The sequence below is a fragment of the Lytechinus pictus genome, chromosome 10 (assembly GCF_037042905.1).
Source record: "Lytechinus pictus isolate F3 Inbred chromosome 10, Lp3.0, whole genome shotgun sequence".
Taxonomy (NCBI): domain Eukaryota; kingdom Metazoa; phylum Echinodermata; class Echinoidea; order Temnopleuroida; family Toxopneustidae; genus Lytechinus; species Lytechinus pictus.
Window position 1 is genome coordinate 3,719,740 of NC_087254.1, and position 102,776 is coordinate 3,822,515.

General features: G+C 36.1%; 4 protein-coding genes and 1 long non-coding RNA gene across 6 annotated transcripts; 3 read left to right on the top strand and 2 right to left on the bottom strand.

The window, feature by feature from the left end:
• Positions 1 to 6,598: 6,598 nt before the first annotated feature.
• On the top strand, positions 6,599 to 23,472 carry LOC129269755 (cytochrome P450 3A6-like). Its single transcript, XM_064106104.1, has 13 exons — positions 6,599 to 6,873; positions 7,978 to 8,071; positions 9,435 to 9,487; positions 10,384 to 10,480; positions 11,376 to 11,492; positions 12,143 to 12,237; positions 13,480 to 13,640; positions 15,012 to 15,142; positions 16,705 to 16,881; positions 17,342 to 17,562; positions 18,324 to 18,461; positions 19,976 to 20,138; positions 21,219 to 23,472. Exons 1-13 carry the CDS (start codon positions 6,794 to 6,796, stop codon positions 21,297 to 21,299), a joined length of 1,608 nt encoding a protein of 535 aa, XP_063962174.1. The 5' UTR covers positions 6,599 to 6,793; the 3' UTR covers positions 21,300 to 23,472.
• A 766-nt stretch (positions 23,473 to 24,238) lies between these two features.
• On the top strand, positions 24,239 to 31,121 carry LOC135155605 (alpha-2,8-sialyltransferase 8F-like). Of its 2 annotated transcripts, none has more exons than XM_064105136.1 (4): positions 24,239 to 24,395; positions 25,553 to 25,712; positions 26,573 to 27,172; positions 27,577 to 31,121. In XM_064105136.1, the coding sequence occupies exons 2-4, from the start codon at positions 25,570 to 25,572 to the stop codon at positions 28,223 to 28,225; spliced, it is 1,392 nt and encodes a 463-aa protein (XP_063961206.1). In that variant the 5' UTR covers positions 24,239 to 24,395; positions 25,553 to 25,569; the 3' UTR covers positions 28,226 to 31,121. The 2 variants fall into 2 exon arrangements, with proteins under 2 accessions (XP_063961206.1, XP_063961207.1); XM_064105137.1 differs by lacking the exon at positions 24,239 to 24,395 and adding an exon at positions 25,006 to 25,075 and having other exon boundaries at positions 27,577 to 31,115.
• A 736-nt stretch (positions 31,122 to 31,857) lies between these two features.
• On the bottom strand, positions 31,858 to 56,523 carry LOC129268967 (3-phosphoinositide-dependent protein kinase 1-like). Its single transcript, XM_064105826.1, has 10 exons — positions 56,498 to 56,523; positions 53,672 to 53,778; positions 51,953 to 52,028; positions 51,404 to 51,472; positions 45,706 to 45,802; positions 44,167 to 44,337; positions 42,164 to 42,391; positions 41,189 to 41,286; positions 39,992 to 40,046; positions 31,858 to 39,321 (listed from the first exon to the last, which is right to left on the bottom strand). Exons 1-10 carry the CDS (start codon positions 56,521 to 56,523, stop codon positions 39,220 to 39,222), a joined length of 1,029 nt encoding a protein of 342 aa, XP_063961896.1. The 3' UTR covers positions 31,858 to 39,219.
• A 7,155-nt stretch (positions 56,524 to 63,678) lies between these two features.
• On the bottom strand, positions 63,679 to 76,296 carry LOC135155830 (3-phosphoinositide-dependent protein kinase 1-like). Its single transcript, XM_064106105.1, has 5 exons — positions 76,103 to 76,296; positions 71,847 to 72,104; positions 70,419 to 70,461; positions 67,166 to 67,303; positions 63,679 to 64,443 (listed from the first exon to the last, which is right to left on the bottom strand). Exons 1-5 carry the CDS (start codon positions 76,127 to 76,129, stop codon positions 64,295 to 64,297), a joined length of 615 nt encoding a protein of 204 aa, XP_063962175.1. The 5' UTR covers positions 76,130 to 76,296; the 3' UTR covers positions 63,679 to 64,294.
• Positions 76,297 to 95,188: 18,892 nt separating this feature from the next.
• LOC135155606 (uncharacterized) lies at positions 95,189 to 99,807 on the top strand. Its single transcript, XR_010294740.1, has 3 exons — positions 95,189 to 95,353; positions 97,072 to 97,255; positions 98,336 to 99,807. It is a non-coding gene; the product is annotated as an uncharacterized LOC135155606 (long non-coding RNA).
• Positions 99,808 to 102,776: the final 2,969 nt, after the last annotated feature.

The window sequence follows — 102,776 nt, forward strand, 5'->3', positions numbered from 1 at the left end:
CGTTACAATATGCATGATAGCAAGACCCAGGGGATGAGCTCCGCATCAATGCTGTATCCTCGCTAATTTGTCATTATCATTTTTGACACTTAAACAAGCGATTTTTGTCATTAATGTCCTTGTTTTTATGAAATTAATTTCCAATTTTTTCGTTCATCACATGGCAACCTTTATGAATACATCGGTCCCGTTGTTGCTTCGTTAAGACGTCATTCCAGTTGGTTTTGAAATCTGAACATACTTATTAAAGTCAACATGGTCAAGCCAAGGAGTTTTAATGGATGGAGAACCATCAAACACATTTTCCTTTAAAGTCGCTTTGACACCACGGGCATGACAGGCGCAAATATGCCCGGCATATGTTTCATTGGATTTTCGTTGCTGATTTTTAACAAAATAAAAGTGGAGTTATATTCCCAATTATCTATTTTCAACCCTAATTACTTTTCAGTTTTCCTATGAAACTGGCGGCATCACAGATAGTCACCAAAGGCCGCAGTGCACCTGTGTATTCTTTTGTACTTCTTTAGAAATTGAAAGCTACGTGAATTAATTTTCATTTCCGTTGTCACCCTAATGACCTATCCCTTTTACCCTTATGGTCAAGCCAAACATCGAAGTTCCTTCATGTCTTTCGCGAGGAACTTGATATTACTCAATTAATCATCAAGAATACTTGCTGAATTTCACAGTGAAATTACCTCCCTCCGCTTTCCTCTAATTTTTTAGCAAACACCAGGAAAATGGCGAGGCATTCACTAAATTTCGCAAATCTTGAACTTCTTAAAGGAGAATGAAACCTTTGGAACAAGATAGCTTGTGTGAAAACAGAAAAATCAAAGAAACAGATCAACGAAAGTTTGAGAAAAGTTGAATGAATAATGAGAAAGTTATGAGAATTTGAATATTGCGATCACTAATGCTATGGAGATCCTCACATGGGCAATGCGACAAAGATGTGTGATGTCACTTGTGAACAACTCTCCCCATTACTTTAGTATATATATTTCACTTACACTGCCTCTTTTATCACTTCTATCAGTAGATTATGTGTTCTTTCTATAGGAGGGCATGTAATACAGATTAAAAAAAGATACATCATGGATAAAGAGTTTGTATCACCTTAAGAAAAAGCAAAAAGAGACATTTTGGGGGTATTTTAGAGTCCATCAAAGGGAAAGTAGTTCACATGTGACATCACACATCCTTGTCGCATTGCCAATAGGAGGATCTCCGTAGCATTAGTGATTGCAATATTCAAATGCTCATAACTTTCTCATTATTTATTCGATTTTTCTCAAACTTTCTTTGTTCTTATTCTTTGATTTTTCTGTTTTGACACAAGCCTATTTGTTTCAAAGGTTTCATTCTCCTTTAAGTTATCACATGCCTAAAATATTTCCCATAGACTCATGTGTTAAAGTGGCACTTTAAACTAAAATCGTGAAAAATAAGGAGGAAATTCGAGGGTTGAATGTTTACTACCAGTGGATAGGATATATGTCTGACATTCCATATCTGACCAGAAAAGGGTACCTCGACCGGCTCATTTTAAAAATAAATCGGTATGTATGGAGACTACACCTGACAGGATCAAATTCATCACTTGGGAGAGTAAAATGGCCCTAATTCTTCCGCCAGTAAAACAATAGTTCCAAAGTAGTGAAAAATCTTTCCAATTTGGAAAAAAGGTCGTTCAGTAGGTACCCTCTCTAGAATCAGTATTATATTGTTAATCATATTCATTCAATTTTGTCAATCAGCAATATCAAATGTAAAAAATGAGAATGGGTTGGCTCGAAAGAATATCTCTTGCCTGCCAGTTGTAATTATGCCCGTGTAACCTTAAAATGCCACGTCCTAAATCCTTATAGACGGGCCAACTTACGACCAAAAATACCCTTACCCGGAACAAATTGCAACAAATGATTTTTCAACGGTTTTTTGTAAAATTTGACCTCGGGAATAACATACTAAAAATCTACCAAAATCTGCATCCGGGAAAGTGGTTATTTTCAAGATGGCGTCCAAGATGGCCGCCGTTCACTGAAAATTGATACAAGTGTCTTATTAAGGGCTTATTATCCACCCTAGAATCCTATTTCGGTTCATAATCTATGGTCTAGAGGTAAAAAAAAATGTTAATAAAGGCTAAAGTGAATTATAACCCCTCCAGTGTACCTGGCAAATCCAAGATGGCGCCCAAAATTGCTGCCGTAGACTGAAAATCCATAATTCATCTAAGTGGCTTTAATTTGGTTTTTATTCAATGGTTTTTAGGGTGAAGTAGTACATTGGAACAAGTTACAAGGACAGCCAGTGGTCTAGTGTATCCAAAAATTCAAGATGGCTTCCAAAAATGGAGTTTAAAATTGCTGTTGATAATTAAAATGGACATAGTTCATTTCATATCCGCCTGGGACATAATGATTTTGGTGTCTATACCATGTTTTCAATGGTCAAATAAGACATTGGGACAAGTTACAAGGACGGTCAGTGGTCCGTTATGTTCAAAAATCCAAAATGGCTTCTAAAAATGGAGTCTAACATTGCTGTTGCTACTTTAAAAAACCCGACATAGTTTGTTCAATATCCAGAAATATGATTTTGTGTCAATGCCACGGGTAAATGGGTCTAATAATACATTGGGAAAAGCTACAAGGAAATTCAGTGGTCTGGTATGTGCAAAATCCGCGATGGGTTCCAAAAATTGATTTTGAAATGGCTGCTAATACTTAAAGCGGACATAACTCATTTCATTTTGGCCTGAGAGATTTGACTTCAATGTCTAAACCACTGGGTACAAGGGTCAAATAATACATTAGGATAAGTTACAAGGACAGTCAGTGATCTGATATGTCCAAAAATTGGAGATGGCTTCCAAAAATTGATCTTAAAAATAGGCTGCTTATTCTTAGAGCGGACATAGCTCATTTCATCACGGCCTGGGAGATGTGATTTTGGTGTCTAAACCACTGGTTTCAAGGGTCAAAATAATTCATTAGGACAAGTTCTACGGAAAGTCAGTGGTCTGGTATGGCCAAAAATCCAATATGGCTTCCAAAAATTGATTCTAAAATGGCTGCTGATACTTAAAAGTGGCATAGCTCATCTTATATCCGCATGTGATTTGATTTCGGTGTCTAAACTATAGTTTTAAGGGTCAAATCATATATTAGGACAAGTTACAATGACAGTCAGTGATCTAGTATGTCCAGAATTCCAAGATGGCTTCCAAAAATGGAGTAAAAAAACTGTCTGATGTTGATTATAAAAGGACATAGTTTGTTCAATATCTGTCTGGGGAATATTAGTTCGATGTCTAAACCATGGTTTAAGGGGTCAAGTAATACACAAGGGTAAGTTACAAGACCAGTCAGTTGTTTGTATGTTTAAAAAAATCCAAGATGACTTCAAAAATGGGGTGGAACTTGACTGTTGTTACTTAAAATTATACATAGTTTATTAGAAATACACCTAGGAGTATGATTTTACTGTCTACACTAGAGTTTAAAGGGTCAAGTAATACATTGGGTTAAATTGAAAGGACAGTCAGATGTCAGGTACGTCCGAAAATTAAAGATGGCTTTAAAAAATGGGGCCTTAAATGACTGTTGTAACTTAAAATTGGATATAGAACATTACAAATACACATTGGGGATTTTATTTTGGTATCTACAGTAGGGTTTCAAGGGTAAAAAATACTTTGTGACTGGTTACCATGATATGCAGTTATCCATTTTGCCTTAAAATCTAAGTTGGCTGTAAAAATGGGTTTTAAAGTGACTGCTGTTACTTAAAAATTAACATAGTTCATACAATATCCACCTGTGAGAAATAATCTTGGTGCCTACAGTTAAATACATGGGGATAAATTATCGTATTGTTTCATGAGTTGGTAACAGTATCCATTTTTATGAAATTTTAGAATCCGCCATGGAATTTTTAGACAAAATGGAATACTAACCATCCTTGTTACTAGTCTGAATGTACCATTTGACCCATAATACCCAAATTTAACCACCAACATTATTTCTTACAGATAGATATGGCAGAACTCTAATCATTATGATGTGATATGTGACATGAGTCGTTTTAGATGCTTTTTTTGAAAACCCTCTTGGACAACTGCATATCCATGTAACCAGTCCAAACGTATTATTTCAACCATGAAACCATAGTGTGGACACCGAAATCATATCTCTTTGGTGGATTTTAAATGAACTATGTCAATTTTTAAAGTAACAGCAGTCATTTTGGACTCCGATTCTTTGGAAGCCATCTTGGAATTTCGACATACTGGACAACTGACCGAGTGTCCTTGTAACAATTTTTTTGACTTTTAAAACCATGGTAAAGACATCAAAATCATATACCCTTGATGGATATTAAATACCATGGCTAATTCATACTATTTTTTAAGCCACTAGCTGTGGACTTTTGGACACACGTGACCACCCATCGTCCTTATCCTTATCCCAATGTATTATTATGCAAAAAAAAATCATATTCCCGGATATTGAACAAACAATGTTGTTGTTTTTTTCTTAAGTAGAAACAGCATTTTTTAAATCCATTTTTGGAAGCCATCTTGGATTTTTTAACTAACTGGACCACTTACTGTCCCTGTAACTTGTCCCAATGTATTATATGACAATTGAAAGCATAGTCTAGACACCGAAACCATATCTCCCAGGTGGATATTATATGAGCTATGTCAATTTTAAGTATTAACAGCCATTTTAAAATCAATTTTTGGAAGCCATCTTGGATTTTTGGACACACAAGACCACTGGCTGTCCTTGTAACTTGTACCGATGTACTACTTCACCATCAAAACCCTTGAATAAAAACAAAATTAAAGCCACTTAAGTAAGTAATAGATGATTTTTTTTTTTTTTTTAGCCTCCGGTAGCCATTTTTGGCGCCATCTTGGAATTTCCTGGTACCCAGGAGTGCTAATATTCACTCTAACTTGTATCAATAAATTCGTTTACCCACTGGACCATGGAGTATGAACCCAATAGGAGTCTAGGGTGGATAATGAGTGAGTTATCCATTTTCAGGTAATGGCGGCCATCTTGGACGCCCCGGCATCTTGAAGATAACTACTTTCCCATATGCGGATTTTGGTAGATTTTTAGTATGTTATTCCTGAGGTCAAATAGTACAAAAAACCGTTGAAAAATCATTCGTTGCAATTTGTTCCGGGTCAAACCATATATTGACCCGTCTATTAGTTCAATTGGTGTTCGTGAATTACAGAAGAGTGCTTACCCTTACCCCATTAATGTTATAATAATAATAATAATATAGGGTATTTATATTGCGCACATATCCACCTTGTTAGGTGCTCAAGGCGCTCCTATATTAACCGGCTAAGCTAGGCGTTCATAGCGCACACAGCTTTTTAAGGAATTACTTCCTACCGGTACCCATTTACCTCACCTGGGTTGAGTGCAGCACATTGTGGATCATTTTTTTGCCGAAGGAAATTACGCCATGGCTGGGATTCGAACCCATGACCCTCTGTTTCAAAGTCCGAAGACTAATCCACTGGGCCGCAACGCTCCACAGACCATAAGAATAAGACGCACTACAAAAGCGTTTACGAAAAAATAACTCAATAGACCAGTTCATAGTTCCCTCATGGGCAGGTATGTTCAAATGACCTTTGCTTACTTTCAATGTGATAAGCAAATTTCAAGCATGCCTTACATAGCAGGATGTATAAATTGAATAAACCAGGTGACAAGAATAACACTTCAATGAACACTTTATGAAGGTGTTTGTTGCATTTCTACTTTGAATGCCTTTATAACGTTTGTCTGTTTGTAGCATGTTGCTATTACAATAAACTTGGCCAACCCTACCAGTCGCTAGTACAGTTGACGCATTTAATATTGCTTTATTGTGGATTTAATGAAGAGCTCAATTTAAAAGATATATGAATAATCAAGACATCACAGTTGGTGCTTATCTAATTGAATGTCAAGCCACTATGCCTCTTGAGTAGAAATGACCTTCTTCTGATCGTGCGCAGAATGGAACTATGAACTGGCTTATTGAGTAAATTTGATGCAATAAAACTAATGGGCTGTCAAGAAAACAGGTGAATTTTCTTTGAATATTTGAAAGGAAAGTATTACATGTACTAAGAAAATATGAAGGCAATTTCATAACTTAATAATATATTTTTTTACGTTGTATGTAGTAATCTTCAGGACCGTGATCATGGTTGTGGTGAAGCTTGCATTAACTTTTTTTGGGAAACTTTGGGTATGTTCTATGCCATTTAACAACCTAAAAACTAGTAAAGAAAATAAATGGGTTAATTTAAGTGTTTGAGTGGAGCTAATTCCATTTTATGATGCCTACTCACCGCAGTAACAAACAGCATTTGTTGTCCTTTTTTTACCGGGTTTATGCGAACACGGTATGATGAACTATGCCCCGGCAGGTTCATCGTTTGTAAACTTATTGAAATATGAATATTAATATAGACAGACATTAAACACCAGCCGCCGTATTTACGCTGGGCACTCGGGCGTGTCGAATAAATACACACTCTATACAAACAAGTGACGTCGTATATGCCACACCAACACAGCTTTTGTGTTATGAAATTTACAATAAGTTATCTCTGCACGTAATTTTGTCCGATATCATTCTTTCGCTCTGATCACGGACTACCTGCGGTGCCAACCGGTTTCTCTCTAAACCGTTCGTGCTGATAAGTCCTTGTTATAAGGCAAACTCTAGCTGCAATTTAAGTCTTCGAGGAGTTTACAGGATGGTTACCTTAGCCAATGAATCATCTGGACCATGCCTGACATGGTGGTTGGTTTTAGCTGTAGTGACGTTGCTGATATTGTAAGTGTTAATAAAATTACAATAAAAAAAACAGGGTGGGTGCAGATCAACAACCTTCAACATTATATCATTTTCCAAATTCAGAAAACATCAATAACGTGAACGTGGATTGAATGCGAAATAGTGAATAATTCATCAATAATTAGAGAGACAAAAACTAAATCCTTGGGGATGGGGGGGGGGGGGTCACTATTGGACAATGGACAGTATCCGCGAAAGAAAAAAAACGCGGAAAAAAGTGTTTTTGTAGGTAATGGCCACGTGCCGAACGCGAATTGAATAGAGTGTAAAAAACGCAAAAATGAGAAAGGCCCCCTCACGATGGCTTAACACGATAATAGAGTACTGTTAAAATCATTTTAAAAACGCGGTCTACCATGTGAATCGCACAGTAGTTGTTTAAACAGGTTAAAAAATTGTTTAAAATCTTAAAAAACTATGCTTAAATTATTGATAATTAAATATATCAATTTAAACTTTGTTGTTTAAGATTTTGTTTAAAACTACTGTGCGATTCACATTGGAAACAGAGTTGTTGAAATTATTTTAACAGTGTAACTTTATTACTAGCATGACCATTGCACAAGTAACCAGCATTTGCAATGGTCGTATAGACATTTTACTTTTGCTATGGAACCCCCTTATATCCCGTATGTTCCATTCCATCAAGTTAAACGCCATCCTGACTTTTTAAACACACTTTACAAAATTGGAGTTCATTCGCCTTAAAAACATAATTCAGTTAATTTTTTTTTCTTTCTTCAGGGAGGTTCACCGTGTATGAGATTCAAAAGAATCAACGTACTGTACGATTATAAAGTATTTCCATTGAATCAATGGAAATGTATATATATTGGCAATACCACAAGCCATTCTCTCACTGTACATGATCTATTATAATTGTGCATTCCATTGATTTTGGGTTTTTTTCAGAGAGGAGAAACTTAAGTATTTTTTTTCTCGACTTGTGCCTAAATTCCAATTATAGGTATTGTGCTAACACATGACTTCCTTTGATTTTAGGAAAAATCTTAAACCACGAAGAGTTCAGAATACGGGCCTTTGTGTTTACTTATCATGTTGTTTTTGTTTTCTCCTCATTAGATATCTGACATGGACTTACACGTACTTTCTCCGCAGAGGTATAAGGGGCCCTCTGCCCCTCCCAGTCTTCGGCAATGTCCTTGGATGGAGAGAGGTGTGGTGTGCTCTGATATTTCTTTAAAAAATATATATATATAGAAAATAGGGGTGACAAGAAACGCCCCGCTATAAAGGGCAATTATGTATACCCATAAATGAATACGAAAATATGTCTGTACTTTGTTCGCTCACATTCTCTCCCTGATAACCCAACATAATAACGTGATCACAATGGTACATTATGATTTTACATTCGTTTAAAGTAAAGATCATAGTTTATTCGAAGTGTTTACTTCTTATTCAAACGCTGATGACCTGACTCTAGCCCCTGTCGTTTGTCCCTAACCCACGATTCACGGTATGTTCCTACTACTGGCTAAATATGACTGATAATTTTTTTTTTTGGGGGGGGGGCGTGAATAAAGCTGTTAAATCCAAGAGATATATTTTTCTTCTTTATTTAAAGGGGAATCCAGCCTTGGCCATAGAATGTTGTGTTGGGAAGGAGAAAAATAAATTAAACAGAATGGTGAAAGCTTGAAAGAAATCGGACAAGCAATAAGAAAGTTATAGCTGCGTTAAAATTAAGATCACTAATAGTACGTAGATTTCAAATTGGCAACTGGGTAAGTAAATTATGACAAGGGGCAAGGACAACTTTCCCATAGGCCATGTACATTTATCAGGGATTTGTGGTTTTCTCCTAAGTACCCATTCCCCTGGGGCAGTAATCTAAATATAACCCAGGTAGTATATTGTTTAATGTCCTCATGAATGAAAAATATAATTTGAAATAAAACTTTTGGGAAAAATGACATTTTAGCCATAATATGTATTAGAGTACATGGAAGAGTAGTCCTTGCCTTACATCACTATGACATCCCGTATGCGGCCAATTTGAAGTCTCCATGAGCATAGTGATTACCAATATTTACAACTTTTAAAAATTCATAACTTTCTTGTTGTTTGTCCAATATTGTTCAAACTTCCACCTATCAATTTGTCTGATTTTTCTTTTTCTTATAAAAACAAGTTTTTATTTGGGTTGGATTCCCCTTTAATGTATTAAAAAATAATAATTTGAAACTATCAGCAGACTAGATGAGTAAAAGTACACATAAAACATGAGTGACACAAGGCGTCAGTCTAATGATCACCTTAAAGAATGTAATGGCTCTTCGCATTATCGTTTAGAGGCAATTTAAACATATAACGTGAATTATGTATTCTTAGTGGGAAGTGTAGAAGCGTACATGAGTATGCACTTTTGGTTCAGTGTCTGATGCCAAATGCGAATTATGCCACAAACAGAAAGCAGGCAACCATGGCCTCTCCCTTTTGTGTACTGCATTCTGACATTGCATATTTTCATGATTTGCCATTTTTCACCTGTTAGAGCCTCGTTTACTTTATTACAGGGCATACAGTACGCGATGGACGACTATATCAAGAAATATGGAAACTGCTGTGGGTAAGAAATTATGCAAAATAAATAAATACACTGCAGATAAAAGGTAGCCAATAGATTTAAAAGTTGTGATTTGATGTTGATTAAAGCCAATATTCGTGTTTACTTAAGAAGCATTGTCAAACATAAAATAATTGAGTGATCGTTTTTGTTTGCCTAAGCTCTTAACGATCATTATCAATAGAACGTGTTATATACAGAGTCTTATTCCAGATTTTTATTCCTGCTTCTATTATTTTCCTTCAACATATTTCTTAAAATAACATTGTAAGTTTCGCGACGAGCTCGACCACTTCACCCCCTTGCTTACGTACGGTTTCGAACAACTGCATGTATTCCCGCTCACCACCCCCTCCCCCTCTCCCCCTGGAAAAATGTCTCTGTATGGAGATGGTTACTATAATGAGTAAAAAAAAAAAATCCCGATAGTTAAATGATAATAATGATATGATAAATAATATAGGATTTGTTAGGAGCTCAAGGTACTCTTATTACCCCGGCTAAGCTAGTCTACCTATTTTGGTGCTCGTTGAGTCTTTTGAGGAATTACTTCCTGGCGTTACCCATTTACCTCACCTGGGTTGAGCCTACATATTAAACGATGTGGATAGATTTTTTTTCTACTCGTCACTCACTGGTCACCAAATTGCCAATTTCATATCTGCATCGGCTTATCGATCTGATTTTTTAAACGACCGTATATACATGTATATATATTTCAAATTCCTTGTCCATTATTTTATGTCTCAAAACTTCACTACTATTCTTTTATTTTTTTTATTTTAGACAAAATATTTTTATTACCACGATTAGATTTATCTTTAAGAATGAATTTTCATTATCTAAATATTAAGATCGTGGGTATTCTTGTTTCTTTCTTTCTATGTTTTGTAATCTAGATTTTACCAGTTCTTATCACCGGCTATTCTTGTGTCTGATCCCGATATGATCAAACAAATAATGGTGAAGCACTTTGATCGGTTTCACAACAGAATGGTAAATATATGATTTCGGAGTGGTTTTCACGAATCACACATCGAAATCTGTCAGAGATAATTTTAAGAAGAAACATTGTTTATCCATGATGAACACTATATACCTTTTCAAATGTGGATCAAGCGCCGACAAGAAAATTATTAGATACCCATGCAGTGTAATGAAAGAAAAAGGGAGATAATAAGTATCAGCCATGGAAGGGAACGTATGCCTATGTAAATCATTTTGTGAGCTCACAAAGTGAGACCAAATTGATTGTTAGTACACATACTTCATTTTGCGCAATTATAGTTAGTAATTGGTGCGAGAGTATAGTCACACCTGGGGCCCGTATCTGCGGCAAAGTTTTATGAAACGGAAACTTGACGCTGTTTTAAGATTTGCCACAGAAACACAGATTTGCCGCAGAAAATGGGAGATGCCGCTGCGGCAAATGTTTTATGAAACGGGCCCCTGATGACATGATTTACGTTTTAAAGGTCAGACAGTATTGTGTGTAAAATATCACAAAGCATGATCCACATGATTATAATATATGCATAATATATGTATTATAATATATATATATTCAGTCAAACATAATTTGTGCTTTATCATTGATGTTATGTTATGTTATGTTTATATACCGAGGTTTTTTACCTGACTGCTAAGAAAGCACGAATGCCTGTGAGCAAGCAACCAGGGGACCGACGGCTTAAAGTCCTCTCCGAGGGACCTGGTAATGAGGATAAATTGATGATAGTGACATTGCCTGTAATACAAAAACATAAAATGATGAAGAAATTCCTGTTTCTCGTAATGAGTACATTTTGTGTACAAGCATATTCACTGACTCATAGAAAGTTTCATCATAGTTCATAGCATTATAATGAAAATTGTGTTGTGTCTATTGCAGTTTATTCCTATTGATAGTCCATTATTGAGTAAGGCCTTGTTCATCAGCCGTGATGAGCAGTGGAAGAAGCTACGGCATACCCTCACTCCGGCATTCAGCGGTAAAAAGATGAAACTGGTTAGTGATTCTTGTTTTGTTTCATGGTGTTAATTCGAAATTGTTAATTTCTTCGATTTCAATGAGGTACCAATGCAATATTTGAGTGAAATCTCAATCTAATGATAGATTAATGGATTTTGCTGAAAACATCATGTCTTGCAGTACTCCTGTACACTGCAAAAACTCCGGTGTTGATTTAACACCAGCCCGAAATCTATATATGGCCACACCAGAGAAGTATTGAAACAACACCAGTTTGGAATCATGCTGTTTTAATACTATTTGGTGTTGTATAAACACCTATCTGGTGTTAGACCAAAACGATACTGGTGTTGTTTAACACTTCTCTGGTGTGGACATAATAGATTCCGGGCTGGTGTTAAATCAACACCAGAGATTTAGCAGTGAACAAAATCCGAAAATCGAGGAGGAGGGCACCCCAACCCCTCTCCCCTCATCGAGATCGCCGCAAATGCATTGATCACATATACTTTTTTTAAATGTACTGGTGCTTCTTCGGGTAATGGGGTACTGGGGCTGATCAAGTCATATAAATCAATAGGAAATTACATTCCGATAAAAATAGTTACCAGTCATAATACATTGGTAGAAAGACAATGGATGGTTGGTTACTAATAAATCGTTAAACTATCAATCACTGTACTCAGATGTCAGAGATGGTCAAAGAACCGGCAAGCAGACTCGTTAAAAATTTGATGGAAGTGTGCGGTGAAGAAAAGCAAGGCACGATCGATTTGAAGGAGTAAGTACATTGTCCACAATCATCGGATCCACAAATAAATAAATAAGTAAATAAATAATAAATGAATGAACAGATAAATAAATATATAAATGCAATAAATGAATAAATATATAAATAAATAAATAGATGAATAAAAATATATATGAATGAATAAAACTCGCAATTTCCAAAATCAGTATAAAAATAATAATATGCAGTTTTAAAGCGCAAAAACTATTTCTATATAGATTAGATTTTAGATTTAGATTGATAAGAGTACAGTCAAATAAATGTTCAAAATAATACATACAGTTCAATTATATTTCATATATTCTATTGCGCTGCAAGAGCTTCCCAGATGCTGTACATACTACTGGAATAGATAGGTTTTTAATTTGAAATTATGTAAATTTGTTGAATTCCTAATGTCGAGGGGAAGACATCAGAAATTACCTATCTCCTAGTGTTGCTTTAATCTTGTGTGAGGGTACTTGCAGTGTGAGTGTATCTTGTGAGCTACGAAGATGATGGTCATGAGATCGGGATTTAAATTTCAAGAGATCTGAGATATAACTATACAAATAAAGACAAAATAAAATTAAAATTAAAGTGGAAGAATAAAAAAAAGATGAATGAATATATAAAAAAAGTACACTGAAAACAAATACACGACTGAAAATAAAGGTAAAGTGAAATAAAAATTTTAATGAATAAACAAAGTCGTTTTTATGACTCTGGATAACCTCTGGCAATCACAATTTCGGACACGACCGCACACCAGAGGGCATTGGATCTCTACTGTGAAAGCCATCTAGTCAAGCTAGTCCTGTTAGGTTGTCCTAGGATTTAGATGATTCCATCATATTCCGTGACATGAAATATTGGAAGTGTGGACAATTCTTCCAGGTACAACGAATCGCCCCTTTTTATAAGCAAGGCACTGCCGTACAAATGGGGGTACATGGATCACACACACAAAAAAAAGGTTCACGACCAAAAAAAAAAGGAAATGAAAGAAACAACAATGAAGTGATGAAATATGATACTATTTTCTGACTAATATGTCGAAATCTCCATATTTGTCCTATAAAGGCGAAGAACTCAGTTTATCGCCTTTATGGGACAAAAAAAGAACAGAAATAGCGTGCCATATTCATACGTCATGTCCGGCCTCCTTAATGTTGTTGGCTCATTTCACAACTGAAACCACTTATATTAGGGAAAGGGGACAAACCTTCTTTATCATCATTCTTCTAATTTCAGATCGTTCGGCGCATATATCATGGATACGATAGCATTGTGTGCGTTTGGATTGAACGTGGATTCACAGAAAACCAAAGACGACCCCTTTGTCCGCAATGCCAAAAGGGTTTTCTCTAGTCTTGACTTTACATCACCGGCTCTGATTATATACATGCTTGTAGGTAAGCCACTTCGGCACAATGTACAGAATATCATTCAAATTTAATCTACAGGGTTGTCGCCACAAGTTACTCAACGCCCTTTCACACGGTTAAAAAAAAGATCGTAATTTGAATGATAATTCCATTGAAAAATTAGGCTAATGACGAATATTTAGCTCGTGTGAAACCAAAGTGGGACGTGATTGGAATCACGAATGCTAATTACAGTCAGGACTACAATAGCAATCAACATTACGATGATGATTTAAGATTCACGTGTGAAAAAGGCCCTAAATTACCGTTTATGAATTCCCAGATTCTTGCCCGGTTTTTAGAAGGAGTTTGAATAGATTGGAGCCCTATATCCATTCGTAAATAAGCGAAAGACAAGGGTGAACGTACATTGTATTGCTGTTGAGGAGATCCAAATTCCTCCGGTCAACTCAGGACTTTAATTCACAATCGTTCATTTTCTGTAGAGTTTATGTTCCTATTTCAGTAACACCAAGCTGGACAACATGACCACTTGCAAAGGAAACAATTTACGTCCTTGTTAATCTATCACAGTGGTTTACCTTACAGATGACAAAAAATACTATCGGGCCTTCTTTTTTTTAATTAAAGCGGAGATGATGGCCGAGTGGGGATTCGAACTCACAACCTCACGATCATGAGATCAGTACTCCAACCACTTTATCATACAAACCCTTTTATTCATTTTCCATATCCGTTTATTTCTTGTTATATTAGGAGTGTGTCTTAAAACAATATATTTGATATTTGCCACCCCATAACCAGCAAGTAATCATCAGCATGATCAGGGAAATTATCTGTAAATATAGTTGAAATTGTCATTTCAGAGCCGTGCACTGCCATAAATATGGAGTCTTTTACCCAAAAGCCATGCAAATCTTGTACCATGGACAGGACTTGTGTCGTGACCTGAGGAGAAGATGAAGAACGTAAAAAGACAATAAGAAATTTACCTAATCTGACTTGTCCGAAAAAGTAATTCTTATTCTTCCTTCTGCCAAACTTTGATGTTCTGTAGTTAAATAAAATACAAGATACAAGAGCTTATTTGATATAATTTTTTCGGACTGCTTAAAAGTTTCTCCAAGATTGTACAATGTGCACACCCCATGCTCTAATTATTCTCGAACTTTGTTTTTTTCATATTTTTTTCGGCTTTAACTGGGTACTTCATAACTTCTGTATGTTGTGTGGAATATTGTTGATCGATTTTGACAAGTTATATATCATTTTGAAGCTTATAGAATCTGCTTTTTAAGCTAAAAAATCAATCCTCAAAATTTATTTTGGGCGACGTATTGTTGGTTTTGTGATGGCAGGTCCGAAATTGAAAATCGACATTATTTTTGTTTCCACCAGGTAGGATCCCAGGAGTATCGGGACTGCTAAGGCTTTTGGGACTGAATGTGTTCCCTGTTGACACCTTAGAATTCTTCAAATCGGTAATAGATAGAGCCATTGAACACAGGAGGACAGACAAATCTACAAAGGTTATTTATTTATTTTCGATATTTATACAGAATATTATTTTTACGTGGAGGTGGTTGTGTCAGAATTATGTTGATATCTCGACATCTTTAACAGGGGCGGTTCCGAAATGCCACCCCCCAAAAAAAAAAGGGGGAGAAGATCGAGGGTAAAAGTATAAAACTGATATGCCCTCTCCCTCAAAGAGTTATTGAACACATTAGGGCAAACTAATCTACAAATATTTGGCAGATTTAAGTGAAGAATGTGTCACAATTAACTTGAAATCTTTATATCGTTAAAAGGTGCTGAACCAAATTGCAAAAGAAAGAGAAAGTGGGAATAAAAAAAAAATATGACAAGTTCTCCCCCAAACGTTATGAAGACCTGGGGCCCGTAACACAAAGCTTAGCAATGATCGTACAACAATTTTCTACGATTGATTGCATTGACTATAATGTACAATCAATATTAAAAATCAAACGTACGATTGATCGCTAACCTTTGTGTTACGGGACCTTGATCTTCTTTACACCCCTGTCACTCCCTCGCCCACCCCCCCCCCCGCCCCGCCCTGGATCAGCATAGAGTAAAGAGGTTTCCTGATCCATTGGACCCACAAAATTGTTTTACTCACTCTTGAATATGCGTTTATAACGCATGGATTTATTGTTTAGCAGAATGTAACATGGAATGATCAGAGGATCATTATTCACACTGCCGTGCAAATGGGGGGGGGGCGCTGGCACCCGAAAGTTTCACAACCAAGAAAGAGGGAGAAAGAAAGAAAGAAAGAAAGAAAGAGAGAGAGAAGGAAAGAAAAGGGAAGGGTGTGGAATATGACATTTTTTAATAGTATATGTTCAATTTTTTAAAGAAATTATCTTTTTGTATTAAAGGTCACATTTTTGTTCGCTTGCTTCTCTCACTAATATGTCACACATGCCTCCCCCCTCAATTTTTGTTTACTCGTTACGCTACCGAATATTTATGTTTTGTTTGTCCATTAATCAATTAGCTATTTGATTTCATGACCATCAAATGATGATGCATTGAATACAGGGGCGGATCCAGGGTTTTCCAAGGGGGGGGGGGGGGCACATTTTCCCGAGGAAAAAACTGACAAGCAAAAAACAAAAACAAAAAAACAAAAAAAGGTCTTCACTTTCAAAAGGGGAGCACACTTCGGTTTTAACGGCATTATTACATTACACATTTTAACTGTGCATCTCCGCCAGTGATCAAATCAGAGATTCAAAATGATGGTATGAAAGATCGTACGAATACACATTCACCACACTGCAAAAACTCCGATGTTGATTTAACACCAGTCTGGAATCTGTATATGTCCACACCAGAGAAGTGTTAAACAACACCGGTTTGGTTTTGGTCTAACACCAGATAGGTGTTTATACAACAGCAATTCGTATTAAAACAGCATCGGTTTGATTCCAAACTGGTGTTGTTTCAATACTTCTCTGGTGTGGACATATATAGATTCCGGTCTGGTGTTAAATCAACACCGGAGTTTTTGCAGAGTACTGATCTCAATCTTTAACACTCCATTTTTACCGTCTCTTGACAGAACATTGACTTTCTCCAGCTCGTGCTAGATTCTACCAAAGACAACGAAGGCGAGAACGACGATGACGACGACAGCCCTCCTGCCAACCACACCAACGGAATGTCATCGTCATCATCCGGTAAGACGGACACAAGGAGAAACAGACAACCGTTAACACGCTTAGAACTTACAAGCCAGGTATATATTGAGTCAGATTACGAAATGAAATTATTTGTGGCACTGATGGATCCAGGGACACCCCCCCTTGCTACCCTGGCGGATAAAATATGAGCTATTAAAGACAAGAAAAAAGTATGTGATTCATTTGTCCCTTTGCGTCGAGGGAGAAGGGGGAAGAATGGTAGGTGGGGGAGGGTGACTGTAGTTACTTTATCCCCCTTCTTATAGCCAATTTTGGATTTGCCGGTGATCATGTTTGGGAGAAAGGAGATACGGTAATTTTATTTAAAGTAAAACTGTGAATTTAAAAGTGAATTGGAATTTATTCAGTGATAACAATCCAACCACATGCATTTATTATTATTATCATTATTATTATTATTATCATTATTATTATCATTATTATTATCATTATTATTATCATTATTATTATCATTATTATTATTATTATTGTTATTATTATTCACGAATGACACAGGCTCTCGCCTTCTTCGTAGCTGGGTATGATACGACTACAACTGCATTGACCCTCACAGCCTACCTCCTCGCCACCAATCCAGATCAGCAAGATCGGCTCATTGACGAGATCGACAGACTGGCGCCCACGGCAGAGGACATCAACTACGAAAGCCTCAAGAAATTAGTCTCTCTCGAGAATTTCATCAGCGAGTCACTTCGGTTATACCCACCCGGTGCCGTGTAAGTGATAAGACAAAGCCTAAGTTCCTCAGTATGGAGGACAGTGACTATAACTTTGTTATTAATTTTTAGAATTGCTTATAATCATGTGGTTAATTTGTTAAAATCGCAGTTCTATTACATAGTTCACTGGCGCATAGATGGGGGCATTGGCCGTAGCCCCCCCCCCCAAAAAAAAAAAAATCAACCATCAAGGAAAACAGAATGAAAGAGATTAAAAGGAAAAGAACAGGGTTGAAAATACATTTTCAAAATATATGACAAAGTCAGCCTTTCTTATCAAAAAGGTCAAAAGTTTTGCTTGTTCGTTTCAGTCGATCGCTCGCCAATTTTGGGACAATTTTCCCCAAACATCATGGTTGGTCTCCAAAGTTTCCGATGCATCTTTTCCCCATTTCCTCTGTTCCTCTTTCTCCTCGTTCTACTTCTTTTGCACTTACGCATAGTGGCGTACCAAATCATAGCCATTATTATGTTTTATTGGCTGTTCGTCTTTTGCCTTGGGACTATTATACTATATATTTCTATTTCCTTTATACTTCATTTTCCTTTCTCTTAACCGCTTAGAGGCAATTTTGCGATTTTGCGGTATATAAAATTGTTATAGTATTATTATTATACACATATTATTTTAAATATCATTCTCATTTTCAATTATTATACTTTGTGCAAAGTTATGTGACCATTTGATAGTCAAAATGTCAAATTGAAAGAAAATGAGTGTTTATTAATTTTGAGCTTGAACTGAATTGATTTTTCAGAATTGATAGAGTCTGTAACCAAACAACTACGATAAACGGTCACGAGTTTCGAGCAGGGGACTCCGTCAGCATCCCGATATGGAGTGTGCAGAGGGACCCAAATCACTGGCCTAACCCAGAAAAGTTTGATCCAGACAGGTAGAAACAGGGTGTAATATAAACGGTTGCTTTAAAACATGAATTGATTTAATCGCTAGAGGGTATTCATTTGTCTCGCAATCTACTATGGTCAACAAGGAAATTCGTGATCACTCTCGCAAAAAGTGTTCACTAGCTTTTTAGGAAATTCGTGATCACTCTCGCAAAAAAGTGTTCACTAGCTTGTTGACCATTAGTAGATTGCGAGACAAATGAATACCCTCTAGCGATTATTTCATTCCGCAATAATGAACCTATTGAGTATGAATTGATTTATTTCAAACTTAATATGAGGATCATAATGGACAGGAAATCTCAAGAATTTCCTTTGATATTGAGTTCACTAAAGGGTCTATTGATACCTGAATAGAATAACTGGTAACATACCATGCCATTTCGTTGGTAAAGCTTGTCATTGATACATGTACATTTTGAAGCTTCACGAAAAAATATCTCGAGTAAGGAGTAAGACCTTATTGCATTATATCACTGAACTCACACGTGATCATCAATTTTTATTTTTCAAGTTTCCTTTATTTCATTTCGACTCAACATTGCACAAATATGAAATAATAACCATACAATCGATACAAGGGAATATACAATGGGAGCAATATAACCATACAATGGAAGTAGATAAATGTTTTCGGTAAGCATTAAACAATAATGATAAATCATAAAATGGTACATACAATGAGGGTGAAACAAAATGAAACAATTTTGAGTAAACATCTGCAAGGCTATTTTTATTTATCCTTTTCAATAACATAAAAGTTGAGGAAATGAATGGATCTATTTTTTTTTCAAAAACACCTTTCAGCGCACATTTTTCATTTTGTTTTCAAATTTCAATTTTGAAGTAGTGGGATCTTTCGAAAATGCAACCTAAGTCCCGTAACACAAAGATTAACGATTAATCGTACGCTTGATATTCACGATTGATCGTAGAAAAATGTTCTATATCGGACCACTGCTAAGCTTTGTGTTACGGGCCCCTGGGCCCCGTTACACAAAGGTAAGTGATTAATCGCTAATTTGAAAGATCAATTCTGATTGGTTCCTAGTCAGTCTACTGAGCAACATATGCATGCAACGATGATCTTGATAGGCCATTTTATTTAGCGATTAATCGCTAATTTGAAAGAGCAATTCTGATTGGTTCCTAGTCAGTCTAACTGAGCAAAGTGCGCATGCAACGATGATAGGTCATTTCAGTTAGCGATTAATCGCTAACCTTTCTGGTACGGGGCCCAGGTCCGCGACCCCCACCCTGCCAATTAACATGCATGGTATTTCATGATAATTGAATGCTTCTTTTTCTTTTGCTCAAAATAACAATTACTCATAGTTTTTTTTCTTCAAATAATTACATAGGCCTACATTTGTATACGAATATCGCAAGAAACGGGGGGGGGCATTAATGAAACATAATTGATGTTCTAAATTGGTAATGGTTTCATGAATGTCTTTAATAGCACTTTAATAGGTGAGAATATCGCCCCTTCTTTTCTTAGATTCAATAAGGAGAACGCAGCCGGTCGAGCTCCCTTGGCCTGGCTTCCATTCGGTGGTGGCCCTCGCTTCTGTATCGGGCTCAGGTTTGCTATGATGGAAATCAGAACGGCACTGGTGATGTTACTGCAGCAGTTCAGACTGGAAGTAGCCCCAGAAACCGAGGTAAGGATAAGGGTCCTGTTTCACAAAGGCCTTTAGTGATAACAAGTTTACTATCAGCCAATCAAATAGAAAGATTTCAGTAGCTTTTAACTGATTATGCAAATGTGTTATTTATAACATGCTTTATGAAACGAGACCCATATCTTTCTTGACAATACTTCCACTCATTTTAATCGCGTTTCCTAACATGCCTTCGAGCAATTTATAGTATGCATTCCGTATCTGAATCCTGAATTAAAAAGAAATGTAGAATGTAAAATCCCTGGGGATAAGGGGGGGGGGGGGTTCAGAATACTCCGTCAAGCAAGAAAAAAAGTATCCAGTCTTTACTCCCGAAAGAAGAATGATGGTGGTTTAGGTAACACAAAATCTGATCCGGGGGGGGGGGGGGCAGTCAAATATACTGCTGTACACACGCGTGACCAAGACATTTCCAAACACCCCCTAAACGAGTTATTCTCTGTGTGCAAAATAACCCCCTAAACAAGTTTTTCGCGGGCTTTATTTACACATTTTGGCCCCTAAACAAGATGTCGCCAAAATATGACCTCGGGATAAAAGCTTGAGAAAAAAACATACCCTAAACACGTTTGTCTAGTCTTAAAAAAAAAGCTTTGGGGGAAAAAAACATACCCTAAATACGTTTGACCCCGTGATTGACCATTGACCAGTCTTTCAAAACCACCCTTTTTCTTGAAAATCTGTGTTTTTGATACCTTTTTTTGGTCACGCGTGTGTACAGCGATATATTTGACTCCCCCCCCCCCCGGAATCTGATCTTTACTTGCGCATCCCGCCATTTTCCACCACAATGTTTTTTATGGTTCTCAAAAGGGGGCACGGGTCGTATGTGTACCCTGGATTAACCATTGGCTTTGCTGATTAATGCCTTTTAATATGTGTTATCTCACCAATATGATTTATTATTTAACACAAATTATGAGATCAACGATTGTAATGTGAGTATTATAAGGTGCTTCAAAGGTGTTCCAAAATTTGCTGAGCATTCTCACATTACTTTGACATCCTTTTTTAATATTGAATGAAAATGAATGATGTTTTTTTTTTTTTTTTTTTTAGATTCCGCCTGTTCTCGGGAAGGCAGGATTCATCAATCCTCCTAATGGCGTCACTCTCCGGGTCGTGGAAAGATCTAAATAACCAAACCTATACTCATCTTCTTAGGATGTTACCAAATGCACCTTTGAACGCACTGCAGTGTGCTTCTTCATTTCAGCATTCTAATCTGCCTCTCATGAAAATTACATACGCAAAGAGGAAATAAATAGAACATTGGTTTGAACATACACTGACGACGATTTTACAGAAAAACCCCAAATACATAATCTTTTTGTGCATTGTTATAACTGCAAATCTTCTGGAGCAAGTTAGCTTTTGTGAAAGCAGAAAAATCAAAGAATAAGATCAACAAAAGTTTGAGTAAAATAGGACTAGCAATAGAAGAGTTATGAGCATTTGAATGTCGAGATCACTAATGCTATGTAGATCCTCCCATTGGCAACGCAACCAAGATCTATGATATCACAGATGAACAACTCTCCCCTTTTGGACACTGAAAATATACCCCAAAACATATCATATTGCTCATTCTAATCATATGACTAACGATTCATCAATGATATATTGTTGTGAAACCTCTGTACTTGTCCTCTCATAAAGAGAACACCTCACCTAGTGATAGATTCTATAAAAGTGAGAATATAAGTGAAATAAATACTAAAGCAATGAGGGAGTTGTACGTGTGTGACATCACAGATCTTGGTCGCATTGCCAATGGGAGGGTCTACATGGCATTAGTGATCTCAATATTCAAATGCTCATAACTTTCCTATTATTCATTCAATCTTCCTCAAACTTTCAACAATATGTTTCTTTGATTTTTCTCTTTGATATGGATTCAGCTGGTTTCAAGGGTTTCATTCTCCTTTAAGCATAACAGGTGTGTCTTTAAAAAAGGAAAAGTTTTATTTAAGGATATTTGTAGGGTCTTACACCCCATATACCAATTTGCTGTATATAATTTTACACACTATATAAGATAACGTGTGTTCTCGAGCCTTTGCTGCAGGCACTTCTGGGTGTTTCTAAGGAGAAACAGTGATATAATCTGTCCAAGTTTGTCCATTGTCCAATAGTATTTTGTATGAGAATGCAAAGTACACGATAAGATAAACATAGCACCTCTTGCAATGACAATGACATGAATGAGAGCCCCCTTTTGTCTAAGAGGTGCAAAATTGAACCCTTGAAAGTGATAATGCAAAAGATCAAAGGTGCAAAGATAGAACCGTTTAAAGATGCTCCCGATGTTGTATGAAGTTTGATACACATTCTAAATGTGTAAAATTTATTTATTTTTTTGTAGAGTGTATTTTTTATAAAGAGAAAGATGAATCAGAAAAAACCATAGAAAATAAAGCAGAATCTTGAAGCTACAATAAATTGTAAATCAATATGATATTAAAAAAATATATTGTGTGCTTGAGTAGGACGACTTCACATGAGACTTATGAAATAAAGAACATGAATTAAAAAATGATATAATTACATTTATCACATTGATAATATGTCTGTTAATTAAATGACTTATTTTTTACATCACTGTTGTAAATCATGTATTCAAACTCAAAACGCATTATAATTATATAATAATTCTTTCTTTGTAATGAGTTTTCATTAAAATATATTTTGGTTATGAAGCAATAAAGGCATTATTTTGAGAAAATTTTCAAAAAAACATTACAGCTAAGACGTTCTGTATTGAAAATTGAAAACCGTGAATAAAACTTCGTTCAAAGGTGTCTTTTGATGTAATTTATAAATGTTAGTTATTATTTTCACGCAATATCGAAAAGATTGTAAACAAAGGCGAACTCAATATTTATGAATGAAGTTTCACATTTTGTTTATTAACCATTAATTATTTTTTTGTGTGAAAGTCCAAGTGGTCCTTGTGTAAAGCAATTTGTTGCTTTTTTATGGAAATGTGGAAATAATTTGCACTTCGATATAACTCTTTATTCTAAAATAGAAATTTATGTATGGCAAGTGAACCATACTGTATACCGCGGATGATAGAATTGGAAACTTAAGTGTGTGTGGGGGGATTCAAAGGTGTAAGTAATATGTAAATCTGCAAATAAGTTTATGAAGGTACAAAAATATTGCAGAAAGTTTTTTTGCACATGGATAGTTGTTTTATCTCACCATGTATATCATGTGTACTGTTTGAGAGATTAAGAAAGCGCATTTTCCATGCAAAGCTCGCTCTTTTCATGGACCAATAAAATCATACTTATGTTTCTTAAAGTGGAATTTCCTGAGACTTTAATATTCCATTTTCACAATGACTTATTAAAAGGTCAAAGGGTAATTGAAATGTAATTCAAAATGACACACGCTTTATGCTTGCAAGAACGGTTGTGTGTGTGTGTGTGGTTGTGTGCGTGCGTTTGTATCCATTGTATTAAAAAAAAAAGTATTCATCCACAAACGAGGACACCACTGTATAGTTGTAGGGAAGTAGTATGAAAATTAAAAGTGGCACAAGTAATATTCGGGAAAGTGTAGATACGATGATGATGATGATAACGATGATGATGATGATTATGATGGTGATGTAATTAATTAAGGAATGTGTGTAGACCCGTGTACCCACCAGAGAGAATATAGCGATGGTGTGCGTTGTGGGTGTGAGGGTGAGTGTGTGTGTGTGTGCGTAAGAGCGAGAAAGACGGATATATAGACACACATAGAGAGAAGAGAGGATATATCCCAAATAATATAGAAAACAGGTCTACTATAGGGGAAAAACCGGCCTAACAAGAGGCAGAATATAATTATAGAGACGGGGCCAGATTGATATTATAGTTGATCAATAATAGCTATATATAAAAGCATGTAAATCCTTTTCCTCAAGATCACAACTCCTCATTATTTGGGCAATTATGCATATGTTGATGTCATATAACTGCAAAATGAAAATCACCGGCATGATTATACAGCCCCCCCAAAAGTTAATAATTAACCCAAACCAGACGACCTTAAGTATATATTTACCAAGTGCAACGCGGAGCTGTAGAACCGTTCAGCGAAGAGACGTTCTCGCAAGAATTGGTAACTTCGTGTGCATTTTGTACACAATGACTCAGAGGTGTTTTAGATTCTGGTTACATTAAGGCATCATGTTTGTAATCCGGAAATATGTCCGTTATGGAACCTACATAAGCAGAACAGGTATGTCAACAATTGCGAATTAAATTATGATATTTTCGTCATTACAAAACGTCGACTATCCGTATAGTACAATAACATTTCTCAGCAGATCTGCTTTTAAAGCATTTCGACGATTGGTGCGTGTACCAGTTCATCCTGATTTAACATCATGGCCTGACACTCTGACATTTATTCTATACATTGCAATTTTAGTTCCTTAGTTTTGGAGAGTAGCCCACAATTATCATGATTATATTATTAGAGTAAAATATAGAATAAATTAGCTTCAATTTACTTTTACGTATGATCACCTTGTATATATATCACAAACGAAATGTTGTTAAGACTGATTGAAGGCTGCCTATAGGTTATATTGAACACAAAGGAAAAGATTATGATCAAACCTAGAAATTCTGATAGATAATTACCATTTTATGTCATAATAAGATATGAGCCAAATTCAATATCTCCTTAGGTATACATTTCAGGTTACATGAGAAAGTGTATATAATATGTACATAACAAGCAATAGGATTAGTTTTCTATTTATCAACACTGTTGATGCTGTGTGATACAGTATAGACTCTGTGTATAAAGTCGGATAATCACCTAGGTATAGAAGCTTTTACCCCAGACCAGAAATGCTGCCATTGGTTATTTACATCTACTACGTCGAATTCCAATGGTCACTATAAATAGAGGTAAATTTGTATTGCACATAAAATTGAAAATGTAATGAAATTGAGCGTTTAATGCGCATAATTGAACATTTTACCCACATCTCTGCACTGTTGCTGCCCTATATACCTTAGTATATTGCTTACACTTTGATCATGAATATTGATTTTGGAGGCTGCATTCTACAAACTCGGCTTTTTACCAACCTGCAGCATAATCTTGTCTATATTCAGATGCTGTACATAGTTCCTCCTAAATGTTTATGTTAAGATGTTCGACAGAGAATGACTTTTGCAATTGTTGGAACGGAAACAAACGAAATGAAATAAAAACAGAAGATCTAATAAAACCTAGCAGAATGTCGTTTCGTCAGTGGAACCAATAGCGAATACACATCATAGTTTACTCACCATTCGGAACGGTTTAAAACACAATTATTTCATATTTTAATATTGCTGTTAAAATACAGGCTAATATACGTGTTTTCGCTATTTTTCCAGTTTAAGAACATCTCACAATGGTGGTAACGAATCAACAAGGTCCAATGGCTCGTAACAAGGTGTTCGCCAGTGTCTGTCTTGTCCTGTCCGGGATGGTAGCTACCTATGTCATACTATCTGAAATACATCTAACGAGAGAATGCCATTATTTCTGCACAAGGTACTATAATTCATTATTGCATTCTTATACTTAGCACGATATACTTTAATTCCCAGAGCACCATATGCATTCTATATCCTATTCTTAATGCTATAAAAGATACCACTCTATCCTATCTTTGATGCCATCCTAATCCTTGACATCGACTGTACGTCAACTCACTATGTCTTGTTTGCTATTCCTATCCATAACACTGTTGATGTTACTACACTCTTCTCAATTTTAATACCTTTTTTGTTCCATAATTGGAACCTTTTAAGGTTCTACAAAAACAGAAATGGTTCTGATCAGTCCTTGAGAACCGTTTTTTACCCTTCAAGGTTCTTTATACAAACTGTCGAGTTCTGGATGGTGAAAGAACCCGAGCAAGTTTGTATAGGATTCTTGATACAACCTACGGGATGACGGTCATATTCTCCGGGTCAGAGTAGAAGTTTGATGGAAAAATTGATGAAAAAAATCACATTACACACTACAAACACAAAGGAAACTATTAGTTTGGATTACTCTCGGCTCCCCCATTTTAATAACACTCTGGCTTTACTTGTAACATTCACATTATCTATACGGTGAAGTCGCTGTATCAACCCCGAAGTGTATGTTTTAAATGTTTATCCTTATCCTTGATGGTAGGCTTATTGTCAGCCCTATATGCATTTGTAGTTCCCTTTAATTTGAAGAAATACCTTCAACCTTGGTGCCACTGAACTCGATACATTGTGACCTTTGAGAGAGAAAGGTTCCCCGTACAACTGTGTGTTGTCTTCTAAAATTCATATTCGGTCAAATTATACATAACTGGTACTGGTTCCAGCAGGATTAAGTAAGCCATTGGTCTATCCGCTTTTCTCCTCACACAGTGATGACCTTCCGGTGTGTTACCTTCGGCGATCAGCCGTGCTCATCTACGACCAGGACGTCGCCGCTCACGAGATGAGTTTTTCACAGAACACACATCCACGCATCAACCTTGCCAACTACGCCACGGAGGTCGCATCGGGACGGTACTTCGACATCAACTGCCCCGTCAACCACTATTGGCCTCGCGTCTCCACGCTCGATCGCCGCAACAGTTGCGCGGTGGTCGGCAACAGCGGGATTCTCAGCGGATCCCGGTGCGGAAGAGTTATCGATAAACATGATTTCATAATACGAGCTAACCTCGCTCCAATCGAAGACTATACCACCGATGTCGGTCAGCACTCCAATCTCACAATCATGAACTTCGAGACACTGTTCTACTTGCATAATAACCTCACACAAACGCCTCCAGACACATTCTGGCATCGGACTTATGTCGAGAGATTAAGATACCTGAATGATTCGATCCTCTGGTACTCAAAGTCGACTTTGCAACGGAACAGTAGCTTTCATCTAAAGGATGTGGTTCATGTTCTTAAGGATTATTACCACCTACCAATCCAGTTAGCCTATAGCTGGAGACCAGTGTCTGTTGAAAAGTAAGTTGACATGTAATACGAAGCTGTCAAACACGTCTGTGTACAATAGAAAAAAACATTCAAATTACGTCATTAAACTTCTGAAGGTCAAAGTGGTAAACTCCGATGATGAAACATTAGTTTTGAATTCGAAATATAATTCATTTTATTGTTCTATTTAAGAAAAAAATGCAACTATACGTCCCATTTGCATTATCTGCTTATGCACTTTGGTGTATATAGAATTAAAATGCTGTATAATGGTTAAAGACTAAAATGGTTTGAAAAAAGAAGAGGTAACATAATTGGGGAAGTTGAGGATTCCTAATGGTCAGTCAATTTCATTAGATCAAATTTGTCTGACTTAATTTACTATGAAACTTTGCTAAGTTTGCTTCCTATTTTTTTTTCAATTTTCAATGCAGGTTTCATGGTCTAAGACACTATGCAACAACCGGCTTCAATGCTGTCATAATTGCCAAGACTTTCTGCAATCACGTGACACTGTATGGTTTCTATCCATCCAACGCGGCAGAAAATGGTTACCATGTCAACCACCACTACTACGAAGACGTCGAGTTCGACTACGTAGGCAGCATCCATAACTTCAAACAAGAGTTCACCAAGCTCAAAGAGTTTGAAGAGAAGGGGGAGATCACCATCGTAACCGATCTCTGCCCCGGGGGAAGGCGAAAGAAGGTGACCGACCATGTCAATATGGCGGCCATGTTGGACACCAAGTTTGCTTTCAACTTGAACAAAGACAGACTTAAGGAAATCTTCGAACTGTCAGATGATACTGATGACCCTGACGGTGACGAGAAGGAGCGAACTGTTGCTCGCATCCCCAAGGACACTCCCCAGCAGTTTCATGTGAATCCGGAAGTAGATTCGGAGCAGGTTATCAAAGACATTCAGCAAAGTTCTGAAATATCGAGGACTGATGGCGAGGCTGATGTAGGCCCAGTTATTTCTAGAAGTGATGTTGATATTTCTCGTAAAGACAAAGCTATGTCTGCAGATGGAGCACATAGATATAAAGGGAACTATGGAAGTATTGTTCAGCAGAAATGAATTATATATGAACACAAACTTGTGACATTGTCAAAAGCTAGTTGCGACCCCTTGAACAGTTGAACATCAAGTCTCATTGTGAAATAAAAACGGTTATGGTTGTTGGAATAGGTTGGCCATTATGGCTTCTTCCTGAGTATATAGTGATTGTTATACCCTCTCCATTTCTTTATAAAAAACACCATCTTGACTTATTGGATGTTGGCAAGAAACTTCAGGTCCCCAAATCAACTGAAAGTCATGCATTTCATTGCAAAGTTGCAATTGACTGAAGTTCTGCTTCTTGCATCCACCAACAAACCTAAGTTGATTTGCTTTAGTTAAAATTGATCTATCACTTGTTAATTTGCATCTGAAATTGTAATTGATTGTACATATTTTCTTGCAACATCCCCTTAGTATTATTTAGCCAGCCTATTTATGTTTTACAATAAAAAATAGAAGAGAAAGGTACTTTTTTTACTGGACACTGTTTTTGAAATTTAAATGGCAATGTGTGTATTTAGGATGGTTGACTGTAATATGCAGCTGAAATGTGTATTTTTACGCAAAATACAGGCCCGTAGTCAGGGTTTTGTTGTTGTTGTTGTTGTTTTTTTTTTTTTTTTTTTTTTTGGGGGGGGGGGGCAGCCGCTTTTCTAGTTCATGATCAGGCTAGGTCCGAACGTACCTCAGTTCCGTTACTTCCCGGGGCGTATCCAGCTTTCCCTCATAGGAGGGAGGCGGAACCCCCCCAAATGTTATGGATGCTGCAAATGTTATGCAACAACCGGCTTCAATGCTGTCATAATTGCCAAGACTTTCTGCAATCACGTGACACTGTATGGTTTCTATCCATCCAACGCGGCAGAAAATGGTTACCATGTCAACCACCACTACTACGAAGACGTCGAGTTCAACTACGTAGGCAGCATCCATAACTTCAAACAAGAGTTCACCAAGCTCAAAGAGTTTGAAGAGAAGGGGGAGATCACCATCGTAACCGATCTCTGCCCCGGGGGAAGGCGAAAGAAGGTGACCGACCATGTCAATATGGCGGCCATGTTGGACACCAAGTTTGCTTTCAACTTGAACAAAGACAGACTTAAGGAAATCTTCGAACTGTCAGATGATACTGATGACCCTGACGGTGACGAGAAGGAGCGAACTGTTGCTCGCATCCCCAAGGACACTCCCCAGCAGTTTCATGTGAATCCGGAAGTAGATTCGGAGCAGGTTTTCAAAGACATTCAGCAAAGTTCTGAAATATCGAGGACTGGTGGCGAGGCTGATGTAGGCCCAGTTATTTCTAGAAGTTATGTTGATATTTCTCGTAAAAACAAAGCTATGTCTGCAGATGGAGCACATAGATATAAAGGGAACTATGGAAGTATTGTTCAGCAGAAATGAATTATATATGAACTCAAACTTGTGACATTGTCAAAAGCTAGTTGCGACCCCTTGAACAGTTGAACATCAAGTCTCATTGTGAAATAAAAACGGTTATGGTTGTTGGAATATGTTGGCCATTATGGCTTCTTCCTGAGTATATGGTGATTGTTATACCCTCTCCATTTCTTTATAAAAAAACACCATCTTGACTTATTGGATGTTGGCAAGAAACTTCAGGTCCCCAAATCAACTGAAAGTCATGCATTTCATTGCAAAGTTGCAATTGATTGATGTTCTGCTTCTTGCATCCACCAACAAACCTAAGTTGATTTGCTTTAGTTAAAATTGATCTATCACTTGTTAATTTGCATCTGAAATTGTAATTGATTGTACATATTTTCTTGCAACATCCCCTTAGTGTTATTTAGCCAGCCTATTTATGTTTTACAATCAAAAATAGAAGAGAAAGGTACTTTTTTTACTAGACACTGTTTTTTAAATTTAAATGGCAATGTGTGTATCTAGGATGGTTGACTGTAATATGCAGCTGAAATGTGTATTTTTACGCAAAATACAGGCCCGTAGTCAGGGTTTTGTTGTTGTTGTTGTTGTTTTTTTTTTTTTTTTTTTTGGGGGGGGCAGCCGCTTTTCTAGTTCATGATCAGGCTAGGTCCGAACTTACCTCAGTTCCGTTACTTCCCGGGGCGTATCCAGCTTTCCCCATAGGAGGGAGGCGGAAAACTATTTTAATCCACATTTTCCCCGATCGGCGGCTAAAAATAACTGGAATAAAGGCTGAAATTTCAGTGCATCTTAACTTTTTTTTTTCTTACGAACAATAATGTCATAAAGCATACTATGTACACAAATAATGCGCGCGACATGTGCGAGCCGAAATTTGTAATAGGCCTTAACTGACATGAAGGCCAATTAAGGACTGTTAGCAGCGGCTCATAAGCAAGAAACGGGAGCTGAAAGGTTTTTTTTTATATTCTGACCTGAAAATTTGTCATTCTTAGCACTAATCATAATCAGGATGGTTAGTGCTATAGACGTGAGCGACCATAATTAAGATGGTTAATGCCAATCAATAGGCGTGAGCGCTAAGCGCGAGATAAAAACATTGATATTCCGGCCTTAAAACTGGACAGTTTGAGCACATTTTATAATGGATTATAAAGATTGGGAATATGAGCGCGAACTGAAAATTTTGGCGAATAACAGGGGCCGTGGAACGGTTTTCAAAGTGGGGTGGGGGGGGGGGCTGACCATGCAAAAACACAGTCCTATGATCATTTTTCATTTTGTACACGGTTTTGAAAAAAAATGAGGGGGGTTGGACCCCCCCCCTGAATTAGACCTAAAACGGGTCATTTAGGCAGCTTCTGTAATTCTTAACAGGATAAGTATCTGATTCAATAATATGTAACAATTTTTTTTATTCCGATTTGAAAAATTGACAGTTAATTAATGACGTTTTTAATACAGAACAATATATATATATAATAAATACTTTTTAAACATCATTTTTTACTTCTTTTTTATTTATCAATTAAGTAATTTGCGTTTTTTTTTTTTTTTTTTGGGGGGGGGGTTGTTGGCAAACAAGGATCCCCCCGTCTGAAATAAGCTCTTATTTTAATTACCACTTTACCCAATCTGACTCAATAACAGCATTTCAAATTTGACACAATTTATGCAATATATCAACTTCATTCCTCTCCCATCTTGCAACTGCCCCCCCCCCCAAAAAAAAAAAAAATATATATATAATTGAAAAAAAAAAACTTATAACTTTCTGTGTGATTTGTCACATGAGTAAAAACGGCAACGAGCAAATGGCCTCTATTTACTATCGCCCTTTCTCTTTCTCTCTTGACTTTCTTCCTTCTTTCTTTTGAGCTCATCCTCTTCTTCAGATCATTTTCTACATTTGCAAATGTTACCTAATTGCATTCATTTGGTGTTTTTTTGGTTGCTTCTCTTCATCCCTCTTTTTTTCCTTTCATTTGGTATACTTCACACATTTCTCTCTCTCTCTCTTCCTATTCACCCTATCTTTTAATGATATCATTTCAATGATAACACTTGCAAACAGTTTTTTTTTACTTTTTCGAGTGTAAAAAATCAAAAATCTTTTTCTTCTTTAATTAGAATCGTGAAACAATACCTTTAAAATCCACAAGTGAAGTGACAATATTTCTTCCCTCTCTTTCCGTATAATTACAACAACTAGAAAACAGATACACATCTACAATCACAAAACAAACATCACTGTCCACCATGGCGTCTGAACTCCATTATTATATGGTTCCATACCTTAACTAATCTCAACACATACCTTCATATCAAAAGCGGTGTTTAAAATTGTAAGCATGTTGTTTAAGCCTGTCCCTGTATTCACTGTTGTGAAAAGTTTTACAAGTTGTTTAAGATTTTTTTAACAATTATTAAAAAAAAATAAACTTCTTGTTAGAGTGACAGGCATCGACAATATGCTTATTCTGTTTTACTGTGTATAACTTCACTTCTTAACTCACAGACAATATCCATAATTTGTGTGTTTCATAATATGAGCTGGCAAGTTGGGCCCAAATTGTGCCGTCACGCATAAGCGTTAATCCGGATTGGTCGACCACTTTGTACTCAACACCATGCAATACTCACTGTGTTTCTCTACAATAACACTGGTGTTAATTAAACACCAGCCTGGTGTCTCTATTGGAAAACACAAGAGAGGTGTTGAAACATCACCAGACTGGTGTTAGGCTAACACCAGATAGGCATTTAAGCAACAGTCAGTGTTAAAACAATATCGCTTTGATTCTCATCTGGTGATCTTTCAACACCTCCCCGGTGTTTTCCGATTTAGATACTACGTTGGTATTAAATAAACACCTGTAGTTTTGTAGTGCATGTGATTTAAAACCTTGGCTTATCGCCAGGTTTCCTAGAATCCCGCTGCTAGTTCAACTGATTAACACTTATTTTGTCCCTGCCCTTGGAATTCATTGACCAGTGAAATATCAATTTCATTTTTCAATTCTTACACTCGGTCCGTTATCTTGCATGTCATTAGTGGTCAACCCGTAAACGTTCCAAGGCATGTATTATGAAGCGCACAAATTGCAAGGCAGTCCAACCCCATTTTCATTTCATGAAGACGACATACACTATTAACTTATTGTGCATCAATAAATGGAAACATAAATGAATATTTTATGATCTTCTTTAAATGATGGGAAAAATTATGCGTGTTGCCTGTAAGTCTTCATAATATTTTATAGAAGGAATTAGATTTAAACAACAGATCCAATTGGCATCAATAGATATATGTGTAGGTATTGAAACAATTCTCATAAAAATGAATGGAATTCTAGAAGAGCATTTATACATTTACAATGAAATTTGCTGTATGAGAAAATTAACTGGAATAGGTCTCACTCCTAATATACTTTTATTCCTCCAAGTGAATTCATGGCATTACATGTCGATGTGAGGTATAAAACTTACACTTCAATAAATTACATAAACTCTGTTTGAATGCACCTAAAACAAGATTCCAAACAGAAAGTAAAGATAAACCAAACATTGTTTATCAGACATGTATATTCCCAATTCATTATAATAAGAATGGAAATAATTAGATATCCACCTTCATATTTTGGCAAATTCTGAGGCGTTGCTGCAAAAGTAGAAGGATTAGCATGTTTCCCCTTCATTGATGCACAAATAAGACATCCATGTCATTACCAATAAAATTGAAAGTACATGTTCTACATGCTATGCATTACAACAACATGTCTTAATATATGAAACACAAACAGTATACCTAACCTAGCTACATCAACTTAGTATTGCTGTATTGGTTATCAACTTATAGGAAAATTCAGTATTTAAATATAAACACAAAACTGAACACAAATCTTCAACATATAACTCTGGGACACAAATACTAAACACAGAGCACATAAATACGTGTAGCTTGTACAAGCCCGCATACAAGTGTTGTGTGTTGCTAGGTGCATTGAACAATCCGTTTGTGGTAATTACCATGATGGTAACATTGATCAGCCAAAATAATTAATATTTAGGATGAATTTACCACACATCACATCATACTGTAACCACTGACAGTAGCTATTATCATTCTATATGGTATTTTTGATACTGTTGTAACGACGGTCCCTATTTCATTTCTCCATGCCGCACCAAGCCTGCTATTATTGAAATAAAAGGTTTGGCATGTTATAAATAATTCATTCTAAAATTCAGCATAAAGCAAAGAAATATGAACATGATTCAGTAGTTTGACATTGTTTACTTATTAGATATCACATATGACATTTAATTCATTGTATAAGCATAGTTTGGGTCAAATGACTTGTAGTGACAATGTTTAATACACCTTAGTTCTTAGGAAAGATGGGAGTTGTAGTGTGTAGAATACTGTGTAAAAACATTATTTTTATGATGAGTATTGGATTCTTCAATAAGTTTTGTCTTTTGTGATATGAAGCCTACAAGTGCATCTCTCTGCAGTTAATCCAAATTTATTTAAAACGCACTTGAAATGTATTCATGGTGTATTAATCCCTGACTTTCAATCTGTTGAATTATTATTCATGAAAGAAAACATATTAAAATACTATGTTCATTGACCAAAAATAACTTTTGACCTTGATGTGACCTAAGACTTGTGCCAAACAATCACTGATACTGATTACCCTTATGTGTATGTTTCATGCAACAGATCCATAATCAATCTTGATCATGTGATCAGAAACTCGCACAGGATGTTCAGGGATACTTGATTGCTCTTATGTCCTAATTTCATGAACTAGATCCATAAAATTAGTTATGACAATTCAATAATTACCTACGTAGACACTAAATGACATTTGACCTTGGTCATGTGACCCGAAACTCAGACAGGATTTCTAGTGATACACCATTACCCTACATGTATGTCCAGGTTTCATTAACTACATACATAAAAATTTAAAGTCATGACATTCCAAACAGTTAACCTTGGTTACGATTTTGATATTGGTCTCTTTTAAATGACTCTAAATGACAGTTGTCATGTGACCTGAAACTCAGGCAGGTTGTTCAGTAATACTTGATCACCCTTATGCCCAAGTTTCATGAACTAGGTCCATATGCTTTCTAAGTTATGATGACATTTCAAAAACTTAACCTTAGGTTAAGAATCAATGTTGACGCCGCCACTGTCGGAAAAGCGACGCCTATAGTCTCGCTCTGCTACACAGGCGAGACAAAAAAGGGTTACCATCATCTTACAGCTATAAAGTCAAGTTTTTTTTTATGAACACTCTCTTATCCTATTTCTGAATAAATTACATGAATTCATTCAAAAATAAATTCCTTGTATATTCAATCATGTTTGATCACAAGCTTCAAATTAACTGAACATATATGGCTATCATGATAAATTACCAAGGAGGGGGGGGGGGGCAAATCAAGAGGGTTTTTTGTCCACCTACATGTAGATGTATAATTGGAAATATACTTTGAAGCAATATTGCAGATTCTAAATGAAAAGCGCCACCAACATGCCTAACTTCAAAGCTTATTAGCTAATACCTCAATCATCAAGATAAAAACCACAAAATCAACTCAAAGCTAAGAATAAGACAAAAATGATTTTAATTTAATGATTTTAATTTAATTTTTACATAACCCATATACAGTTTGAACTGTGACTACATGTAGCTATCCAGATTTAATACTTTATATCAATAAAATGATCTCGTTTCGTATCTTTTACAGTTCCCCACCTGAAGTTTTAAAAGACATGTACATAATATAATTTGAGTAATGAGGTAACTTGACTTGGCTAAATAGAAACATGATCTAGCATTGATGTAACCAGGGCCCGGTAACACAAACATTAGCAATTAATTGCTAAATGAAATGGCCTATCAAGATTGCAGAGTGTGCATTTTGCTCTGTAGACCAATTAGGAACCAATTTTTAAATTAGCGATTTATAGCAAACCTTTGTGTTACTGGGCCCAGATGTGAAAAAAGCTTTGGTTAACGCAGAAAAATTCATATCTGGGCCGTCTCCCAAAGAAGTGGGTTAAATCTATTGTAACTCGTTTCTTCGCCAATTTTACCATTATCATAATGATCATTCCATGTTACTGTTGTATATATATATTGGATGATTTTATGATTGAAATGAATAAATTAAGATCGTTGTTGTATGCACACATTGTTCAACACACTGACGAGGATCCAAACAGAATTGCTCTTTACATTTGCAATCCATTGCAAACCTTTGTGAAACTTGGATATAATCTGTATACATGTACATTCAAATACTTAATTTACACTTGTATAAGTTACCACTTCTACTGCTTTCTACCAAATGGTTAACATGAAGAAGGAAAACGAATGATATTTCCTTGCGAAGAGAAGAACTAAGTTTGTACATTATACAAAAACGATAATTTTTTTTAATAATATCATTTGCTTTCTGCGTGTTCATTAATGAAACATTAACATACCTAACAGGAGCTACTAAAGGTTTGTGATGTGGGTGGCCTTTATATTACAATGTGCAATGGAGGAGATATTAGTTTTGGCAGTAAATCTTAGTGTATATTAATTATGTGCACATGTTCAGTTAGATTACATAAATTACTACATAAAAAACAACATACTTAAGCAAATTTGACAAGTTTACCAAGGGTCGCCCTATAGAAATGTAGCACATGCTGTTATTTATTTGACAAATGACTGAATCCATAATTAACCCAATCATTTAGTGATTTCAAACTTTTGAAATTATGCAAATACCAACACATTTTTATGATCATTTGATTAGTATAGAGAATATGAAGAGAGAGTATGGAAGAGATGAGTATGAAATTTACGTGTGTGTTAGATCTTAAAAGACAAATATCATTCAGGTGGGCGTGTCATACAGCTGCTCGTAAGATTAGAGCGACGTTAACGACAGCTGAATTCAATACAAGGACATGGTATCTACATGTATTCCACCAAATGGAAACATGTTCTATAATAAATACCAAATAAGTTTGAACACAATGACACTCAATTTCAATATCTATTATTTCATTCAGTACTCCTGTATTTTCCTCACTACAAAAGACACTAATTTTTCACAATTACGACCAATATACATTGCTCTTTACAGATTTACATATAGGAAGCAAATATTTTTAAATCAAAATAAGACTTGGTCAACACATACTTATTACCCCAAATCTTAAACATGTACACACACTTATACGTATTATGAATTTCATGTAATATAAAATCACTATCGTTGTAATATTAAGAAATCTATACAAATTTAATAGATGTTTAATTTCCTTCCAAAGTAAAATAAACGATAGTAGGTCATTGAAAATCAAACACGGCATTTTTAAATGATTATTGATCTACATATATGGAGACGTTAGATATAAAATGGCATAAATGGTGCTTCTTGCCACATATACCAACATCAACAATCGTGAACCTCATCTGAAGCAAAAGTTTGCTCTTCACATACCTGTCATTTTAAAATTCATTATCCAAATTTCAGCTGTTGTTTTCATATTTCATTCCTAACCATGCTGTGACATGCCAGATGCTCCAAAAACAATACCTTAATCATGATTCATTCATACCATGTTACATCTCCTCCTAATGTATCTAAAAAAAGCAAAACACTATTTAAACATTAATATAATGAAAGAAAGAATGCTGTTGAATTCAATTGTCATGACAATTAAATGAAAAGGAAAACATCAGAAACCACATCTTACGATGCGGACTGGAAACTCCTAAACTAGACCAGTGATGAAGCAAACACGTTTTGTTTCATTACCTCATACATGGCAGCTTACATGTGGAGTTCCACAGGGCTCTTAGGGTGGACCCATCCTGGTTAAGTACAATAATATTCTGCTATGAGCCCCACACTTCGTCTACTTCATAGTGTATACCAGCCGGAAAAATAAATTGAAAGAGTATACTCATCACGAAATTTGTAAATACTAGTCTTTATGAGTTCAACATTGAACTATAGAATTGAATATGTCCAAGAACATGTACTAGCACTTACGAGGCCTACACGTTGCTTACACGGGCAACCTAGTGTGTACATATACACATATCATTGTATGAGTTTAACATATATATTGTGACAGTAAACTGATCAAAATGTAAAGATGAAACATGTGAATGGAAGGAACGCCTGTAATATTTCGAGGATTGACAAAATAGGCATATGATTATATAAATGTGGGTGATACAGCAGGGTAATAAGCAACATAAAATTCTGAGACATGTTGTGATACACAAGGACATTATTGTAACGGTATAATCATTTCAATCACAAATGGGCACAATTCTAGAGATAAAAGGATAGAATATGGACTCCATCCATCCATTTACTGTACAATACATTATTGCATACGTACTATATCTCTCCATTGACATATTTACATTCGGAGCTATACAGAGACTTTGTGTCCAGCGCCCTGGAACATAAACATTAGTGATTGATTTTAGGGCTGATTCCTACGATTGATCATACACAAAAGTCAATGTAACCAATCATAGATATCGTCATCACGATCAAACACTAACCTCTATGTTACATGGCTGGTAACAATCTATTCAACATCTTCCATAGATTTTTAAATACACTAAGAAAAATGAATAGAAATTTTCAGAAGAAAACATAAAATATCTAACTCTATGTTCCTATTTCTAGGAAAACACACTAGATCAATAGTCGGTTTATTCACAGGGAAATAAAGGTTTGGCATTACTCATGATTGTAGCGTCTTGAATAAGGTATGTCATACAATGACACATCACAACAACGTGACAATTAATAATATATGTAAACTTCATTATTCTACTTCATTTGAGATAATCAATGTTTGTATGACACAGCCGATTCAAGCCCGCTTTCCCGTCCATAGTATATTCTTTTTGTGAATTTATAGAGACAATGCCCGACCTCATCACCAGGTTCGAGTAGCTACAATGCCAACCTCATCACCAGGCTGAAGGTACTGCTATCCTCATCCTCATCACCAGGATAAGCAACTTAAAACACAACCTCATCACCCGGTGATGCAAACACAATCTTCAACCATATTCAGCAGGCTGAAGGAACTACTATCCTCAACTTCATCACCAGGTTAAAGCAAGTACAATCACCAACCTTGTCACCATGCATGCTGAAGGAACTACAACCCCAACCTCATCACCAGGTTGAAGCCACTAAAATGCTTAACCTAATCACCAGGTTGGAGCAACTACAGATGGCAACCTCATCACCAGGTTGAAATGAAATACACCTTCAATCTTATGACCAGGTTGAAACAAGTACAATACTCAACCTCATCACCAGGCTGAAGAACTACAATTACATCACATATAATCTCTCTCCAAATCAGCAACCTCAACATACCTTTCATGTTAGGTTGAATCATAAATAGCATTTTATGATAAGAAGTATACAATACCATTGCAAACATCACACATAACCATCGATGGACAAAGCGAAGGGGGCTGATCCTCCCACTGGTCCACAGAATGGAGCAGGTAGCGGAGGATGATGGCGATAGATTAAATAGACTTTTGGTACGTATGTCTGTACATCTCTTTGATTGCTTGACACCACTCAACTGCATCACTCTCTGGGTCAATAAGGTAGTATGTCCGATTTGGCTGGAAAAAGAAAAAATACACACAAATTCATGTTATATTTTGTCAACACAGTCCATATGTCAATAAGGTTGCACATACCTTTTGGCAGATGAGTAAAATAGATTATAGAAATGTCATATTCCGTTGACACAATCTATAGTTTAACTTTGAGAATATAGATATATATGACAGATTCGTATGACAGAACCTCTGGGTCCATTAATAAGCATGTCCACTTATTTTTCATGTATGTCAAATAATTGCTTAAGTTGAGAGATTAAAATTGTACATGTTATATGTTTTTTCAAACAATCTCTCTCGACTAGTATTGTGCATATGTGTCAAATTTGACAAGGGAGAAAAGATCACTGAAATATAAATGTCACATTTCATTTTGACAGTATCATTTATTGAACTTGTACACTTTATCCATCTTAAAAAAATGCACCTTATAAAAAGGAAAAAAAGGGTCCCATCCCATTCCATCTCAAAGAAAAATATGGAAGGAGTATTACAACCAATTTTAAAACTCTGGGATGTACAAATCAGAGTAGAATTTGTGCAATACATTTTTCCATCGTCAACTCACATGACATAAATGATCATTTTGCAGCAACATTTCAGAGCACATATCAGGAAAACCTTTTTATACTTTGTACAGTAACAACGAAGGATGTGACTGTTTACTTACTGTATGCACAAAATATGTCTTGAAATTCTTAGCTTCTACTTTCAGTTGCGGTGACCTGAAAAGGATGGATAACCAGATCATATGAGAATTACTTCCACAATAATTTTTGCAGATTTTTTTTTAAATTGAACTGAATACCAGCCCAGAAACATTGCATTAATGGCTCCGAATAGAGTGATGCACTCATATTTCTTTTATGAGCATCTTTATAATATCCACATTTTCATGTGCAATATCAATTTTTATACATATTTTAACATTTTTATACAATAAATAAAATAAACCCCCCCCCCGAAAAAAAAAATCCTGAAATGTATTTCTTGTCAATCAGTTGGAGCAGGGTTACTGGTTTCAATTGATAAACCTCATGCATTAGGTTAAATAAAAAAAAATGTACACAAAGGCTTAAAAGCATGCAACTGAAAAATAAATACTCATGTAGCATTAAATGGAAATGGTTTTTCACACTAAAATCATAAACGTTGCATTCGTGGCAATAAGAATGAGGGTGTTGTAGCCTAGTGGTTAAAACTCTTGTCTTTCAATCTGAGGGACATGGGTTCGATTCCCAGCCATGGAGTGTTTTCCTTCAGCAAAAAATTCACCCACATTGTGCTGCACTCAGCACAGGTGAGGTTAATGGGAACCGGCAGGAAGCAATTCCTCAAAAAGATGTGAGCACCGGAACAGGTAGACTAGCGTAGCCAAGTTAATATAGGAGCGCCTTGAGCACCTAGCAAGGTGGATATGTGCGCTATGCAAATCCGATAGAATAATAATAATAGTTCCATTTATATAGCACTTATTACACTTTTTTCTAAGCGCTTTATATTGCAATTATTATTACCCCGGTCATCGGATCCTGACATGCCCACACACAATGTATGCACTTTCTCCACTCCCTGGGGAGCATTCCAACAAGAGTTCCAAGACTCAATTGCTAGGCATAATACAGGTACATAGGCTTTCGCATTCTACAGGGTACCCATTTAACACCTGGGTGCAGAGTGGCAAAGTGTGGATTAACGCCTTGCCAAAGGACGCTAGGCCGTGGTGGGATTCTAACACACGTCCCTCTGATTGCAAGGCGAGAGTCAGAACCGGTACACCACAAGGCTTCCATAATATTATTATTTAATCAGGAACAATCGGAAACCCTGCTTTATTTGTTAAAAATTGAAGATTAGTTTATCTCACCATGGTATTTCTCCCTTGAGGACCATATTTTCAGGATCTACATAATACAAGTGGGGGCCTTCCGTTAGTAGTAACATTCTCCTCCTGGCAAACAAACCCTGCCGTGTGCAAATGAACAAAATTCATAAAATAATCAAATCAAATACGCATCCATATATACCGCTTTACACGTCAATCGTGAAGAGTAACGATTTTTTAAACACCAAACTTTATTATGATCATAGTGTGGTTCGTATTGCGCGCACACCATCCAAAGACACTCATGGCACTAGCTCAGCAACAGTTCTTTGATATATGAACAAGCTACAAATATAAACACATTCAATTACCCTAAAATCCTAAGAAATGACACATTGCCATAAATAAAAGCATGAGTTTGTATATCAAATTTGTGTCACTTGTCAAAACTGTATCCCGACGGGGTCTGGTACCCTACTTGCTACCCCGTATATAGTATATGATTCGATCATTTGTCACAAAAAGATTTTTAAAACGAAATGGATATCAACTTTAATACTGCATTAGCACAGAAGCGAATGCATTTCATAGGTTAATACAGCATGGTAGCCTTTTAAAAAGTCCTGGTGATCTCACACAACTATGTTGTTGTTGTTGTTATTTTGAATAGGCAAACTAGTCAGTTTTGACTATTGTTGCCTTGTAAAAATGCTTTCCTTTTTGTTTTCACAACTAGAAAATTTTATTCGTCTTCCAGTGATAATGATGAGGTACGATACCATACATGTTAATGTTTAGAAATGGAAAATTCTACTCTGATTGCGCGATAGCCAATTTTTTTTTTCCTAAGATGCTGTCCAGGCAAGGGCGGCATGCTGTCGCCTAGGGCTCCTAGTAGGGGCCATGGGCGAAGCCCCGGCAAGGTTCAGAGGGCCGAAAAGTGATTACACTTCTCTGCCAACACAGAGAAGTGTATTACAATTGCTTTGTGAAACTACCCCTACGTCTGATACCAACCTTCCTCTTATCCACCCAGCCATTCTTGAGTATGAGATTGCCTTCCACAAACCGGTGCCATTTGTTCTCCTTCCGTTGCCTCTCCAGTCTCTGCTTGCGTTCTCCCGGGGTAAAATCTACAACATATTTGTTATCCCTGGTAGGACTATGGGCGCGGTCGTGCGTCTCGATCCTCTTCAGGTACTCACTTAAGCTGGTAGGGTTCAACTCCAAGTCAAAATCATCAACCTATGTGGAATGATAATAATAATAATAATAATAATAATAATAAAAAAATAATCAGTTTTTAAACAGCACACAGTACAATGATGTCTCTTCCTGCTTTGAAATAGAAAATGAATCAGAAGGTTGAAAAAGAAAAAAAAACAATCATAGTAATTGAGCCTTTCAATAATCATAAAAAGATCTGAGACTAGGAACTACATGTACTTACGATGCATATTGAGCAAGGAAAAGTTAAAGCCATCATCTGTAAAAGCTAAGACTTTACACATGTTTATTTTCAAGAGGTACATTGAGGAAGTTTTTCTGTAGTTGAAATGATCTTTACCTGTATAATATCGTGGAAGCATGGGGGGGGGGGTAAACAACTTTTTGGATTGAAACAAAGATGTTTTATCAGATGGTAGTCATTGAGAAGCTGTTGTAAATAAAAGAGGGCCAATCAATCCTAGCATTTGTAAAAGAAACTGATTTCCGAGATAATATTTAATTCATTTTATGGATACATGTATATAGCATGAAAGAAGAATGACGTTACTGAAAAGGTGCCGATTTGCATTTTGATACATTGAATTTGTTGTTTTATCATGTTGCCAATTTACAGTGTGTAATGATTACCTCAAGTTAAACAGCTTTAATTATGGAACGGCACCACATACAGTACTGGAAATGGTATCAAGTTTTTTCAGTATATTTTTCTCTTACTGACCTAGGGTTCCCAGCTTTTCAAAAAAACAAAATTTTCCCTGATGAACTTTAAAAATTTCCCTGATAATTATTTAAACCCATTCCCAGTTGTGCATGTTTTCTAAGTTGTTGCAGTGAATTACACATATTTTCAGTATAAAAACAATAATGCAAATCTAATTGGTACCACCATAACCAGTCATTCAATGGAAGTTGTTTTGATATGCTACAAAATATAACAGAGTCAGACTGACTACCCTGCTTTCGACTTTTGGGCCGATCAAAATTCCCTGATTTTTCCCTCGTTTGAGGAATTTCCCCCTGATTTAAGGTATTTTTTTAAATCAAATACCCTGATTTTTTCCTGACTGGAAAAACTCATTTTAGAAATAATTTTCCCTGATTTCCCTGATGGGCTGGGCCTGTAACCAATACTCCATCTGTAATTATTAGCATTCAGGATATTGATAAACTGCAAAGTGTCTCCTATTAAGGTCTAAAGACACTTTACCTCTATAGCTCATTTTCTGAATTTTTGTTTCATTTAAACTCTGGTCTATAAAAGTTATGGTTTGATTATGGAAAGCCAATTGTGCAAGTACAAGTTATATTTCCCAGCTCATTGACAATCAAATAATTTTTGTTTCTGTTTGTAACTTGTAATTTGTAACTGACTTGGAACAGTTTACTGAAATAGTAATCTTCATCAATAAAACATGAGGGAAGAGGCAAGACAAGAACAGGTAACATATGAAAATATGCTTTTAAAAAAAAATTTGGCTTCCCATAATTTTTTACAGAGTTAGACCATGGGCCTGAGTTAACCAGTGCCGGCCACACAGAAATGTTTGTTAGCCTAAACAGAGCGCTAAAAGTAAGCCCAGTCACATCTTTTGGATTGTGAAGTCAAAACATTTATTTAAATGTGTAAGTATTAAATGCATTGTTGTAACATCCGGCATCGCTGGTCTATTGCCGGCTGTAACAGGGCCTCTGTTAGCGCATTGTTTATAGCGGTAACAACGTTTCTGTGTGGTCAGTACAGGATTTCAGAATACGGGCCTATGGTCAGGCGAGGGCGCTGTGATACTCACATAGTACTCGCTATGGATCTCTTCCCCATCGACCACTGTGCATGGTTTGAGTACAGGTGCCTTCTGCTCGTGGAGATTGTCCCAGTCCACGTCATCTAAGAATGGATGTGCCTTCAGGGCAGGGTACCCGCCACACTCGTCACAGCCTAATCTTTTGAGCGGATCAATAACCTACAACAGCGAGGCAAACAAAGAATTCTCAACTAACTACCGGTACATTTAGCAGGGGTAAAATAAAATTGGGGGCTGGGGCCATCTGACTCCAAGATGCCTCAAAATGCCTCCTCAGCCCTGGAAAACGAACAAAAAAAAAAAACCCTAAAATTTTTGTAGGGTTCAATGTAAACTGGAATACAATAATGCAAATCAAGATAGTGGCAATCTCAGTCAGTATCACCCCCCCCCCCAAAAAAATATTTCCTTGTCAATAATATAGCCTTTGAAATAACAACCATGAATATATATACTCAGTGATTATAATAATAATAATAACTTCATATCCATCCAGGTTAGTCACTTCTGTTCTGAAAACTGTTCTCCCGGCGGGCCCTGCTTTACCTGATAATGTTATTATTACCCCAGCTTTAGCGAGGCTACCTTAATCGGGCGCTCGAGCATTCAAGGAATTTCTTCCTACCAGGTACCCATTCACCTCACCTGGGTCAAGTGCAGCACAATGTGGGTAAATTTCTTGAAAGAAAACATGCCATGGCTTGGATTCGAAGCAACCAATATGCATTTATATATAATGAACAAATTTAGACCTTGGAACCAACTTGCATATATAATGAGCTGTGACCTTTGACCTGCAGACTCCGAATTCGAAATTAGCCAGTATTTTGGTGTCATCTACCTACTCACCCAAATCTTTTTAAATCTGTTGAATATTTCATAAATTATCATGCAGAAACCAACTCGCATATTTAATGAGCTGTGACCTTTGACCTGCAGACTCCGAATTTGAACTTAGTCTGTATTTTGGTGTCATCTAGCTACACAACCAAATTTTTAAAAATCTGTTGAACATTTCATAAGTTATCATGCGGAAACCAACTCGCATATTTAATGAGCTGTGACCTTTGACCTGTGGACTCCGATTTTGAGCTTCCCCTGTATTTTGGTGTCATCTACCTACACACCAATTTTTTTTTTTAATCTGTTGAATATTTCATTTCATAAGTTATCATGCGGAAACCAACTCGCATATTTAATGAGCGATGACCTTTGATTTGCGGACTCCGAATTCGAACTTAGCCTGTATTTTGGTGTCATTTACCTACACACCAACAATTTCTAAAATCCATCAAATATTTTTCGAGTTATTGCGTGGAAACCAAGTGGGGGGGACGAACGGAAGGATGGACAGACGGACAGGGGAACGCTTAATGCCCCCTACGGACTTCATCTGCGGGGGCATAAAAAAAGCCTGTTTACAGTGACTTCTCCATACTGGATTTACTACAGTAACCATGCCCCTGTAAACTGTGACCCCATGACTGCTAGATTCTAATTTTATATAGAAAGAAATAGTGCACTTACAAGAAGTTTTGAGACCAAGTCCCGTGCTGTCTGAGAGAACCCATCTGGAAAGTCATACTCTAACTTGATTATTTTCTGGAATATCATATACTCATTGCTGTTGAGGAAAATGGTATGAAAAGACAACGTTATTACATAGTACAAAATGACCAAAGCATTTTGACATTGTCAGTCGAACAAGATCACTGCCACATAAAGAAAGCTAAACAACATCAAAAGGCATCTATCAAAACACCTATTTAGCTGGGCGTTGTGGCGTGCGCCTGTAATCCAAGCTATGTGGGGAAGTTACAAATTGATGCAGAGGTTCGAGGTTTGAGCCCTGGTCACGTCTTTCGGATGGTGACGTTAAAGGTCGGTCCCAGACGTAAATAATCATATCTGATTGATACACGTCTGACAAAACTCAAATACACACACACACACACCTATTTCAGTGGGTGACTTCAAGTTCAGTGTTGACCTTTTGGCGTTGGTGTTAGGTGTTAGATCTTTAACATACCAAACATAAAATGACGATGGTCCGAAAAGTCACTTTCTATTTGTTGTCTTGTTGAGATGTCAATAATGTGATCTGGATCAATTTTACAAACTCTGAATAAGTTTTGGAGCTAGGGAAGCAATCCAAATTTCAACACCAACACCGGACTTGAAATCACCCGATATTCGTTAAAGATCTATATACAGCAGAAACCTTTTACATTTAATTATGTACAAATGCATTATTATTACAGAATGTTGCAGATGAATATGGTCCACTGCAAAATGCAAATCTATAAATCTATCATACACGTTTTGAGACCAAGTCCCCTGCTGTCTGTACGTTTGAACAATGCTCCATTGATCAACATTTTACTTTTTAAAGTCCTTTTTATTTTTTTTCCTGGTATATCTTTTATGTGTAATATGATAATCAATCGGTCATATGTTTGCTTAAAATACATCATTATGAATATACAGTTTTGCCAGTTTTCTTGATTGACTACTACTACTACTACTGCTACTGCTACTGCTACCGCTACCACTACCACCACTACCACTACCACTACTACTACTACTACAGTTTTCTTAATTGACTACTACTACTACTATTACTACTACCACTACAACTACTACTAGTACTACTACCACTACTACTACTATTACTACTACTACTACTACTACTACTACTACTATCACTACTACTACTACTACTACTACTACTACTACTACTACTACTACTAATTTAGAATGCTGTACTGTGAGAGATGCCTTTCACAATTGGCTATCCATAGTTAAACTGCAACTTCAGACCAGAGTTGAAAATAAACCCGTTTAGAATATGAGCCACTGTGATTTCACAGATCAATGAGGATCAGCAAAATGCAGACAAGCTACAATTGTGACTTGCCACCCCAAAACCAACAATGTTGTTCAAAATGAATATGTAATTGTTATTGAGTTTGAAAAAGCACATCATAAGCATTGAAATGATATGATTAACAATACCAAATACAATTAATTGATTAAAAAGTAGAATAAATGCAGCGAGAGCTTTAAATGAAGAGAAGAAAACAAGGTTTGAAATTTGGAGTTCTCTTTGAAATGAGATGTGCTGCAATCGTGCCCAAATATCCAAGTGTCCTGGAAAAAATTGTGTCAAAGAAAGTCTTATATCCTGTCTTTTATTTAACTTTAACAACTTCAAATTTTGGCAGTAGTACTTAGAAGAATTACTCTTTCAGAAAAGATAATTTTCTAATTTGTGCTTTTTTAAGATCAAATTATTGTTTTGCTTTATATTCACAGAAAACCTTCCCTGGAGACTTACTATTGGATTTTGGGTAGCAGGTCAAAAGGTCAGAATTGATCACATAATTCAATTTTTATCAATTTGGCTGCAAAATTCTAAGTGCTTGGAATAAATCATTTCTTTTTACAAAATAATACATTATGGTAGACCATGCGTGACTATATTCAATCAAATAGCTCATTCAGTTCCAAAAGATTAATATAAATCCCAATAACATGTTTTCAATTTCACATAGAATGCATTCAATCCAGCACAAGTTAATAGTAAACATGTTTTTATTATCAAGTTGTACTGCCAATTAAAATCAAGGTTTTTTTCATTAAAGGACAAGAAGACCTAAAAAAAATAATAGGGCAATTACAAAGAATCCGTACCTTGAAATACATACATAGTATTCATTCAAGTTTTTACGCATAGCGGGATATATTTTTGGAAGTATGGATAAAAAGACATGTATACTGCAGCCAAATGTAAGATTGCTCTCTCATCTATTAAACTGTAACAAACATCCTCTCTTAGAAATAAGTTCCCCAAAACAAGCAATTCGAGATTGAATTTACCATTCTACTATTTGAATTTGATGTAAACAGAGTAAGAATAGTCAGTGTTAATTCATTGAATTAGCACGATGTAAAAACTTTCTACTATTGTTTATTTTGTGGCAATTATAGGCCACTATTCATCATTTCATGATGGCATCATCAGGCCCAAAGAATGATGTTTATACAAGTACATCTAGGAGCAACATGTACATGTAGTATGTATGTGTGTACACGTGTACCACTATAAAAATAAGAAGTTGACTTTTGTACAGTGGTTAAAATTTATAGACTACATGTATGGTTGCATTTCATGCACTTCCTTTCCTCTTAAAATGAATTACACCGAGATCAAGTACTGCATCGTTATTTTATAACAAATGAATGCTTATTTCCATCTCTGGGGAAAAAAATATGATAAAGCCAATGAAGCCTGCTTAACATCAAACCTAGAAATTGCTTCTTAGAAGGATACAGTTCAAGTGTATTTCTACACAGGTACAGCGTTATACATGTAGCTATGGTGGTTTAGCACTGGTACAGATTTCTGACCACATACACTGCTTCCTACCGCCACTAATATCCAAATTAAAAGTATTTCATTCACATCTTCTTGCAAAGAAGAGTAGTACTTGCATTTAATTATGTCTTTCAATAGCATAATAAAAAAAATACTGTATATTTGATTCTTTCGTTATAGAGGGCTCAAATTAACCCAAGGGAAACTATGGCCACTGAGTAGTCTGATGGGCAAAGTCTTCACTCGAGTTAAGGGTCTGAATTGCAGCCTACTCATGCCTTGTGTACTGAAGGCCCTCTCGCTCGACAGCATGTTTTGTACGTGCTAGTCTTTGCGTGGAGACACACTTGTTGATCAAAGTTTCAATCAGGGTCTGTGCCTGCAGACTAGCCTCTGATGACATCAGAATGAAATTGATGCCCTTCCAAATACGAGCAGTTTTGATCGACGCAAGACCAAAATAAACACCCTTTTTGCCTGAAGCCTTGGTGCCCTGCAGTTATGAAGTGCGAGTGTTCCATTGAAAAGTACAATACCATTACTCAGACAGCCTCCAACACCAGAGTACCCGTTAAATTACAAAAACTTAGAAAATATCCGATAATTATTTTCCGCATTCATATCGCCCTGAAGCACACCCTTTTGGGGTATTAAAGTTTCCAAAGTTACTGTACGAGCGTGCGAAGTACGGTCTGATTAGCAGGCGAGGCCACGGTGCTCACGCCCACCAGCTCGCTGGATGGAGAAAGTTCTTGTAATTTGCTTTCACGCTGCCAAAATCCCCACGACCGTGGAAAAATCCCTGCCAAAGTTTTTTTTTGTAATTTTGGCAAGTACCTACTACTTAGCAGGTATTTTCTGTCGGGGATATTTCACACTTAATTTGCTTTCACACTGCCACAAATATCTGGTAATTTCTGATCGGGGTAGATCAGAGAATACAGTATCTAGAACTGACGCACTTCAAGGTGGTCTGAAAACGTCTATGGATGCCCTTTTTATGACCTTTGATGCCCCTAAATTGAGCAACCTCCTTCCCTTTCCTTTCTTTAAGTGCCATATTAAAAAAGGCCTTGCCCCTTTGAATTCTTAATTTGAGCCCTGACAATATTAGACTGTGTCAAGGCAGTGACACTAGATACAGTGCCTCCGTGCCAAACATGTATAGATTAAATGTTCTCTTCTTATTTTTAATATCATATAGTAGGCATTGCACTATATTTCCCTGTCAACAAGCAGCAAGAATTACACTAATACCAGCATTTTTCTTTTATTCCAGACAAAATATATTTCCTGATGTTTAAAACTTTATGCATGGGATCGGTTTCCAGGAAAACTACTTGAATTTCATCCGTGGACAAAAACAATCATGGCATGGAAACTTAACTTGCTCTAGTATCTTTAATAAACCTCAGCTAATTCAAAGTATCAAGACTAAATAGACTGGTTTGCATCCTCTGTTTTTTTTACTGACTGCTTGGAATAAACATACTAAAAGATAATGTGGAAAATGAATATTTACCGGGGTAATCATTCATGCCCTTTAGATGTACTACATTTATGTTTGTCTTTTTTGTTCATGTAGGGGCGGTGATCCTGGGGGAAGGGGGGGGGGGTTGGGGGGCACAGCGCCTCCACTTTTTGAAGCACTGAAAAAGTGCCCTTTTCTTACCCAAGAAAAATGCCCCTCACAAACATGCACTGTGTCCCTTTCACAAGAGGAGGACCCGTTTTATGTGTTACCAAGTGCCCTTTCTCGTATCAGTGCCCCTTTTTTACCAAAGGAAAGTGCCCCTCACAAACATGTTCCTTGCCCCTTTCATAACTGAGAAGGACCTGGGGAGTGTTTCATTAACATTTCCGTCCGACAAGTTGTCAGACCTGACAACTTTCCTTGATTCTGATTGGCTAAGAAGCACTGTTACTATGGTGACTGTCGGATAAAGTGGGACTTGTCAGATAAAACGTCCGACAAGTCCTTTCATGAAAAGCTCCCCTGTTTGATGTAGTTATCAAGTGCCCATTTGCCTTCTTATAGGTGGCCTTTCTCTTATCAGTGCCCTTTTTTACCCAAGAAAAGTTTCCCTCACAAACATGTTCAGTGCCCGTTTTACCAGAGAAGGACCCATTTTATGTGTTAACGAGTGCCCCTTTGCCTTCTCATAGGTGCCTGTTCTTCATATCAGATAAGGTGTCCTTAACAACCACTCTTTTCCGCCCAATGAGTGCCTGGTTTCTTTATTTAGCATTCTACTTTCTTCTGCAATTGCATCCTTTCATCGCATAATCCCCATCAAAATATGATTTGCCCCTTTCGCTACTACTTTTTATGATAATGGAATTCTTCCCTTTAAATCTCTAATTAAATGCCCTTATTTACGTTTGATAAATGCCCCTTTTCTTTTCTAGTTTGTTAAAAATGTTCTGTTTTGTTAATGTTCTGATGGCGTCCCTTTTCCTTTGGAACAAGTGTTCCTATATGATTCTGGAAAAACACATTTTAAATTGATGAATCTCAAATATAGTTATCTTGCGGAATACGAGGCTGTTGCTAATCAAAACAAGAATGTTCAGAGAAAAAAATAAAAATATTGAATAACATTTATCAAAAAGATTTTTAAACATTATTCTTGATAACAGGTGCTTTAGTATAAATACAAATTTCACTTTCAATCAATCAAAAATATTTTTTTTTTCAATAACAGAACAAAAGCATAAAAACAAAACTAAAAAAATATTATTTTGCTACCTTGAGCAGAGAAATATATAATAGTTTTGACCATAAATGATCACTGAATTTATAACCTTCAAGTGGAGAAGTGAAAATAAATGTAGAAAGTTTATCACCTTGCTCTAAATGGAGGTAGCCCTGCTTGTAGTTGATACACTATGCAGCCAAGAGCCCAGAGGTCCGAGCTAAATAGAGGATGGTATAGAGACATGGTTCCAGAAAGTCAATAATATTACTAACCAAACTTGACAAATGACCAAAAGTTGCATTTAAAAAAAGATATTTTAAGACTTTCAATTATGAATTTAAATAATCAAATAAATAATATTAACATAATGTAATAACATTGAATAAATTACTGTAAAAATGTTTTTATAAAAAATAAATACACATATTTTGTGCCAATCTGCAATGAAAACTGAAAATAACATAGCCATATAATATTTGACAATCTTTACCATGTACATGTTTGAGCAACATCAAGTATAGGCCTACTGTATACCTATATATGTTTATTAGTTCCATCAAGAAAATGGTCTCTCCCCCTCTCTCATTCTCTCTCTCTCTCTCCACCTGAGAAAAAATTGAAAAGACTGATGCAAGTGTACATGTAAAAAAAAATGTTCTAAATGACATTATGAACAAGATCTTGAACCAATAATTACCTTTTCGTTGCAGATTTTTCAGTGAGTAGCTCCGGGGACACATATTGAGCAGTACCAACAAATGAATTTGCACGAGCTACAAAAGAAAACATTAAATGTTATTTATAATATAATATCTGGCTCAATCAACACGATCCACAAATTCAAAACAAGAACAGATAAAACAATCAACAGGAAATTATACACATGTAATAGAGGATATGATCAAGAGAATCAGGTGCGTTTCTATTTTGATAGTTGGATTTAATTCCTGATTTTGCTTTCCTCATTCTACTTGGGACTTCATTTTATGTTTAGACGTAAATCCAACATCCCACTTCAAATGAAATACCGGTAAGCTAGATTAAGGTGGCATATCACAATACTTTTCTCAGTGCCTTTCCAATCAAAGAAATAGTCTATACAAGGACCCGTGGAGGATCCAGGATTTTGAGATGGGACGGGGGGGGGGCTCAATAAGAATCTCATAGACTTAATAGCTACATGTACATGTGCATATTGATGTGTTACATGTATGTTCAATGGGCAATTCTCAAAATATACAGAGGGCATGCGCCCCTTGCATCCTGCCTGGATCTGCTACTGGCTAACACAAACAATTATCTTAGAAATTATGTATGGCACTTTATTATATTTCATTCAATATTTTATAAATGATTGATTTCTGTTCCTTTCAAGAATATTTCGGTACTGTACAGACTGTTAAAAGTAAAAACGAAATTAATGCACAAAGTTTCTAAAAAAGTATTAATAACAAAATCAAATCATATTCCACTTTTACTTATCGATACCCGATGGTAATGTGTTAGGATTAAAGGTATTATTTAACTTTGTGAGCAGCCGATTTAAAAAAATTTCAAACCAAGATGAAACATGTGTACAAGTACTTGTATTAGAACCAAAAATCCCTGAAAACAACCATTATTGAGAATGAAAAGCTAAAAATACAAGGCAAAACCCAATTTTGTAATTAGGCGTCTTAAAGACGCTTAAATAGAACACATAAGTGTATGGGATGAAATTAAAATGGTGTTTCCGGTCACTTTATATTTCACTTTTTTAATCACTAAATAATGATTTCCGGACGCAATTTTTTCTGGGCTACATTTTTGTAACATATCACACACACAGGTGACAAGTGTGACCTTCTAGCTCAGATTTTTTAAAAGTCAAATCAATGTTAGCCAATCACTTTAAAAGGGTGAAGACTACCCTTTACCCCCCCCCCCTCCCTTGAGCCTTTTACTTTTCTACCATGCTAACTTCCAACTTCCAAACGTAGAGGGGGAGGGGGAGGGGGTCATCTTCGTATCGTCACAATGGATGCTTGGAACATAGCACAATAAAGGGTCATGAGTAGTGCGTAAAATTGCTTCATGAAATACCTGCTTGGGTATACCAAATAGTGTCATATATATATCAGGGCCCCATCTTACAAAGAGTTACGATTGATCCAATCAATCATAACTCTATGAAAATCCAACAGTGTCATAATTTTTTGTACAGGAAATTTGCAAAATGTCCTCTGTAAACAAAGGAGAACACACTAAATCGTCAAGAAATCATTAGATTTATGGATATACATTCATATCTATAATTTTTTTTGAACAAACATGCATTTTATATGTTGACTTTGCTGGCTTTCCATAGTTGCGATTGATCGGATCAATTGCAACTCTTTGTAAGACGGGCCCCAGGAATGAAACACAAGTAACTTACATGACCCATCCTTCTTATCATCAGTCCCTATAATCTTGGCTGTTCCAAAGTCTGTGATTTGTATGTGCATCTTCTCATTGAGAAGAATATTTTCCGGTTTCAGGTCTCTGTTGGACACACATTGGAAGAAAACAAAGTATTATTAAAACACACATGTATGCCCATTAATTTTCATCCGATGCTGGTCTTTGAACTCGGCATCTCTGTTTAAAAATAAACTGACAGTAGAAGTATGATAATGATTACGATAACTAGGAGCTTTTCATGAAGTTTTGTCAGTGATTTTTCACCGACTGATGTAAAAGCTACCGGGAATCCTTGAGTTCAATTGGTCGAGCACAAACTAGCCAGTGAGAGTCACTGAAACTTTGACAGAACTTTACATGAAACCATGGAGCTATTTGTTGATAGCGCCATGATGAAACTATCTCCGGAGGATGTTTCCATGAAGATCGAAAGAAGCGGAAAAAGTAGAAATCCCTATGGCTGCAAAGTAAGATTTATTGTGCAATAAAAGTTTTAACACTGTGGTTGATTAAAAGCAACTCCAAACCGGGGAGGGGCAGGAGATTGAAGGAAGTAGAATTGATTTCAACACATACATATATAAAGGCAAGAAAGGTGTGATCAATGCGTAAATGTTATGTACATCAATCATACTATGTACATGTAGATGAACATGCACATAAACCCTAAAAGGACTGGGGGGGGCATGATGGCCCCCTCTCAACATCAAAAAGATAGCGCCGCAAAATTTTATGACTTTTTTCTTTAAAGTCTCACTCAACTTTTGAGACCAATTTTTTGACATACGGGTATAGCATCACGACGCCATGTGACTTTTTACGAGACAATGTCATGCCGAAAATAGCTCATTTTTATAATTTGTGTATAAAGTCTATGGGAGATGAAATTCATAAAAGGGTAATTATTTTTTGTTTTAATTGGGCTGCTTTATAATTAATTTAGGGTTTAATTTAGTTGTTAAATAGTCTGTAATAATTTTCATTGAAAAAAACAAAAAACAAAAGATAAAATAAAAATAAAAAAATACATAAATTTTGGGGAAAAAATTGGCTTTCGAAATTTTTCTTTGTGGAAACCTTTCAATTAGTGACATCTGGATAAAAGAGAGAAAATTTAAAGTGAAATTGGGTGTTGAATATGCAAATAATAATTCTTTTCAGAATTTTTCTTTATACTGGCTTGTATTTTATGTGGTAAAGAATGTGCGTGCCAAATTTTGGCGCGATCGCGCGAACGACAGCCAAGATCAGAGGGGGGCCATCATGCCCCCCCCCCCCAGTCCTCAATACATCTCTAATAGCCCAGTCCTTTTAGGGTTAAAGGAGGGAAGGGAGTAGAAAAGTTAGAGAATGTGGAGAATGGATAATTAGTGTAGAACTTTGGATAAATAAAACAGGTTTCGAAACACAGTATGTAAATAGTGAGGAAACACCCTAAATGACACCAATGAAGACTGAAAAGCTTCTAAAAACAGAAATTTATGGAAGAAACAGAAAACTAAAAAAGATGACAAACTGCTCTAATAGAAAAGAAAAGAAAAATCTGAAGCAGGTGATGATTGTGTTATTAGAGGGAATACAGAAAAGCAAACAAACATAACCAGGATATGAAGAGCTCACTTGTAAAAGGGATTATGTCCATTTTTCATCTAATTTGATTTTTTGGTCTCAATGTATAGATTTTTAGTAGCTCTATAAGATGATACAAAAGAAAATTTGAAATTCCTATTAAAAAGTGAACTAAAATGGCAAAGAAAAATAATCTTTTTTTCAAAAAGGGTTAGGTCCATTTCAGTTTGGTTGCAAAAGGGGTTAGGTCCACATTTTTTTAAAAATATGAAGACAGGTAGATTTCTTTTATACCCAATTTTATAATTTCATGGTAGGTTATCATGAAAATTTAGTTTCATATAAGAATATTGCAATATGGGAGAATAACAAAAATGATGTTCTTGGAGTGGACCTACATGTAACCCCTTTTTCAGCTTCTGAAGAGCTGATTTGTCAAAAGGGGTTTGGTCCATTTTTCATAAATTTTATTGTTTTCTGTCTCAAAACCTCTAAATTTGTAGTCGCTTTGATGATACCAAAGACAATTTGAAATTCACATGAAAACGTGAATAAAAGTGGCAAAGAAAAATCACTTTTTTAATCAAAAGAGATTGGATTAATTTCAGTTTGCTTGCAAAAGGGGTTACATGTACTGTAGGTCCACAATGATAATTAAAAAATATATATATAGAGAAAAAAATTGAAGACAGGTAGATTTCTTTTATACCCAATTTTATGTTCACATGATAGGGTAGTCCACCATGGCAATTTAGTTTCTCATAAGAATATTGCAATAAGTGAGAATAAAAAACATGGTTTTTCTCAGAATGGTCCAAAGTGGACCTAACCCCTTTTGCAACCAAACTCTTCATTACATAGAGAAGATGAATAGGAAGATGGAAATAAAAACATGGATTTGAAAACTGAGACAAAACAACCTGTACAATAAAGCTAAAAAGAGGAAGTTTGGAAGTGAGAAATAAATACCACTGTGATCGATGTAGCAAACCAGGAAAAATGAAGAGAATGGGATTATTGGTTTTACTGGATGTTTACATACATGTACATGTAGATAATATTCTGATATATTAAGATTAGTCTCCAGGCACAGACCCTTGGTTCTCACAATTCGCTTAGTGCATAAAGCAGAGTCTGAAGAAGTGAGACTAGATTCACTTTATTGTACTGTGGCTGGCTCTACCATTTGAAAGAGACAGAGTTTGGCATCTAAGTACATAGTATGAATTACCGGTACTCCAGACTATCATAAGACATGGTAGAATTGATTAAAGCGTCAAATATGAGTCTGTTCTTGCAGACTATTATGTAGTATAAGATTCCTGTTGCATACATGTAGGTCTACATGTATGTACTTTAATTGGTCTGACCAAGTTGGGAATTGCCCCATCCCAACCCCCACCCACCCATCCCACCCCTGACCCCCCCCCTTTTTTAAACAATCACTGCTCAATCCTGGATACACCCCAGTGTGTACCCAGGAGAAGGGTCCCGGGGGGGGGGGGGGGGGGCACTTACATTGAGTCGTGGATACCATGCGCGACCAACAAAGCATAAAAAGGATGTAAAAAGGTAAAAAGGATGTATTATTCAAGATAGGGCACGTTACGTACGTAACGTAATAAGGGTGTCAAAAACACTAAAATAATGAAAAAAGGGTATCTATTTCGCTAGGAAAGCTACGTGTTTAGGGTCAAATTTGCGAGGGTATAAACGATCAAGACTAAAATGTTTTATAAAGAATGTACTTTTTGCCCCAGGAGTCAACACTACTACATGTACATGTTTAGTGTACGATTTGGGCTGTACTAAACCCAATGATGTAGGTAGAGGTAAAACCGACGACCGACGTCCTTGATTGAAATATCGCTGTACTTGTTTAGGGGTTCAATTCAGGGAATACTTGCCAATTGTATCATTTTGTTTCCAATACTTGTTAAGGGTAGGGTTTCACACGCCAATAAGGGGTGCATTTTCAGAATATCGAAAATATGTGTTTAGGGTGCTTTTTGAGATCTCATGGTCGCACATGGTATCCACCCGTGAATGGAAGTGCCCCCCCCCCCCCCGGAGAAGGGCAGACAGAGGCAGAGAGGGGAGGAACCCGGGGGGGGGGGTACTAATGTATAACATGACAGAATCTCGTTCTCTACTTTTATCGCTCGATCATTCTGTAAGATGGCGCTATCGCGGATATGCACAACATTTTTGTATACTTGTGCCCGTTTGGCTCGCTTTTCAATTTCCACTTCTGTTGCAACAAACAAACCACTTCAATGATACCCAAATCACTACATTCCATGATATACTGGGTTTTTGTTTTCATGCAACATCCTATTTAGAGTGATGATTACATATACACTACATGCATCGTCAAGTAGACAAAAATAGAATGCTATACAAAACTCCTTTCTAACACCTGCTTTAAATATCCATTACTATTTACATCATTCGTCTCTCTGCAATTAATAAAACATTTTTCCTTGTTCATTTCCTTTTGCAGCTCACTCTCCACACATATATCTACCATTATGTATCTTGAAAAACAAAGGCGGCTCAAAGTGGGATAAAGAAATATTTGTTTTGCATCTGTACACGTTACTTCATACATGTGTATAGCTTCAGTAATCAGTATACATGTACATTTACAGTGTACATGTGTATGTAATATTGTTTAAAGCTGAATCATGAACACAAGTCTAAGGAAGTACATGTATTTAATAGTAAGGTCTGAAGTTGCCATTAATGCCAAGATATCAGAAAAGACCTGCAATTGATTTTCCTATACATGTATGTACACATACAGAACATCTGCATATTTCAAATGACATAGCCTTGGAAAAATGAACCCCCTGTAAAGCCGGAGCACATTTGTAGCGTCAAAGACACATTCAGATAGAATTTGATCCATTTAATTCATTATCAATATGCTATCATTTGGCAGGCGCATAACTGGGGGGAGGGGGGGTCGCCACGCCAAACGTCCCCAGAATGAAAAAAAGGAAAGGAAAAGGGAGAAAATGAAGCGAAGGGAGAATAGAAAAGAAGGGCATAGCTTTATAAGTTTATTGTTTTCCTTTTTTCCCCCTATTTTTGTCAAAAGAATAAAAACCTAAAACGAGACGTTCTTCTCTCTTCTCTCAAAGGCGAGCATATAATACACCCGCCTGTAACATGGAAAATGGAGTTACTGGTCAAGTAAGAAACGTGGAAGGTGGCAACTTCACCTTTGACCTTCTGACCTCAAAATCAAAAGAATTGCTGGGATCTACAGATGCTAGTATCAAACATGTACACACCAAATTATGAGCCTGGGTTAAGTTCAACTAAAGTTATCGCATAATTGAAGGAATTGAAAAGGGTAGATGAAAACATGTCACTGTGATCGTGACCTTTGACCTTTTGACCTCAAAATCAATAGGCTTCCTGAGATCCATGCTAGTATCATAAAAACCAAATTATATGAGCCTGGGTTAAGTTAAACTAAAATTATCACGTTTACAAGGACTTCAGAAGGGTAAGATGAAAACAGGTCACTGTGACCTTCACCTTTGACCTTTTGGCCTCATAATCAATAGGCTTCCTGGGATCCATGATAATATCATACACGTCAAATTATATGAGCCTCGGTTAATTTAAACTGAAGTTATCGCCTTTACAAAGACTGCACAAGGGTACATGTAAGATGAAAACATGTCACTGTGACCTTGACCTTTGATCTTTTGACTTCAAAATCGCTTGACTTCCTGGGATCCATGCTACTATCATACACACCACATTATATGAGCCTAGGTTAAGTTAAACCGAGGTTATCGGGTTTAACAAGGACTGCAGAAGGTTAAGATGAAAACATGTCATTGTGACCTTGACCTTGGACTTCGAAATCGTTAGGCTTCCTGGGATCCATACTAGTATCACACACACCAAATTATATGAGCCTAGGTTAAGATAAACTGAATATCGCGTTTATAAGGACTGCAGCAGGGTAACCGGTAAGATGAAAACATGTCAGTGTAACCTTGACCTTTGGACTTCAAAATCAATAGGCATCCTGGGATCCATGCTAGTATCATACACACCAAATTATGAGCCTAGGTTAAAGTCAAACTGAAGTTCGCGTTTACAAGGAAAAGTTAACGGACGGACAGACAGACGGACATACGGACGGATGGACACTGTGGTCCCGTCTAGGACGGGACAAATCAGATGAGTAACAGCAATTTAAGGTTTCAGAGAATTTTCAAAATTTCAGAGTTTCAGTGCTATACGCCGAAGGAATATCTCCTTCCTGCACACCCATCTTCTACTCTGTTTTGCGAGCTAAAGATAGGTAATGTGGCTAATTTATTTTTTGCTTTCAAATCTGATCTGACCATGACAGGCATTCATACATGTACCAAAGTTGGCATTCTATACCACTCAATGAATGCCCTTTTCTGTTCTCATTTTTTTAATAAGACGTTTTTAGCTTCTGCACTTCGCGTGGGAAAAGGGATTATTTTGAATGTTGGACGCACATAATTTCTTTCGAAAACAATTTTTCTTTTGAAATCACAGCAAGTCAATTGAATTGAGCCAATAAGGGAACTAGAGACGCAAGAGATGTCTTCTTTTGATTTGAATTTGATGAGACACCAAACACTTTACGCTGAGCCAGGGAGGGGGGAACCTGCCCTCTCCCCCTAGGGATCAGAGCGCGCTTTGCGCACTCCGAGTGTTGGCACATTTCGCATGCACTTACCGCCCCCTCCAAAATTAATTCCTGGTTACGCTGTCATCATTAGACATCGTATGTATTTACCCCGGGGGGGGGGGGGGGGGCACTTCCATTGACGAGTGGATACCATGCGCGACCACGGGGTCTCGGTAAACACCCTAAACACGTATTTTCCATGTTCTGAAAATGCACCCCTTAACAAGTATTGGCGTCTGAAACCCTACCCTTAACAAGTATTTGAAACAAAACTATACTCTTGGCAAGTATTCCCTGAAATGAACCCCTAAACAAGTATACAGCGATATTTTATCATGTTCATTGTTGTGTCACGGGTCCGTCGGTCGTCGGTTTTACCTAATTTACACACCATTTGGCCGTGTAGTACGGCCCCACCTTCCTCACCTCGCGCAAATCGGGACTCTAAACACGTAGTGTTGGGGCAAAAAGGACATCCTTTTTTTCATTTTAATTTTGTTTTATCATTTCCGCAAATTTGACCCTAAACACGTACATGTAGCTTTCCTAGCGAAATAGATACCCTTTTTTCATTATTTTTGTGTTTTTGACACCCTTATCACGTTACATACGTAACGTGCCCTATCTTGAAAAAGACATCCTTTTTACGTGTTTTTTGGTCGCGCATGGTATCCACTCGTCAATGTAAGTGGCCCCCCCGGGGTATTTACACGGCAAAGTTAGAGTGGTACACTAGCATTACCAAATATCACTTCATGGCTGCTTTTCAACATAAATTAAATTACAAAATATCAACACGATGCAGGGTTAATCACCCCTTGGGAGTCTCCCACTAACCCTGCTGGCTGAAGTTAGCATGCTGAGTACAGCATTGCCATTCATTCATCATGTAGGGTAGCTTCAAAGATTACATTATACATATATGTAGAACCCACTGAACAAGTGAAAGAGTCTTATACTAAAGGGGTACTCTGGGCTGAAATTAATTACATCGGAATAAAAAGAGTAAAATTAACAGAGCAAAAATGCTGAAAATTTCATCAAAATCTGATAATAATGTTGCTATTGAATTTTAAAGTTTCATAGTAATATTTTGTGAAAACAGTTGTAAGCATGCCATCATGAATATTGATTTGGTAGGCTGATGATGTCATGTCCCCACTTTAATTTTTCATGTTTTTACATGAAATCACAATTATTTTATGTTTTTCATGCCTGTTTGTATGATGTGCCTCCCTTGCAACAAAAATGTATGTTGCAGCAATAAATACCTTGTGCATTATTAAAAACAGTTATCAACCCAATTATTTTCATTCTTGGTGAACAAAATTTGAATATTAAACATGAGTTCATATACTGTAATAAAATACAAAATAATAAGTGGGGATGTGACATCATCAGCTTGCTCATTGCATATTAATTAGACTAGAACAGGCATATAACTTTTTTCCTGAAATAATCAAAGCTTTAGAATGTCATACATGTAACTTTGTTATTCCTTGTCCGATTTGATGAATTTTTCTTCAATCCTCTAATAAAAATCATGTCATTTTCAGCCTGGAGTACCCCTTTATCATACATGTAGCTAATATTTAATGTGAATCAGACTGTATATGCACAATTACATGTATACAAGGGCGACACTAAAGGGGGAGGGCAAGGGCCACCTCCCAGGATTTTTCATGTGTAAAAATCAAGTTTATAGAAACTATGTAGATTTGCAAAGTCAGCAAGCAGTCAAAATTTATTGTCACTGCCAGATCAAAGATATACATGTACATGTACATGAATTACACACCTACAAGTAACTTCTGAAATTTGGAAATGATGACCTCTGTGACTTTTAAACATTTGACCTTTGACTCTGATCATATTCGCTATAAAAGTTGAAGTTGGTCGTGTCAGTGCAAAAATGCCCTTTAATAGCAAAACATTTTTTAGCACCGCATCGGTGCAGAAACGCCCTTACGCATGCTGCTACAGGGGCAATTTGAACACATCATGACATGCGATGCGCCAAAATGTGGTGTTAATAAAGGGCATTCTTGCGCCAACACGATGGGCTGATCCCTCAAATGGTTCTTCAGTTATCAAGAGAATGAGATATTTTCAGGTATAACCATTGTGAGATATGACCTCCTGACCAAAAGACTAATCAGTCCATTGTCACTCCTACAGTGTACATGTACATCATAAAATGATAATAAGAATGAGAACAAAATAGACAAACAGAAAACATAGTGTACATTATCCCCCCCCCCCCTACTACCTAAAGGTGGGCAAAAGATAATTAAAAAGAGAATGGAGTTGGGAGAATAAAGAAGTAAAAAGATGCACACTTTTATAGACCCTGCTCTCATCTACTTTCTAATAAACCAGTATTTAGGAAACCAGTCTTCGCTAGCATCTTCATCAACATCTGAACTGGTTCCCAGAACCACTCCCCTAGCCTACACATGTTTCGCATGAAATTTGATACCGTAGACTAGGCATTCAACACACAGAGTGTACCAGGTTGCGCGCCCAACAGTCTTTTGCATCCGTGCGAAGATCGCTTGTCCGATAACGGTTGTGTCCTCACCTACAGTTTAACCAGTATAACAAGGCAAAGTGGTCTTGAAACCACATCATGAGGTGGTTTTTCTAACCTGGTTTGGGAGACCACTTTAATTAATAAGATCGCTTCCAAGACTGCTTCAAGTGTAGTCACTACATATGTAAAGCTAGTTTCCACTAAACTAATTTTAGGAAAAACTATAGATGAGAATGGGGTTTTACATGTAGATTCTCGGGAATACTTTATTGATTTCCCGGAAATGCATCAACTACATGTACAATGTATACATGTAATTATGGAAAACAATTAGTATCGGATGACTTCACAAACATATTATAGATTCTTATATAATTGTGTTTATAAAACTCATACAAAGATTCTTGTAATTTGATTGGCTGAAAGCCATTCAATATTTGATCCATTTTGTGCTGCATGCAAATTTTATTTTCCATCGCACGGCGACCGTGCATTTTTTATTTTTCCATTGCACGGTTGAGCTTCCTCCTCTAGTGTGTACCACTAAGCATGTGTGTACTTACATTTTGTATACATGTGTGTGTGTGTTTGCGCGCATCGAAGTATTAAAGCACATCAACAAGGCTGACTGTGCGCACTCAGATTCATGAATCAAAGTGCGTCACAAAAGAACAAAAACAATTAACTGCATTCATACACCGGGAAAACAAAAATATTTTCAGAGGAAATGAATTTTAAGACAAAGGCAAAATATGTATTAACTCCATCTGCTTTTGTTGATTTTTTTTCTCTCTATTGTCAAATCATAAAATCTAGAAAATGTTTTATAGCAATGTTAGCAAAACTGGAAATTATCGAACATACAATACAGTAAATTGAATGTAGGCCTGTATGTACATGTATATTAAACATCATAACAAATATTGCAGCCTACATAAAGTATATTTTTACAGAACTTTCAGCAATTCATAATGAAAGAGTATCAAAATCAAGCTGCATACACTACTCCTGTATATTAAATAAACATTATAAAAAAGTACAATAGATGCTAAGAAAACAGTATTAGTACAGGTTATTTGAGCTGCAATCATCTATTATTAAGAGTAGAATGTAGAATTTTTTTGTAAAGGGCTCAATCGCATTTGAGGCTCATGCTCTGATTTTTTAGGAAGAATTTTTTTTTTTTATAAATATTTCCCAAAAGCAAAAAGTTTGTGAAAATTGATAAATGTCCTCTTCCAACTTAGACAGACTGTACCAAGTTACAAAAATACAGTCTAATACAGAAGAATCGTGCTCTTTGAACAAAAAAGTTGAACCTTGGTAAAAGTTACATCTTTAAAAATTTTAATTTTTCATAATAGTTAAACCCTTATAGTCATAGGGAATTTTAAGTATTGTCGTTCCCGCGGGGAGGGGGGGGGGTGGTGGCGTGCCATAATACCTGCCTCCACCCCCCCCCCCCAAAAAAAAATACATATGTAACCAGCCACCCCAAAACCAACGAGCTGTTTGAGATTTTATTGAGCTTGGAAAAAAAACATCTTAAGCTTTAAAATGATCTGCAATATAACTAAATAAAATAGTGTCAAGAAAATACTATTTTCAACTTTAAATTTTGTATAAAGTACGAGGAAGAATGGCTCTTTCAAATCTATAAGCTAATTTTAAAATGTTTGCTTTTTGAAGACAAAAATTACAATTTTGGCTATTTTCAACAGAGAATCTTCCTTGGCGACTTTTATCAGTTTTGGGGTGGCTGATCATATAAAGGATTAAAATAATGAAAATGATTCATTTGCTTACCTATGTATGATTCCCATACTGTGAAGGTATTCAAGAGCTAATATGATTTCTGAAGTGTAGAACCTAGATGAACTCTCGTCAAACGAACCAAGTTTCTTGATGTACGGTAAGAGCTCGCCACGTTTCGCTAAACTCAGACCAAAGTCTAAGAGTGCATCGTTCAGGAAAAAAATGTATGTTTTTGAGTATGTACATGTACTGTACTCCACATAATTACATCTCATTAATTTCTATGACATCTCGAAATGTAAAGGCCCGGTCCTACTGCACTTATGGATGCAAAATGTAAAATGGAAAAGAATCGTGCCATCCGTTGGAAAACTTTATGTATCCGTGTTTCATACACTCTACATGTATATCCATCGAGCATCCGTCCACTGTGATTTCATTGTTCGCCCATTTTGTTCTTTGTCTGGAGCGGATGAAAATGAATGGAACCACCCTGAAATGTTGCTTGTCCACTGTATCCATTATGAATACGTTGTGTCCATCGGCCAGTGGGACCAGGCCTTCACCAATTACTGGGGGGGGGGGGGCTGATTCAGCCCCCCTCAACATTTTTCGTGATAAATCTGCCGACGAAATTTTTCGACCGCGTCGCTCACTGACTTTTTACATTCAAGTCTTGCACAACTTTTGAGACCAAATTTGCAACCCCCGGGTACGCGGTTCCGAAATTACGCAACATTTCGAAAGTGCATGCAGACCCAAAATTGCACAAAAACGTGAATTTGTGTACAAATCCAATGCAAAGAGTGTTTTTAGCCAAAATTCATTTATGTATCATTATTTTTCCTTTTACTGATTGAAATCAATTAATTCCATCTTATTTATGGTCAAAATAATAGCAATAAAAAACAGAAAGTAAAAAACCAAAAAATACATAAGATATTATTAAAGAAAACAATAAAATACATAAGAAAATAAATGTGATTTTGAAATTTTTTCAAAGTACATTTGATCAGAATCAAATAAAGTGTCTGTGTACCAAAAACATTTTAGGGGCATTATTTATAATAATTAGAGCAAACTTTTGATTTACGCATAAATTAGCATAATTAATTATCAATGAGATTTTTTGCAGAATTTGATCTTGTAGTTTTGTAGATTATGCCATGGGTAACGCGCGTGCCAATTTTCGTCACGATCGCGCGATCGACGGCTGAGATCATAAGGGGGGCTGAATCAGCGGCCCCCCTCCCCCTCAGTCTTCTTAGGCATGGAAATAGCCCAGTCTATAGGGTTAAAGGAAAATCATGATCATGGTTAACCAGAAAATTACCCAATCAACCCCCCCCAAAAAAAAAACCCAAGAAAAAAAGGGTTTTTATACTTCTTGGGATTATTCTTACACTTTTATAGCATTCAGTTCAATAATGATAGAAATATTAGGACGATAATAATCAATAAATAATAAAAAATGATGATATCATTGATGATAACAATGGTCATTACTTTACATGGCGAGTGAGCAGTACAACTTTGGCTCTATATTTTTACATCAAATTAAAAGGCATCTCAGCAGACACTTTTTTTTCGGGGGGGGGGGGGCTTCTTTCCAAAACTGATTGCGTAAATTTGAAACATTTGATAAGCTTTAACATTGCAGTGAATGGGGGAAATTTGGGGGTCCTTTTTTTCCAGGGCCATGGGCCCCAGTCTATTTCCCCTCCCCCCCCCTGCATCTCAGTAAACATTAAAAAACAATTCAACATTTTGGAAATTATGAAAAAGCAACCATGTAATATACCATCATGTTTTATCATATATGTTTGCGATTACTGTACACATGTACTTTTAATACAACATGTAATTTCTAACGCTGATGCATGACAAAGATAATGAACAAATATCAATCTTTACCCTTGCAGTACATTTTCCCGATAAGAGATCTACAGTATTATTGTTTTTCACCATGGGTGTAATATGAGTATCATACTAGTTGTAAATACCCTCATAAATTTTGCTCAGCATATTCTATTCCTAGAAATTTAATGCATTTGGGGTTTACTTATTTCACGCATTAGCATGTGTAAAGAGTGTATTATTCCTTTTTAATATTGCAGTGCAAAATGTCAAAAACATTGGTCCTTTAATACTGTAGATGTAAAAAAATAATTTATGAATAGTGATTCACCAGAACTATAAACAAAAGCTACATGTACATGTACCAGCAAATGAGAAATGTGCTCAAAACACATCCTGACACCTAATTGTATCTATTATCTCTGTATTTGTATCTTAGACCAATTTATCATTCTTAATTGTTTTTCAGATTTACAATGTATCCATATCAATCTTCTTTTCCAACATTCATTGATGTATATTTTGGTTTGGTATGTAATTCAAAGATTAAAAAAATCACCTAAATGAAATCACAATCTTATACATTCATACAAGTATGTTATTCACAAACTATGTTTTACCAATTGTTTATGGATGGTGGGTATTTCATAACGCTGTTCGTAATTGTAATAAAAAGTATGCCAAAGGATTTTGGTAGAAATTGTGTAAATTCTGAGAAATTAGCAATATAAGCATGATATTCCAACCAGATGTTGGGTCTTTTCCCCAGCAATTATGATACACTGTCCCATGTGTGCTTATCTGTGTTGGCGCTCTTTGGCGTGATCGTTTTTCAGCTTAAATTTCATGATTTCGCAATGTCCTGTACCGGATCTAGATCGATGATGATGACGATATAATGTACATGCAGTGACAATTAATCTTGGTTTACTGCGAATACACCCATGTATCTTCAAAGAGATATTAAATGAATATTTAACATGAGTTAAATTATCATAATTTGATATTAAAATGAATTGAATTGATTGAATCGCATGCAATATATGATATTCAAAGGATACACAGCTTATCATTATCTTGGAAGGTAAAGTATAGTTTGACAAAGAATGGATGATCTAGTCTGCTCAGGACTTCCTTCTCCTGTAAAACATACTTCTGCTTCCCCTCCCGTAAAATATGCTTCTTTTCAAGTACTTTGACTGAAAAAAAAAGAAGAGAAAAAGACACAGAGGGTTTAATCACTTTCTATTCATTTGTACTTTTCATGTTCATGCATACCAAAGTAAGCCAAGTTTAATGGCAAAATAAAAATGAATAAAAACACAATACCAATGGACCTACATGTACTGTATGTACATGCTACATGTACCTCTACAAAAATAAACTGATCTAAAAATTACTTTTCTAATGGTCAGTAAACAGTTTTAACTAGGCCTCAAATTTTCTTTTTTGACAAACTGTGTACATACAGTACAATACATTTATCATACGGATGAGGAAAATTATGAGGAAACTGTGTAATAGCCTTATCATTATTGGAGAAGTGACTGATAATCAACTCAATTACGGCTGGGACTAAAACCTGGGTATCCGGAGCCCGCCAGGAGGCCTCGGGTACCCCAATAGAAAAATCAATACCCGATACCCTAAAATTGCTTACCAGTATAATGTAATTATTTGATTTGTATTGCGTAGTGTAAGACATGATTGTACTCATCAGAAAAGCAGTTAAGTCTCATTTTGAATCTCACCAATTACCCATGAAATATCCATAAATCTACAAATTTTTAGTGATGATGTGACTGAGATCATTCAATCGTCGTCATGTTTCTTTTGCAGCTTGAGCATATGAAGCACCAGCCAATCACGTTCGTGTTACCATTTACAGTTCAACATAAACCGAAAATGGTAACACGATTGTGATTGGCTGGCTCATTTGACGCTCCACGATGCAATATCGACGCTACTTTGTAAGATTTTGACGGAAAAGCAAGAAGTAATCAAAATTTGCTTATGTACCTGTGTGATATCAATGAGAAAACAGATCCTCCCAGAATACCTCTCATAATTCATACATACCTGCCAACCTTTGATAATAAAAAATCAGTATCGATACTACGAGGGCACCGAGTGGGTGTCCGGCCCGTTTTAACGGTAGGCCTAGGGGCTCTTTGCATTTTTAGCATGTAAGAGTAGCGCATTTCCCTACACTTTTTAAAGCAAATATACCCTCATAATCTACCTTTATGTAATTTAATATCATTTGTCAATTAAAAGAAGGTCTTTAAATATCACTTTTGTGACAAAAAAACAACCAGTTTCATGCAGGTGTGATTTGTTTTCATTTAAATCTATGAATTTTTCTAGTTCACCAGAGCTCTCAAAAACTTTAATTTTGAATATATTTTTGAGAGCCCTCTATTGGTGGAAAGTGAGATTGATGCAGATCTTCATCTCCACAGATTCTCTTTTTAATATTAGAAAAAATTAATTTCAATAATTCAATTGAGTTATGGGCCAAGGCATAGGCCTATTTTTATGATGAATTTAGATCTAAGTTGGGCCTAACTTACTGTATGAAAAACTGACGTGCCAAAAAATCAAACATTTATCCAGCCTATATCAAGAGAAAATAAGCCAAACATTGACAATCATATTCATGTTATTTCACCGCACAGGGGTTACTGACTGAGGAAAAAACCTAAATTGGATAAGTGCTTGTTGGTATAAGAGAGCAGATTTTCAGCCATGACAAAAACGGAGCCGAAACTAAACGGCTGCATGCGCCCGACCCGCACTGCGCACTTGCGGTGCGCCGGTGAGCTAAGACGGGGAGGCTGAGGCACAGCAACTCGGCGGGCGCCCAGAGCTTAGGCAAGCGAAGCAAGTATACCCAGTTGTTGTGTGTCCGGACAGGTTGTGTGTCCGAACGATCAATTTTAGGAAGTCATTTGAAGAAATTTACAGGCGAAGTTTCATCAATTTTTAGTACAAAATGTAGGAAATATTATAGAGAACAAAATAGAAGATGATTACAACTATTGAATTCAAATTTTTAGGGTAATCCAAAGACAAAAAAGAAGGCTTCAAAAATGTAAAGTGTCCGGACACCCGACCCCCCCATCCTACTAGATTTGGCGTTCGGCTCCGAAGGCTCAACTTGAGATCGAAATTTGATAATCTCCTTTCTTCCTCAAAAATTTGACAACTATTCAAAAAATAAAGTACAGATCAATGTTAAAATTGCGTTGGGATAGATCTAACTTAGAGTAGCGTCGGTGCGCGGCTGGCGCGGGGGTATGGTGTGCAGCCGTTCGGCAGCTGCAGCATATGCAGGCAGCGCAGCGCAGAAGCTCAGCAATATACCACTGAAATCACCAAACACACTAGACATACACTGCACATTCATTAACTCACTCCCACACTACAAAATCTTCCGGCGACATGGGCAAAACCTCAAATAAAGGGTGAAATTTTCTTACCTAAATCACCATATTTCGCATCAAAAATATCACCACCGGTAATTTTTAACATCGTAGTTAGGAAACGAGGGGTCTAAAAAAGTGTATTTTTCACGGTTTTTCCGATGTTCGTGGATTATGAAAACATGTCCTCACTAAAAAGTGGCACTTTCGCGAGCCGATGTCAGCCGCCATTTTTTTCTGGAAGTCAACGCTAAGTGCGGCCGTAGCGTGTACGCTCGTTATTTTCACATGCATTTGCAATAACTGCGCACTTAGCAGTGTTTGCGCGCCGTTTAATGTCGCTCTCTGTGCAAAACTAGCGCATTTGCGTAGCCGTGCGCTCCAGTCGTTTATGCGTTAGTCGCATCTTGATATGAGCCGTGCATGCGTTAGTCGCATCATACAGCCGTTTCAATAATTTCAACACTATATTGATTGACCCAAAAATCGGAATTTTGGTTTTAAAATTCGGAATTCGGAATGGAGGTATAAAAATCGGTATAATTCCGCCAAAATCGGAATGGTTGGCAGGTATGTTCATATATTGGAAAGTGGAACTCAAGGTCGATTTTGGTATGAGGTGATTGAGTATTGCACACTTGTTTTGATGGAATACTGCGTGGGGCACTGGGAGGCTTGCACTGTGCATGCTTTATATTTTCATTCATAAATTGGCTTGCGGCAGTGGCTGGATGACGTCACCTATGCCACTGTGTTTTGGGGTTGTTCCACGCGACATGATTTTCGGGTACCCGCCCGAAAATTACCGCGGGTACCCAAAGACAAAAATACTCCAAATTCCCGGGCCTAAAATCATTAATGAGATGGATTCAAGCACATATTGACTTACTTGCATACTGGTTGCCAGATGATATTTCTGTAGCCAACACAACCTGGTGAAACAAAGGAAAAGTAAAATATCACTGACTGAAAGTGATGGGGGGGGGGGGGGTGTTGCATGAATCAAATGTTCTCTGAGCCAATCAGATGCAAGTATTCCGGTAGCTGATAACAATATTCGGTGGAAAATCACTGACTATTCATCTCGTGAAATGCTCCCCTGGACGTTGAGATAAAGACATTTACAATAAGTGAAAAATTATCGCAACTAACAACCTACGTGTAAGGTGCCTTAACAAAAGTTGCAGCTGGGTCTTTCCTGTGCAGAAGTCTTACTTCAGCATTTTAGCAAGCGTCTTTTCGTCATAAATACTGACATCATATTTACTGTAGACAAAACAATAGGGAATGCGGGGAAAGCCACTGCAAAAGACTAATGCTGAAATTTTTGCTAGCAGATTTTCAACGGAAATATGGGTGAAAAGCAAAATCGGTAAAAAGTGGAAAATGCCCTTCTTTTTAAATATGTAAAAGAAAATTGTGTACATATCTGTTACCATTGAAAAAATAACCTTATTCTGACCACATTTATAATTCAAATGTTAAATTATTGAAAAAAAAATCATACATTAAAGGTACCATAGCAAGAGTCTGAGAAACGTCTTCCTGTGAGAATCCCATGCAGTGCATTTTCCTCGCATATCCTGTCATTTTATAGACAAGACAATTGGCAATGTAAAGAAAGTCGCTGTAAAAGGAGCTGAGTAACGTTCCTGGTTAATAAAGACTCTGCATAAATTGCTTAAAGGAAACCAAAACCCAAGAAGAGAAGCAATCTTATTGGAAAGAGTAAAATGGGAGGAACAACTTAGCAAAAGTTTCATCAAAATTGATTATGAAATAAGCAAGTTATGGATATTTAAAAAGTCTTGTTGTACTTTCTATGGGGATCCTCAAATTGGCAAACGTGCTTCAAAATGGCTGATTTTGTGGACAACTCTCCATTTGTTTTGTACACAAATTTTCAGATTTTCCTCATTATCTTTCAAATTGCATCTTGCCTCCTTCTGAGCACAACATATGTCATGGGAAAATATAATTCACACCACATATGTCAAAGTCAGGAGGAGATAATGTGAAATATGTAAAATAATTAAAGGGGAAAGTCTAAAAATTTGTGTACAAAACAATAGAGATCGAGTTGTCCACAAAATCAGCCAATTTGAAGCATGTTTGTCAATTTGAGGATTCCCATAAAAAGTACAAGAAGACTTTTTAAACGTCTATAACTTGCTTATTTCATAACCAATTTTGATGAAACTTTCGTTAAATTGTTCCTCTCATTTTACTCTTTCCAATAAGATTGCTTCTCTTCTTGGGTCTTGGTTTCCTTTAAGTTTATTGGATATAAAAATGTCACTATAAATATATAGCTTACCTCTGAATACGATCCCTCCCCCAAGATACGGCCGAATCTGAAGTCTGCTCTCCTCTTTTTCAGCATTGAACTCGAGGATGGGGAGGGGGACTGACCGGTGGGCTGGGGACTGGTTGGAAAGGGGTTCTTGCTGGCCTTACTACCGCTGCCCTTCCCACCACCAGGAACGGGTTGTGAGTCTGTGCTCTTGAGTTTCGACATGGCCTCTTGGTGACATGACAGATTCATGGGTGAATGGATGATTGGCTTGCACTCTGGCTGTATCCACGAGGGGACAGAGAGGAAAAATAAAACAGCAACAAAATTATTGTAAATTTCACTGGCTGTTTATTTCCATCAGAGGAAGTGCGTAAATGTACCGGTACATATCATAGGAAGACAATTATGTTTTATTTGACAAACAATTCAGTGATGTACACAAAATCTCAAGGTAGAGAATGTCATTACCGATGGGAGATGTTTATCCTCTATTAAAGGCGAACGGTTTACTTGTGTATCAAGTACATGTATCTATATATACATTAAAAGAATTATCTATCAAAGTATTAATGAATTGAATTTACTGTAAACAACATTGGCATCTGCCAATATTCTGTTCAAAACAAAATACAAAGAAATTTGGGGATCATTGGAGGAAAAGCAAAACAACACAAGGTCAAACAAGGTATAACAAATTAGTATGATACTGACATTCATAAAGTATCAATAACTGTTCTTATCATTACTCTTTATATTTTTTATTAAATGTATTCTTCTTTATTGGATTATACATAGGGCCTACATACATGTACATGTAATATAGATCAGCAGCACAAGCTAAAATCGTCAATTTACAGTACTGGGATTCATGAACTACACACGTGCAAAGGGTACATGTACTGTATGTGTCCATGACCATGTACATCTACATATATGTATGAGTATTTCCATCTATAAAATGTAAGAGTAAGGAAAACCACAATGTCAAGTACGGTCTTAAAGATTCTCCAAAATCACATAAAAAGAATCTTAAGTGAATGAAAATTATTCATCAGACATAGATCCCACAAAATGGTGAAAGTTCATTGACCACAGATGACCTGTAACCTTGATATGATTCAGTCAAGTTGGTCCTTATTGTCAAATCCATAAAAAATTGAATATTGTATAATTCAAACAATAAAAAACAAAATAAAAAGTGATTGAGGGACATCATCGACTATCTCATTTGAGTTGTGCATACATGTACATGTGTATCACTGTTTTGTGAAAAATAAGCAAAACTTTAGAGTGTCATAACTTTCTTTTTTTCAGTGTTTTGCTAGTTTGATTTTTCTCTATTTATTCAAATCAACATTTTTCTGGGGTGGACTTGACCTTTAATGGGATATACATGTACTGTACTGCACATAGGCCAACAAGTTATTTGTGCAACATTTGGTATATTAAAAATAATACAATGCTCTTGTAAACACATACATGTACATGTATTTTCTATTATGAAAATTGAATATCCATCGATGTTTCTCACTTTCTTTTGTGAAATTAAAACAATTACCTTAAGTTGGTCTTTGTCTCAGGAAGCTACATAACTTTTTAGAAGCACTTGCCCAGTCGGGCAAGTAAATTTTTAAACAGTTCAAATATACTTGCCCAAAAATCTATTTCACTAGCCTGAAAAAAATCATTGAAAAAAAAATCTACCTTGTTATTGCCATAACCAAAATTAGGGTCAATATCATATCATATCGACCTTGATTTTGGTCATTCTACTGTGAGAATTTTGCTTGCCCAATTGGGGCAAGTAGTTTTGGTCTTTACTTCAAAACACTCTAACTTTTACATGCCCCGGGCAATCTAGCAAGTACTTTATGTAGCACCCTGGTCATATTTTGTCCATAATAACATATCATTATCAATCACATTTTATTGAGTGCAGAATTGAAAACATAACCTTGGTCCTTTACACAAAATATTGCAGTTTTATACATGTACATGTACAAGAGAAAATGCAATGTGAAAAGCACTAGAAATATGTCTTTTGGTTGACTATGACAGTGATATACCAGTACATACATGTACATTTAGCTTGTGTTTGTGTGTGTCTTTTATGGATTAAGTACATGTACATGTGTCATATATGATGGAAATGATAAGAAATTTATTTTGCAAAAAATGTTTGTTTTCCTCATTTTAGAAATGACATTCAATAAACTGTATTTTCATATTTCTTTAAAGGACAAGTCCACCCCAACAAAAAAAATATTTGAATAAAAAGAGAAAAATAACACTGAAAATTTTGAATCGGATGTAAAATAAGAAAGTTATGACATATTAAGTTTCGCTTAATTTCACAAAACAGTTATGCATAACCTGGTTGGTATGCAAATGAGGAGACTGGTGACATCATCCACTCACTATTTATTTTGTTTAAATGATATATGAAATATTCTAATTTTCTCCTCATTGTCAAGTGAAACAGTGATTAACTCCTCCCTATACATAAGGAATTAGCATTGTTTGATACTATATGGTTCAGTCATGTCGGTCCCTATGGTCAAATCTGTTAAAAATGAAATATTGTATAATTCAAACAATAAAAAACAAAAGAAATAGTGAGTGATGGACATCATCAACTGACTCATTTGCCTGTCACTGAGTTGTGCATATCACTGTTTTGTGAAAAATAAGCGGAACTTTAAAATGCCATAACTTTCTTATTTTACATCCGATTTTGATGAAATTTTCAGTGTTATGCTAGTTATATTTTTCTCTATTTATTCACATCAACATTTTGCTGGGGTGGACTTGACCTTTGATAACGAATCCCCACTTATAATTTGCAATGTGGGTCTAAATGATTGTGAAAAAATGAACATAAAAAGAAATGACACAAAATCAAACAAAAACAATTATGTCTTACACTGCAGATTTGATTACTTCAAGATTTCAAACGTTTCGTTATGAAGTTCATGAGTTATCAAAATGGTGGAAATAAGATGGGATCTACATAAAGTTTAAATAGGAATCACTTGTAATGAATATGAAATTGATAAAATGATTGAACATAAAATCAGAGACGAGAAAAAAAGGAGCAACAAAAAGTAAAAATTTAGTAGAATTAATCAAAATTGTATTGACCGAACCCAAACCCCGCTGAAAAACCAAGAAATCCGATAGGAAACGGCTTTAGAACAAATATCCGTCGTCAATTGTCGAATCATGCGCCGGAGCTCGCAGTGGAAGTAGTGAGGCGATCATTTAGCATGTTGATGTTATAGAACTGATTTGAAAGAGTAAAAATATTTCGCCACCGCGACAAGAATCGGCCATAAACTAAGTTAGTGTACCGCGGGTGGTTGATTTCAAAAGACGGGTGCAAATGAGCAAATGGAAAATTGTCGCATTCGTTGTTCGTCGATATATGGTAGGGGGTCCAAAAGCTGCGCGGGTCCTAAAGCTACTCCCATCGCGCATGCAGTTTTTATGGCAAACAGGCAAATGCGCACTCTGTGTGTGGAACTGTGACTGCAGAGTGACGAACGATTCCTATTCAATTTTTTCTACAGTGGCTGCAGTAAATCTCTAAATGCAGAGAAAACCAACAACTGTTTGGTCTGGAATTTTGGAGTTATAATATTCGCTTTAATTTCATTTTATCCTATAATATTAATGTGAATATATTTTAGAAATTGAGGCACAGGAAATACTCTTTTTTTGCATGATAAATCAAGTGCGTTGCTTTAGGACCCCTTCTACATCGGGCGGCGAAATTAAGAGGTGTTCGGAAAACACGGCGGGATTTTCGTGTAAGTTTTGCGAGATTTTCTTCTTGGTTAATGGTCTTTATATTATAATATTTGCCACAAATTAGTGAAAGATAATTTGTTGAAATATTAAAATTGGGATAGTTTTAGTTGTTTGAAAACAAAGTGCGTAGCTTTAGGTCCCCCCATCATATACGCGTATTGAAATAATCGGAGTCGCCGAGGGAAACATGGTCATGGGCAAAAATGGGAATCTGATCTGCTCAATTTTCTGCTCAAATGAGATGAAAACTGGGAAAAAATTGATGAATATTTTCGCAGATACGATGCTTAGAAGATTAGGTGGCCTCCGATTAGGTGGTCGATAAGGGGTAGTTCCAACCATATGCAAATTACGAATACCCTACTCTGTGCGCCAGTGCAGTGCATGAGATTGAGAGTGCCCATGTCATGAATGGCAGGGCCTGTGCTGAAAAAATTAGTTAACTCACCGGTCGGTCGACTACTTACATATTCTGCAGAATTCACACTTGCCATCGCACGTAGAACAATTGAAGAAGTCCTCAAATTGCTGCAGATATACTTAGTCACCTAGAGAATATCATATCAAATTAAACAATGTCCTCTTTTTAACACAAAATTGTTTTTTAACGTCTTGTGGAATTACAATCGGCCCTGAAGCTTAACCCCCAATTTGTAAACACGTTGAAGATGGCCAGCCAAATAAATATTTCCTTTCTTTCGTCGTATGGTATCTGCAATTATTCATATTGGCTTTCGTTTTCAATGACATACAGTATCACTCACTTTGAAGTTATAAATAAACAAATTCATGAAAATATAGACCTATGACTGTTTCTAAATTTAATTTCATCTGTCATCAGTAGAAAAAAAAAACACCCACGGTGGAGTACGAATGTACCGTAAAACGGGACTAGGTCTAATAAAATAAATTTATCACCCGTGCAAACTTCCAAACTCATATACGGACAGGGGTTAATTCCTGACCCCTGCAGGCTGGAGGCTGCTTGAAATGTTTTCCTTTAAGAGTTTCGAAAAATTCCAATAAATGCTTGAATAACATTATCTAACTTCAGTAATGGCATAAAAGCCAATTCAGCTTCTTCTTCTTCTGTTGATTTCCTCCAGTCCTGGAGAACTGCGAGATCCAGTGGATACGCAGAAAAAAGTGGTCTGATAAATATGTATAGAGACAAAAGAGAATGGCTCAGAACGAAGTTGGAATAAAGTGTATCACAAGGCTGTCTAGTTGTTGTTCACCAACAGAGAACGTTTGACATGAAGCTCATGCAAGAAATGAAGGGAGTAGTAATGAAGTTGGGGAGCTGAAGCAACAGGTATACTAGTTGCCTTAGTGTCCAATCCAAGTAGTACAACATTAGTAATTCAGCTGCTGCGACTTCATGTGACGCAGGAGTCATGGCAAGATCGTGTTGGAGATACGGAGGAAGGTTGGCGAGGAACCTTTTCCTTTCATCTGCATAGAGGGTACATTCTCCTATAAGGTGGGTTACAGTCTCATCCTTGATATCTTTGATATCTTTACTTTAGAACTTATGAGTTCATGCAAAGAGTATAAAACCACGGTCCAAATGTTCTTAATACCCCTTCATTTGCGCCGATCAGTAGGTTAATTCAGATATGAGCACATGAGAGTCCTTGTCTCTGTATCTCATTTACTTTAATCATGGAGCTATGAATAGCTCTATGCTTTAAAGGTCAAGTCCACCTCACAAAAAATTTGATTTGAATAAATAGAGAAAAATCAAACTAGCAAAATGCTGAAAATTTCATCAAAATCAGATGCAAATAAATAAGAAAGTTATGACATTTTAAAGTTTTGCTTATTTTTTACAAAACAGTGATATGCACAACTGAAATGAGACAGTCGATGATGTCCCTCACTCACTATTTCTTTTGTTTTTTATTGTTTGAATTATACAATATTTCGTTTTTTATAGATTTGACCATAAGGACCAACTTGACTGAATCATATAGTATTAAACAATGTTCATTCCAATTGTTCAGGGAAGAATTAATCGTTGTTTCACTTGACAATGAGGAGAAAAATAGGATATTCCCTATTTTATATAATAAAATACAAAAGAAATAGTGAGTGGATGACGTCATCAGTCTCCTCAATTCCATACCCAACAGAATTTGCATATAACTGTTTTGTGAAATTAAGCAAAACTTTAAAATGTCATAACTTTCTTATTTTACATCCGATTTTGATGAAATTTTTAGTGTTATACTTGTTGGATTTTTCTCTTTTTATTCAAATCAACTTTTCGTTGGGGTGGACTTGTCCTTTAATGATGGACTTATAAAGATCAGTATAGTTTATTGATGATTATTATTTTTTTTTAACAAGTGCACACCTAGTTACCAATAATGCATATAGCATTTCCATTTATTTGAAAGCAGGATAAAAGAGCATCGTAGATTAAATGCCTTGCTCACGGGCATAGCTGCCGCGGCCGGGGATCGAACCCCAGATTTTTCATGTATAGCCAGGCGCCTTAGACCACTCGACCACGGTTGATGATTTTTTTGTTTTAAATGATATTTTATTTCTTCCTCTTAATATGATTTTACAATTTCAAAAATCACAAAACAAGATATTCACAAAGTATCGCATATAGAGAACAAAACAGGTAAGATCATATAAAATTCATATCAAAATTATCTCAAAATAATACAACTACAATTTCTTCAAGACATTAACACGAAAATGTTTTTATGTCAAATGTTATGACTTTGTTTAAAAGTGCATGATATAAGGGGGAAAAACCCAAAAAAGTACATAATATAGAACAAAAAGTTACCTCAATATTTATATCATGACAAATTATGTAAAATCAAATAAACTACTTTTTTTCATGAAACTGATCTTTAAGAGGAAGGTTATGTATCGTTCACTCACCACACGCACCTCACACTCCTTAGCACACAAACATACCACCCCCCAAAACACCGTCCACACACACACACACATAGACCCCAAAAAACACATCCACACACACATAAACAAACCCTCACGCAAAAATATCATACAACAGGAGCACATCCGTTCCGGTCTGTCGATCTGTAACTTGTATCATTAAAAAATAAAAAATAAAAAATAAATAAATAAAATAGAGTACGATAAATGAAGAGTCAAATAAATGCACCAATTTGTTCCCATTTTCTTAAGTGTACTCCCAACTTCCCTGTTTTCTTGGCTATATTATACTCTTCGTTTCTGTCAACGTTAATCATATCTGTTGCTTTTTGTAGCGATGGTAGCTCGCCCTTTTCTCTCGAATTAAAAATTATATGTTTTAGCAGAAAGATTATACAGTTTATTGCATGTATTCCCACACATTTACCAGATAGACCGATGAAATTTTTTTTCCAATCATCAATCCTAACTTCCTTTAAATGAAGCTTTTTGATGACCTCCTTCCATAACTGTTTAACCTTTAAACAATCTAGAAATAAATGTTGGTATGTTTCGACCTGTTGTTTACAAAAAGAACAAAGATTGTCTGACTTAAAACCAAATTGGAAGAGCTTCTCTTTTGTATACACTGCTCCATGTAATAGTTTGTACTGAAACTCCCTTTGTTTACTACATATCAAAGCATTTTTCAATCTTGTAAAAGTTTCTTTCAACTCCCCTATTCCAAGATCATATTCACAATGTCCATCAAAAACCTTTAATGTATACTCTTTTTGAAATTGCCCAATAAAGTAATTATATACATATCTGGCTTTTAAATCTATAAATTTATGTAGGTAACCAAATATCTTCAGTTCTATTTGAAAATTTTCACTATCTATAACTATAAAATCACTTTGTTTCCATTCTTTTTTAATCACAGAAAAAATTCTTTGAATCATCAGCAGATTATTAGCAGTGAAACCCCGGTTATGGAAGTATGAGACTGGTCTTAATAGTTGACTTCCTACAATAATATCTGATGCTTGAAATATACTTTTCTGATAGAGTTCAACATAAAAAAATTGTTTATTATGAAGACATATAAATCTGTTATTAAAGATCACAGGATTAATCTTGTTTTTCTCAAAGTTTCTACATTGATCCAAATCTTACCATGCTTTCAACATATCTTTATAAAATATTGATATACCTCGTATAAGTCCATTTTATTTGCATCATAATTACAAAGAAATATACTCCGGCCTCCCAATGATCTAAAAAAGTAGTCAAAGGTTACTTTCCAACCTAAATATTTCTCACCATACAGCAGCCTTTTAATCCACATAATTCTCTGAGTTTTAATGAAAACTTCAAAATTAGTTACTCTGAGTCCCCCTGCACAATAATCTTGATATAGAATTTTCCGTTTTATTCTGTCATTTCCACCCCAAATGAAATTAAAAGAAATATTTTCAATTTCTTTAAAGATATTTTGAGGAACTGAAATAAGAGAAGAAACATAATTTAATTTTGAAAATACATGTATTTTTAACAATCTAATTTTACCAAACATTGTCAGATCTCGTTGCCTCTACCATCCAATTAATCTTTTGATTTTACTCAAAATTTCCTTATAATTTAAGTCATCTTTTATTGTGGAGTCTCGTGAAAAATATACCCCTAAAATTTGTATTATTGCATTCTATGTCCAAACACAGGTAAAACCGGCCTATCACATTCTTCCCCCTACCACATAAAATTTGTCTTATCCATGTTTATTTTCAAACCACTCAATTTCTCAAAATGTCCGAAGACTTTCTTCACCCTATTAACTGAGTACGTGTCTTTTAGAAACAATGTACAATCATCTGCGTACAATACTTGTTTTATTTTTCTTTCACCAAACACAATCCCTTCAATACCCGGATCATTTCGAATAAAATTAGTAAGTAATTCAATAACTATAATAAATAAATAAATAAGGAGAGAGGGGATCTCCTTGTCTTACACCTCTTTTAACCTAAAAATATCCAGTTGAGTGTCCCCCATTCATCACACAGCTACTAACATCATTATAAAGAATTCTAACCCAAGAGCATAATACATTACCAAATCCAAAAGATTCCAATGCTTTAAATAGAAGTCTATGTGATACACAATCAAATGCTTTTTCGAAATCTACAGCAATTACAAATCCTACTGGCTGATATAAGGATTGAAATAATACATCGTCTATTAACCTCACTGCCTCTCCAATGTTTCTATCTTTAACATACCCTACTTGGTCATAATGAATAATGTCCCCCAGTACCTCTTTTACCCTTTTAGCTAAAACTTTTGACAATATTTTGAAGTCTACATTAAGAAGTGTTATCGGTCTGTAATTTTTTCATATACAAATGATCTTTTCCATCCTTTTCAATAAGGGTAATTACTCCCTGTCTCTGCGAGTTTGATAACATCTCTGTATCAAAGCTTTCATAAAATGCTTCGACAATAAATTTACCTAAAATTGGCCAAAACGTAAAATAGAATTCAACTGTAAAACCATCATTACCTGGTGACTTATTCCCTTTCATTTCCTTTACCGCTTGATAGCATTCTTCAAATGATATTGGCCCTTCACAAAAATCCTTATTTTCTTCACTCAACTTGGGCAAGTCATTAAAAAACATATCGTCAATATCTTCTGCAATATCACTATTTTTGCATTCATATGAATTCGTATAAAACTTCCCAATAGTGGTTGAAATATCTTTGCTATCACACAAAATTTCCCCGTTTTCACTGTATATCTCCTTAATCACGCTTTTCCTTTTATTTGATTTTAATAATTGTTCAAAAAAAGCTGAATTCCTTTCACCTACTTCAGACCATTCCACACTCGATCTCACCTTTAATCCTTGACGAGAGTAATCGAAGAGCTGCTCTAATTCACTTTTTTTCAATTCGATTTCATCTTGAAATTCCATTGTGAAAATTAGTAACTAAATGATGTTCTAAATCATTAATATCCTTTTCTAATTTTTCAACTTTTGCTTTTCTAATTGCTGCTTTTTTACGAGAGAATTTCATAATATATTTTCTAAGTTTCATTTTCATAAAATTCCAAAATTTAATTTTACTATTTATTTGGTCTCGCCAGATTCCCTCTATTTCAGAAACCTCCATTTTTATCCCTCCTACAAATTCTTTATCATATCATAAGCTGCTATTGAACTTCCAATATGACTTCCCATAAATAAAACTCTCAACCAAATTGCTAAATTCTACACAGACCCCAGCGTGATCAGGTGTAATAGAGGGTAAGATGTCAGATTTTTTTACAAGCTTCTCTAATTTCGAAGAGATGAAAATATAATCTAATCTAGTCTGAACAGGTGGCTGTTTCTGTCTAAAAGTAAATTCTTTTTTATTTGGATGACGCTTACGCCAAACATCAATCAAATCTAGCTTATCAAGAAAATCACCTAATAAATCTTTGTATTTATTTTTTTAAACATTTCTCGCACCCAATCTGTAATTTAAGTCATGATCTATAGTTAAATTGAAATCTCCCCCAATTATAAGAGAGTATTCTTCACTAAATACAGAGGAAATTATTTTTTTCCAAATCAGAAAGAAAATCACATTGGGCCTTTTCTTTATCTCCTGTTGGAAAATATACACTTCCTAGTATCAACTTTTCACTTTGACATTTACCTTTTATTATAACATATCTTCCGCCTTTGTCTATTAAAACTTTTTCTATCAAAATCAACATTCGTTTGATAACAACTGATGATTTTTTTTATTTTTTTTTTGAATAATGTTTGATGATAACAACAGGAATTCACAAATAGCGCCATCTATCGAATAATATCCTCCTTCTCTTCTTCTTCATCTTCTTCTTCTTTCTTCTCCTCCTCTTCCCGGTCCTCGATCCATCTCCTCCTCCTCCTCCCTGACCTCTTCTTGCAAATTACATCTGGTGTATTGTCTTACTGCTGAAGTGCAGTTCGCAAGTATTAATTATGCAGCCTACAACGTCCGATAATTTTAGAATCGCAGTTCCGAAAAACAAAAATTAGATTGTAAGAAAAGCAAATGAAAGATAAAAAGGGTAGCAAGTTCATAATAACAAAAAGGTAATTTGAATAAAACCTGAAAATCCAAACAAGCATCACATTCATATTTTCGTTAAAATTGGACGTAGACATTTATGATATTTTAAAGTTTCTCTTTATTTCACAAAACAGCCTAGGGGGAACCAATAACCCACTCACTATGAATTATGAAATATTATTTTTTCCTCATTGTTATGTGAAACAAAGTTTCATTTCTCCCTGCTAAATTACCATCGATTTAACATGTGATTTAATCAAGATGGTCGTTTATCCTTTTATCAAATTTGTAACAATAATGTATAATTCAAACAATAAAACACAAAAGAAATAGTAAGTGACTGACATCACTGCCTCTCTTTTACTTGCCAATGAGTTGCGCGTAATCATAGCACATAAATTTAAGAAATAAGCGAAACTTTGATAATGACATAACTTTCTATTTTACGTTCGGTTTATTAAGCGTTATGATTGTTTATTTGTTTTCTCAGCTATCTAGGATAGACTTGACCTTAAATACTAAATCGACCTTTCTTTAAAGGACATGTCCATTCCAACAAAGAGCTGATTTGAATAAGAAGAGAAAAATCCAACAAGCATAACACTGAACATTTCATCAAAATCGGATGTAAAATAAGAAAGTTATGACATTTTAAAGTTTCGCTTAATTTCACAAAACAGTTTTAAGCACACCCTGGCTGGTATGCAAATGAGGAAACTATGACATCATCCACTCACTATTTCTTTTGTATTTTATTATGTCAAATATGAAACATTCTGATTTTCTCCTCGATAGCAAATGATACGACGATTAATTCCTCCCTGAACATGTGGCATTATCATTGTTGAATATTATGTTTCAGTCATGTTGCTCCTTATTGTCAAATCTATAAAAATGAAATATTGTATAATTCAAACAATAAAAATATAAAGAAATAGTGAGTGATGGACATCATCGACTGACTAATCGAGTTGTGTTGTGCATATCACTGTTTTCTGAAAAAAGCGAAACTTTAAAATGTCATAACTTTCTTATTTTACATCCGATTTTGATGAAATTTTCAGCACTATGCTAGTTTGACGTTTCTCTATTTATTAATGTCAACATTTTCCTGGGACGGACTTGACCTTTAAATACCAACTCATTTTAGAACTACATAAAACAGTAGTAATAATAATAATAATGTAGAGTATTTCTAAAGCGCCAAATCCAAGGCGCTGAAAATATACTTGGTATATTATTATTACCCCGGTTGTAGCTGAGCGGCCATATAGGCACTAAGGCATTCAAAGAATAAATCCTACCCTGTACCCATTCACCTCACCTGGGTCGAGTGCAGCAGCTCTGAATAAATTTCTTGCCGAAGGAAATTACGCCATGGCTGGGATACTAACCCACGACCCTCTGTTTCAATGTCCGAAGACTAATCCACTGGGCCACAACGCTCCATGAGGTAAAAAATCAAATAAACAATAAATAAATAAATAAGTGTTACCTGTGCAGCCTAATCAATGGCAAAACAGAGGGGGGGGGGTGGCCTCGGGTGGCAAAAAAAAACCGGGAAAATATAAAGGAGAAAGAAAGAAAAATGGAATGGGGGAAGAAAAAATTATTGTATATCATGATGATTATTATGTAATGTTTATGTATGTTAGAAACATTACTTTCATAACTTTATGAAACATAGTTTGTGTAGGGCCTATTGTTCGTCACTCCTGGTGCTCACATTGTCTGTTTAATGAGATAAAAATGCACGGAATCCCGTTTTCAAGTCATGTACACCAAATATATTTCCTCGCATTTCGAGCTTTTATCGCTTTATGTCGGGACAGGTTTCTTTTCTATGACTACTTAAAGTGATTGCCACCAGTCAGTGCTTATATATGTTCGCATTAGCGGATTCATGAAGTATGTCTGCTCTTCATGAAATCCTAAAAGCAGTCCTTAAATTGTCTCCTTTGGTCAGAACATCAACAGATTCAGGCTCGCGCTTCGCGCTTGCAATATTGAGATACGTATCATGTTAATGAATACTACAAAAACTATTTTATGTGTTAGGTGTAATTCTATAAAAAAAAATCAGCACGCGCTTGGCACTCGCATTAGATGACTATGGTGAGATATGTATGCACTTCATGAATTCCCGAAAATAGTCCTTAAAATGTCCCTGTTTGGGTTGAATATTTAGCTCGTGCTCCGCGTTCGCATTATTTAGTGAGCTGGTAGGTATTTTACTGGACCTCTAGGAAGAACAGAGCCATAATGGCTCTGAAAAGAGTGATCCATCCGTATATTCTTATGTGAATGTTTATATATCTATATCTTCGTGCGCACACTAAATGATTCCATTTTGCGGGTGTCCCCCCCATGACGTGACCCACAGTACGCCACTGAGCCTGATTGTGGGGGGGGGGGGGGGGGTAGTCAAACTATATTAAATCATCTAATAGGTCTTATTGTTGAACATGAAAACCTTACAAAATATCATTTTACGAATCACTGCTAAAGGCGTCCCTAAGCGCCCAACTGGATAAAAGTAGTTGGCTTTAGCCCCGCAGCCTTTTACAGCGCAGTGGCATTCCAAGGAATAAATTCCTGCCAGGTACCCATTTACCTCACCTGGGTTGAGTGCAGCACAATGTGGTTAAATTTCTTGCAGAAGTAAATGACGCCATGGCCCGGATTCGAACCCACGATCCCCTCTTTCAAAATCAGAAGACTAACCCACTGGGCCACGCCCCATGTTGTAAAAAAGTATATTCTATCATGTAGGCATATTCTATTCTGTTTAATTATACCATGTTATGTAATGTTTTAAGTTGAATTTTACTGTTATTACATTATATTATATTGTGAATTTATTTTTGTTGTACAAGAAATGACAAGTGTATACAATTATCCGTTTTCAACGGACACCATATTAAATGAAATGATGAAATGAATAGGTACAGAAGAAAAGGCAGAAAAATGAAGAAATCGAAAACTAGCTATAGGGAGAAAAGGAAGAGAGAGAGATTTAGATTTATTTATTTCCGTTCAACAAAATTTTCAAAATATAATCAAAGTAACAATACATATTCAATATAATACAGACAGATCAATTACATTTCGTAAAAAATATTAAATATTAATTAAACAATATTACAGTGTGTTGCAATAATTTTATCTATGAAAAGAATGTAGAAATGAACGGATGGACTTGCCAAGAAAAGCAAAGCTTGTTTAGAAGGCAAGCCCCTAAACTTAGTTTTAATACTAATTATAAACAAACTATACAACTATATACAACAATCGAGACGACACAGAAGACGAGCATAAAACAAGTAATCCACTATTATAAAAAAGCGAATAAGCGACAACAAAAATAAGAAAAAGTAGTTCAAATAATAATGATTACAGTGATAACAAAAATATTGAATAAATAAAAAACTTACAAAATTATAATAGGGAGGGAAAAGTGGCAAAGGAAAGAAAGAGGGAGATAAGAGAGATTAGGAAAAGAAACATACTCCCTTTATGACCGCGGTTCGAGTTTTGAAATGAAGTTATCGTGGTCACGGTATAATTAAATCATATAGATCCCCCCCCCCCCTTTTTTTTTTATTTGCATGTACTCTTCCTCAGCAAATCAGAATATCAATCGTATTTGGATTGAATAAATGCACTTTTCTTCAATTACTATTCGAGATATTCACAAAGAGCAGTTTCATGGTATTTATGGTCGGGGAGGGGGTAGGGGGCATTTCCCTACTACCGGGATCGCCGTCAAGGTATAGGAGAGTGGAGATATAGCGAACAGAAGAAAGAACAGAAGTGATAGCGATGGAAAAGGAGAGAGCGGGTGGGTAAAGCGTGGTGGAGGAGGAAAAGAGGGCGTGAATACAGAGAAAGGGAGATTAAAGAGAAAGTCTACCGAAGAACAAGATGGGGGAGGGGGGGGGGATAGAAGGAGAGAGAGAGAGAGAGAGAAACGGGGAGAGAGAGAGTGAAAGAGGGGGGGGTATATTGAAACACTATTCACTATTGTAGTTGATCAAAAGGAAATGTTTACACACATCCTCATCTTCATTCTGCAAGAGGCTTCACTCCTTTTGAGCTTTCTCCTCTTGTAAACACAGAAAACAAACACAGAAAACAGAGTCCAGACGGTCTTGCAACGTTTTCTGCTTACTAATGATATTATGAAAGAAAAGGCACAGGTAAAGTTAGAATTATAATGATAATGTTACGTTTTCTTCGGGTTTACTTGTTTGAAGCACAAAAGACTCTGCACAATATAGTTCACAATTTCATCTGCTTTATTTTACTAGGGTAGCGTGGTACAAGTTATGATGTTCTCCTGTTCACTTCAAAATCAAGACTGACTCAATTTGTCCAAATCATCATCATCTAGTATTAAATCTACCAGCAGATCTGATCTCACAGGGACTACAATTGTAACAGTTTATATAAGGAACAATACATCCAATTGCAATCCCTTGAGAATAGATAGCTTAAAAGGAATTAAGTAGTTGTAGTGACTTGACTAAATCTCTTTATATCTACATCTATATATTCTTTGCTTGTATATATTTTCATTTATATTTCAATATTCTGTACATGTATATAAATTCTTCTTTTATTTCCAATTTCATGTCTATATTCTAACTTGTTTATGCCATGTGCAATGTGCTACTATACTGTACTAGCACAGAACAAGGCAACTCATTTCCTGCCCAAATCTACTTGGCAAACACATTCTTATATTGAGAAACAACCTTTCTTTTGTTCCAAGACTTGGAGCAAACTTTCAGAGCAGACTTTCTCACAGTCTGCTTTTCTCTTCTTTGTTCTTTTCAACTGTGTTTTGCCCCCTTTTTGGCGCTTATTTCTTTGTCTCTTTTCTGATGTTGGTATAAAAACAACTTGTTTTCTCTACCACATCATCACTCTACTCTCTGCCTTCGTCCTGTCCACTCATGCTGACCATCTCATCCAGCTGCTAGTGAGGATCGAATCAAATCTTGTGGAGGATCAACTTATACTTATTTCTCTACATTTTCCAATTCTTACTTCTAACCGTCACTTCCACTCCTTCGAAATCTATATTCTCTGCATATTTAATGAGCTCATTACTTCACGAGACATTTTGTGACATCTATCCTTTTTTCTACTCTATTTGAAATTGTGAAGTGTATATATTTCTATTCACGGGATTTGTGCAATTTATCTGAGCGGCTGGACCCCATTCTATCCTCTGGCGAGCAAGAATTAAGGTAGGACCTAACTTTTATATAAATATTAGGAGATCGGCTTTGCCAATTTCCTAATTAGTAAACAAAGGATAATCACATACATGTAGAGTGTACAAAAGAGCAGAATGCATGAAAGAGAGGAGACAACTGAACAGTCCATGGGAAATGCAAACAAATGCTGGAATAACCTGTTAAGTAGGAAGGGAGCATTGACCCAGTGGTCGTTCCCATATTACATTAATAATATTACATGAACTAAAACCTTGGGAATAACAAACAGACTTTACACTTCAATAAGATGGGGTGAATAAAGGGCGAATAACAGCTGCTTGATAACAAAATCATGAAACACATAACTCTGGGCCATAACATTAATGAAGTTCGATATACCCAACGGAAGAAGAGTAGTATATCAGGGTTACACTTCGTAATTCCGAAGGTTCTTTATTCCGAAGGTTCGTAATTCCGAAACACGTAAATTGCCTATACCTCGATGTTCGTTAATCCGAAAACGTAAAGGGGTTCGTTAATCCGAACATTTGTGGCGTAATTTCGAAGGTTCGTAATTCCGAAGGTTCGTTAGTCCGAAAACGAAATACGGTTCGTTGTTCCGAAGGTTCTTTAATCCGAAAACGAAATAAGGTTCGTTGTTCCGAAGGTTCGTTAGTCCGAAAAAGAAATAAGGTTCGTTAATCATTACGTTTTCGAACTAACGAACCTTCGGAATGTTTGTTTGTTTGTTTATTTATTATTCGATTATTAAAAAAACATGAAATATATATTACATAAGTACATGACATAAATGGCATAAATAGAAATAAACAAAATGAATTGCAAATGAATAGATACAATACAATAATCGAAAGGATAGCCCATTTCAGAGTTATTGACATAAATTACTCTGGTCTTCCATGGGGTCCATAAAAAGATATATTAAAATAGTTTACATTGCAATACAAGGAAAATTTGATTAAAAAGACAAGTGTGAAATAGAAAAAAAAAAAAAAAAAAAAAAAAAAAAAATCTATATATATAACATATGTATAATTGAATGTATCAATTAACACCCCCCCCCCACCAACGATACAAATTATCAAACCAGAACCTACTTTATCACCCCCCCCCCTATGTGAGCAGCAATAGAGATGCTAACAAATGGGGTTTATACATCAACCAAGTATTCAACTATTAGTCTATTGAATTCCTTAAGTGTGCCAGATTGGCGTATTCTTATCGGTAATTCATTGTATAACACAGTTGCACGATACATAAAAGTTCGTTTGCAATAGTTGGTTCGCGGTTTAGGAAGAGCCAACAGGCCTGATGTTCTGAAATTATATTTGTTTTCCTTAATAACAAAGTTCTCCTTCATATACCCAGGAGCCAAATCATGCATTATTTTATACATAAATGATAACATGTGTCTCTTTCTTCGCTTACATAGTTGTTCCTAGTTCAGCAGATTATGAAGTTCAGAAATAGATTTATGTTCATATGGATTTATGCCTAAAATTATTCTAGATGCTCTGTTTTGGAGTTTTTGAAGTTGTTGTAACAAATTCATACTGGTGGATTGCCAGACTACATCAGCATAGTCAAAATGAGGTAAAACAACAGTGTTGTATATTATGTTCAAGTTTGAACTACTCATAAAGTGTTTCAGTCTACATAAGAAATTTATCATTTTTCCTATCTTCTTACACATGTTATCTACCTGCAGATTCCATTTCAATTCTGAGTCAACAAGAACACCGAGATATTTGAAACTTTTAACTTGTGTTAAGCGAACACCATTTAAGTTTAAATCTATAGAACCATTCTTAGTAAGCATTTTTTTCGAGCCTATCAACATACAAACAGTTTTGTCACAATTTATTCTTAACTTGTTTTTCTTCATCCACGATTCAAGTACTTTCAATTCCTTATTCATTGTTCTTTGTAAAACTTATGGTTCTTCATGTGAAAAATATACCACATAATCGTCTGCATATAAATGTACAGAACATTTGTTGAAACATTTGGGCAAATCTTTTATAAATATAAGGAACAACAGTGGACCTAATAAGGACCCTTGTGGAACACCAAATTTGAGAGGCTGTTCCTCTGACATTGCATCATTTACTGATGTGATAATTGCTCTACCTGATAAGTAACTTTTAAACCAGTTAAGTGCTATATCAGTAATCCCAATTCTCTCAAGCTTATGCAAGAGGATCTTATGATCCACAGTGTCGAATGCTTTTTGCAGGTCTACAAAAACAGTTCCAGTGTACATTTTGTTATCAAGAGATCTGAGCCATTCATCTGTAACCTTAATCAGGGCAGTGCATATGTCGAGTGCTTAGATCTAAATCCTGATTGTTCTTTTGTTAAAATATTATTTGCATGAAGATAATGAATTGTTTGCTGTTGAATTATCTTTTCCAAAAGTTTAGAGACACATGGCAGTAGCGAAATTGGTCTATAATTGTCCGGTTGTGTTTTATCACCTTTTTTAAATAATGGTATTATCTTGGCTACTTTCCAACGTTTAGGGACTATACCTTCTGTAATGGATTCATTTATCAGAAATGTCAAAGATCTAAGCACTACTGGAGCAGCTGCTTTCAAAATGAATGAACTAATGCCATCAATGCCAACAGATTTTTTATTTTTTAAAGAATAAATTAATTTCAACACATCGATTTCTGACACTGGAGATAGAACAAAAGTTTCACGAAATGTACCTGTATTTCCATTGCAATAAGTTTCTATATCGTCATTAAAGTTTTCAGCACCAGACCTTAATTTTTCAGCAATACTTGCAAAGTGATTGTTAAAATCATTTGCTAGAGTGATATTATCATGTGCATTACTTATAAGAGGTGGAGAGGAGCTTCTGTTAGGTACAAAAGATTTCAAAATTTTCCAAGATTTGTTTCGGTCCTTACATTCACTTAATTTCTCAGAATAATACTTCTTTTTATTTTTTCTAATCTCTAATGTGACTTTATTTCTTAAGCGTCTATATTCATTCCAGTAAACATCCTGTTTTTTGTGCCTTGCCTTATTTTTCATTTTATCACGAGATTTTATAAGTTCAAATATTGAATCATTAAGCCAAGGGGAATGTTTCTTTCTCACACGCTTGGTTTTCAAAGGCATGTGTTTGTTGACAACCTCTAACAGAAGCTCCTCCCATTTGTTAACTGCTATATCAATGTTACCATAACCTTCAACATCATTCCAATTTTGAGCTCTCAGATCTGCTGTAAATAAATCCATATCAATTCCATTAGATTTTCTAAATGTAACATATTTTGGACTCGATTGGACACTTTTACAAGATTTCCATGATAAATAGCTCATCGAGTGATCGCTTAAACCATTATCAATTACACCAAAGGCATTTACTTTATCAAGGCAATTTGTGACCATATGATCGACAAGTGTTGATGTCTCATTTGTTACCATTGTATATTGAACTGTATTAATCTGGTGCATACCATGTATGTTATTTATCTGCAAGTATTTCTTTCTCTCACCTGTTGTTGGGTGTTTGCTAATATCAATATTAATATCACCCATCAAGATTTCAGAACAATTAAAAGCATCCATAAATGTTAACAAATTGTCGTATGCTGAAAGGATATCACTCTTCGAGTTAGGAGGTCGATACCAATTCAAAAGTAGCAATGGTTTAGAGTTTTTCAGATTAATAGAAATCAGAATGGCTTCAAGATTTTCCATGGAGTTGTGAAACAGTTGCTGATGATCAATATTATTGCAAATGTATGTAGCAACACCACCTCCATTCCTATTTCTGTCTCTGCGTATCACAGTATAATTAGGTATATTAATTTCATGACTGCTAATGCTATCATCTAGTCTTGTTTCATTCAAGGGACAGATATCAATGTTGTTACTGTACAGTACTGATTTGACTTCGTCCAAGTGTTTGAGTAGGCTGACGACATTCAACTGAATACATCTCATGCCCTTAGTATTTAACAATTGATTATATTTCAAATCATTGGTCATATTTACCCTTTCATTTAAATTTTCACATAAATCCTCAGAAGCAGTGGATGACATTGATATATCGTAGAATGGTAACCGTTGCAGGACACATCTGGAGCATTCCCAATCAACAAATTGCACTGAACTACTAGTATATAAATTTGAAGTTACACTAGTACATGACAAATGAATCCATTTCCGACAAGTAGTACATTGTAATCCCTTTTGGTTGACTTTAACAGAGTTCTCACATATTCCACAAGGAAACTTCTTACCCATCACACACACAATCCCAACTAAAATGATGAAGTAAAAGAATTCAACACTTTAACAACTTAACACACAGTAATAATAAAAGTGTCTAAAAATATCCCTGTAAATGATGCGTATCTCCCAGGAAATTAGGTCTGGCAAGTCACTAAATGATTCACTCCTTCACAATCATCATCATAAATTTTTAGCTTCTTCTACAGATCTTACAAGTTTCTTGACGGTTGACCCATTGCTTGAAAGAAGAGCAACAAAAATGCGCCCGTCGGTGGACCACGCTGCTGAGACTTTTGCCGATTCTCTTGCAGTCTTCAGGATGGTATAATTTGCTACCGTAAGGTCCTCTGAGATTGAAATCCCTGAGTTTTTCAGCTTTCGACGCGCATGTAGTACAGCCTGACGAACACGATATGTTGCGAATTTGACTATAATTGGTCTAGGGTGGGTCACTTTACCAAATGACGATGACACCTTACTTGCCCACGACGACGACTTGGAAGTTGATGATGATGCAGCCAAAGAACTATTTGCAGATGAGGCAGTCGGGCCATCTTGTGAGGTATCAGGTTCAGATACATTCCGGGTCTTCGACGATCCAACTCGATGACTACGGTCAACATCTTTGATGTGCAGCTCAACTCCAAGTTTCTCATGTGCAATATTAAGAATAATGTTATCTGTATTTTCTCCACTAGTCTCAGCAATTCCAAAAACCCTTACACAGTTTCTTCTTGAATATTGTTCTGCACTCTGAGATGTACTTCGAAGGGCAGATATTTGCTCTGATTGCTCAGATATCTTTTTCTCCAACTCACAAATCTTCTTTGATTTAGTGTCATGTTCAACAAGCAAAGACATGATGTTAGATTCATTCACATCAATTCGAGAAGACAGCTTACCTAGTTCTTGTTGGAGCACTTTAAATTCTTCCCTAACAGCTGCTTCCTTTACGGTTTTTTTTACAAGGTCTAGAAATTCATGATGCTGAGTCAGTTCAGTAACAAGGCTCTGTTGAGGTGGTTGAGATTGAGAGGAGTCCAATTGCTGCTGAGACTGTCTCGTCTGTCTAGTAGAAGCACTAAGTTTGGACATCCCTGATAGCAGACACGGTCGTAACATCATTTGACGTCATTAACTGATCGTAAAGTGGTAATACTCGTCATGTCGTCGTATTTATGACGTTCTTACGACGTCATTTTGACGACTTAGAATGGCAACTTTCATTTGCATTTTTATTTGACCAGATTATGACGTGATTTCGACGTCATTTACTGACCAATTTACGACAAGTAAATTTGCTCGCTTATATGACCAGATTATTACGTGATTACGACGTCATTTATCGACCAATCTGAAACAAATGAATTTGCATTTTTATATGACCACATTATGACGTGATTATGACATCATTTATTTACCAAACAACGACAAAGAAATTTGCGTTTTCATATGACCACATTACGACGTGATTATGACATCAAATTTTACCAATCCAGGGGCGGATCCAGCTTTCGCCAATAGGGGGGGGGGCCGAAAAATATTTTCATAAACATTTTTCTCGATTGGCCGCTATAATCTGATTTTTTTTTTTTTTTTGGGGGGGGGGGGGTTCAGGGGGTAGTCCTAACTAGAGACTGAAGTCTTAAGTATATGTTAGTTTTTATTGTTATAAACAAGATAAGGTATCTCATGTGGTCTTAATATATAATGCGAGCGCGAAGCGCGAGCTCAAATTCTTTGATATCTTATGTCCTTAGACCTGAAGATTCTGAGGAGATTTTATAATCATGAAAAAGATAAGTATCCAACTAAACAATGCGAGCGCGAAGCGCGAGCTGAAATTTTATCATAGTAACGTGAAAAGGGACTCAATTAGGACTGTTTTTAGTGATTAATGAAGAGGATACAAGTATCACCAATTAAATAATGAGAGTGCGAAGCGCAAGCTCAAAATTTTTGATATTCCGACCTGAAAACTGGACAGTCTAAGCGCGTTTTTATTTAAATACAGAAAAAGCTGTGTGTCTCAAACAATTAAATGCGAGCGCAAAGCACAAGCTCAATTTTTTTTATATACTGACATGATAAAGGAGCATTTTGACAAATTTTGGTAAAAAATTTCCTAAGAGGATAGGTAACTCACAAATCAAACAATGCGAGCGCGCAGCGCGAGCTGAAAATATTGATATAACCAATTTGTGTAAAACAAACAAAATAATTAAAGCTTGATGTGCGAGCTAAAATATTGTGTGCAAATTGATTTCAGATCTGGATATATAAGTGTCATTTAATCCTCTTGAATGGGAGTCATTGGCACAGGCAATGCGAGCGCAAAGCGCGAGCGAATTTTTTTATATAAAGTTCTTTTTCAAATTCTTCCCCTCACCCTTTTCTTGTTTCCTTTCGGGGTCGGGCCGGCCGTTACGAGGTTGTATTAAATTTACACATCCTGGGTATGATACCTCTTTCCTACTTTTCTTTAGTGTTTTTCCTATAGTACACTTTTTCTGCAGGTTGTCAAAAAATAGGGGGGGCCGGGGCCGGCTCGGCCCCCTCCTGGATCCGCCCCTGCAATCAACGACGAGGAAATTTACAAGTTTAATTTCAAAGCCACATACTATTTTGCCATTTTTTCAACCTTGCCATGTTAGCAAGGCTATTTCTACTTATAAAAGGAAAAGTAAAACTAAAAAAAAATAGTACAGAATTTTTTTTATATTAGGTAAAGTATATAATTCTTCAAAGAAAAAAAGTTTCAAAAGCAGTGGCAAAAATAATAATTTCTTAACTGGTTGCCAACCAAACCAAACAAGAGGAAGCTTTATATGTCAAAGAAGTTTGTATCTATTTTAAAACTTTTTTTTCGCAAGTGGTGTCATGCCCCGGTGTCATGCAAACCCCCTATCTAGTTAGCTCACCCCCCCCCCCCCATGCACGCCCCCCGGGCTCACCCCCTATAAAAAATTCATGATCCGCAGAATTAATTCGCCGCGCCGCCGGGCGTCGAGCCTGCGCATGCGCGCTGCACTGCATGCAACTGGCGCAGTCGAAACCATTTAATTTGAAAAAGGAATGCGCCCGTTTTTCGCCGTTACATGTTGCGTTGCAGCCTAATTTTGGATCGAGAATTAAGTGCGACGAAGATGGCCGTTGAACACGGTTCAGATTTGGATAACGACTTCGAAGGCATTCGCAGGAGACCAAACAGTAAGTTAGATAACCATCTTCTAAACTAAGATTTTCTTTTCGGAGCGCGGCTTGCCTTTGGCTTTAGATTTCGTGCACTGACACTGCCCGGCCGGGGTGGCTGCCCCGAGCGCCGGCATGCTGAATAGGACAGGCTGCGCTGGTGGGCTCAGGGCCCAAGTCTGCACAGACACAGTGCACACTTTAAGGTAAATGCCAGTTGTGGTAACGATATCAAAATGAGTTCGTACAGAATCCAATGAAATGACCACCAAAGTGTCTGTCTATATTTATAAATAATATACCGTATGTGCCAAAGGATTCTGGAAGAAATTGTGTAATTGCTGCGAAATAAGCAAAAAAAGCACAGGATTCGGGTCAACTCGAGCCAAGGCAAGCGTCGGGCCGACATTAATCAGAGCAATAATAACTGTCCCACGTGCTCTTATCTGTGTTGGTGATCTTCAGTTTAAACATTTTTCAGTGTAGATTTCAAGATTTCACAAAGTTCAGTTTATGTAACTGTACCAGATCTACATAGTACATGTATACCCAGTTGTTGTATGTCCGGACAGGTTGTGTGTCCGGACGATCAATTTTAGAAAGTAATTTGGAAAAATTTACAGGGCGAAGTTTCATCAATTTTTAGTTCAAAATGTTAGGAAATTATTAGAGAGAACAAAATTGAAGATGATTATAACTATTGAATTCATATTTTTAGTGTAATCCAAAGACAAAAAAGAAGGCTTCAAAAATATAAAGTGTCCGGACACCCGATCTCCGACCTTAGCGGAGGAAGAACACAAGAGAGATCCCCCATCCTACTATGTAGATCCTCGATGATATACCGTACTGACAATTTTTTTAATCCTAAATCTACCGGGGTATTTTGATTCTTGTCATTCCCGGGGGGGGGGGGGGGTATTATTGCCCCCCCCCTTATAAGATCTCGGCCGTGGATTGCACGATCACAACGAAAATTTGCATGATGGTAGAGAATGACATAATCTACGTAGTTGCATTGGTAAATTTCACTGAATTCATATTTTTTTATTTTATATGAATTAATTATGCTAATTTATTCATGAAATCATACTTTTTGCTCTGATTCACTAAATAAAGCTCCTAGAATGCTATTTTTTGGGTGAAAATATTCTTTATAGCATTCCTAACAATTGTGAATGAAACAAAATCTGGTACCAAGACTGATTTCTTATGTATTTTTTTTTTTTTTAATCATGTATTTCTTTGTTTTTTTACATTTTGTTTTTTATTGTATTTTCGATGGAAATCGTTCTAGACTTAATTCTAATCATAAACAAGGCAAAATTAATTAAGTTTAATCAGTAAAAGTAGAAATAATGATAAATTTATGAATTTTGGCTAAATACACAATTTGCATTGGATTTGTACATGAAATCATGTTTATGAGCAATTTTTGGTCTGACATGCACTTACATAATGTTGCGTAATGTCGTAACCGCGTACCCGGGCGTCACAGATTTGGTCTCAAAATTTGCGCGAGACTTGAAAGTAAAAAGTCAGTGAGCGGCGCGATCATAATTTTTTGCGCGACAGCGTAGTGATGAAATTTGTTGAGGGGGGGGGGTCAAATTTACCCCCCCCCAGTTTAATAAGGGTTAAGGCCGTCACATGAAATGCCCTATATTCATTATTTTTCTACCAAAAGCACCATTTTGAGTAAGATTTTTAATGAATAGATCTGTTTGACATTTCAGGAGAAAGAGAGGGAGACACAAAACCACCTGTCTCGGTGTCACACATGAGGAGTTGAGGAGGAGATGAAGTCAGTGAATATGACCTGGCCTGGGGGAGTTTCCAGAAGAAGGCCCAGAATCGCTGGATGCCAGGAGTGGAGATCCTTCGTTGCTGCCCTACATGATAGGAGGCATCGGGCAGTAGGTAAGTTAGAAGGCTATTTCAGATGTAAAGCCTTTTTTTGGGGGGGGGGATCATTGGGAATCTCTATTATCAGAATCACACAGATCTGGGTGTGCACAAACTCGGGGCACCTTATAATCTGTTAATGGTCATGACTGTACTTCGAGGACTCTGTGATATTTTTTCATTGTATTTTCATTCACGGAGCGTAGACAAGTCTCTGTTGCCTGTAGAACTTTGTACACTAAGATGGATTTCCCTAGAAAATCCACCCTTCCCACAATAATTTTGGGGCAAACATTTAATTTGTCCAATTTGTAAGCTTTTGTACTCTAAATGCATACAAAGGCTTAAAAAATGTTAATTGTTGGAAGGTAAAAATTTTGAAGGATCACTTTCTTACAATTCCCACGCTATATAACGCAATGACATGAACTTTAACTCGAGTGACGTACGTATGCAAGAAATACAGAATTGGTGCACATGCATAGCTGATTGATTCATTGTGCTAGTACTGGTACTAGATCGGTTTGGACGTTCTAATTTCAATGACAAGTTTAGATGGTAAATTAGCGCTAATAAAATTTTGCATTGGTCGATCTCGCGATGCCAGAAAACTAATTCCACCTCAAAATTTATCAGATTTTTTTTGCAAAATATATATTTAATTGATCCTTGACCTGAATTTAAGCCAAATCAGGCATAGGGAATGGCTGTATTTCAGCCTCGAAGTTCGAATTCTCGGTCCTGACAGTCCTGGTTACCCCATAACCATTTAAAACACATGTATAAAAAAGGCATGAATTAAAATTGTAATTATAAAAAAATAATATGTTTTATGTGTCAAATAAATTGATTCTAAAATTTCCTTCCTTATACAGAGATGGTTAAAGGTCTTGAGGGCATCATGCCCCCCCCCCCCGACTTGACTTAACATGTTAATATTTGAAGTATAAAATATGTAACAAACCCCACATCATTTTTTAATCATTTAAAATAAATTGGAAATTAATATTGAAACCATCTAGTTTTTAATGAAGATTAATAAATAGTTTATGTAGAAAAAGTTTTCATGTTTCTCCTCTTCTGTTATTTTTGCAGATGCTGTAATTTGAAACGGAAGGTGTCCTGCCAATAAATTTTCATCCCACCTGAACTGCCTTGCCTGCCTGCACCCAGTCATCTGTTCCTGAGCATTTTCATTTTCCTCTATTTTTCATCATCGTTTGTTTCGGCCTGTATGAAGTGAATTTCACATTGATTGGTGGAGCTGCTAAGTTGGCATTACAGGGCCACGCCGGGGTATGATCCTTTGGGTTGAACATCATGACTGCTAGTTGGTCGGCAAAGGTGATGGGATCGATCAATGTCACATGGAGTAAGATCGATACCAATCTGCTTTGCTACATTTCGAACAATCTCATACGGATACGGATATTATTGCGCCAGGAGTACTGCTCGATGTGGTCAAGCCTATTTGACAAAGCATTATGGTGTTAGTCATGTTATCAGAAACCGATTTTTCAAAATCACGGAGTTGCTTCAATTTAGTATCGATAGATATTTCAAGAACGTGTAGACTAGTGAGCTTTTCATCAAGAATTTCACACAATTTATTTTCGCGCTTATCCATGTCATCATTGAGTTTTTGTCTCTCGCGTTCCATTGCCACGGCCACCGCTCTTTGAACGACTGTATCAATATGATCTAGGTATGCTGGGCTTTGTTTAGATCCAGTTAATGATGAAGCAGAGGATTGTGTACATGCGTTAGCCGAGTGCAAGCGGCCTCTTGATCTGGTGGATATCTTAGACATGTTAGAGATTACGTAATGATATAATTGAAAAGTGGGATGGGCTGTGCATCTGCCAACTCACCAGTCAACCAATTAGAGACGGCCTTCCAAAGTGACACAGCACGAAAATATCAATATGGGACTGGTCTAGTCAACACATAGATCCTGAAAAAACCATGGAGACCGCAGATGCAAAATGACTTCCATACATAAAGATATGATGCACAATCTCCAGTGGGTTCAAAACACTGAACACATGCTATGCTGATACACAGACTATCATAAGAACTTTATCAAGCAAAGGAAATCTGGTATGAAATCTCTCAGCTCACATGAAAAGCCTACGTAGCTACATGTAGGGAAGAAAATGCGTAATTGCTGAGAAATTAGCAAAATAAGCATGTAATTCTATCAAATGTCAGGTATTTTTCGAATCGATTATAATACACTGTCCCACATATATGCTTTTCTGTGTTTACAGCGATCATCAGAATTATCGATTTTAAGTTTAAAAATTCATGATTTTACAAAGATACAAGTTTACATTAATGTACCAGATGTAGATTATGTACAATATATTGACAATTAACTTTGATTTTATAGATTTTCTCAAGAAATAGTTGTTTGCTGCAACTACTGTCTTTTCCTTCTAAGTGATAGTGTAATACAACAGTTCCACAAACTATTTTCATCAGACTTATTGATGCATGATTCTTTCACCCAAATGCAAGCTTCCATAAATCCTGAAAACTTTGCAACTCAGGTATTTTTTTTTTTACATACAGTATATTTTTTCCTACATTACATAGTTGCCTTAAGTTAATAGCGCACCTCTAGTAGTAACTATCTTAAAATGAGTTCGAACAGAATCCAACAGAATTACCAGCAAAGTGTATGTATATATAAAAGATGTGTGCCAAAAAGCTCGGGAAGAAAATGTGTAATTGCTGAGAAATGAGCAAAATAAGCATGTAATTCTATCAAATGTCTGGTATTTTTCAAATCAATCATAATACACTGTCCTGTCCCACATATGATTTTCTATGTTAGTGATCATCAGAATTATTGATTTTAAGATCAAAATTCATGATTTTACAAAGATACAAGTTTACATTAATTTACCAGGGCCCCGTCTTACAAAGAGTTATGATTGATCCGATCAATCGCAACTATGGACGGTCAGCAACGTTAACATCTATTAAGCATGTTTGTTCAAAATATTTTCTAGCTATGATGTATGTTCATGCATTCATTGTTTTCTCAAAAAATCGCTGCGCTTCTCTTTGCATACAAAGGACATTGTGCAAATTTTTAGTAGAAAAAAATTATGACACTGATGGATTTCCATAGAGTTATGATTGATCGGATCAATCGTAACTCTTTGTAAGACAGGGCCCAGATCTAGATTATGTACAATATTTTGACAATTAACCTTAATTTAAAAGACTTTCCGAAGAAATAATTGTTTGCTGCAACTACTGTCTTTTACCCCTGGCCCTAAGTGATAGTGTAATACAACCCAAACATTTCGTAAGAATTAATGTACATGATTCTTTCACCCAAATGCGAGCTTCCATAAATCCTGAAACTGTTCCAACTCGGGTATTTTTTTTTTACATACAGTATATTTTTACCTACATTACATAGTTGTCTAAAGTTGAAGGTATATTTAATTACAATTTCAACGAAAAAGCTTTATTCTTGGAGATCATTATGCCTCTGTTATGTATTAATGTGTATTTATACATGTACAATTGTATGTATTGGTATAACAAACATTGTAATTTCATTCCTTTGACCCTAATACTGCATTTTCATAGAAAAGTGTTATTTTTTTCAATCTATTTAGAGTTTTCAACATTTTGTATTCCTTTTTTTTTTGCTGGTAATATGTTATGCAACTTTTATTTATTAATAGAATATTTGCCACGATTTCGTAATTGAAATGCGTACATGTATTTGATTTCGTTTTCCATTTTTGTATATAATCTTTTTCGGGGGGGGGGGGGGTCATGTTCTTGAGACCGAGACAAGTTATGCAAGGCCCTGGCATGGAGGATCATTATATTGTTACTGGGAATGCTGGACATTGTCAGACCACCTCAGTATTCACCAAATATAGATAATCCTCAATGACAAGGTCTTTGAAGTGATGTGTGTATGTACATTGCATGTAGAATTTAATGTTTAGGTCATTATCACGTCAGAATACGTTAAGATATCATAGTTGACTCCAAAAGACGTCATATTCATTTCAATATGCGACGTCAATATGACGTCTATTACTAGTCAGCAATATGTTGCAAAGTCGTCATTCAGACGTCGTAGTTGACTTATAAAGACGTCATAATTACATCAATATGACGTCTGAAACTGGTCAGGAATACGTCGCAAAGTTGTCATTAAGACGTCGTAGATGACTTTTAAAGACGTCATAATTACATCAATATGACGTCTAAAACCGGTCAGGAACACGTTGCACGGATGTCATTAAGACGTCGTTGTTGACTCTCGAAGACGTCATAATCACGTCAATACACGACGTCAATCTGACCCTTGATACTGGTCAGGAAAACGTTGTAAAAACGTTGCTAAGACGTCATTAAGACGTCGTAGTCACTCTTGGAGACGTCATAATGACGTCAATATACGACGTCATAATGACGTTATTCGCGGGTGCAAGATCCCGTCAATAAGACGTCATGTTACGACGTCAAAATGACGTGACACTCGTCGTTAAACTGACGTAATTATGACGTCATTTTTACCAGTTTCTGCTATCAGGGATTGTTGTACAGTACAGTGTTTGCGATCCTTGTATTTCTGGCAATCAGTGTAAAATATTTGGCGGGTAATCACTGAAAACGCTAGTTCATCGGTTTCGATTCATGCAACGCATCAGACCACGGCGATAACAATGGCATGTGTGGAGCAATGCAAAACCTTTCCCGATGTTAACGCAGCGAAAGTGTACGTAAGTTGACCAGGAACCAAGCCGACACCAGCCCGATGGAGTGGAGCCACCTTCAGTACATTCACCTATCGACAGTTCGCCTGCGTTCAGCGTTCACCAAAAAGTGTAGAATTCATCCAAATTATGCCATCAAATGATGCTATATGTTTCCTGGGGACATTATACATCGATGAAAAAACACTTCCGTTTACATATCTAATGAAGTCCGGCAAAAAATACAATAAAAAATTGCAGATTTTTAGCAAGAAAACCCGAGCATTTAAAGATGTGACCTTGGCGTAGTAATTACGAACCTCATTTGGTTTTCGGATTAACGAACCTTCGGAATTACGAACCTCACTTTGTTTTCGGACTAACGAACCTTCGGAATTACGAACCTCATGTCGTTTTCGGACTTACGAACCTTCGGAATTACGAACTTTCGGAAATACGAACCTTCGGAAATACGAACCTTCGGAATTACGAAGCTTCGGAATTACGAATGTATGCGGTATAGCAGTATAGGTAAGATTTTTACGACCTATTGTATATTACGTAACACCCCGGTCGTAAAATTTGATGGATGTTGAAGTTCGGCGACCTTCTAGAAGATGCGAGTAGTTGGACGTTGGGGACGATGCAGGTACGTTGGTATAACGTTGACAGGTTCATAAAAGAAGTAGTGGGTAAGAATGGTGATGATGTTCAATGATCGTAAAATGTTTTGATTGTAACGGGTAAAAAGAGGGGATGATGTACACTGTTCATAAAAGTTAACTGTGTACTGTTATTTC

Excerpts from the sequence above, each read along its gene's own strand:
- LOC129269755 (XM_064106104.1), top strand. The coding sequence starts at position 6,794 with ATGGTTACCTTAGCCAATGAATCATCTGGACCATGCCTGACATGGTGG. Across the intron at positions 9,488-10,383 it reads AAATATGGAAACTGCTGTGG|ATTTTACCAGTTCTTATCAC; the intron begins GTAAGAAATTAT and ends TTTGTAATCTAG. Across the intron at positions 15,143-16,704 it reads GGACAGACAAATCTACAAAG|AACATTGACTTTCTCCAGCT; the intron begins GTTATTTATTTA and ends GTCTCTTGACAG.
- LOC135155605 (XM_064105136.1), top strand. The coding sequence starts at position 25,570 with ATGGTGGTAACGAATCAACAAGGTCCAATGGCTCGTAACAAGGTGTTC. Across the intron at positions 25,713-26,572 it reads TGCCATTATTTCTGCACAAG|TGATGACCTTCCGGTGTGTT; the intron begins GTACTATAATTC and ends CTCCTCACACAG. Across the intron at positions 27,173-27,576 it reads AGACCAGTGTCTGTTGAAAA|GTTTCATGGTCTAAGACACT; the intron begins GTAAGTTGACAT and ends TTTTCAATGCAG.
- LOC129268967 (XM_064105826.1), bottom strand. The coding sequence starts at position 56,523 with ATGTCTTATGATAGTCTGGAGTACCG. Across the intron at positions 51,473-51,952 it reads GAAAAATCTGCAACGAAAAG|CTCGGACCTCTGGGCTCTTG; the intron begins GTAATTATTGGT and ends TCCTCTATTTAG. Across the intron at positions 45,803-51,403 it reads CTACCTCCATTTAGAGCAAG|CAATGAGTATATGATATTCC; the intron begins GTGATAAACTTT and ends TTTCCTCAACAG.
- LOC135155830 (XM_064106105.1), bottom strand. The coding sequence starts at position 76,129 with ATGGCAAGTGTGAATTCTGCAGAATAT. Across the intron at positions 72,105-76,102 it reads GTGTGAATTCTGCAGAATAT|CCAGAGTGCAAGCCAATCAT; the intron begins GTAAGTAGTCGA and ends TCGTGGATACAG. Across the intron at positions 64,444-67,165 it reads CCAAGATAATGATAAGCTGT|ACTTTGGTCTGAGTTTAGCG; the intron begins GTATCCTTTGAA and ends ATGCACTCTTAG.